General features: G+C 41.6%; 1 protein-coding gene across 1 annotated transcript; it reads right to left on the minus strand.

Annotated features, from left to right (window-relative positions):
• Nucleotides 1-295: 295 nt before the first annotated feature.
• MET (MET proto-oncogene, receptor tyrosine kinase) lies at nt 296-69,206 on the minus strand. Its single transcript, XM_075147326.1, has 20 exons — nt 67,998-69,206; nt 53,675-53,866; nt 41,931-42,065; nt 40,356-40,529; nt 37,764-37,924; nt 36,474-36,576; nt 36,130-36,266; nt 33,486-33,650; nt 32,501-32,600; nt 23,318-23,536; nt 17,349-17,495; nt 15,172-15,328; nt 14,220-14,360; nt 11,557-11,787; nt 9,097-9,177; nt 8,297-8,478; nt 6,590-6,699; nt 3,853-4,018; nt 2,818-2,954; nt 296-2,674 (listed from the first exon to the last, which is right to left on the minus strand). Exons 1-20 carry the CDS (start codon nt 69,195-69,197, stop codon nt 2,464-2,466), a joined length of 4,149 nt encoding a protein of 1,382 aa, XP_075003427.1. The 5' UTR covers nt 69,198-69,206; the 3' UTR covers nt 296-2,463.
• Between the last annotated feature and the right edge of the window lie 60,374 nt (nt 69,207-129,580).

Consider the following 129,580-nt stretch of genomic DNA (forward strand, 5'->3'; position numbering starts at 1 on the left):
TGAGTGCATGAAGAATTTTAAGGCTCTGCATGGTGCTGCCTGTGGTTAGGCAAGAGACGTCCTATTCAAACTATGTGCCATAGTTGTTCACAAGAAATGTTCTGCACCTTTCTCTGATCTGTTAATGGGTCGGAGGCTGATGAACTGCGTGTTTGATTTATTTTTATGTTTCTGAGTTTTCTCCTCTCTCTCGCACAGTTCCACAGGTTGTTCTTCCCATGTTAGTTAGAAAAAGCATACAGACTTTTATCAGCTTAACAGTCAAATGTTAACAGTAATTACAGCACTCGGAGTGTAAATTATTACAATAATTCATTTTAATAACATGTTTATTAGGTCATAACAACAACTATAAACATAAGTACCATTCAGCTCTTTTGCAGATAGATGAACTTACTAACAACAAATCTTTATCAGAATCACGTATTCTTACAGGTGTCCCAGACACAACATTAACTTTATTAAGCAAAAGTTCATAAATAGTAAAAATGTCCTCTGTTTCACATTGCAGCATTCCTCAAGCATGTATGTACAAGTTTTGGAGCATCTTCTCCAAATCTATGTGTCATAAACTTCCTTAGCTGTTTTAACAACCATAGAGATGATTTTTTTTTGCCTGCAGCAAAGCCTTTTGTCCTTGAGCAATCTACAATTAGTATTGCTCTCAGCAGACATGAAAGTTCGTTTCTGAAATGAAAGTGGTGATGAAACACAATACAATATTATCTGCTCATAGTTTGCCTACACACTCTGCCCTCATTATAAATCTTTCAGTTATAACACTGTCTCCCAAGAACAATATGTCTCCCTTATATCAGTTCTTTATCTGCACTACCTCTCTTTGAAGATCTTAAAATGGTTGGCTTGCAGCAACGGAGATATTATACTTCGGGTGGAGTGTGTTTACAGTCAGTTCTTTTCCTTTTTAATATTTACACAGTATTTTTTTAAGGTTGCTACAATTTATGAATCATGTACGTTGACATACATTTTCTGAAATGTTCACAGTGCAGTATTTTGTGACCTAACCAAACTTTGTAAATGTCATTAAAAATAAACTTTTTTTTAATATAAAAATAGAATACTTTATGTGTTTACACCAACAATCCCAGTTCTATCCTACACTAAACAAGCTATACAGTAGTATGCACAGAATTCCACAGGAACAGAAATGACATGTGATGCTTGCCCTAAAGCTATAGTACTCTTCTCTAATGGATGAAAGTTTTATTTACTATCTCTTTTCAAAATTGTTTTTCTGGTCATAATTTGGAAATAAAAGTAGGTATCATAATTCACTGGGTTGTGTGATCCAAGAAGAGGCTAGGGGGGGCTAAAGCTGTTTCTTCTTTTGATCGGTCTTCTCAGCTCTTCGGGGCTGGCACGAAGAAGTTACCAACATTCCTGCTATGGCAGTGTCTTTTTAGGTCAGGGCTGGCTGCAATGCCTCCGCTCGTTACTCTCCTTTGGCGGCAGCTCCACCCAAGGGTAGGTGGCAGAGCTTCGCCTACTTGCCGTGTGACTCACCAGACAGTAGCTCCATAAGGTTGCCAGCCTGCCTGTCTCCTCTTCCTCTAGAATAATGCAGGCCATATTATACATCCCAGGGATTAGCCTGGCATTTAACACGGGTGCCTTCAAGTTTTTATACTCAGAGAGTGGTTAATTCTTTATTGAAAGAAATGGAGGCTTTGCGTTTTTCAGCAAGAGATCTGTCGATATAGGCTGTTACTCAAAGAAGCGGTTGAATGTTGGAATAAAGTTGACATTAGGAATGCTTTAAGCTAGATAATTTTCCCTTCATTTTATGTACCGTCTGACTACAGCAGAGGACTGGCAAGGCTGACATCCTTATTTTACTGCACACCGTTTTTTGATGTTGATTTCTGTTAACACATTTGCCGTGAGGCTAGCTCTCCTGGCTGTCTATGTTCTAAGAAACCTTATTGATATAGTGCAAAAATCCAAAGTTTGGACTGTGCGGGAGGAAAATACATTTTAAACTCTTGTAGCTCTCATTGTTTGTCTTAGCCTTTTGTGTGAAAACCATTTCTGCACTGCTCATTATCCTAAAGTACATGCAACAGTAACAGTCCTTCTAGCCGTACTGATTGGTATTCTACTTTCTCCTTCATGGCATTAATGATGAATCTTTGTTCTTGGGTCTGAGCACACATTAATGAGAGCTAGTGGGAACTGGCTCTGGATGGTAGTACACAACGTTTCCATTTGGTAAATTCATGCAGTTGTCCAAATACTTGGAAATTACTGTGATGGTTTATAGAATCCCATGGCCTTAAACAATATGATATCATGTTCTTGTACTAGTGCAACTTGGGCAACAACATAAACATGTGCAACAGTGTTCTCACAAAGACCGGGCAGTAAAAACTAGTGGACAAAATGTTTTGCTTTTTGTTCATACAACTAAGAATGAATTTTCTTCTATTTCAGACATACCCGTCATGTGTCAACATCCATGTCTGTGTTGTCTTGTGATGATAAAAGAGAAGGATAGGGAGCAATGCACTTCACGTTGACATAAGTAGCATTGACATGAACGTAGTGTTCCCCAATAAAAGTGGAGAAGATTGTTGATATTTTTGAAACAAGTTCAGAAAATGCTGGACGCATCTCAGGTTTTGGATGCCAGCACTTCAGCATGACTTCATACCTGCCATTCAAATAAAAGAAGGGTTCAATTATGAAATTATGTGAAAAGGAAAAAAAAAAACCAAACCTCTCTCCTCCCACAGTCTCACTTACTATATCAGAATGAGCAGCATTTGCAAAAGGCTTTGCAAACTATTTACTTACAGCGGGTCGGGGCAGTATTCAGGTTGTAGCAGCCTTCGTCCTTGTAATAAGTAAACAGTTATATCAAAAGAATTTACATCAGGATAAGGTGGTGCCCCTCTTGTCATAAGTTCCCATAACAACACACCAAAGGACCACTAAGAAAACAAAGAAATAAATAAGTGATAGGGTTGGAGGGCTTTACATTCCAGTTTTGGAAGATGGTTTGACAGATTTAAGCATTTAAATGCATGGATTTTCCCTTTGAAAAGTTATTTTACTGCATTCAGCCTTCTTTTAAGTGGGCTAATAAATGCTGTAGGGACTTGAGGAGCCACTTACATTAGAGCCAGAGAAACTTAGCTAAGTAAATGAAAGAAAATAAAAGCCTATAGGCCTGCTACTTAGCTGGTATAAATTGGCAAACCTCTTTTGAGGTTAATGGAACTCTGCCAATTTACATGAGCTGATGATCTGACTAACCCTGTGTAAATAGATACTGAAGAGAATATATGTGGTGAAAATTCTATGCATCACAGGCTAATTTGAATCTGGATTGAAAGGAGAGCTAAAATACAAGGTGATCCAGCCAACTAATGACTTCATCTTATAATTTTTTCTTCATAAATGGCCAGGTAATACTTGAGATTGCTGTAGGCAGTCAGTATTTATAAAGCAAATAAAGTTTTTTCTAGAACTATTAAATTTTACGAGTGTCAAAGTTAACCTGTTTTGTCAAGCTTTCCAGAGCCCCTCCTATAGCAGGGTTCGGCTCCAACTTGGCTTCTTGGAACGTCCTTAGTTTCCCTTGGAGTGGAATTAAACTCCTAATTCTTTCCTGAGCAGTAACAGATAATCAGGTCAACATCTTGTTGATTTGTGACTGGGACAAATACCCTTTCTGCATGTAGAAACAGTCTCTTATTCTTATATGAACTAAAGTTAGATTCAAATACAAGTTTTGGGTTGGAGTTAGTCCATTCATTAAATACTAGAGAGATGCCTCAGGCAATATAAGAGAAATTAATAGGTGATACAAATATGTTTGTACATTACCACATCTGACTTTGTTGTGAACTTCTGAGTTTGTAAACTTTCTAAAGCCATCCATTTCACTGGCAGTTTAGCTCCTGTTTTATTGTGCACACTGTAGTATTCTTTATCATAGACATCTCTAGCAAGACCAAAATCAGCAACCTTGACAGTGAATTTTTCATCCAACCTAGAGAAATGACAAAAAGTATTATCTGCAACTGAGCAGGTGAGATTTACAGTGATGGTGGATTATAATGAGTGACTTGCATTTTTGAGACTGTGACTTTGGAAGGCAGTACTTTATCTTGGATCTGTTAACTAATGTAACAGTGAAACAAAAAGTGCAGCAAAGTGTATTTGACACCAATTTAACACAGTGAATGAACTCAGGAAATTACTAATATTGTTTTGATAATATAATTTCAATTACAGTTCTTTTAAAACAATTGCTCTGTATAAAAAGGTTTTTGCTAATAGCCTATACATCCTGATTGAGTGCTACATCATTTCTTCCACAGCTGTTTCTTTTTCCGTATCCTTAGAAACTTCTCATTTTTATTTCCAAGTCAAGGCATCACCTTTCCTATTCACTCTCAATTTTGATAAGGAAAACCCCATCATTATCTCAGTGACTGCCCATATATAATAATGTAGTTGTGTGACTGCCCATATATAATAATGTAGTTGTGTAACTAAGGATGTTTTTGGTGTCTGTACTGGGAAAGAATGGTGGCATAAGGCAAGTTCTGCTGGGGTTACAGCTCAGCCATACCAGAAGGTCTCCCTAGCTTTGCTCCTCTTAAGCTTGGTGTTCGTCCTGATAAGTGGTATTATTGCCAGAAAACAGATAAAGCATGGGTGTTGGCACGCTTAAGCCTATCCTTCATTATATGTGCAAACCTAGCCACAGCAAACACCTGCTTCTGGGCTTCTTTGAAGAATCACACATTCACAGAATGGGTGAGGTTGGAAGGGACCTCTGAAGATCATCTAGTTCACCACCACCTCCCCCGCTCAAAGCAGGGTCAGCTACTGCAGGTTGCCCAGGACCATGACCAGTTGGGTTTTGAATATCTGCAAGGATGGAGACTCCACAACCTCTCTGGGTAACCTGTGCCAGTGTTCAGTCATCCTTACAATAAAAGCATTTCTCCCTATGTTTAAATGCAATTTTCTCTATTTCAATTTGTACCTGCTGCCTCTTGGCCCGTCCCTGGGCACCACTGAGAAGAATCTGGCTTCATCTTCTTTACTCCACCATATCAGGTATTTATACACACGGATAAGATATCCCCGAGCCTTCTCCAGGCTAAACAATCCCGTCTCTCTCAGCCTCTACACGTGGCATTTCCCTGTCTCGAATTTAGGAGTTTTCTGTCTGGACTACTCTCTGGTCTATTGAAGTCCCTCTGAATGGCACACAACCATCTGCTGTATTTACTGATGTAATAACTAAATCAATACCAATGAAGGGAGTAGGAGGAAACTTTGATGGGTCAACAGGGGACAGTTGATGCCACAGCAGCTTCCTGCACCTCTTCCAGGATAGTGGAATAGAGTCGAGAGTCCACGGGGACTGTATTTGCATCCTGGTTTCCTTTCTAATGGACATCGCCATTGTGGCAGGGGCTGTGCTTCTGAGTGCTGGATTGCACATGGCCACTGGGGAATGTGGGTCGTCAACCCTACATCTTCCTCTCAGGTGGCAGCGGCTCTCCAGGCTCTGAAGTGCTGAGCCATATAGAAGTACAAAAGCAGCCATTCAGTTGGCAATGTGAGACATCCTGATAGCTGTTCCCCCCTCACCCAAGGAAGAGACTGTAGGCTAGAGGGAATGTCCTGTTGCCACTATTTGGCCTTTGATTAGATGAACCAGGACTTCTATCCAGTAACCCAATTCCTTTCTTCTTAGGAAACCCCAAAATCATGTTGCTTGTGGCATTTTACCTCCTTAAAAAAAGAGCAGCTGTAAGAAAACGTTCTTTTTCAGAGGCTGTTCAGCTGCACGAGTGTGCATCCTTTGAAAAAGAACAAGAAATCTGATGTCACAGGTGAATAACCTTTTTGCAGCCAGAGTTCTAGATTATGACATGCTAAAAATAAACTAACGTTTAATCCTGTACCTCATTAATTCACAACATAGGTGATGCATCAGCATCAGGCAACTCCTGTATCAGTCTTTCTGTGAACTGAACTGTCTGGCTACTCAGACACTAGTAAGATTCTTTGCATGCTCTGATTTTTTAATGTTAATTTGTGTGTGCAACTGAGCCAAAGTAAGCTCATACTCATGTAATGAAAGATCACTGTCAATAAGTCTCACTGGTGTTTCTTTGTGTTCCTGTTTTTCTCACAAAGTTCCCCTGTGTTCCTCTCCCTCCTGCTAGGTGCGGCAGCAGAGACGTGCTGCTTCTGAAGAGGTTGGGTGGAAGCACAGCAAGTTGAGACAACAGCAGTTTAGCTTCCCTTAGGAGATGCCTTTTAAACTCTTTAACCAATGATTTTGAGAGACTACACTTTCACCTCAGCTTTTCTTATTTCCCACACTCAAAAAAAGCTTATGTGTAAGAAGTGAGCCCTTAGCAAGCTGAGTAGCTCATCAGTATGCAAGACAAACATCAGTATAATTATGAAACAATGAAAAAAACACCCTATTTTGACTAAAAAAGGAGAATCCTGAAAACTTTCATTTATCTCATCTCACTGTCTTACACAGAAGAGTGTGATAACATGGCTGGAATTAGGTGTTTGTACTTACATACAGTTTCTTGCTGCCAAGTCTCTATGGACAAACTTTTTGCTTGCAAGGTATTTCATCCCTTTTGCGACCTGAAGGCCAAATCCAATTAAATCTTTTACTGTTGGGTTCTGTAAAATACAAACATTTGTGTTACAATGAATGCAGAAGCCCAAGGAGCAGACTGGTTTTTTTTTGCTGTGACTTTCAGTTTTTGACACACCTATCTTGCCACCAGAATGATCAAGGCAGGTTGGTGCTCGTAATAAAACTGGCATAAGCTTAGGTCAGGTTCTTACCTCCAGTGAGGAAACACACTTTAAGAAATCAACAAAACTGACAGACTCCAGAAGAGCAGAGTTTGTAGCATAAGCAGCATGACCTGGGCTGGCAAGTGGAACCGTATGCTGAAACCTCAACATCACAGCTGATCCACAAAATTAAAATTTGTAAACTTAGAGTAATAGCATGTAACTCAGTAGAAGGTGCTAACTATGAACTTGGAGCTCATAAGCTGGAAATGACCAAGAAAGGAGAGAGTCTGGTTTGGGGCAAAATAGGTGCAAGCTATCATCAATATGATGCCATGGAAAAGGCAAATGAGACCTTAGCAGTTACCAGAGGAAGATTTTCCGCAAAGATCGGTTATTCTTTCTGCTGGTCTACAAGTCTATTTTCTTACTGAAAATATTAAATATATAAATAAATATAAACATAAACCTGTAATTCTTTTATCCAACAGCATGACTTGTTATGTAATAGTATGATAAGACAGATTTTTGTGTTGTTGACATTGCTCCATATAATTTTCTTCTGTGGAACAATCCTGTCCAACTGTGGTCATTATTCTATTTATTTCAGGAAGGACCATGGCACTATTCACAGTAAAGGTCCCTGGTGCTTGTAGAATGGAACAAGCTCAAAAGGGAAGAGGTCCCTACCTCAGAAAGCTTAACTTCCCCCAACAAATTGTCAAGGTGCAATTTTTTTTTTTTAAATTCTACTGGCTATTGTTGATTGCCATAGAGGCACGGGTGAAATCCCATTGGCTCAGAAGTCGCTTTATATTGTCCTAACACTGTGAAATGGGTGAAATACTACAGTATAAAGTGAGCTTACACTACCTGAGGCAAGACCTGTGGTCTTATACTTGAGAGAAAGCAGTGAGGCATGTCTGAGAAATCGGCAGTCTTTCAATGAAAATGGGGAAAATCTGTGATAAGAGAGTACTCATAGTTTGTATAACAATTGATGTTTTTCTTTCTTAAGATAAGAAGAAAAAATATTGATAATAACGCGACTGTGACACACTCTAGCTGGACGTGAAGATCCCTTACCTAGGAGTCGGAAGAGCAGATGGTGACGACTGGCACAGCTGTGCTGAAGTCAACAGAGATATGCCAGTTTAAACCAGCAGATGGTTGGGGCCCTTGACTTAGATCTCATAAACACACTTGTTTATAAAGAGGCTTATGGATGGGAAATGAGAAATACTTATTGCTGATAATTTCTGGGAAACATTCTAGAGAGGAATTTGAGGGGGAAGGGAAGGAGTGGCAGTGCTGTGGTCGGGCTCGGTGCCAGCCTAGGCAAGTGCTAAAGGTTAAGGTGTAGTAACAGCAGCAAGTTATAGACGTAATGTAATTACCAGAGCTTATAACCTGTGGTGTTGGAGCAGGGCGTGGCTAGACTTGCATTACGATTTGGTAGACCTCACCATGTACTTACATGAGTCTCATTCCTAATGAAGTTTCGAAGATCTCCGTGTTTCATGTATGGAAGAACGACTAAGGGGGATCCTTCATTGGGCAAACAGATTCCCAGGAGTGACAGAACATTGGGATGAGTGAAATCTTTCATGATTATTCCTTCTTTCAGAAACTGAGCTACTTCTTCCAAGTCTGTAATCCCTGAGAAATCCAGTAATAAAATGAATTAATTAAAAAAACCCCAAACAAACTACAGTTCATTTCTGTACAGCATGTCATTGCACAACAAAGCAATAATGAGAAGCTACAAACATGCTCCCCACCTCCCACATTACAACTAGGTTATGCGCATCGGTTTTCTTACAATGACCAAATACAGTTTGTTGGTGATTTTAATTCCGTTTCTCCTTTTCTTATTACGAATTATTCAGAATTGAATAACAACACTTGAGTAAAGCTTTTAATAAATGTTGTTATAGTCTCTTCCTGTTTTTCCAGCAGCTTTGCCTGCTCTTCAGCAATTTAACTTCCAAAACCACATCTTCAGTAGTCAGTAGAATAAAAAATGACACTGCCTTTCCCTCATTTTCCTCTGTCCTTTTCTTTGTAGAGGAAATACATGGGCATTTCATTTGATGCACAAATATATACCAATGCCTTGTGGTAATCTAAAGTCACTGGAATTGCTCCAGAGATAAATCTGATCCAGCTGCAACTAAGAATCTGCATTTATGAAAGTACACTTCACTGTAATTAATTAGTTCACACTGGTTATTTTTGGAATTATGGTAATGTCTCATTATTAAACACGTAACTCACTATTCAGTGACTTCACAGCACAATGAATTTTCCTGCCATCGTTATCCAGCAATGTCCCATGGTACACACAACCAAAATGTCCTGAGAAAAAAATGAGCAAGATTAGCTTTAATAAGTAAAATTACCTTTCTGGTATTTTCAACTGGCTAGCAATTATGCTTTAAGAAAGTGATCACACTCCATTTCTATTCAATTCCCAACACTTGTAATGTATACTTCATAACTAAATCATAAAACTATCATTACATAAAACCATCATTACATAAAATGAAAACTCTATTTGCAGCATAATTGATATTTCTTGACCTAGATGGAGAGTATAAATAATGACAAGGCTGGCGCCACAACTGCTTCATATTCTTGTAATGACTATGCACACAAAAACCATGTCAACCCATTCCCACCATACTCTCTTGTTAGATATATGTCAAAGGAGGGCACTGGAAGGCACCAGAGAGCAGTTAGAAAGAGTTGACGTGACCGCTGGATTGGTGGTTCTCAACTGTCTGTAAGCCCATGCTAAATGGTCCACTGGATTGATTAGCCTTGATGCCTCTTCAGTGGAAAGTCGTATGAGGGTCACTGTGGGCTTACAGTCTCTCAGGTCTTGCTATTCCATGGAGAAGGCTGAGTGTTAAAAGTGGTGTGTTGGCCATGAACGGTTTGGGAGTCGCTCTGCCGATGACAGACTGACCACATCACTAGGCGGCAGTCTATGGTCTCTGCTATGGCCTAGTTCCTAGTGCAAAATAGCACTAAAAGATGATCTGTGAAATTTGCCGTCTTGCTGATGGTCTAAATAGTGAAACAAACTGCCAGGGACACAGAGATCCTTCCTGATCCTGTGCTTTCCTGTGAAGCAAATGGGGTAGTCTGCAGAGCGGGGAAACCTACTATAAGTCAGTTTGACTGTTTGGGACACACAGAGAACTTTGAGCTCCAGGCACATGCATTAATTTATCCAAATCAAATTATGTACACGTAATAGTGGCTTTCCTTCACAGATGTACTATTTACTGGACACTTTGAAAATATTAATATTTGCAGTTAGAAAGCAAAATAGTTTTTTTGTCAAGTGTGAGTTCTGCAGAGAACAAGACTATCTAATTAATTCTACTAGGTTCCAGTCATAAGCGCTGGTGAGAGCCCAGTTGGCTTTGATTTTGGCTTGGGGTAAAATTAATACAAAGTTTGTTTTACAAAAGCAACTAAAATCCCATCAGACCACAGATTGTTTGGAGCCTGGGCACAAATCCTAAAGCTTGGATTGGGTGTGTCTGAAATATTTTTGGGTTTGGCCCATTTCTAGTTATGGAGGAGAAAATTAAAAAAGGTTAATTATATCAGTGTCATTCTTGATATTTTTCAACATTTAAAAAATGGGAAGTTACTTGGCCTTTTCTGAAACAAGAATGAAAAGAAAAAGGCCCACCCCTGCTTTGGGGATGAAGAAGTGTAGTACGTGGAAGGGAAACACACTGACTGTTTGTTTGATTTGTGGCTATTTTCCTGCAGAAGAGGCATTAGGAATATCATTTATAGCCAAATTTTTATCAGTATTCTGATACTCAACAAGAGACCTCTCATGCATGATCTGCAGAAGTACTGAAAATCCGTTTCTACTTAGATTACTAATAGGTACTCAATAGTACAGAGTTTAATAAATGCCCCTAACAGAAATACTGGCTTGGGCTATGAAAGAAGGCGAGAACTTGCTTACAGAGATGTAGAGGAATAGGAGTGATGGGAAAAAATCAGAAAAATAGGGGACTTGCTATATCAGGGACAAAAATAAGGGGAAGTGAATCAGGAGCTACGCATTACTGCAGCTGGGATGAGAGAGGAATGAGGGGGAACGGAGAGCCTTTGGCAGGAGGAAACAGCGAATTCCTCAGAGCTGGGGGGAACTTGCGGAGGATAAAGGGGTGTGTGCATTTCACCTGGCCCATGGGGATTTTTACTGAATGCAGTAGTGACTGCAGGAGTTTTCAGTGTGGTGTAGCCATCTTGCCAGCTCTCAGGCTCCGAGTTTAAGGTCGCTGGCGCCCCCGCCTCGGCATCCCCTGCCATTTAGGTGTGTGCCTTAGGCTCGTGCAATGTTCTGCAGCAGCCTCACTCCTGCACCGCAGCCTCATGGATCAGAAGCCCTGGCTGAGCTTTCCTGTAGCCTGGAAAAGGGTTCCTAGGGGGAACCAGCAAGTCTCTGAGTTCAAAGGAGCCCCATTAATTGGCAGACTCCTTCCTGCCTCTGGTGTCTTCTCCAACTGATCAAATGCACAACCCTTCATCTGACTTCAAAGGACAGCTGCTTGGTTCCTCCCTTGATTTGGTGCATGAGAGTGCTGTAAGAGGTAAAAAGCTTGAAAAACCTCTGTGTAGACACCTTATTCAGAATGGTTTATAATGAATGGGTGTGCAAAAAGAACAGCAGTTTGCAAGGGTAAGGGTCGTGGTACCCACCTCTTCCTATTACTTCACTGAAGTGCACAATCAGGCTGTCAGCACCAATAACCACATGCTGCACTTCTTTGACCAGGTCGGGGTTTAAGGCACTGATGTCAATGTGGACATTAGTTTGGAGAAGTGGACTGGCTAAATCTGAGTCCCCGCTGGACAGAATTGGGGAGAGGTCAGAGTGAGGATACTGGGCAGGTCTGCACGATCCATTCTGAGACATGCTTGGAAACTGATCTGCAAGATGAACAGAAACTGTTATAATCCTTTCAGACTTCTCCTTGGAAAATGCAGAGCTTTATTTCATTGGTGAGCAAGGGTTCGAGTTTATCAGTTTGGAAGTGGCTTGGCTTTGCAGAAGTTTTGGTCACAAAGGGAAAATGAAAATATGCATTGCTAATCTGCCAAACTCCAGGAAAACCGTGTCACTAGAAACTTATGCTTGTCTCAGCTCTACTTTTATGAAAGCAAATGGCAAAACTTCCACTTTTCTGAGGGGATGGAATGAAGCCTTGTCACTTCTTGCCAAGTGTAGGTTTATAGCATTTCTAGTAATTGGGAGTAACAAGAGTAAAATGGAAAAATGACAGCGATATGGGAGGAGGAAGTAGTGAACAATTAAAAACATGAAATCTTTTATTATTGTCATGTTCTAATTTGGTAGGGAACTTTACATTTCATGAAGGTTTCCAAACTGCTGGTGACTCGCTATATTTATCCAATGGTAAATATTCAACCAGGGAAATGCCTAGAGGTGATTCATATCCTGTAACTGCTGAAGATAATACAGTTGGTGCTACTCATGAAAATAACATGAGCCAGCTGATTTAAAATAGCAGAAATTAAAATGTTTCAGTCAAGCAAGGAATATTTATTTGAGAAAATTATTTTTGTCAACAGCATGTTGTTCAGGTATTTTAAATTGCTTTTGTTTAAAATATTTTTTTCTAGCATTCTGTGTAATAGAATCAAGGAACTAAGTTTAATTTACACCAATTTCAGTCTGGAATTATTCCAGTGGAGTGAATGAGCAGAATTTAGCCCAGGGTCAAAAAGAAAAAAAGGGAATAAATTTAACAACAGAAATTATCAGGTATTTTATCACAAAGAGTAAAAGGTTGTTGTACAGACATGCCTTACATATTTATGTATAAAACCTGGGAAGTTTTCATATAGGGCTGTTATCGCTCTAGGTGCTGAGAAAAACTCAGTGCTGCTCTATCTAGAAGGAAAAATACAAACTCTTATATTAACAAAGCCATGTTTATGTCACCGGGGCAAATATCTCTTTAATAATCACAGTAAAATACCCTAGCCATGGCTGCAAAATAATTTTTACAGCTGCTACATGTAAATCTGCATGTTTTCTAATGTTCCTATCATTTTAATCTTTGACAGTAATTGATGTGAACATTCCTACAGGAATATTAAGTGAATGCACCTCCTTCTTGGGTGCACTCTCTGCTGTGCTTTGCCAGTGCACAGTGGCCCCAGGACGACTGCAGATTTACCTTCCACCAAGGATCTTTGCATAGTTTTGTCTCGTGTACCACTCTCCCTTCTAACCAGTGGCATAGGCTTTCCTTTTCCTTTGGGAATCTTTCAATCAAGAAACTTCCTGTGCGAGCTGGCAGCGGCAATTAAAGAATCATAAAGGAAGCTGGGAACGGGCCTGGCTCTCAAATAGCTCCGCAAGTGGGGATTACAAAGGTGGAATAAGGATTTGGAGTAATTTCTATTGAGTTGTATACGGCAGCACCTGAAATAGTACAAGACTAAGTCTATACCAAGACTAACAAATATCTGTGATATCTCAAATATCATAATATGGCAACTCCTAATAGTTAAAGACTCTTTAATGCTAATCACAGAACATGGTTCCACATGTCTTAAAGGACATGTTCAGCCTGAAGTGATATGATAAGTGCAGCAGAGTGCTCTTCTGGAGAATACCCACTCTAAAGTGGTGTTATAAGGCACAAAAACGTATTCAGCACAGGGTTATTCTTCCGTCATGCCCACAGGCCTGAAAATGAGCAGCGTGTTTTCTGAGACTGGCATCTCAGTACACATGGACCTCCTCTCAATTTGTCACAGTTTTCACATCCCTTTAGCTTAATTTTTAAAATCAACATTTCTGCATCATACAATGTGCCATTTTATAGGAGGGTTATGAACAGACAAAACAATATCAGTTTACAAAACTCCATGTCCCTCGTTGGGTTGACAGAACTGCTTTATAATGACTGTATGAAGTCACTGAGACACACTAAATCTACAGACACTCGATGCTATCCTTAAAATCACTTTTTTCAGGGTGGATTTGCGCATGATGTGATGGACCTTATGATAACACAAAATTGTTATATCCGCTAACTCCTAATAAATTGTGGAGCATACTTACAGAGAGTTTTTACTAATAGCATTTTATATAGTCCTCCAACTGAGTAAAAGTAAAAATCCTTTGCACCTTAATCTTGGGAAGCACCTGAGAAGCTCAGTTCAAATAGCAAGCCTGTGAACACATGAAAGTCCCAAAAAATGCAGACGCAGACGAACAAGATGAGAAATTGAAATTAAGATATTGATCAAAATAGCTATCATTTGAAGACACCTGAAAAGCAAGATGTATAAAATATCATCCATACAGATGCATAATAGGGGTGTACCTTCTAGAAAAGTTGATCTGTAGTCTACAGATTCGCTTGAAACCATTTCTGTTGTTGGACTTACACTCCTCGCGCTCACCAGCCTGTCCAGGTGAGGAGTGTGCACTCTGCCATCATAGCGCACTAGGTCGCTTCCCAGATCTGAAGGGAGAGGAGAAAGAAGTATTAGAAAACCCTCATGTTTACTGTGTGCCAACATTCATTTAAGTATTTATTTAAGTTTAAATGTTCTGCTCTGCTGGGAAGAGGGTTGGGTTGTGGCTGAGGCAGAGAGGCGCAGGACCTGAACTTGAGCTATTTGTACAGCACAAGATTTGCTGTAACTTGTGTTAAAGCCCTACTCTTGGCCACACTGGAAGATACAAGAGAGCTTCGAAGCCTCTGGGGCCAACTTCATGATCTGACTGTGATACTGCATCAGAACAAGACCTGGTTACATACTAGCTCCTCTCCTCCTCCCACCTTGCCCAGTGCAGCAGTTCCACTGGAAGGAAACCCAGACAGAGGGGCCAGAGGGGGGGCACACTCTGACCAAGTTCCTGATTTGGGTGAACAGGAGACCAGGACACCGCAGCGCTCTGTCTTGCACAACTTAGACACAGCCTGGAGGACTACAAGGCAACTGGATGAAGCTGAAATACTTGTGATTCCACGCATGTCATTTACTCGTCCCCTCTTCCAAGGCTGATGGGGGAAGAGAAGTTACTAGGTTTTCCTAATAGCTCAGAGTTCCTCTGAAATCTTTCTCCTTTAGGCATAGAGTGGCCCTTCACCCAGCTCAGGCAAGAGCCAAGGGCTGAAATGCAACTAAACATTGACTTAATTGTGAAACATCTGCTGACAGGTTATAACAGAGCATTGCATGGCAGTTAAGCAAAGCATAAATTCATGTAAGTATTTAAAATCTAAGATATAATAACAGTATTATTTGATGGAATTGATTATGATGGACCTTTAATTTGTTTCTTCTTCCTTCTCCAGAGGAAAAACACCAAAAAGATAAAAATTAAAACTGATGTTGAAACAACGCCAGCAATTAGTCCTGTGAAATTCTGATCTTGCCGAATCAGCACTTTTCCGATAACTGTTGACAAAATTTCTTGCTTCCACTGAAAAAAAACAAAGAAAAAAAATAATGTGATGATTTCAAAAGACAAGAAAGAAGTAGGTTATTAGTAGTAAAATATGAGCTGATATGTCCCATATGTATTAAATCTTGATTTTGTGATGCTGTACTGCGATAAGACACTGGGAGTGGAGAAGTTGTTATATTGGTGTACGCAAAAGCAGATCTACATTTTTATGATTCATTACATACCTTCAAGAGCTCTGGTAGTGACACAGCTATGTATGTGCTACACGACACACACGGCACGCACTCACACACGCCCTCTGGATAACAGGGTCCCACTGCTACCAGATGTTAATTCAAAATGCTAAATTCATACTTTTACTCAAATGGTGCAGAGAAATGCATGGGCCTATGGATATACAGGCTGAGACGTATGTTAAAAAAAAATAGCTCAAATGTCTTTAATATGTGTCCTTCTGGCATAAACACGCTGTAACATCGAACTCTGTTGACAGCGTGCCTGCATTTTAGTTCCCAAGGTCACGTGAGCCTGTCCCTTGCCAGCTTCTAGCTTGTCAACAGTTTAAAGAAACAAAACAAAACAAAAAAACAACCCCAAAAATCAACAACCAAACAAACACGAAGCAGCTAACAGGGCAAAACTGTTTTAAGTCACACGGCACTAGCTCAGTCAGTTGGAATGCATTTGGCCATCTTTTCTCTTCCTCCTGTGGAATTCATTCCTCTGGGTACTGTAATGATGGATTTGCCCGTCAAAAGAGCAAATTTTCTTCTTCGCTGGGCAGACTGCAATTTCTGAGGCTCTTTGCCAGTAAACAAGCAGAAACCTTACTTAACCCCTTTATGTTGTGTTCTTTTCTACGTACGAAATACACGTCATGCATGTCTGTTTCTTAGAGGTTAAGGAAATATCACATAGTAGAACTGATTGAATGTAGTGCCAGTCCAGCTTGCATATGTAAAAATACGAACAGGTACAGAATGCAACATATGCACAAGTATTATATGAAACTAGGCATTTACAGGTCTGGGAATCAGATTTGTCAAAAGGAGAGCTGCATCTGATTTTATAGTTTGCCTGATACATCCAAGAAATTTGATTTGTACTTTTCAAAGTAAATTAATATTAAAATAAATTAATATTTACTGTATCAATAAAGCAAATTAATTCCTACTATTTACTTCGATTGCAGTGGCACATAGGAATACCATTTACAGCCCAGGATCCTATTGAGATGAATGCCATAAAGACATAGAAAAAATAGATGGTCCCTGCTCCAAAGAGCTTGCATAGACGTTGATCCTAGTCACACTTACATGACTGGCAAAGTTTACACTGTTTTTAGTGCATCAGAGTCCATGATCATCAAATTTCATAATTTAAAGGTCACTCCCTTTCACTGTGATTTTCCTTTTTTTATATTTTAAAAAAATACAAAGATACTGAAAGATTTGTGTCTTATTCTATGAATCGGTATGTCAAAACTGTCTACAGTTTAAACTTGCAGTAGCACTCTGAATGACTCTAGTGAGACCACCTTTAGAACAATAATTTTAGAACTCAAACATTTGTGCTAAGTCTCAGCATCTTACAAAAAGAATTGAAAGGAAATTACAAAAAGCAGACAAAAAATTCTTTCAGAAAGGATCCGATCCTATTGACTGCAGCAGAATTTTTTGCTGAAAAAAGGACTTGTGAGCTCCAAAGTAAACCTACTCCATTATAGCTTCCCATTCTTCCCCATATGTTTCCTCTTGTGTTTGGATTAATAACTATCATTTTATTTCTGTGCTTAGTTTAGGTCCTGCTTTGTGCTTAAGGCTCCAGAAAGTCTCTGTACAAACAGGTAATAACAACAATGATGATAATATTTCTTTTAAAATAGTCGATATTATTTGAATTTCCATCCCAATATTACAGAGATATCTGTAAACACAGGCTTAGGCTTAAATTTAAAGTTTATAGGTTCAATAGCGACATTGGGAATGATAATAAAAATGGCATTAACATCTCATGTGTGGTGTAGCTGCCTCACCTCTATATTTAGCTCGCCGTTGGATTTCAGGAGATCGCTGGGAACTGTACACAGAATTGATTCCGACTGCAGGAGGAGGTTTTCGCAGCTTTTATTTCCGACTTTTAGCACCTCTCCTTTAACAGCTTCTGAATCAATATAATTTCCCTTGGAAAAAAAAAATCAATTTCATATTACATAACCATCTCATAAAAGTTAAGGAGAAGTCCTTTTATTACCTTGGAAAATGTTTTTAATGGAAAAACAATTGTGAAATAAAAGACTAATGCAAATTTACATTGCCCTGTCAATATGCATGTATCAGTTTTTTTCATGTAAATGGGAGTTTGACAGACAGGCCAGAGGGGGTTGATAAAGCTTACAGATAAAATCTGCCGTCACTAATACTCATACAGCCCATAGAGACTTCTAAAAATGTAAATGTCCGAGGGATAAATTCTGTTGGTCCTGTTTAGATTTTTGCATAATTTGCACAAGAAAGGAAGCATTATGTGACCCTGTTGTTTATACAAAACTGGCATTATATTATCCACAAACAAAAGGCATCTCAAACATTTTTTTTTGTAAGTGGTTATGGTAGCAGGAGTGAAGCTTTCAAAAAGAACTAATTGATTATAATCATAAAAATGCACAAATCTGTTAAAATCACGTTCCACAGACCAGAGAGGAACAAACCCTGGTAAAGATGACAGCATGAAAAGTGCACTCCCTACGCAGAAAACCTGCTTTCACATCCCAGACTTGGATGAAATATTATTCCTTCTGGTATCGTGATAGTAGTATCCAAAGGCCAAGTTCAAGATCTTTTGAACTCAGGAAGGCATCAGTATTTAAGAAGCTGCTGTATCCTGTGTACAGCCCAGCTTAAGATAAGATGAAAGAACAGGCACATGAAGTGGGAGTAAAAGGGGAGAAGGGAGGATGGGGAGTAACACTAATACAGACTACTTATGTGGGCTGGATCTGGGGGTTTCTCTTGAGAAGGGAGGAAGGCGTCATGGCTGACACTGCTACGAGGCTCATACACTGGAAAGAAAACAAGAATCCCATTCTGAGGGGCAAAAAAAATCTTACTTTGGAATATGTTTTGGGTGTGCTGCAGAATCAGACTGAGCCCTGGGAAAATGTTAATAAAAATATAGGAGAAGCAGTTTAACGTCGTCTTTTGACTGGCAAAGCCACAACCCAGGTGAGTACTTCTTAATCTCTGGCCAAAAAAGTCCATTTTGCACTCTATCTTCTGTCAACTTGGAGCCATTCTGTTTGGTGTTAATTAAGTAAATATTCAATGTTTATTGCTTATTAGTATGGAGGTTTGCTGGAGATTGTGAGCCATTCATGTTCAAATCTTTTCTTTGAATGATGTACCTCAGAAGACTTGAATGTGGGTCTTCCATCTCCAGGATAAATATACTATCCTGGAGAGTGTGGGTGAGTGGACTCTCTTTTTCTTCTACGCCGAATCTTAGAATTTTTTCTCCACCAAAACTGATGCTTACCCAAAGGAAAAGAAAAAAATCATACTGATGTTTCCTAAGGTGGTCCTTAGCCAGTTATAATGAAGATAGTAGTTTTTACTTATAACCATTACCATTATATTACCTTTAATATATTATAATTTAAAATATATTCAGTATGATATCTCAATATATTAAGAGATTCAAAACTCTTTCAGCAGTGGTTTTGCTCTTCTAAGGACCACAGAATTTGCCTATGATTTTAAGAAAAGGAGGAAACTGACTCCTCTGGGAAAAAATATTTTCTGTTTTAAAATGCATATTACCCCCTTCTTACTGAGCAATGCCCTTGCACGCAAGTTGGATAAGCTAGTTACTGGACTGAGTAGCTCTTGCAAACCAATCTGATAGACCAACTTTAGAGAGATGGGAATAATTTGGGTGAAGGTCTAGAAGCAGTAGAAAGACCACAAAGGTGTGGAAATTTTGAGATTGGTGTCAGAAGAATTTTTGAGGTTCCTAAGCAGAGCGAGTTGACTTGGGAAGAATGAAGAGTTACTGCTGCTGCAGAGCTTCCATTTCAGCTTGCTCAGAAATACCAGGGTTTCCATGTTGCACTCTCTTGTACCAAACACTGAGAAAAACATCATTTTCTATGCGATGTAGAAGAGGATTGAAAATAGAGTGACCTATAAATATACGAGAAGAGTTCCTTAAGATTGTCTCATAAAGAATGTGTTGTACTGGCTTAGGAATAGACAATTTAGTAAGTCTTGTCGTACTCTTAGTTTTAGGGTAGATGTGCCAGAGGACAGCCAAGATCTCAGATGTGATGTGTAACATGAAATGACAATTGTGCTACTTATTTCTGTAGTGGAAGATTTATATTTATAAATACAACTTAGTCACCTAGCGGCCCATTCCTAGGCCTCCTCTGGAAGCACGCACAGGGTCCCTGCACCAGCTTGGTGCACAAGCACAACCCCAGATGAGGTCAGGCCTCTGGGCAGAGGTAAGAAGCTGTTTCTTTCCTTATTTATTTGTTGTTTTTCTTCACAGCTAGGACACACTGGGCTGTCAGCGGCCAGCTTGCAGGTCTGGGTCAGTGGCTCCTGCAGGAGGCAGCAAGTAGACTGTCCTCTTGAGCAGACTCAGGTCTTCGGTCGTCCCCAACAGCAAAACACCAGAATTTCTCCTGCCCTGAGAGCTTCCCGTGTTGGCAGAAGACAGGAGCCCTTCTGAAGTGATGTCTTCACAGTGTTGAAGCAGAGAAGTGCCTCAAGCCACTCTGCCATGACCCCTCTGACTGGGGCATGGTGGGCACTGAGAGACTTCAAAGAGCCACATACTTGGCAGAGGAAGATAGTGATGATGTGGGACCTTGAGAGGCTCGGTAGTGTGGAAGACAAAAGGGCTGGCACTGAAGACAAGAAGGGCTGGCATTCGTGGCACACAGTGCCCTGACTGTGTTTTAGACAGAAGACAATGTTTTCTTGTGTGTAACATTTTCTTACAAAAACATCTTATGGTCATCAGGGGAAACCAAATAGAACCTTTCAATCGGTACCCACCGTCATTTGATGAAAGCCAAATATGTCACACTAGATTAGTTTGATTGAAAAACTTGTGATAAAAGCTTCCTCCGCCCCTCTGAAACTAATTAAGAAAAAGATAAAAGAACTTTGGTTTGGTAGAACAGACTGTTCACTGAAGCAAGCTGCCATTTAATTTCATGCTGAGTTGCTTAATTACTGCACAAAATATGACCATGAGGCATGTAAACTTGTGTGTGTGTATTTTTGAATGCGGGTACGGGGCAAGGGAAGAGTGTTGCCAATATGGCTTGTGATGATCTTTTGGGTCCCGACTATAATTTCTGAAAGTCGCTCCAGTGTTTTGATAGAAGCATCCCACTATAACTAATTCTATTTAGAGGAAGATGTTAAATTGGTGCTTGTTCATGCTTTGTTCTAGGAGACCAGCTTTCACTGATGTTATTCTCCAGTTGGTTGCCAGGAAATAACCAGAGCATTAGGCTTAGGTAGACATCTGCCTTGGGTGCCATGACTACAGGTGACATCAATATTACAAAATTGTGACTTTAGTCAGTTGTCAGTGGTACAGTCTTCAGCCAGCCTTTCTCATCTGAATGGCTTCTTCCCAGCAATAAACAGCACTAGGGACTTCTCCTTCAGGGAGAATAAAAGGTTCAAGAGTAAAAGAAAGAAGAAAGTTAAAAAACAAGCTAATTTTCAACCCTCAGTCTCTGCGAAGATTATGGAGCAAGTCCTCATGGAAGCATTTCCAGGCAGAGGAAGGACAAAAATGTGATTGGGAACAGCCAGCACAGGTGGATTTTGCTGGAGCAGCCTGATTGCCTCCTATGCAGACATGACTGGCTCTGTAGATGCAGGGAAAGCACTGGACAATGTTTACCTTGATTTTAGCAAGGTTTGCAACACAATCTCTCCTAGCAATAAAAACAAATTGGGATGATATGGACTGGACGGATGGACTATAACGTGGGTGAAAAACTGCCTGGCCATCAGCTGAAATCTTAGAAGTCTAACAAGCGGCATTCGTCAATGCCTAATATTGGGACCAATATTGCTTAAAATCTTCGTTGACAGCCTGGGCAAAGGGACAGGATGCACTGTCCTTGCGCTTTCAGATGACATCAAATTTAGGAAAATGACTCATATACTGGACCACAAGGTGAAATCAGACAGCAGTGTGCCGTTCTAGTGATGAAGGCTCAGCACGTATTTTAGCAGCAGCAAAGCCAATAGATTGAAGGTGATTGTTTCCTCTGCTCAGCACTTGTGAGGCCACACCTGGAGAATTGTGTGGAGTTTTGAACCCCACAGAACAGGAGAGATACTGTCAAACTGGATGAAGTACAGCAAAGGGCCACTGAGCTAGGAAGGGAGCTGAAGCACAGGATGCACAATGCAGGGCTAGTGGAGCTGGGTTTTTCAAAGCTATAAAATCTCCATTCTTGGAGATTTTAAACACTCATTTAGACAAGGCCATAGGCAACCTGACCTAATTTTTAACTTAGCCCTGTTTTGAGCAAGGAGGTTAGACTACGAAGACCTCCAGAGGTTCTTTGCAATCTAAGTTATTCTATGATTCTTCTCAAGTTAGTCTTCTTTCCAATTTGTTGATATGCATGACCTGCATATCATACTGGAAAACACTGCTGTCACTGCACAGAGGCACTGAGCCATGCAGCAGCTATATATTCCCAGCTCTCTGTTGGGAGAACTCTTTCTAGTGTTTCTCCATTACTGAACGGGAGACTTGCTCTGCATTGAGGAAGGGGTGATTGTATGGCCACAAGTTCCAAGCAGAAAAACTAAACAAAAAAATAAAAGTCAGACTGATTATTCTTTGGAATTTTCCCAAAACACTTTGTGGAGACAGATCAATATTCAGAGAGTTTGACTGGAACCCAGCATGGCTGACGAGGCTGAGGTAACTCCCTCTGATTTCCTGCAGCTCAGGAGCTGGCCCACTGGACCATCTTGGAGTCAAAGATCTCAGCGCTTCCAGATTTCATGGCTGTCATAGGGGAAAGGAGTTTTGGCTTACAGAGCTATGGAGCAGCTACACAAAGAGATGACCCCAGCATTAAAGCTGATTCTCTTCTGTAAAGCATTTTTTATAGATTATGTTCTATATAAATTATAGATATTCTATATAAATTATATGTACATAATAATAAATTTTCATAAACTTTCATTGTAAGTTAGAAATACCTGTATTTATACTGTTTCTATTTGATACTCTAACTCAGAAAAGCACTAGATTTCAAGAAATCGGGCTCTCGCAAAATGGGTTTAACTTTCTCCGCAGCACTCTAGTAGAGAGCAGCCTGTGCCTGCGAGGGCCCCGAATTCCTAAGAGATGTGTCTCAGTACTGTGTAGGCTATTCTCAGTGCTCTTTTAAGAGGCACTCAGCATCAACTTTGCATTTTTCATGGATGCGTAAATATTTAGCCTACGGTGGAGGCTGATCCTCATGAGTGACTTTGTGCACAGGCCAGAGTTTCCCTCAGCTCTAGAGCGCCAAAGCCGCTAGGCCACTTTCTATAGGCAACTCTGTGTCTTTTGTGAGGAAGGACACAAAACAATGTGATAGTAAGAGCTGGGACTCGCGCGCAGCCCGCACGCTTCAGGTTCTGGGCTGCTGGCCATGTTTAATCCTGAGCTGGTGACGCAGCTCATCGCAATTGGAAGCTGACGCAGCATGGTCCTCCCACGAGGACGAGGAAAGCCCCTCTCCCACCCCACCTGATGCCAACAACCACCCTGGTATATCTTTGTTTTCAGCTCTGCGTCTTTTAAGTTGTGACAGCTGGGGGCTCGGGTGAACGCAGTACTGAACACACTGCTCTCCCTGCCCTTGCTTCCTTGGGGCCTCCTTTATTTCATCAAAATGCCTGTTCCACGCTACGCTGCTGATGTGCGCTTGCGAATAATTGAAAAACTTGTATCAACATTTCTTACCTTAATTTCCAGAACGTTTTGGTTGCCTCTTGAGATGAACACTGGCTTTTCAAAATGCTTAAATACAGGATTATTTACATAATCAAAATCAAAGTACAAAGAGCTGACACCATCAAAAATAAAGAACACTTTGGTTACAAAGGGTGGTTGAAGATTGAAGGCTTTCAGTGAAGGAGTTGTACAGCAGATTATCTCTGAGCTAGAGCGGTGGCTACATGCCTATAAGAAAGAAAGAAAAAGGTAATGGGAATAAGTACGTGCATAGGAAGTCACTGATGAACGTAACTGTTCTTTAACAATACACATATATTGAAAAAATAAACACCAGAGGTCTTGTTCTCCTTTAACCAAAGCAAAACCCTGATCAGTGCTACACAGCGTTTATTTAGAGCTGGGAGAAAAGTATAAAAACTTCATGTCAATGGTGTTTGCACTCTTGTTGAGGAAATGTTCAAGTAAACAAGCTTCCTGGCCTGATTGTTCACAGCACTTTTAAAGTAAATATTTTGCAGATAATTAATGGAAAATGATTTCCAAAGCCAAGGACCATCAGGAGGCTATCCTGAGGTACTGAGCTGTACTGGGACACAAAGCAGCCATAATTCAATTTATCCAGCCTATGCCAGTGTGACTGCCACACGGATTTCTCTTCTTTTTATACTACCAAAGCAATAGCAAGGGACCAGAGGAGAAGGTAAAAATACAGCCAATGAATCTGACAGAAATAGCAGAAAACAGAAGTAAAGCACCACTTACCCACAGCGTAGCTAAGCCGCTGTGTTTCCAGAAAGGCACTATGGATGCTGTGAGAAAGTGCTTTAAAGCCAAAGCCACCGTGGGATTCTGGGCCACGCAAGCTCAGCAAAGTGTATCTTCTTTCTAAAAATGTATGTATAAGGCCCCAGATGTGCGGCATTTGGTGCTTAGGTACACAGGTGTCATGCAAGTCCCTCCTGGGAGTGTTGACTGTGGGACGTGCTTCACACTGTATCTCCTTGGACCAGCATCACTGGGATGCATCACTGCGGTGCAGGAGCTGCCTGACGACAAGCATGAAGCCACGCTTGCCCCTCGCTCTGCCGCTATTCCTCGTGAGGGCCTGCTCTGGAGGTGCTTCCCGGGCGAAAGCTACTGGTGCACCCTACACTCCAGAAGACCTCCCAGAGCATGCTTTGTGCTGTGGGACTGCGATCCAGCGTGAAATGTCTGGCCAGGGTGCTTCCCTCTATCCCATACCGCCTTGACGCAGGACTCAGGAGACAGACAAGACGGACTCAGGTCCTTGCAAAAAGGATTGCTGTGTTGCAAGGCAGGACAGCAGGGATTTGCAGGCAGCCTGATCTGAAGCTGAGTTTAGGCAGTTTGCAGGGATAATATGAATCCTTGCAGATGGGATTCATCCAGCCTGCATCCAGACACCTGCATTGGAGTTAGTTGTCTAAACTGCCTTTGTGGCCAACAGAGGGAAACAGGCTCACCTAGAGCGGGATTCATCTGATCCATTTTAGACAACAGCTTTAATTAGATTAATGGTGCTCTAGAAGGGTCAGCTTCTCTCTCTTGACTGTGAAGGTTTCTACATGACTAATTTGTTTATAATGTCAACAGCACATCTACAAGCATTGATGGGAGGCACGGTGGGTGCTGGGCTGCATCACGCAAACCGCAGAGTGGCTTGTTTGTGACTGTATCGTGTACTCCCTTCGCTGTGCCTCCCTTTCATGCTGCCTGCCGTGGATATGGTTGAAGGACTTCTGGCACAAACAGAGTTGCTTCAGCCCCGTAGAAGTATTTCTCTTCCAACTGTATAAACCTTCTGTAAGTAGTTCCCTGTACACTGTGCCCTGACAGCAGAGATTACACTTTTTTTTTTTATAAATAGAGTGGCTGACATGTGGCCTGGTAACAATAGGGCTTAGCTCCTAGTCATCATAAATCTTACATTTGTTCTACAAGAAATCTTGCTGGAAAACCAACAGTGCTGTTGAATACCTTTGTGCATCTAGAAAAGACCAAAAATATATATTTTTCTGTTTTGTTTTTCAAATTAAACTGGTTCTCATTATAAAATGCTGCCTGAAGGAGCTGTGAAATTAGTTTACATTTGTCTATAATATGCTAAATTAATGCAATGTAATTGTGCTGTTTCAAATCAGTGACATAACTGTTCAAGCTGTATCAGTTATATACTCCCATTAGCTTGAAAAGTAGGATTAAATTAGCCATCTACAAATCAGCACTTTTTCTTATCACCACACCAATTCATGTTTTTGTGCATAATATTGTGAAATCTTGGATCTGCCAAGGGAAACATTTTCAAGCCTCTGAAACGGAGCGCTAGAGTTTTAGAGCTCTACTACAAGGGTTCAGCACTACTAGTGCTGAACTGTGAGTTCAGCACTCAGTTAAATAACTTGGTGCAGGTCTCAGTGATGCTAATGGCACTTGCACCCGTGTAACTAACACCCCATTTAGATTCCTAGCACAAATTCAGAAATATTTGTGCATCCCCCATGACAACAAGGTAATCTGTGGGACACAAGACAAGGCAGAATTTCGCACCATTTGTTTACAGTATTAGACTGTTCTTCCTCTTTTGAATACCTTGTTATATACCATTTACCGTATCTCAGGCTTTCTTATATCACATGGATCTAGAAATTCTTTTGAATCAGTATGGTAATAATAAGATGCATCATTAGTATAATGTATGATCAAGCCATACTTTTCCATGATATATGAATATTCATAAAGTTATCTATCATATTGTGTCGATTCTAAAAAGGGATTACTAAAATATATATAATTATAAAACCAAATATGTCCCAGGTAATCATTATATTTATTTGATTAATTTAAATTCATTAGACTTTTTATCTACTGTAGAGTAGTGATGTCCCTTAAATGAATAGCAGTGGTATTCATAACTTTGTTTGTGGCTATCTATTAGAATCAGATACTTTACTTTATCAGGCTGGTCTCTGAAGAGGAAGCTTTCAGAAAATGATAAAAATCTAATAATACTCTTTGGAAGGGATGCAATGTGACTGATTGGTAAGGTCAAGAAAAATCTTATTTGCAATGCCCTTATTGGTACATGATTTGACATGACATTTTTACCTTGAAATTGGTTTTAGCAATTGAAGAATATGATGGTTTAGTTTTCAAGAAATATTGGATTGAGGATCTATAAGAAAAAAACTCTAATTCAATCTGTTGCCTTCTCAATTAAGATACTGCCTATCACCCAGCACCTTTAACTTTTATTTAATTAGGCTTTAAAGCACATTCACTTTAAAAGCTAAGCCTACATTCTTATTGTGACTATAATCTACATCTGAAGACAATAAGGAAGAAAAGATTTAAAAATTATGGAGCATTTCACAAGCATAAGTAAATACTATACCCCAAAGGGAACAATAATCCATTGCACAATGCATATGACTCATCACTTAAAGGTATGTATTCTTGTTTCATTTGTAAAATATGACCCTTGAGGCAATTAATTCAAACTTGACCTACAGAATCTGAACTTCGGTGCCCAATTCAATTTTTTTTCATCTGATAGAATAACAGGAAAAGTATGAAGGAGGATCTCTGAGCTCCAAAGGTCTCTCAGCAGCTGACCCAGATAAGAGAGGGGCAGTTGGATGTGTATTACAGGATCTGTAGCAGTCAGAAGGGAGAAAAGGGCCAATTTGTCCTTTCATAGAAAAGTAAACTTTTGAGGAAGGAAAGATGAATGAGGTTAAACACAGACCAGGAGACTCTCCAACCATCTTTGCCAAAGGATGATTTCTCAATAGAAAGAGATGAGAATTCAGATCTGACTTGAGGAAAGCCTATTCAGAAGGCTTTTCTGTGTAGGTGAGAAACTGAGCAGTGACACTCAAGCAGGGCATCTTGAAGATTTTTCAGAGAACTCACTGGCTTTTGCTGCCATTTCAGGTAGTGCAGTGAATGGCCCTAATGAATCGGTAGCATTTTTATTCTAGTTTCTTCGTGGATGAAGGCATGTGACATGATACTTCCAGTCTCTCAGATCATTGGACCACAAGGTAGAGTAAAACCTCTCTTGCTCCTGGGTCTGAGAGACAGCCCTTCGCACAACACGACCAATATTGACTGGGAGTCTAAATTTCTCCCTGGGCTTGGGATGGGAAATGTACCTGCTAGCACCACATCCCTGGCACCCTGATGATTTCACAGCGTGGGCTTTTCCCTGACACCACCTGCTGCACTCTTTCCTTGCCAGGAGATGTGCATGAGATGCAGATTTGGCACAGAAAGAAAGGCGAATGGTTCCCCTCCATGAGGAAAACTCTTTGCTGGGCTTCTGTGGCAGCTTTATGCCTTAGAGTCAACACAGATAGAGCCTCCAACCCTGAGCGTCTTCCGATAGGTAGTCAGGAATATCTTCAATAATCACACACTCACCATCCACAGTTTCCAGGGAATTTCTTCTATCGCTATTTAATAAATCTAAGGTAGACACTTGCAGGTGATTTCTAGGCATTTTGATGAGTATTATGAGTATGGATTGTTCATGGACTTGTAAACATTGAAGGAACTTTAGGGCATTTTAAAATTCTCCTGTAATACAGCAGGAAATGGCATCTAGCAAGGAGCAATTAAGAAATGCTAAAGATCATTCAAAAGACTACTTACTGGAGAGATAATTAAAAGTCTGTGGAAAGAGATGATCTTGCATAGCTACAGGGTCAGTTGTTGAAGGTCATGCATTAAAAGGTGCTTCTCCCTAATTTTGCAACCTTGCATATCTTGAGACATTCATGGTTAGAAGAGATTAAACAGTGGGAATATATATCCAAATTAGTTAATGGATGGAATATTAAAAACGCTACAGCAAAGGATCCCCAAATGACCACTTGTTCACTATTGGGGAATCAATGCAAAGTACAGGTTTTCAAAGAGAAAATATTGGTCTCAAGTGCTTCAGAAGCAGAAGAATCATCTGGCATGATTTATACCAGAGGTTAGAAGACACTTATTTTGTAAACAGGCTCCTGATCAAACACCATTCCAAACTGTGCAAAGCTTTTTTACAGGCACAATGCAAAGTGAAAGGAAGGAATGAGCTGCTTCCCTCCTTGTGCACCTCACACAGGAACTGGACATGTAAACAGAAGTGAGGGGGTTTGTGTATCCTTATGCATTATCTAGAGCTGTCGGGAATTTATGCAGCACCGCCTAAATTCATATTTTTTGTTCCTAGTCAGAACAAATGGTCAAAAGAACTCATGAAATAGAAATTAAAAAGAAACACATTGCAAGTATTGAAACATATGGTTCAATAACTCTAGAACATTTTTTTCACTTGTTGAAATACCAAATTCAAAGAAAGCTAAATGTATTATTTTGACAGTGTTAACATATAATGTAATATAAACACAACTAGTGTGAACACAGTATTGAACAATTTTAAGGAAATTTAAATAAATAAGGAATGAAAATGATAAAGCTGAAGCAAGGCATTTTTGCCTTATAGAAGAAAAAGTTTCAGAAGTATTGACCTTCAAACATGAAAGCTGAAAAGCTCAACTTAAATGTTTCTTCTATAGGGGGCTGGCATATTGCCCCCAAAACTTTTCAGTCGCAGTGAAACTGCATTTCTTATGGGGAGTTGTTCCAGAAAAACTCTTTTACCAGTTTTATCGCTCATCTCTTCCATCGGGATGGAAAGAAACAGGCAGAGAAGAGCAGATGCCCCAGGGCGCGTCAGCTGGCTCTGCTCCCTGAGGCTTTGGGATACAGAGCATCCCCAACAGCTCCTGCTGCTTACAAAAGTGACCCTCCACTCACACTGCAACTCCATCAGGGCTCTAGGCCACAATTAAGCCTGAGGGAGTGAATTAAGGGTCTGGGGATAGATAGCTGACAGGAAAAGGTGAGACCTCCTTTAAATCGGGCACCACCAGTTTTAGGCAAATGGGAGAGGGTCTGGGAGGTGGCAGAAAGAAGGAGCAGAGCTCTAGGAAACACTTATCAGGAGAATTTGGAGTAGTTTGGTTTGTTTTACCTGGAAAAGAGAAAGGCTGAATCATAATGTAGTGCAAATATGTAAAATTAGCAGGAGAGACTGGTAATCTGTTGTTTGTGTCCACTGAGGGTTAAACAAGAAGATAGCTAATTAGCAGCTAGGATTTGGGTTAATTATTAGAAAGAAGTCTTTCCAAACCACTAGGTAAGCAGGTAAAGCAGCTCTCTCCAAAGCTTGTTTAAGCAAGGTTGTGAAATTTCTTTCACAAGAAGCTTTAATAACAGCCTAGACAAATATCCGTCAGGCAGTGGTCTGCGTACATTTGCTCCTGCCGCAGGGAAGCGGGCCAGGCTAGGTCTTTGTGGTCCCTCCCAGCTGTACTTTCCTTTGATACTTTGGGATGTGTTTCAGTGCTGGCTTTGGTTTTCCCAAGAGCCAGAGTTTCTGAATGCTGACAAAAGCAGCTTCTTGGAGGAGGCTGGTGAGAGAAAACTGAAAAGAAAAAGGGCTTAAATAACAATTTAAAAAAATGACTCAGTTAGCTCTCCTCTCCCAAACTAAGGAAGCAAAAAGATATGTAACCTCAGCTACAGGACTTCTTGATCATTTTGGTTTGTATTGCACTGTTTGTCTGGGTTTGGTCTATTCAGGACCACAACCTGTTTTCTCCTTTATAAATGGGATAGCTGGTCATTGCAGTGGTCTGAATCCCTGCTGGAAATAGTTCCTCATCGTTGCTTATTTTTGTAATTACTGGATGACAGTTTGCTTTTTTGGTATATCGTTCATGCACAGGGCCCAGAATCTCCAGCGCAGGATGGGGCAGGCTGCAACCATAGGCATCCTCTGCCAGCAATTTCCTCAGTTACACGGTGCAATCTTGTTTCGCCACTTACAAATCTTCCTCTTCTCCCTGAGAACTAATATCCTTCTTTGAAAAATAAGCTCGAGGTAAAGACTAGTGACAGAACAAATGGCAAGCAGAGCTGGGCTGCCACAGAGGCAGGGAAAGCCACCGAGTGCCAGAAGCCTTTAATTTCAATAGGGCAAAGTATATTACTTGGGCAGTGTCAAACTATAAACCACTCTGGATTATAATCTGTTTGAGGTTATATTCCACCCTTTGTGCAGGGAGAATGAACTTGTGTACAGCTGCTTTTACAGAGGGGCAGATTCTTAGAGATCTGCAGTGGTAGGGGACAGATATCCTTATGGAAAAGGAGGGTCAGACCTGCCTCTTCTTGTGTGTTGGCAAATATCACGCACACTGCAAGGTATGAAAAGAAAAAGAATAAGGGAGATAAATCTGACTGTCTATGTCCACGTCTTTTTCCAATAGCAGGTTAAAAGGCAGCAAACCACTGCTCAAAGGAAAGGTTGTTCCCCAATATTTGGGGGAGAGAGCAAACTCTACAGTGTTCATTGCCTGGAGTTGCCAGTCACTTTTGGACAGTGGATTTAGTTCTTTAAAACTTCAGATCCTTTCAAATCTGTTCAAATTCTGAGGAAGTCCCAGATATTTGACAAGCAAGGTATGCAGTATCAGGGCCTGAAGAGAAGCAGAATCGCATATTCTCACAAGGGAACAGAGAAAGCAAGTGAATGATCTTTACTTCAAAAGAAAGACTGCTCAAACCCACACAAAGCAAAATCTAAAGAGCTGATTTCAGCAATGATCTTTTCCTTGGAAATCTTTTGTACTTAGAAATAATCATGCCCACATTACACAAAACCTAATAAATTTTGAGTTTGGTTGATTTCACTGAAATGTTTTGCTTTCCGACTCATGGGTAAAGTGTCTTTTTGACAACATTGAACACTGTGTTTTATTGCAGGGGCGCTGATTTTCAGATTAAAATCTGAACCCATTAAATTACAAGCCACAATTACATCCAGCTGAAATTCAGGTCCTGACACTCATAATATTATACAAATTAGGATCACGAAGAATATTAGAATCATAGAATCATTAAGGTTGGAAAAGACCTCTAAAATCATCGAGTCCAACTGTCAACCCAACGCTACCATGCCCACTAAACCATGTCCCTAAGCGCCTCATCTACACGACTTTTAAATACTTCCAGGGATGGTGACTCAACCACTTCCCTGGGCAGCCTGTTCCAAGGCCTGACCACTCTTTCAGTAAGGAAATTTTTCCTAAAGTCCAATCTAAACCTCCCTATTATGACCTTGAAGCTATAAAAGACTGCAAATTTGCAGACATACCATTTAAAATGCTTTGAGCAAACCTAGATCTAATACTTAGAATTCAATACAGGAAATAGTGTATGATGATCATTAGAAGTAAGCTGAGAATATGACCAGTAACGTAGCATGTCATAAAGAGTGTAGGTCAATTTAGCTTCAGTTAGGCTAAACAGACCTTACAGATAAGAAAATGTTGGAGGTGCAAGACAAGTGTGTAGGCAAAAGCTTACAGGAAACAGTTCCAGTACAACTAGCCAATAAATGTCATCTTTGCCTTATAAAAATTAAAGTGGATCACATGGTCATATCCGAACACCTTATTTAGATTTAGACACTGTGTGTTATCAACTCAGGTAACAAAAGAAGGCTCAGATCCCTGACTGACCCTTGGTTCATGCAGAGGTACCCAACTGCAAAAGCCCAAACCTCTCTTAAAACTTAGTTGCTGAACTTTGGTAAGTTAGGAAAGATTTGCCCCAACAGGTAATGTGGCAATCAGAAATTCTTCAAAATAATACTTACTTTTGATTTTACATATTTACTTTTCCTCTTTCTTTGGTGCTTGTTCCATTCTCCTTTTATATCCACAGTCACCATGTTTCCCACCTATCACAGTAGCACTTGAACTTGCCATGTAATCTGACATACCTGTATTGCATTGTTCTGTGTTTTGTCACTGAATTTGCATTGTTAAATTGCAATATAAAAATCTTATTATCAGATACTGTAAAAGCCTTATTTCTTTGGAAGAGGTTCCTTGGAAACTGTTCTACTGTTGTTCTACCCCCAGCTTAATTTCAAATTTGTTCTTGAGTTTTGCCTATGCAGTGGAAACAGTCTGTGCAGAAACCAAAATGTCGGTGGAAGCCCCGAAGTTTCAAGGCAAAAATCAAAGTATTTTGACTGAAAATTCGATGCCATTCACCACATGATGATGACAAGATAACAGATGGTCTTCTCCAAGACTGACTCACCACAGAGAAGTTCATTCCCAGTTTAGGTACAGTAATCACCATCTGAGGAAAGCACACTGAGTTCAAGTTGATTCCCTGAGCTGTGATTGTACTTCCACCACTAGGAAAAATTAAAAAAAAAAAAAAAGAAAAAAAAGAAAAAAAAGAAAAGAAGATGAGTAGGATAATGATACATCTGCTATGATAATCTTAATTACAAATTATATTTTAGAGTAAATGACAACATAAAACCAGAATTAGGGATATATGGGGTGAATGCAAATACATACCTCTCAGCAGTGAGATTATTTTTCTGGGAAACAATTTTACATTTGCTATAACAACTAATCAAATTCAAGAAAAGAAAAATAATTTTTAAAATTGTGGTATGCCAGGTTATAAAACAAATGTGTACATTTTAAAGGAGGGTGTATACTTGTACTTAGCATTTGCTAACTTAACTTACTGCTTTCAGTGGTGCTGAAAGAGGTGCCTTTTTTACTGCTGACATTTTTTTGGCAAAGGCAGATGGCCTGGATTAGAGCTACTGAGAGCATAAATATGTCACTTAAAAACACACATATACTACCATACATATATATTCATAATATTTATGTAGCGCTGGATTTAGACTATTTTAAAATCCATTTGCTCTCCTGAGTACCGCTGACTTGTCACATTAAATGATTTTCCTCACTAATCAGTGTAATGTCCAGACGCAGTATAGCAGACACACTTAGCTGTACAGTAGGTATCTCAGCAGGACATCACAGGTACGCTCAGCAGCAGCTAGAAGTTAAATCACATAAAGAAAAGAGGTGCCCTTCCCCATTCTCCCTCACCTCTGAAAGGAAATGATCTGCCCTTTGCAACTGCACCATAATAGAAGCAATTGGCATGGCAGATAGAGATAAAAATGCAATTTCTTTTGATAGATTGCTTTGCAGCGTAGCCATTCTTCTTTCATTCATTACTTTTCTTATTTCTATAAAAAATTTTTATTCACCTAAGAAAAGATTTGGCCGGATGAATTTTTAAAACAACGGGGTCTTCTCTGTATGTGAAATGACCGCTCGCGTCTCGAATAGCTTCGTCGATTCCCACCCTCACACGGTATTCCTGGGGAATTCGTTGTGCCGGAGTGTAGCACTCCGCAGTGCTCATTGATACGCTGGAAGGACAGAAAAAGGCTTGCTTGTCAGCATTGTAAAACATGCACTCAGTTTAAAACACTGTCCTTTAGTGACCCCCAACCTTGCCTAAGGATCCACTTGTCAAAAAACATCATTGATTCCCTCATGGAATGATTATATTGCAACAAATAAGCATGGTGTGAGGTAGAAACAGCAACACCACTGCTTAGGCTCAAGATTCATCTTAATTTGGTTGACTTGCACCTTGCCTGCTGGAAGGTGTTTCCCCAGTGCTGGTGACAGCCACGTCAGCCCCTGCATTCTGCAAAGGCAGCTTCCAGCCTGGAAAACAACAGCATGCTCCAGGTTTAAGGATAATGACTTGTTCTGCTGTAACCAAGGGATAACATCTTTCTCCTTCCAATCCACAGGATTTACCCTATGTTAAAAACCTCAAGAAAAGGTGCTGGTGGGGAGGGTACCAGCATGTCAGAGATGAGATGTCCCACCCTGGGGGCACCTGCTGACTCCAGGCGCTGCTGATGGGCAGGCAGAGGGCAAGGAGAAGGGAGGAGAAGGTGAAAATTCAGGAAGAGCTGGCTGAATTCAGCACAGCAGCGGAGTCTCTGGGATATTCACCTTTCCCTTGCTTTCTCATGCTTGGCCCTGGAAGTCCTCCCCCACACTGAGCTCAGTGGGTGAGCGGGCAGCAGAGGGGTGAAGGATCCTGAAGCTTGAAGCACATGACGTGTGGCCGCAGGGAGCAGGACACATCAGAGGCAAGGGTAACAACTGATTGGAGAAGCAAATGTAACTCTACCAGCTGGTTTCAGTGATTTGGGCCCAACCACATCCAGGAGCCCTTCAAGTGAGGCCATTCTCAAAGGATGTGAGAGATTGTCCCCAAATTAGATAAAAGAGGCATTTGCTGCCACTTCTGAAGCTTTCCAGAAAGGTGGAGTTCACCATGTGCTGTAGGGGTTAGTGATTTGTTCATATGTATCTGGAAGCTTTTTACCATCTTATAAAGGGAAAAATAAGTCCTTGGTCTAGCTGCCCTCAGAACTGGGGAAAGCTGCCAGTTTAGATAGAGAAATACTTGCTCTGAGAATCTGGCTAAGACCTGTGTAGAAGTCTCCAGACAACTTGGCCAGTGAGAAAGAGGGGTGCTGGGGATGCTTACTGGATAAGCCCCAACTACGGTTCGATACCTAGAGGTCCACCTGACCAAAGCAGATGTCTGCCTCTGAGCTGTCTGTCATCTCACTCCCACAGTAGATGTCTCAAATGGATCAGATGAATCATTCCCAAAAGGTTTATGTATTTGTCCATTAGTTGACCAGCTGAGATGATGACATCAATAAATGCCACCCTAAACTATTAAGTAACCACTAAACAGAAGTGCTGAAGATCTTGGTAGTGATTAAATATCAGACTTGAATACCTAAATCCCTTTCTTGATTTAGTCAGGCTTAGCTGATTTGATCAAGAGCATACAATAAATCATTTAGCAGCAAAGAATAAAATTTAGCTCTCCCGACTTTGAGTCTGATGTCAACTAACAGGCTACTGCTTCCCCACGTCTTCCACAAGTGTGATGTTTCACCACTACAACTTTCCATAATCATTAGGAGAGACTCAAAATTTAGAGGAATTGCTGGACATCCTGTTCCTGGAACACAGTGGGCCAGATTCTGCCCTTGTCTGCAGAGGTGACAATTCTGGAGTCACCCTGCTGTAAACAGGACCAAGCAGGATTTGCACCATGGTAGAATGGCTGCCAAATTCAGAACGCTTGTCTGCCCATAGCAGAGAATCTGTGCTTGGTATTTAACATTTATATTCAGCTGGGATTGAAGGCATTTCCACACAGAGCATGTCAAAGATTTTGACTGAGTGCCTACTGGATCCAGTACAGAGCCACAAGAAATTCTGGCTTAATCCTCAAAACAAGTTTATATACACCAGGAAAAGTCCCAAACTGATGCTGCCTCTGGTTTGGAGGCTGTTCACTGACAGTACCGCAGAAATAGCTGCTCCTCTGCACGTGATACACATTCCCACACTGGTCAGATTTCCACCGAACAAACCAGTAGGAAATGGTAACCTGCACCCACTGGACATCACTGGGAGCTGCTTCATGAACAGCAGCTCTTGCTAATACAAGAGAGAGGGCTGAGTGTGTGGGAGTCAGGGTGACAAAAATGATGGAAAATGGGCAGTTTCTAGTCCATTAGAAGCTGATTTGCTACTTCTCTATGCAACCTTTTAATGAGGTTAATGAAGGCATTACAGAATAAACAAGTCTTCTAGGGAATCGTAGTACCTTCTAAGAACCTTTCAGGCATCCTAAACTCAGGAGGTAATCCAGAACTGAATGCGTATTGCAGTATCAACTCTCCGATATGTAACACAAGGAGGGGAGAGCAATGCACATTTGCGGTTTTTTTTTACTCCAAGACATTTTATTCAAGACATTTCAATATTAAAGGCATCACTTTTTAGCAAGTACATTACCTTTTCAAGGTGCATGGTTTCTCACCAACAAAAATCCTTCTGGATTTTCCGCTGTTTAGGTATTTTCCAGCCACAGTTAGCAATGTTCCTCCAGATTTGGGGCCATAAGTGGGAGAGATACTTGTTATTACAGGATTCTGAGGGGGGGTAAAAGTAAGAACAGTGGATTGTTAAATTATTTTCAAAATGTGAAGAATCTTAAAACATTTATTAGCATTTCCATGAAGTAATAATAAAGCAAACAGGAATATAGAATTACCATACTGGATTGGACTCATGAGGAGTCTCCTTCCAGTTAATATTGAAGCTAATTTTGAGAATAAAGTTTTAATCATAGTGCTTACCACGTACGAAAATGTATTGAATAGTGTTTTGTCATGTCCAACAGAAACACTACTGGATATATTAAAACTTGGATTTTTTGCAGCAGGAACTGTGCATTCCAGCCTTTGGAAAACAAGGAAAAAGATGGGATTACATTTTTTTTCTGGCTTGATTTTTTGTAATAAAATAGAACCACTTCAAACTCATAATAATGGAGGATCCATACTAAACAAATCATCAATCTATGTGCTTCAGGGACATTTCAGAAACAACAGCTGAAAGAACTGTGGTCATCTTATTTAATACTAAATACAAACACTGTGGTGTTTATACTTCGCCAGAGAAAATAATTTTAGTATATCAAATAAATTTCAGAAAAAAAGAAGCATGCTAGAGAAAACAAATACCTCCCATTCGATGGCTGAGTTGGTTTTTGGAATTTTCCTTTGCTGCCGAATTTTGGCAGACAACAGGATTAGAAAAAATGCATCATATACACAAGTTTGTTGTATAAATTTAAGTATTACCAAAAATTAAACTTGAACTTTTGTGGCAGCATGTGTCAATGTATTACCTTACATTTACACAGTCTCATATATGAGCTAGTCTCCTTAAATCATTTTGTTTGCATTAGGACTGTTCAGAATAGCAGTTAGGAGAGTGCTCAATACTTCTTTTTGCTGCTATATGTATGAACAGGGAAGCTGTGCCATGATTTGCACATTGCTTTAGTAGTAGATAGTCATATGCTTGGAACTGAGAGAGGATATTCATTGAACTTCCTATTTCTTCAAGATAACAACCGGAATAACCTCTGTCTTAAACTTAAGCCATTATCCCACTGTGTCAAATACTTATTTCTGAGGAGGAGGAGGAGAGGTGCAGCTGAGGGTCGTAAGCCTCTGGATGACAAAATACCTGCATCTTCTCACATTTCTCTCCAGTAGCTTCACAGATCAGGAAGACGGAGGTGACATAACTGAGCCCAGCAGGATCCCGGCCAAAGGAACCTGCCCCCTTTTCAAACCTTTGAATAGTTTCGTTCTTGCCAGCTCCCACAGATGTTGAACAGCATTTCACAGACAAACCAGAAAAAGCTGCTGCAGGAGCTACTGGCATTAACTAGATTTATTTGATCTCCATTTCAAGCATTTTTTTCTTGAGGAGCTTATGAAACCAAGGGATTGTTTCCTGTTTGAAATTTCAGAATCGGAGATGACACTTGTAGACTGAATGTTTATATTGTAAAAAAATCCATACCGCATAAAGAACATCTGTGTAAAAGGAAATTAATATTTTAGGTTTCTTACTTGTTTTTGTTGCTAGATTTTGCTTCCAGAGCACAAATTTGTCCTCCGATATGGACTACTGTATTTTTTAATTCAAATCTATTATTTTTACTGAATCCAAAGTCCCATCCACACAGTGTCAGTTTTGTCCCGCCTTCTACGGGAGCGCTGCTTGGGAGAATCTGGCAAAAAAATATTGTGTTAGTTACATCAGGTTTTCTTGAACTTCAAATGGAGTTAAAGAATGTGCAAAGGAATAATTTTAGAAAAGCATTTCTTCTGGTAGACTGTGTCCTAGCATTCATCTTAATTGTTCTTCACCTTTCATTTGTCACATTATGAGCTTTCTCTGACAGTAGCAATAAATAACAAAACCTATACTAGAAGGCTTTGAAGGATAGTGTTTAGGGGCACTGAACAAGCTGTGCATTGTAACAGTCTTTTAAATCCTGCCGTTCTTGTCTTTCACATCTTATTTCTGGCATGTTAAACATACAATGTACTTATTTTGTTAGAAGTTGAATGCTGAACACAAAAGAGCCCCAAAATGACCATTTTTTGTCACTTTGATGAAAGTCAGGTTCAGAGTGAAGTAGCTTCAAAGACACCATAATCCAATATCGCATTGGCTGTGATAAAGTTAACGTGACTTCTGCTATTCTTTCCTTAAATCTTTTACATTTGGTCACCTCTAATTCCGAGTTAAAAATAAACTACCCCTCAGAAACACAGAGACAATCTACAAAGGAAATGCTTTTTTTTCTGTATATTGTAAATTGTCCTGTAAAATATAACAATGGTGGGAAAAATGTAGGAGCACTATAGAAGTCTTACAAAACTCAGTAAAAGTACTGGTCAGTACTGCCAGTAAAAAAAAAAATCAAAAAGACATTGGTTCAGGGTTTATGGGGACTTTTAACAATACTGCATAATTTTGCAAACATACCAGTACCACTGGACAAACAACAGAGAATGAAAGACTGAATTTATATTTGTGGTCATAGTGCCTAAATGAATTAGATTTAATGCTTTAGTGATAGTAATTTTGCCCCTAAAATGCAATACAGCTGTGCCTTTCAAAGGACCCGACTTCATTTTCAAGCTGAAAGGAAAGTGTTTGAGAGATACTTGGCTATTATTTCATCTGGAAATCCAGTAAGACAGCACATTTCTTTTCAACTTTCTTGTAGCTATACTTCAAGACTCTCACAAATGAACTATTGTAGATAGAAAGGCAGCTGAAGAATACTTCAAAAGAATTATACCATATATTCTATATGGGGAAATTTACTGCCCCCATTAGAAACCAGACAAAGAGTCTGATCTAAAATGCACTGAAGCCAGTAGGAATCTTTCCTATTTTAATGAGCTTTGAATCAGCTCTCAGTGACCAAAGAAGAGGGAACCTATGCAGGAACAGTACTTTTGCACAAATCCCATAAAAAAAGGAGTGATGCTCGCACAGCCCCCTGACACACAACACTGCAGTTAAGAGTGTGGAGTCGTACTGTACCCTGTGGAGTCTGTGCTATTCCCAAGTTTAACTTTCCCTTATTTCTTTGTTTTTTTTTTTCTTTGAAATCTGGATTGACTTCAGATCCTAGTTTTCCACCCTATTTAATATCTCAGCACACTAACTATTTTTGGAGTAACAAAACCTTACCAGAGACTGAAATTGCTCTGTGGGGGCACAGGATGTCTCGATGTTTAGTACAATAGTGCTTGTCCTTCCCTCAGTTTTCTAGTCCGTTAACTGCCCTATAAACCTCTGCCTTCACAGCTATGTCACACTTCACAGGGGATGATTCGGTTACACGTACAGCCGGCCAGTACGGATCCTGCGTTAACCATAGCTAAATTAAAACAGGAACGCGCCAGTGCGGCTCTCTGCTCGTCCGTGCGGTTTCGTTCTCGCACAGCCTGGATGGGCTTTGGCCGGCTGGCAGCAGCCTCCGGCTGTCCCGTCCCAGGGAGGGGTGCAGCTAGAGGCTCGTCCCCCTCAGTGGCGAGTGGACCCATGGGAACAAGGAGCCAGGGAAAAAACGCCTCCCCCAGGGTGGTGTTTTGGTTGACAGCTCTGTCGCAGAGCTTAGGTAGGGAAGAGAGGGACTTTTCCCCACAGGGAAACACCACCCTTTCCTCCAACGCTGGGGGCAGCATGGGGACAGATGAGGGGTGGGGGCCAGAGACCTCCTGCGTTGGGTCAGGCTGTGGCAGCTGTGGGCGGGAAGTGCCTTCCTCCACCTCCTCCCTTTGAGAGGGGTCTGAAGGGAAGAGTGCTCCTTTTCGTGACTGGCCTTTCCCGTCAGACCCCTGCCAGGCCGGCTCAGACCCATGTCGTTTCCCCACCACGACTGCTTCGCAGGCCGGAGGCTCCCCCATGGCAAGCCGGGCCGATCAGACAGACCTGTCCACTGTCAGCACCGGCGCCCGCAGCGTTCGGGGGGAGTACGTGCATCCAGCCAGAGGCTTTATGGACACTGAGGCCGAGGGGAAGTCGAGGAGAGCAGACACTTCATTTATCATACTTGCATAAAAATAAACAGAAAATGGCCGCGGATCGCAGACCGCGTTCCTCCCTCAGAGATAAGTATGAGAAATCCACCGTTTTACCTCGTACACCCTAGGCAAGCAGCTCTCCCGCGTCCAGGTGCCGCCGGGGCACTCGGGGGACCTGAGGCACTGCTGGCGGCACCAGCCACACTGCATGAAGGGAGGTGCCAGCAGGCACTGGCTGCAGGACCTGAAGTGATGGCAGCCCGGCCCCTGCAGCGGGATCTTCGTTATCTGTCGACGGAGAGACATGATGCACAGGCCCTTTTAATACACACACCAAGCGGCAAGGAGAGTCTCTATTTATGCAATGCGCTGTGCCGCTACTCAGATTTCAGATGTGCAAGCTGCGGTTCGACTTCTCTTTAGCTGAGTAATTATAGGATCTTATAAGTAATTTAATTGACATGATTTTAAATTCGCTTGGGAGAAACCCTAAAGGCATCTTAATGTTATATACAGCTACTACCAGCATCTGGTGTTTACAGCAAGATAACATTTTTTGCTGATGGAAAAAGAAAACAGCAGTGTGCTCTTCCCAATTCTGCACTAGTTCTTGGAAAAAACTGTATCTCAGTATGTCTTAGTTCATACATGGTAAAAATAGGCATGATGGCTATTTCAACTTTGGCGAGGCTGTATTAATATCTGTGACACGCTTACAGCACATGACTGCCCATGTACTTGTTTTTTAACACTTATCATCAAAAACCCCATACTATGCCTAAAATATGAACTAAAATTTGTATTATTTAAAATATCAGGATAGTTATGATAATAGTCACTCTAAATAGATAAGAATTATTTTTAGTCAAAATATGAAAATTAGTATATAATTACATTACTATATAAATACATCATACTTCTTTACACTTCAGTACCTTCCTTAAACTTATTTTGGACAGTTTCTTGAAGATTACTCTTATAAATATCTCATACATTTCTAGTAAATGATTAATAACCATCTTTACTAATGGCTGATGTATTTCTGTAAATTCTTATAGAACTCAAGGGGTCAAATTATTGCTTACGATTATGGTTTAGGATTATCTGTAATATTATCTGCTGATGTTTTAAACCCATTCTACAATGCATATCTACTTATGACAACAGCATATTTATGACAGCTCTTCATCTTTTATTAACCTTTTGTAGACTACATGCTAAAGCAATCTTCAAACCTTACTATGAATACTGACTCCCAATTTTAAACACACCTACATAACTCTTGCACACGCACCCCTCCTTAAAAAGTTATAATGTTATGACACAAACCAACAAAAGCCAGGAAACTATGAGCACCATTCTTTCCTTAAGCCATTGTGTGTTTTTTCTTTGCAAGCACTTGAATTTAGGACAGGGATTCAGCCTTAAAATTTGCATTTCCTGGCTTTTGTTGGTTTATATCACAGCTCTTACATTATTTAAACATTTCTCAATATTAGGCTGTCCGTTTGTTTAGTAGGGAAAAAAAATCTTGGAGGAAACTTGCCGTCCAGTGTTCCCAAGGGAAGGCCAAGGCTGGGAGGATGCAGAGCAAAAACCAGCAGTGTGAATAGTTGCTCTTACTGAAAGTTGCTGCTCTGACGGCAGGTTTATACAGCGCACAGAAGGATTAGATTATGAACCACTCACCTTTTTCCCAGTCACTACCAGGGTATAGCCATCATCTGCTAATGAATTCTCGACAACAACTTGGGGAGAGACGGGGTGGGAGTCTAGCTGAAAGCTGACATGTGGAGCTGTGCGTTCTGAACGGGAAACCACTATCTAAGAAAGAAAGAAATTGGGAAAATCAGCAGGCAGCGTGTGACACAAATGCATGCTGCTCAGCGGTCTCACGTTCCTACCACTTCTCTGCTTGCATTAATTACTTTGCATTACATTGCATAATATTTTGCATAATGTTCCATCATGATCTGATTAAAGCACTATAAAATCTACTTTATTTAACGCAGCAAAATCATGGCTGTTGGAGGATCCTCAAAATACATCGTATTTATTAAAATATGAAGGGGTCATTGCATGTTTTCTATTCCTTTAATTTCAGGTATTTATAAATCAACCATAAAAAATGAAGATGGGCCATTTAGTCAGCCCTGTACATTTGAGAAAGAAGAATTTTACCTGCAGCGTCTTTTTAAAAGAATCTTAAAACTCCAGGCCTTCAAAAGTCAAAGATATTTCCATTTGTTTTCACTTTGGTCCTTCAGTTTGAAAAGTAAATTTTAGCCTGTGTCAACAGTATCTGGTGTGGATGCATGTGGGGCCATTAGAGTGCAAAGCTATAGCAGGCGCAGGTTGCGCTGTGAGCAGCTCTACAGAGCTACAGGTACATGGACCTCGATTCCCAGAGCTGGTGAGGTGGCTACTGCTACAGGCGGGCTCTTTGCAAGACGTGGCTGGGCACCTCGAGATCTGGCTCCTGCTGATTTCTGTGGGAGCCGGGTGTCCAGGACAGAGCACTCTTAAATGACAGGGAGAGCTGGAGGCTTCTCTGGAAGATGTTCCAGAACAGGAGCCTAATTTAGTTGTCCTGAAGCTCCTTTGCAAGACCCCTCTCTCTCTCTCTTGATTTTAGGAGATCTTAGGGAAATTAGTCACACCAGTATGAAATTCCCCCACTAGTCATCTCTCTGCATCTTGAGTTACCTAAATACTTCAGAGAATTTGGGCCTATTCCTGCAAACACACGCTTAACTTTACTACTGTAACTTTGTTGACTTTAATGGGATGAGTCATGGCTGTTAAGCACAGGCATAAAGCATCTGCAGATTGGGGTGGATATTCGATAGCGAGGTTTTATAGGCTTGGGCCTGCAATCCAGAAGGATGTGCACTCAAATGTGATAGCATCAGGCAACAAAGACAGAGGATTGTTTACATGAGGGAAGATCATGTTCATGTTTCAAAAGCTGCATCACGTGTAGTTTACTTAAGGAATTCAGATAATCAACGTTTGCTGAGAAGTTGAGATTCAATGGGGTTCATTATTTAAAAAGATTGAAGCCATTCTGGAAAAAACTTGTATGTCAAATGTTTAATTTTTCACTATAATGAAGCTTTTCTTCTGACTCCGAAGGCAGCATCAGAACAGCTAGGACATTGACTTACACGATTTCACTGGCTTTTCGCACTGCCAAGGTCTTTCAACAAGATGGCTGACTCCAAAACTAGACTTAGAGATGCTGTAATTTCAGCTGATGTTTTGTTGTAATTCAAGACTTAAATAAAATATATGAGCAGTTAATTCATGGCATGAGTACTTCACATCCCAGAGGTATTTACAGTTTGGGGTTACAAGAGGCTTTTTTTTCTTTAAAATGAAACTGGCTTTGTTAAAAACTTTGCTATGGGTTTGTTTCACAGTACAGAAAGTGCAGCTTTTAGAAATCAATAAGGTCTGATCATTTTCGGTGACACAGAAGTATGGTCTCTGACTCAGTGTATTAGGGCATGAGCTCTGTTTTTATATTCAGGACGATGAAAAATAGAATGGACTGCAAAGCTGCATGAAAAAGCTTGATTAATGTTGGCATTATGGGGAGAGGTAGCACCACAGCTGCAAATACCTTTTTAGTTGATCATTAGCCGTGTCTCATCTCGAATACCCACTGCTATAAAATGCTAAGAATTCTTTTCTATCATTAATCCAGGCTTCCTCCTATTGCCAAGCATTCTTTCTGATTGAGCCACAGTGTTAACCCTTTAAACACATCTGCGTTGCAACCTCAGAGCAATATATGAAAATTTGGATCCCATCTCTACAATCTTGGAAAAATTATTCGCTACTTTAAACACTGACCGACCTTTATTTTACTGATGCTGATAGTCAAATCACCTGCTGAAAGCCCAAGCCAATAGACTTTGACCTCTTGACATACAGGGAGCTCAAATTACACTTCCTAACTCATTTGGGACTATGGAATAAAAGTTTGGAGTTTGCTTAGAACTGATCTACCAGCCTACAGTGCTGCCGTAACAGATACTAGATGCAAAAATGCTCTTCTTGGTCTATATAACTGTGCGGTTTTTGCACGCATCAGCCCAGTCCTTGAAATTCTATCTTACCCTTATCCAACATAATCCTGAAGGAAAAGGCAATTTGAAGACAGCTTCTGCAGCAGGAAGAAGAGGCTACTTAGCACTCCACTGTTGTTCTCAGAAACCTCTGATTTTTATTGCTTGGGACTGCGCTAGTATGCATACAGCGTGGCTTTAATCTACTGTGGACACACCACCATACAGGGGCTACTTCTACCATGGAAATGGTTCAGTACTACAGAAGGATTTCTCTTTACAAAGACTATAAAGTGCTGGTTTGGTTTTTGGTTTTTTTTTTTTTTTACATTTTAATAATTCATTTAATAACCAAGCATTTCTCCAGAGCATAAGAGAAATGAAAGTATATCTATGTGCCTGCACTCAAGCAGTTAGGAGAGAGGGAAGGTCTTGCACAGATAAATAATTGACTAGAAGAGAACAAACAGTCGTTAGCAGTAAATGGTCAGTCCTTGCAATAGTGAAAAGTCACCAGAGGTGTTCTGCACGGTGTCTGTGCAGGGATCCATACTGTTCAACATACCCATAAATGAGTTGGAAAAGTGGTTGAGCAGTCCAGTGACAAAGTTTTCTGATGATCTGAAGGTATTCAAGGTGATAAGGATGACGACAGACTATGAAGGATGGCAGAAGGACTTTACAAGACAGCATGTCAAGGCAATAAAATGGCAGGTGAAATACAACAAAGATGATGAATTTAAAGCGGTATATGATAGATAGTTCCATGAAAACATCATCTCACTGCTCAGCAGCAGTCAAAAAACCAAATAAAACCTTAGGAATTATTAGAAAAAGAGAACAAATCAGAAAACATCCTGTTGTTGTACAAATTCATGGCTTGCCCGAGCCTTGAATTATCTGTGCACTTCTGGTTGCCTCATGACAAAAAGAGTATGTTAAAATGGGATAAGGTTCAGAGAAGGGTAACAGAGATGATCAAAAGGCTGTAATGAACAACTGAGTAGGGTAGGTGTGGAAATGCTATGAAAAAGACATACAGAATCATGAGTGGGTAGAGACTGACCATTTAGTCTCTTCTAATAAAAGTACTAAACACCATCAAAAGACAAAAGTGAGAGTCAGGTTCAAAGCAAACAAAAGAGTAAGACTTCCTAGCAATATGTGATGATGTATGGAACTCCTTGCCACATAAAGATGTGAATGCAAGAGGAATACACATTCAAAGGGAAACTCCACATGTACATGGAAAGAGCTAAACCCGATAGCTCAGGAAATCCCCAGAATGGAAAGTAGTTGGAGACTTGAAGCAGAAGGTATTGCGTATGTTGCCTGGGTCCCTAGGCATCCACTTGTCACCACTGCTGGAGACAGAGCACTGAACTAGATGGACCCTTCGCTTAAACCCATGTGGCTCTTCTGATGTTCTTACAAATAACCCTTCTGAGAATCACATTCATTATCAGTAACTACAACCCCAGACATCCTTCTCAAAGCAAACACAATACTTATGTCCCTCTCTTTAAGAGAAAAACAAAAAAGTATGTGGCGTTTCAGCATAGCTCGAAGTGCTTCCATGAAGATAAGAGCCAACAGTTAACTAATTAATGACTATATTAATTAACATATCCTTTATACTGGAAGTCAGTGATCACTTAGGTCCATGAACATTAAAATAATTCATTTAAATATTCTTTCATTGCCATCAGCTAGTATTAATGTTAAATAAGAAGACTTGACTCTAGGTTCGTTTACGCGTAATATGGCAAATTAAGACTGTAATAACTTGAGTTGAAAAACAGCATGCAACAGCTTCTTTTAAAAATAATTCTGATGCTCAGTTCTGCTAGTCAGCAGGATTGAATTACAAATGTTACTGTCTGCATGTTGAAATATCTTCTGCAAAAATGAGAAGCCTTCTAAAAGCAATCCCATCTAAGTATCATATTGTTATTTTTTCCCTAGATGTCTGGCAGGTGTAGGCCATTACCCAGCAGAGATAGGCTCAAAGTTAACTTTATTGTGTAATGCCTCAAATGCCCTGGGATATGCAGTGTAGCCTTGCAAAGGGCACATATGTAGCTCTCTAAATGCTGTATATCATTCTAATCCATGGAGAGTATAATGGATCTCCTCTGAAGGGTGTAAGATTTTCTACTCAAACTGAATATTAAAACATGTGTGCTCTCAAAACAGTTATTTGGCAACAGGTGTTAATTTTAATTTGACTATATGGATTTTGCATTATGCAATATTTGATGTTTTTTCTGGGAGCATCAAGATACATTCTTTACCACCAGAAAGAACTGCTATTAGAAAACTGTTAAAAGTTGAGCTATAGATATGAAAATGTTACTTATCTAGAGTTTGCCACAGTTTTCTGTTGGTTTAAAAATGATAAAGTGGGAAAGATTGCAACTATTCGCATTCCTACAAATGCACGTGTGCATAGTTTGCATTTAGCTTTAAATAGGTCAGACTGTCAGCATGGAAAAACCAGGTGAATTGCTGGACCACAGAGGCAGGACAGCAGCAGGCACTGAGGACAGCCTTTGCAATGACTCCATGGGTATCCCATCATCTTTCCTCCTTCTGGCTCTGGAAGGTTTAAGGTCCGTGGTCATGTATTTCTTGACCTCCTCGCACTTGCTTCCAACATGGCTTGCCACTTGCACTGGTGGGTTTTGTTACGACTATATTTGTCTAGTGGGACAGGAACCAGATCAAAAGATGTTTGATCAATTCGAAGGTGGAAATGGCTTCCAGTATGCTGTGGTATAAACTGGATTTGAATGACCATGCTGAAAGATGTAAAGCTCTGTACTTCCTTGCTCTGCGTCAACTCATTTTGCTGATGCGCACCATGGCTTTGAGCCTCGATTCCTGGAGAGGCGAGGCCTTGCCACTTTGCTGTTTGCAAGAGGAGAGCAATGCTGAAGGCTTGGCTCTCTTCTTGCTGAATTCTGGGACAAATTTTTCCAAGCCTTGACTGCAGTTACAAATAAAAAGCAGATGCGATTATTTTTGTCTATACTAATTTCTGTAGCATGCATTATGTTCCCTGGCATGTAATCTATGAAAGCAGCTATGACACATGCTAATTTCTCTCTTTTCAGGGAAATGAGATGTGTGTGTGTTAAAGTTTGGTGGTGGTGGTAGTGTTTGTTTTTAATCATAAGTGTTCCTGGGAAATGAGTGTGACTACTAAGTGTTCTGTCTACTTGGATGTGAAAGACAACAGGCTTGTGCTCAGCCTGTGAAAATCTCCCAGACCATTGATCTGTGCGAGCCCAGTCCCTATTCCTCATCAGACAGCATCAGGGGCACCAAATGAAACGATAAGGCAGCAGGTTAAGGAAACCCCAAAGGAAGCTCTTCATCATTCAAAACAGAATGAAATTATGGAAGCCATTGTCACAGAGTACTGTAGAGGACAAAACAACAAATAATTTCAAAAAACAATAAGCAAAATTGATGGAAAAGAAGTCCATCAAGGACTATTAAACACCAGATATGGGTGCAATTTCCAGCTCAGGGAATCTCTGGGCCACTGAGTGCCAGAAGCAGGAGGGTACTGGGAGAAGTATCACTGTGTGCTTTTACTTGCCTCATACTCCCCGTTATCCATCTTAGCCCCTGCCAGAGATAGGAGACTGTGCTCCTTGAACCTTTACTCTGACCCCATATATCCTTTCTGAGCTAAAAATATGGTTAAAAATACCAGGATATAATGGGTCTTATTATTATTCTGTACTGTTTCGTGTCTAACAAGTGCAGAGAGGCCCTGAGGAGGGTGGCCTGTTGTGTGATGCGCTCTACTCCGATGAGACCTATCTGTGCCATCATGCTTTGGTTCTCGTGCCCTAAGCCATTTTCAGTCCAGAATCTGTTCAGACATGACAATGCGTGACCATGTTTTACTAATGCTTGGCTTCTCAGCTAGAGCTGGCTCATGTCCAGCTAGATTGCACAGGACTGCAGCCAGCATGTGGCTGACTGCATCTCAGGGTGTATATATACCCATGGGAAGACCCTTTCCTTACCTCCGGGAGCAACAGGACGGACATCCTACTGCCCCGAGAAGATGAGAGGGCGCACGGGGGAGCTCCTCACTCCGCACGCAGCCCAGTGCTGCCCCACTGTGCACTGAGTTTCACTGGTATACTCAGAAGAGTGAGATGGCCCTGCTGCCAAAATTGCATCTAAAGAGAGTGGTTGCCCATAATAGTTGTAAAACGTACAGTGAAAACTTCTCTATCCCTCTCTTCCTCAAGGTCACCAACAAGCAGTGCATTTGCTTGGGCTTTACCTCAGTGAGGCCAACTTCAAAATAGGGACCGCATGCAGTATTCTGCTTCCAAACCTAGTGTTCTGCTAAAAACCAGCCTCTGCATACGTCAAGGGCATCGGTCTCTTGTTCATTGTTAAGGCCAGACCAAATGTGAGCTTTTCAGAATAAATCTTGTAAAACTTTCCCATATCCCACTCTCCCCAGAGCTATCAGAAAGATTTCCCCTTCCTGAAGAACTTTGCTCCTTTCTTCATCACTCAAAAGTCACTCTCTGAAATAATACCAAGCTCCAGGCAAAAAAAAAAAAAAAAAAAAATCACCTTGGAACTGAGCAAAACTAGAAGATATTTTATCTCAATATATCATGGGTTTTTTTTTTTGACAAACTATAATTTCCCAAAATACTGGCTGGTAATGAAAGTGCCATTTCCAGTTGTGAGTCGTATTCTCAGTGTAGCTTCTTTGGCTTGAGCGGAGTAAGGCTGCTTTACACCAGCTGAAAATCTGATTCCCCAGCTACAGCAGTGTGACTGGGTGCTGTTTTCTAATCAAATAACCACTGTGAAATACCTGATTCACTTTGCACCCAACAGCTGTACTTTCAGCCTGTGTTCCCAGTCACACTCTGAAAACAAGCACAATAAGAAAGACCGAAACAGCTGCAAGTTCTCAACAGAAAAAAAAAGAAGGGGGGAAAAAAAGCTTGTTGTCAGGCTCCAGCTTAGGAAGGAAGTAAAACCATTTTTCTTTTCCGTCTCATGCATGTCAGCTGTCTTAGAAAAATTATTACTGCTCTGTTTTGTAACAGAAACTCCACAATATTTGGTAAATGACAAACTCCAATCTATTCATGGCCAAATACAGATTTAACATTTCTGATGCAGCCAAAACATGCTCAGTATGTCAATGGGCTGCAATTACTCTCCAGGAGAGCTTTGGAATTCACCTCCTGGCCCCAATTATCCTCCTTAAAAGAACTCATGAATCTTCTGTATTTGGACCATCCAGATCTATTTGATTTTAGTTTTAGATTTTGGCTGAAAACAATAAACTTTTAGTGAAGGAGGCTGGATTTTCTTTCCAGTGTTAGTGCCTTCCAGAGCTGTTTAAGTGAATAATTCTATTTAATCAAACTAAAAGCACAAGCAGAAAACAACAGGTGACTATTCCTTGGTTGTATAAAACATACCTGCTTTTGCATTCTGAATATCACTGGCTCCTCAGATGACTTTTTTAAAATAAGCAAAATACAGGCTATATTCTGAGTTGGGTCACTAGCACAGTTTTGATGGGTAATGCGATAAGTTTCAGTGGAATCACTTGTAAAGATAGGAACTATTCATCGTGATACATCTCTAAATACATCAAAACTCCAGAATCGGGTAGCCATCATCTACAGAAGGAAAAACTTTGTGCTCAGAAACTACATGTTAAACCTTCTGTTGACTTTTGCAGCAATGCTGTGCTATAGTCGTGTGGTAAAGAGAGAAAAATTGATGGAGATGGAAACAGAGGTGAGGCGTCAGTAGGAAGGCAGAAAGTGATGAGCAGAAGAAAGTGCAAAAGGAGATGAAAGATAGCAAGAAAAAGGAAAGAAAGAAAAGTAGGAGAACCAAGTGGTTGGCTGCTGATCAAGTATAAGCAAGTATAATGGAAGAATACGAGAAACATTTTCAAATAGATTTCTCTCAGGTTGAGTATAGGTAGCTTGCTGCTGCATCTACTGGCTTCCACAGCGCAGGCTTGGAGCTTCAATTCAATTTAGGTGGCATGATCACTATGTTTTAAACATCTTTTTTTTCCCCACAAAATGTTTCATAATAATTAAAGGAAACCTTAAATTAATACACCAAAATGTGAATTAAATGTTCATTACTTTCACCAAGCTGTTTCATATTTGTGCACTTCAGGGTGCAGTTGTCAGAGAGAGAGGTACTGTACTACTATTTCTTTTAATCTCATGGATGACTGCTAGTGCTGAAATTTATGTCACAAACTAAATTGTCTAAATATGGTAAGGTTTGGTATTTCAAAGAGGATACAAGATGAACTGGATTCACTGGAAGGGCTGAGCTGATTTTTTAATTTTAGAAACCTATATATGAATATTTTTTTCTTTTGCTTTTAAATAGTTGGCATGAAAATATGTTCACAAGATATTAATACAATATAACCATGATAGGTAGAATTTTCCAACCCATTTTCTCTGAAAGCATACCTACCTCTGAAGGGATATAGTCAACTCTGAATAGCTACAAGTTACAAGGGGATTGCACAGGAAACTTCAATATTTGCATATACAAAGAGCTAAAAATCTGAGTGCAAATGTGAGGTGCGTAATAAGTAAAAAACTGAGGATTCTTTGCAATACGTTCCAGTAGATTTGTGAATGAAACAAAAAAGAACATCATTACATTTCTTTGCTAAATATGTGGGGAAGTGCTTGGGGATATCTTTTTGATAAATTCAGTCATTGTTAGATTATCCTGATTTTTTTTTAACCCATTTTACTTCAGTAATGGTCGTTTAATAGCTCAATTTTTAATGATCGCCATCTCATTGCAGTTAATAGCTATATTTCCATAGAAACACAGCAAATCTGCTTTAGTTGGGCATTTTCTAATGAGCATGTTTGAAAGCACTTCCTAGATAACTATTAGTGAAAAAAAAAAAAGATTTAATGTAAATGAACACTAAATTCTGCAAAAAGCTGTGTCTTCTGTATCCTACAGATCTAGTGTCCCTTTCAAGATCATTTAAAGGCAAAACAAATACTAACCTTTTTATTTGGAGGTAGCGTCATTAAAAGTAGTCAGTATGCTTATTCTCCTACTGGTTGCACCAAACCCGCAAAGAAAGAGCTCCTATTTATTACAATATGAGCCCAATGCTGACTTCCCCCTATAGCTCAAGCCAATCTAATTCAATGATGAGAATATTTCTGCTAATGGCAATGTGCAGTTTACACAATAGCCTTTCTTTTGATCCATAACTGAAGCTGGAATGGGAAATGTATTCTGGAAATATTTTAATTGTTCCTGGAGTTGGGCAAACCTCTGAATGAAGTGTGTAGTGCAGGACTTGAATGAATAATTTAAAGAATGTTACAAATAAAAATAATGCTGCCTTGCGCTTTCCACCAAAGCTCCCTAAAAGCTTTGTGACAGCCCAGAATAAATGCAGCGAGTAAGACAGTAGTTGTTATTAACTGTATTTTGTAGATAAGGAAATGGCTTCAGAAAGGTTAAACAAATTGCTCATGTTCGCTGAGTGAACATTTAAGAACAGAGCGAGCGTAGGTTGCTCCTGTGCTTAGTGCGTAGCTCTTTGCATTTGCCTTTCCTGCACTGAAGACAAACTGCAGCTTAAAGTTACCAAGATCATCATGGGAAGTTCAGGTAAAACTGGCAAGGTTGTCATTGAACATTTTGTTAGATTCCTATCTTTTAGGGGGAAAGAGAAATATGATTTTCTCCAGTTTTTCATCTGTCCTTTGTGGTAAATCACTTTGACCTCCCTCCCTGTAGGAGCATTATGGATTTTGCATTATGGGGCAGGTTCTGTGTCCAGTCTGTGCAGAAGACAGAAGTGGAGGTATAGGATTCTCTTTGTCCAAAAAGGCTGCCAATAGTGGGTTAACAAATACTGGGGACAATATGTAACCCTACTTACTATATGTGGCAAGGACAGAGAATAAGGAGATGGGAGAGAAGAAAGGGAAGGCTTGTTAGTTCATCTTATCTGATGACTTATACCACACAAAGATTCTTATGAAAAGGTGGAAGTGCCCAAGTGTTTTCTAATGGAAGGTTTTGGGAAATGGGAAAGCTGGAAGGGCACAGCAACTCATGATGGCAAATCTCATCAGGTTTCAGTTAATGATGGTTGGGGGACAACGCTACGGACTGATGACTCTTTGCAGCCTACAGAGCAAGAAGGGCCAAAGACTGCCAATACTTCAGGAAGCCCACTAGAAGACAAATAATACTGGCAGAGTAAAAAGACACAGGTCTTTGAGTGCAAGAGCGTCCAGGCTGAGATGCACATCCAGGCTGGATGCTGTGGCAGCTGGAGAAGCCAAGCTCTCCAAGGTGGTCACTGCAGGATGACAGTGCTTGAAATAAGATGGGTGAATAAAGGAAGCCCTTGGTGCTTTCAAAGTATTTTGTCTTCTGATGTTTGATTTTGACTGCCAATTTTTAAAAGATTGTTGGCCCTATGGGTTGGATTTATTTCGTTAGTCACCTACAAAGAAGTCATGTGGTGTAATCTACCTGTCTAGATTAGTTATATACTCAGTGGAGAGAGACAGACTTCTCAGGAGGGTGACTGACCACTTATTATGGAAAGCCTGCTTTAGGACAGGAAGAATTGCTGTCCAAAAGAACAGAGTGAGAAGAGAATGAGCAAGAGCCCAAAAATCTAAGATGCACTCAGAAAGACTTGAAAGTAGGTGGAGGAGGAGCTAATCTGAATTCTAGAGCTGTGAGTCATAGGCTATGGGTACATTAGCAAGTAATTTGGTGCCAGAGGAGTGCATCAGTATATAGAAACAACTAATGCCAAGGCTCCTGCTTTTACACTGTAAACTGTCTCGGCATTTTACTTTGAACTAGGTTTAATCTGATCCTCTAGACCAAATGACCATATGAAGCATATATCTGAAGCTGTCTGAAGAATCAATCACTGTTTTGGACCTTTCTGCCCCAGCTGGGGTTGGAGCACATTTGATGTGTGTCCAAGACAGAGCTTTCGGTTTAGTTTCCTTTGATAGAAATCTAGTTTGTATGGACCAAAACTGCTCTGTGAACTGAACTTGCTGGACTAAGTGGAGATCATGATGGAATTTGCTCCAAAACCATTGCTCCAAACCACAAAGCCCATGTAAACACTTAAAGTGCTGAATGCTCTATTAGGCACTTTGTTTATATTCCAGAGGCTCTATTTTACTCAGCAATTTCAATTTTCTAATGCCCTGTTAAAGTGGGATAATACTGTTCCTCACTTTTCACCATCCTGCTAAACTCCAGTAGGTTTTTTTATCGTGAAGGTGTCGTAGTAATATTTACCTGCATGAAGCGGCCCTCCGAAGTTCCCAGATTAGCAACGGTAAGGTTCCCTTTGGTGAAGACAGATATCGAAGTTAACAGGACAGTGTTGAACTGGCCCATGAACAAGTCAACCCTCTGCAAAGGAGTCGTAACTTCTAAGCGATATTCATCATCTTGTGCTCTGCAGTATGAAGCATTTCTTGAAAAAGCCTGTTAGAAAATGAAGTACAGATGAGTACTGTCTTTACGAGTAGGAATAGATCTTTGTCAGAGTGAAGTCATTTAGCACAAATGCATTTGACCAAAAGTATTTTAAAATGTTTCAAACTTAATTGCTTCATCAGTTATGATGTTCCATGAGGAAGGCAACGACTTCTTAATGTTATGGGAATGTTTCTTTTAACTTGTTTTTATCCTGTCTGTTGGGAATAAGACATAGGGTCTTTATTTAACCAGATGATCAAGGTATCCTTTCTCTTAGTGACTTCCGTAATGCTGCTTCTCCAAGGGTCTCAGAATTCCTTGACTGCAGAGCCTGCCCAGCAACACACCTGCTTCTAAAACAGCGATTCCTAGAAAACGATTGTTTAAAAATGTTGCAACTTTTTTAACCTTTTTTTGCATTAAAATAACAATTTCCAGTATTCTTCCCTTTCTATTCTCTTTTCAACTCCTTTGTTCAGTGATAAGACAGAAAAGGGGAGAAAAAGATGGAGAAAGAGAAAAGGGAGATAAGCCAGGAAAAACATGTTTCTGATTATATATTTAAATGAAACTATGGGGAAGCCAGCTTTTCATAATGACTTAGGCTATTGTATTGATCATCTATGGCTCATGCACTATTTTGTCCAATCTCTATATGTCTTGAGTGTACTATAATAGTTGCTGCATTTGCAGGATTTTCTCTTTCAGTTTGGGAATAGAGATTACATGTTTTTAATTTTCATTGGAAAAATTCTTGAACAATACACTTTAAGTTATCTCCAGAGAAGAATATAACCTGCTGTCCTGACAATTCAATAGTAATCTATTAACTGATAATTCCATTACTATTGATATTACATCATCTGTTTTGGTGAGATCGTACAGATAATAACCAGGAACCCCCTGAAGGATCTCTAACCAGTTTAAATTTGGCAGTCATCTAGCATGTTCCCACTGTGACATACTTTATGAATAAACATGTAGGGAGATTATAAAGGATCTTATGGTGGTTCCCTCTGTTGAAATCAATAGAGCGCTTCGTTTTTCCTAATTTTGTTATTGATTTGTTGTTGTTACAAATATGTTTTAAAAATTTTTTTAAAAAGCTTGAACTAAACCTTTTAAAGACAGTCAGAGTCTTTCCACTAAATTCAATAGATCTGGATCATACCCTTAAAGAACAAGTAGGACTAAAATTTTATTTTCTTATTTTCTTGATTCAGATGGTTTTCCTTCTACTACCTATAATCAAAGTACTATGAGAAAGCAAGCAATGGACCAAGAATTTCTTGCTGGCTTAACTCCGGTGGATTCTGGAGAAAAAACAAGGCATTGAAAATGCTATTAACAAAATGTTCAACCTAATAGCTCAGTCCTTTGCTGTTGAACTGTAACATTTCTGAACTGTGCACAGCAACAGCACTGGCGGGTGAAGTTTTCTAGGCTCCCTAGGAGTTGCAGTCAGCTGTGGTGCCAGCTTTTCTCCGGGTGCACTGTCAATTTACTGTATCATTTAGGTAAAAACCTGCGTAAGACCAAACAAGAGCAACTGAAATCTCTGTGCGCTGCCTAACAATACCGAAAGAAAGCTTCCAGATTAGATCTGATACAGCAGTGACTTAAGAGTTTGGTTATCCACATGCTAAAGTGTTTGCTGTATTAGTTTTGGTATTAACTGTTAAAGTATGGTGTGTTTTGCTCAGCAGGAACTGAACTAATACTTTGCACTAGGCACACTGAACATTCATTGAATACACTTTAAATATTTTTGACTGATCAACAAGGGACAAATTTAGCTTTTCTTTGCTTTGGCCACCAAACAAGCTAAAAGCTTTATTCTTTTGCACTCATATCCTATCCAGTCTAAAAGTATTTCTGAAACATCTGTGCAAAGATTACTCATACAATGAGTATGAATAGTTCAAGTGCAGAAAGATGTACAGTTTTCATGCTTTTTGAAATAAGGCAGATTTCTGATTTTACCCTCCCCCAACTTGGGATCTCTGCTCTTTGCTGTAACTCCTTCTTTTCCATAAGCAAACGACTTCGGGGAGAGATGTTTCTGTGCTAACCTTAAAAAAGTACTTCCTCCCATGTAGTCATCTTAACACAATTTGAACATCCTGACACGCCTGTTCAAGCTCTTTTTAACAAGTGGCTAGATTTTCCTGCTTGCCCCAACACCTTTCCTAGCTTCCCCGAAGTCAGTTCAGCCACAAAGTCAGCTCAGCCTTCCTCAGAGATGTCGTAATTTTGGGTATCTGCCCAAGAACCTGCAGACTGTTCCACATATGGCGCTCTCAAAACCTGGTGCTTCATGGATTAACCATAATGTAAGGTTAGCTCTTTAAGAAGTAGGAAGGCTTTGATCTTTGAGTAGAAATGCAGAGATTAAAAGGCTACTGAGAAAACTAAAGGAAGATTGATAACACAGAAAACTTCGGCAAAGAAGCTGCTTTAAATTAACTCTTTGAAGCCTGAATCTCTCCCTCCCTCCCTCCCTCCCTCCCTCTCAGTATAAACATAAGTATCCATTTGGCTGTCAATGTGGAAAAATAACTGATGTCAGATGATGCACTCTGGATATTATGCCAAGTTCCAGTGACAAATCACACAACTATTGAAATGGACGATTAGAGAGCGGGTAAGTGCTCGGGTTGGGCTATAGTTCTTCTCCTGTAGGACAAGAGGTGCCAATTGTGCGTGTGATTCATAGCGAGGGCTTTGTGAAGCTGGTGTAGGTGTGCCACGGGAATGCAATGAGGTGTGGGCAAGCCCTGCCTTTCGGCTGTGTCCAGAAGGGTAGGAGATAACCAACGCTATCTTGTTTGTTCATAGGGGAAGTTGTGGTGTTTCAGAATCTACCCTGGATTCGGCCCACAGAAGACAAACGCGCCAAAAAAGTCTCTAGACATCGTTGAGCTGGGCTATCAGGAGCTGTCGCTGTCTGGCAGTTAACTGATGATTTATATATCATATTCAGTGAGCATAAAAATAGTATTTTGGACAGAGTTGCACATTTGAAGCCAAAAGTGCAAAGCGGGGAGGAAATTTTAAAGCCACTAATGAAAATCTTAAAAAAATACTCAGTTAGGTCAGTGTCAGAACCAATCATAAAGTCTAGTCTCTAGTCTGAATAGCTAGACTCAGGGGAAAAAAAAAAATCAAAATTTTAACCAAAGACTTTTTGGGAGCTTTTCTATTATTTGCAGCAACTGCAGTTCGGAGAAACACTCCTCCAGGCTCGTCCTTCTAAAGCCGGCCAAAACCTGTTCTTCTTAGTTAAGTGCAGTGCTCAATTAGAAAGTGGTATTATGTGTAATGTCTTGATATGTTTAATGTCTTGAATAAACTAGAAATTAATGACTTAAGCACTGCAGAACATCTAATACTGTCTTGTAAGCGATTTGGAGGAAATCATTAAAATTAAAATTGAATTTGACAAATTGGAGAAATGGTCTGAAAGTAACTAGGTAAAATTTCCTAGTGTCAATTGTAAAATACTACAGTTATGAAGGAGAACTCAAGTGAAAGTAGGAATAAGCAGGAGTCTTGTTTCCTGCTAGTTTGCTTATATGATTTTTAACTTGTTGCCTGTCAGGAATCAAAGTCCTAAGTATCAACTTTTGTTTTCTGCTGTGGATCCTGGGAGTCTCCCTCATGAGAAGCGGGCGCCCACAAGTGCTGACAAAGTTTCTCCTTTGAGCATTTCTATGGCATAAGATGGAGCAGGGGAAATGAGCTACTACTAAATGAGTTGAATCCTGATATCTGCAAATGGCAAAAATCCTTTTTCAAAGAAACTGCTGTAGAGTGAACGAATGGATGATTCTACATAACAAATTGATTCCCAAGCCAGTTAAAAATGGAGATGGCGTATGAGCTGCTTATCTTTTCTGTTGTGGAGGTCAGTGAATTAAGATGAATAATAAAACTACAGTTTTCAGGAGGGTGTCCAACTGGAATCAAGCACATAACGGTGAGGAATTTACACGAACAGCAGACTCTGAACAGGAAGAGTAACTGTGAGGAACACAAAAGAACCTTATCAGATTTTCCTCTCTAAATTTTCTTGTGTATTTTTAGCTAACACAGTTTTGCTATTCTGTAATACATATGAATTTTCTGGGTAGTTTGCAGTACTTCTCTTCAGGTGAGAAGTGCATTTGATCACTGCTTCTCTCCACGTGAAATACAAGAAGTGAAATTCTGACCCCAATAACTCAATGAGGCCAGGGTGTTGCCTGAAGAGGATGAGTGACTCGATCAGCATCACGTTGGAGGTCTGTTAGAGGGCTGGAATTAGAACCTGTATTGTCTGTTTCCCAGTCCCATGTAAATAGAAGTGAGGCACATTATAAATTTGGCCTATCATTGTTATCTTTGAAAGGAATTACTCTTCAAATTTCATGAACCTCATAAATCTTCCAAGCTGTCACATACCGGTCTTTTTAATTCTGGACTCAGTTAGAGATGACTACTAAGATCCTTGTACTTACAACTCTTTGACAAAATGGGGAGAGGAGAAAAATAACCCCGACAATCTTTCTGGCTTCTGGCACATTTACAGACTCTGTTCACTTCATGCCTTCTTCTGTCAGTTCCCTTGGCAAAGGGACTATCTCCCTTCTCCTTTCCCATGTGGTTTCATGCCATAGCTGGTCAGAGTCAATAAAGTGTAATGGAGAAGAGGAGAAATATATAAATAGCTTTCTACTATGCTATCACAAAGGAATATTTTTTCCTCTGCAATTTGCAAGACAGAAATTTGTGAAACGGACAAAATTTTACTACTAGCAATTCTAAAAAGTCATAGTCACGTTTATTGTTCTCACTATACATAACTGTCACAGGGTGTCTGAATTCTTTATGGTTATGAGCACATTCAGTGATGATACATGGAAATAATATGGACGCATTTATTTTTTGGAAGTAATTGACCAGAAAAAAATCTCTTGTGGACAAAATCCAGTGCTGTACAACAGGCAGAAGAGAAGCCAGCCAGAGTTGAGGAGCATGAGAAACAGAAATTCTTTGGATGTAGCATGTTGGCTTTTGCCAACATGACCAACTGCAAGTCCACTGCGCGACTCCTCACCCACTGGGTCAGCGTAACTGCAGTGTGAGTTCCCAAAACTTGCTTCTGCATTTCCAAGAGAAGCAACTGTGGGATGGCCATGCATCTGTACTAGTCGTAGGTACTGTTCAATAGCAGGCCAAACGCACATGAATAGTGTTCCTTATTAGCACCAAGATTGCATTACATTCATATTCTCCCATTTCACTTCCTTTATCAAATACTATCAATTAAGAGATTGGGTCTTTCGTATTGAACTATTGCACATATTCGTATCGATAGGGTCACTAAGTCCTCAGAAAGATGTATCCCAAATGGATGAGTCAGCTATTACTTGCCAAAGAGACTACATGGAAGCTAGACTAGAGCAGTCTGCTGGGGCTACGCAGTGTGTACCCCACCTGCTGCTCTCACAGCACGGAAAGACAGCTAATTTCCATGTTAATGTGGCCATGACAGGTACTAGGTATGCTGAATTTCTCTTTCGTCTTCAAGGCCTATTTTGTCAAACAACTAACATCTTCTTCCCAAGAACTCCATGTTCTTGGGAAGTGGAACAGAAATCACTCAGAAGTCACATCACAAGAGAAAAGTATTTGAAAACACAGAATTCAAAATGCTATGTGCTTTGTAAAACAGATTTCTGCACAGATTAGTAGCACCAGACACTGTTACCAAGCACTTCTTGTGATCCTAAGGAAGGGAAAAAAAGAATAATAAAAGGAACAGCTCAATTTTACCAGTGGACACAAATTTATGTGCTGAAAAATTCCCATAGAAGCAGATCCACCATGCTTCTGGTTTCTCCTTGACCAGTGAAAGACACCTCGAGGGTGTAGGTGCTGTGAACTCAGTCCAGCGTTCACGGAGAACCAAACACGCCGAGGGCAGGGGACTGGGTTCTCCTGTTTCTAAGAACTTCTGCCGAGGCACTGAAGCTTTATTCTAAAAGGTAAAAGAGTTTTTTCCTCTTTTTGTTTTAAACAAAGAATTGTTTCCCTCTTCTTCCTTCTTCCTCTTCCCAATATTCCTCATGTATTTGAAAGCAAATCAAAGATTTTTTTTATAAAATACAGAAGTATGTTCCCTTTCTGAGAATAAACTTTTCAAATCTCAACTGCAAAGTAGGAGACTTGAAGAAAAAGCAAGCAACTGGAAACAGTCCGTTAAGAGGGAAACAATCAAGCAATCCTAACTACGCAGTGGCCACTACTGTGTGTTGCTACTGCCTGGAGATGGTCTGAGTTACACAGGAAACCAACCCTTCAAAATACTACTTGTTGCAAAATAAGGACAAATTTAGAGGGAACTACTGAAGGATTAATTACCTTTAAGCTACACTTTCAACTTCAAGGACTTGATCTAGAACTCACTGAACTCAATGGAAAAATTACACAAATTTTTATGACCCCTAGAGAAAAAGAAATTTTTTAAAGAACTCCATTGATGTAAAATTTTACATAGTATCATCCCACTAACTCTTAATACTTGTTGCTTTGATCTACTTCACTGCTAAACTGAGAGAGGGGAAGGAAGTTACTGTACTGATGCTCCACTTAAGGTAATAGGTAAAAAGACATCCACGTTAAATGTAATTAGTTAATACAAATTAAGATGATTACATGTTCTATTGTCAAGATCATTCAAAGAGTTATTTGCTTTTGTCATTGAACGGTGCTGCATTAGTTCTCATAATCTGGTTAGTGCATTAGCACTAAGTAAATCCTATTGATTCAGCAGATAAAATGGACCTAAGTAATCTTTGTATTTTGTTGATTTCCCTTATATTAATTTAACATTTAACTCAGTATACAGATTATCAAAGGAGAGGTGTTGACTAATTACACATCTTGAAGAAATAAAATAATGCATCGGAGATGCTGCGTTGATAAAAGCAGTTTTGCTGTACATTTGTAGTGTACATCAGGTGCATTTTTCGTAGAAGTCCTTATTTACATGGAAGCTGTGATGAAATAGAAAAGCTGTGAATTCCGAGTAGACCAGTTATCCTAAGATAACGCTGAGTGTGGAGACTCTTATTCCAAGATAACATTGCACAACAACTGCATGTCTAGCCAAAACAGTGGTGCAAGAGATGTGTGGGATAGAAAGGAGTCCAGAAAGTAGGAAAAAATCATGCAATTTGCCCAGGTTTCCACAGGCTGTGTATAAAAGCAGGGTACCATCTGCCTTAAGAAAATGAAGCTCTCGTTATCATTTCCCCCAAGATCATTCCTCCTCTAACATTTCATTGTTTGCACCCACTCCATTGACAGGGCAAGTAATATTTCTTTGTGACATATACTTGCTTTCTGAATCATTTATGCCATGGATCTTCTTCCTTAGCAGTATTTTTTGTATTTACTGTGGGATTTGACTCTAATTTTACTTGTATGTTTGGAAATGAGGAGTAATTCCACTGTGATGCAAAAGCTGTCTGAGATCAGAAACCCACATGCCACCTAGAAAGTTCGAGTAACACAATACTCTCCTGGATAATAATTACCTACTGTTGCTTTAGTGAGCAATAATGATGGCAATATGTGGTCCTGAGTCAGATCAAGTGGAGTAAGTAAAGAAACTGCTGAGGTAAGGTTGGTGCTGAGTGAGCTGAAAGGAAGATGTCTGCTTTGTCAGGATTTATGTGTCTCTCCATCGTTTGGCAGCAGAACTTGAGGAAAATTCATTGCTTACTTAGATGTCTCAACTACCTACCAAAGCTAGGTGGGGTGAATCCAGGACTTAGATCTGCATGCAGTGCACTGCAGAATTAGCTTCTCTTTCTCTGGAACACGGAATTGTTTATAAAGAAATCCAAGCAGCTCTTTCAGGAGGGGCTGACACGGTCCCATTGCAGAATAGCCATCATCAGACTACACAGGAACTTAATCTGGGGCAAAGGAGCCTTAGAATTTGGTCTGAACCCAGGAAAAGAGACTTAGATCTGAGTATTAGTGAGTGTCACTCTTTAGAGTGTCCTTAATGCTGCATACCTGCTAGTCTACGTTCTTGTGGGACTGTAAAGGTTTTCAAATTTGCAAAGTTATATAGGATAAGAAAATTATTCTGTGTCCAGTTCTAGTCTTTAGTGTTATTTAAGGGCCTTCTGAAACTCTGAGACATAAAAAACACATGACCAGAGAATCTAGATATCCATGTTAAAAAAAAAAAAATTTACTTTCTGCCTGAAATTTTTTCTGTGCAATTCCAGAGAAAAGCAGCAGAGTCACTCTTCCACACTAATGACCAATAGGGAACCCTGCCTTCAGTGGAAGAATTTGATTAAAAAGTCTGGAAACGGAACATTATTAGTAACTCTGGCTGATAAAGCAGTGCCCTTTGCAGAAAATGGTAGTTTAACGGATACCACTTTTTCACAGGGAAATCCAGCTTTCATCAAGAAGATGATAAAACGCCAAGCAGCAGCACTGGGAGGCAAACAGAGACAGACCTCTAACAGGAGATCAGGAGAAGGAAACTCTCTGTAGTTTTTGCAGCATTCGGGGACTAGCAGGTCAGCCCCCAGACCCCATAGCTCCTGGGGCTCAGAAGAGTCTGCAAAGATATCTACCGCCCAGGGCGGCGTGGTACTTTCCAGAGAAACTCCCTGACCTGCCTTTTTCCTTGCCTTGCCTTTTTCTTGGGAATTCCCTTGTGACGGAGCCCACGTGGCCAGTCCCAGAGACAGAACAGCCCTTACCTCTGTAGTTACACCTCTGCTGAATGTGGCCCAGCCTGAGATGACCATACCCATACCTATGCTCCTACCATACGCCCTACACACTCATACCTGTATCTGTACCCGTATCCATACCCATGCCCCCCTCATATGCAGCTTAACTGGAGTTCAGACTCTTCCTGCAATCCCTTAGGCCATGCTATTTGCCCCAGTCAGGTCTTGCATGGCCAGGTGGGTAGATGGCCATGCGCCTAATGGTGGAGGGGAGCTGGGTGGTGAGCACACCCTGCCTTGCTCTGTATCGTACAGGGCACAATGGGACCCTCGGGGTCCCACCTGGGCTTTCAGCAGACAGGCAGTGAGCGCAGAACAGGAACGTGGATGCAGCCTGTCACCTTGCCTGTTTTAAAGGGTGTCAGTGCACATTGCCCATCACCCAGTCCCTCTTCGTTTATTCTTCTGAGATGTCAGAACCCATAGAGAAGCTCGCACAAAATCCGTATGGATGGGAGTAGGCTTTGTGCCAGGCAGAGTGCTGTATGCCATTTGATATAGCATTTCCAGAGGAATAAATGACTGAACCAATTCGATGGATTCTGGTGCTTGACTTTTAGGGAAAATATTGAGGCACATTCTACTTGCTGTATAAAAAACATTTCTTCCATGCTGTGAGATTATCTAAATAAGCCACATCAACCCTTCCTAATCGGAGAGATGTGGTGTTATTTTTAAACCTGCCAAAAAATTTTAAGCCAAATGGTGTGGGATATTACAGTTACAGGGCCTCAAAAGAGTTATTTGTCTCTGTTTATTTTATTAAATATTCCTAGACATACCCTTAGGATGACAGATCAATAAGTGCCTTTGCGGTTTCCTGATAGAAGGCAGCAATTATTTTCTTCCATTACAATATAAGCATAACCCAATTTTACTCATCTATCATGTGTGTAATGGTAATAAAGAAGCATCACCATGTGTTTATTTTACTGTCACTTTATCTTTTGTTTTGGTGATCTTCTGTTTTCATTTCACATTCTTCCAACTGTTTGTGCCTTTCATTTGACGGGAGTGGCGGCCGGTTTGTCTTGCTTTAGGACACTTGTTAGGAACATGGTGGCAAAAGCCCGTCTGTGGTTTCTCTTTTCCTGTAGGTGAATGGACTACTTTAGGCTTTCACCTGATCTTACCCATAGAAGAAACAAAACCACAGGAACTTTACAGAGCTGAATTTGGATTTAATTTTTAGAGGTGCTTTTCCATGGAAGTCAATAGCAATTGAAGTTGGGCATCAGAGGAGAGTTGAGCTCACAATTGTTTAGCACATAAGAAGTGCAGAAAGGCTAAACAAAGCCCGTAAGATCATGATCTAACTAATGGCAATTGAAATGTGTATTTGAGATTGTCAAGGCCAAACTCAACCCATCTTCCTCACTTGGAGAATTACATTTAATCCATGATAGAGGTGCACACTTCCGGATCATGTCTGCAAATGAAGTTAGCAGCATTTGACTCCTCACCTAAGTACTCTTCTGCTTTGAGGAGTACCACACCAGGGCTGATAGTGACTAACTGTGACCAAATAAACTCTGCTAAAAGCCTACATCCAGTCTTCTCTTCATTGTGGCTGAGGAGATTCCTGAACAGTGATTCAAAACCCTCCACAGCAGCTACCTCTCAGATATCCTTGTCCTGACTCGGGCAATAAAACCCCTTTACTATGACTCCAAATTTTTCTTTTAATTCAAAGCCAGTTCTGTTTCCTCCTTGCTGTCATTAAAGTGACAGCTAGCTCTTCACTGAAGGAAATTATTAGGAAGTGCTAACTGGTCACAGCTCCGTTGAAGTACATCTGATACCAATCAGATGCACCATCGGATTCGCTTTTCCTAACCCTGACTCCAGTGAGTCCAGGTTTTGTCTTCTTATGTATTTCATTTAAACACAACTGGAAATGTTGTATTTTTATTTTATAAAGTTTTCCATGAGCACTGGAATAAGTGAAGCAGAGTTGTGTCTGGATTCATATCTTGTGGTTGATTGACTTTGCTGTCCAACTAAGCTCTGACGGAGACTCTTCCCATGGGTGAGCAATACCTGCTTTGGCCCCTGTAAGTCCTTCTGATGTTTATAAAGGGGCTCCTTAAACTTCATTGGTTTCCACAGCCTGAGCACATATTGGATCTGTCTCTGGATTCACACCTGGATTCACATCTTTAAGATTTCTTATTGTTGAAGTTGTCAGGACAACTAACAGAAAGACAGGCATACAATAGCATGACCACATAAACTTCATTCCTTTAGGAAACAAGGCTAAAAACTAACAAATTTTGTCAACCACATCAAGATGAGTTGAAGTATTTTTTTTAATGCTTAAAATCTGAGAAGAAGGAGTTGAAGAAGTGCTTTGGATGTTTTATTCCGGTTTATTTTGGTCTAATTCTACCTTTAGCAGCCTCAGACTAAACAGTCCTGAGGGACAGCCACTTAAAAAGATGGACTACCCAAAGGCCAACAAAATTATGTACAATTGTCTTGTGGGACTTTTTTTGATAACATGAAATGGCCTTCATCAATCTGACTCTAACTGTAAATTATCAGATAGCACTCCCTTGCAAACATTGCTAAAGGCTTATTTTTCCTTTTAATGTTGAAGTTAGTGGTATACCATATTCACTGCTGTACTGTTTTCACTGTCCTATGACTTAATCTCACAGTGGTCAGTGCCTTTCACTTGCATCAGTGGTCTGTGGTTTCATTCTCTCAACATCAAAGAGAAAGATCATCTTGGCTACATTGCAAAAAGCAAGTTTTGAATTTTGCCAAAATAAACTGTGACAAACTCTCACAGTTTATAAAAGCTTTCTTTTAAGTTGAAGGTGACTTACAAAAGGGAAAAAATGGGTTATGCCCTCATGTACGTTTTTATAATGTACAAAAAAGGGCCTAAAAAGAGTTGAGGGGTTTGGGACTCTTTTTTTTTATTATTATTTTATCTCCAGCAAAATCAAGGAAGACCAGATTTGACATTCCTGACACAAGCATAAGAAATAATGTGCTTTCCTCCTTCTGCCTGCTTCTTCCCTTCCTTCACCTTCCAACCTTGCCAGTCTATTTTACACACCTGAGAAAAACAGGCATACAAAGGATGCTTGGCAAATTCTTGCCAATCTTTTTTGGCCAACTGAAACCTGAAAAAACTCACAGGACACTTTTTATTGGAGCCTTAATGAGTCCTCTGGAATACAGCAAGGGAAATGGAATGGCAAAGCTTGACAGTCTTGATATTTCAGTGTTAAGCAAACAATCAGGACAAAAATTTCTGACTGCCTTTATGCCATTTAAAGGAACCACAAGAAATCACAGAAACATTTTTCCCTTTATCAATTTAATGTGGCAGAAATCAGAGTTCTGATGACATTTCTTCAAAATGGGCAACTATAATAAACCGTCTGCAGTATAAGACATTCAGTTCTGATATGCAAAGCAGCAGCAGACTCTGGAAAAGCTTTTGAAACAGGAAAGTACTTCCCAGCATGTGAAAAGCGGCAAATTATTCTGTCAATATTTTAATGGTATACTTTGCTATGAAAAGATCACCTTATGAAACGGGTGTATAGGCGAGTACAGAATGAGATAAGTTAAAGGCTATGAGCTTTAAAGACAGTCACTCACAAATAAAATACCCCAGGAATAAGGAAAAAAAAGTACTTTCAGAGAAGAACAATGTTCATTGTTAAAAATGAACTGAAAAATGAAAAAAAAAAAGGATATTAAGACCTGAAATGACAAATTAGGACAGCAATAACACAGTGAAGAACGATAAGAAGTTACTGTGCTGAATGTTTGCCAACTTGCTTTTAGTTCCTGAAAATTGCCTTTCCCCCAAAAAAAAGGGAATAAAATGCTACGACTGTTGAGGTTGCTGTATCAGCATCCACCGGCAATGCCTACATCTGTGTTGAACGTCTGGAGCCTGTGAGAAGCAGTCATCCCCCGAATGCCGAGGCTGTTGTGATGATGCTCAGGCTGGGTCGGACCCACCTCTGAGCACATTCCCGCTACTGGGGAGAAGCCACAGCAGCTCTGTAATGGAGCTTCTCCCCAGACCACCCCGTCTCACCCCTGGCAGTGAAGAGCAGCCCTTCTACTTCATGCAAGAGGCTCCCAGCTCCAACAGGGCATGTGCCACCGCTCCATCTTGATGTCATAGAACCACAGAATCATAGAATGGTCTGGGTTGGAAGGGACCTCTAAAGGTCATCCAGTTTCCGTGATGGGCATCCGTGCTGAGGAAGATTCTGATGGTACAGGGGTGATGAAGCCCTGTGATTCCCATTCTCACCAGGAGCCATACCAACAATGGGGCATGATGGATCCCATCCAGCCCCAAACGCAGGCAGAGCTGTTGCTCCATCCTGACAGAGGCCTCATCCTGGCTCGCAAGGCTGAGCAGAGCCCCATCATAACAGCTCTGGCCCTGCCCTCTGGTAGAGGACAGTGTGCCACTTCTGAGCTCCAATTTTCTTGTATTTGAGAAAAGAAAGCTCCCCAGAGAGGACATTTAAGGCCCTGCTGCATAAGCAGGTACAACTGAAAGCTCTAATGTTTCATGTTTCAAAATAAACATTAAAAGTACCCGATTCCCAGATTCTGTATTTCCTGACACCAGCACAGACACTGGCCAGACGGTAAGAAATAACTTCTGTGCTTCCTTCACATAGAATATTTCAGATGGTTGGAAAGCAGCAACCACCTGAACACATGGTGTACAGAGGGGCAACCCTCCCACCCAAGACTGCCGGTATCCTCATTCAGATACACTTGTCATAGACACTTCTTTCATTAAGAAAACTGATTTCATTGGGACCGTTTATGTATCAAGCATGAGTAATTGGATTACAATCTGGCTCTCCATGGCATGTTCCAAACCAGCTCTTTCATTTTTTTCTAAGAAGGGCAGTGATTCAGCATTAACATAGTTTAAAATATGAGTGATATTTTCAGGGACTCCTCAGGGCACATGGATACTAATGTTAATGAATACTTTTTTGAGATACTAAAAGAAATAACTGCCTAAATGTTCCATTTATCTGCATCCCAGTTTCTCAAGAAAAACAATTACTTACAAATTAAAAAAAAAAAAATTTTTTTTCTCCAGTTCCACTAATACTTTTTTAGCACCATAAGGACCTCAGTGATTTTCATACTCAATTTACAGGAACTAATCCTTACAGAGATGAATCATCAGCCATACTAAGTAATCTGAAATGATCAGATTTACTTACATTTTGCAAGTAAAACTGAGGGGACGGCTACCTGGCAATAGAGCAGGCAAAGAGAGAACAAGAGTCCCAAAATGTAACAAATTAATTGTCACTTACCCTGTTTAAGCAGTATTTGCTCTCTTTCCCGTAAAAGTGCTGGAGACATTTCATGTTCTGCTTGTCGACAATCTTGTTGAAGAACTCGTTGATTGTTCGCACGGAGACGGCGCAGACAGCAGATCTGTTGGTTGGTTCAGAAGAGTCTGGTTTGCTTTGTGCAAAAACACCGTAGAGAATATCATCGTTCAACCCAAGGCCCATTTCGTGGGCTAGAGCTGCACCTGGCTTGCTTACGAAGGCAGCTTGCAAAATGTTGAATACCTCCTTTCGGATGGACCTCTTCCTCCGCTTTTCGGTAAAAATACACTCAAGAGGCATTTCCATGTAAGAACGCATCTCTGAATCTAAAGTGCAGAAGCGGATAATTCTAGTGTGAAAAGCCTGGGAGTCGAGAGATTCTCTCTGGACAGTCAAAAAATAGACAAAGTGATCATTTTCAAAGGCATGGACATACCTAATGGGATATGAGTCGCGGAACTGAGGGAGGATATCTATGTAAGACTGATCTGTGAGAAACTCAAAACCATCCTGTGTTTCTTTTAACCTTCTGACCGATACTGAATGCAGCACATGAGGAGGCTGAAACGTAGATGTCACAGTATTTCCAACAAAGAAGTTGACAAACCTGTCCTTTTCGGTCACCAAAACTTTGGTTCCTAAAGTGCTTACAACACAGTCAGGACAATTATTTGCTTCTCCTTCCACCCGGGGTGAATACATGCAGTGCACCTCACTTTCGATATCAGCAGGGTTGTCAGGGTGAATGATGTGACGGTGGCAGACACCTCCGGACACACTACCACAGCTGATGAGCTGATCATCATAATAAGTTTCTAAGAGCAGTGCCATGTTGACATTATCCTTCCATACGCTGTTAGATAAATTGGCTTTATCTTTGCAGTCTTCGCATGGCGCGCAGTCAGGGTTCTCCAAAATGGGCCCAGTCTTGTACACAGAAATGTTCTGGAGAGTTTCATTTAGTACATAAATCTTGTTGACTGCTCCAATATAAACATGATGCTTGTATAAAACTACATTCTGAATCGGCGTTTCTGTGATGAAGTTAAGAAGATCATATTTTACACTCAAATTCATCTCTGATTTTTTAGCTGCTTCTTTGCATTGTCCATGGCTCCGCTGCAGCAAGGCAAACAGGAATACGATAAACCCAGAAGGATATGCAGTAAAAGGCTTCATTGTCAGAGATTTAATCTGTCAAAATATATTTAAAGGAAAGAGTGGTTATATTTCATGTACTAAAACATCAGTTTATCAGTCAACAGAAATCCATTTCTGGGCTGCATTTCAGTTTAAGAAGTGTCATAATTATTGCCATTAATAGTCTTATGCCAGAAACTGCTATGATTACTGTTCATGTGTACCCATTTCACTGCTTTCAGAACAATTCACAGAAGGATTTTCTTATGATGAACTTTGCAAGACCCCTCGGTGTGCTGCACAGCAGCAGAAGAGAGATGACTACTTCCACATTGGCATTAAACCAGCTGACTGATAGGGTTTAGAAGAAGATGGTGCACAGGTAGTTGAGGACACAACTGCACACAAGGCAGTTGTAGCGCTTCAGTGTGTGGGTATAAGTTGGCAAGTGCCTCAAGGGGCTGAGCTGGTTCTCAGCACAGCTGCTCAAAAATAAGAAATAGGAAAGACATGAAATAATGTGAAGATCTGAGCTGGAAGTGGACTTCTCTTTTATTATGTCGATATTTTTGATTAGCCAAGAAAAAGACTTTTCTCCACCAGACCAAAGGAAGAAAACCTTCTCTCTCTCTCCCTCCAGCTCCCCAAATCACTGTCTTTCATAAGGGCCCAGTTTGGAGAAAAGAATGTTTTGGTTTTTTTCAGCCAGCTCTACTTCTTGGAATAGTCATTTTCCCTAGTGTTGACAAGGTTTTGTAATATATTGTTAGAATATTTTATGCACCATGTGGTGCCTGGCATGTGCAAGTTTTATTTTGGGCTCTGTACCACAGCAGTAAGTCACTCTGGTGAACCTTTACAAGATACAGGCGTATCACTGTATTGTAAACAAAGGGGTATCAAGTGACCTACAGCCATTAACTGATGAAATCAAAAAACCTAGCACTTTTCTTTTTTTTTACTTCTCCACACAATTGTTTGATGTGGCTTGAAAAACCAAAGGCAGATGACTAGTGTGATATTTCACCCCCTCGGAAGATCAATTAAATGAACTGTGGTTATGAGCGTTTCGGTGCAGTGTCCACGCTATGCCCTGTCACACCAGACATTTTCTGTTAATGCCATGACACAGTTGTTAAGCCAAATTTAGCTTCTTCATGGAGAAAACAATTATGCATTCTAACAGCAATATGATCACATACTTTGGGAAAATACTTACAGTTTGACTATAGTTAAGCGATTGTTGCTAATAGAGAAATGCTTATGACCACTGAAAGGGTTTTAAATAGACAACCTTGAAAATTACAAACTAATAATAGGAACCAGGAGCTCTGTATTGACTTTTTATTTCATTAAGACTTCAGGCAAAATGGAGAGATGACTACAGAAGAGAACTGTTTCAGCTGTGTGTAAATTCAGTGTTTTCACTAGATTGGTTAAAACAATCCATCAATAATTCTCCTGCATTCCTTGTGGCATTTTATTTCAGCATCCACTGAACTCTTTCTGTGGCTTACCTCATTAATTACACAAAATAATAGGTTTTGGAAACAAAGAATTGTTCTTCCTCCCTGTTATCTGATAAGAATCATGATCGAGAGCTGGGGATAAAAATGGATAAAAATCAGAAACACAGGCTATTTGCAAGTATTAGCTGGTAAGAACAAGTCACACTTCTGGTATTAAGAAATGAAGATCTTCATATCAACATTTTCTGATATTAATTAGTGATAACAGAATCCTGGAAACAAATCAAATACAGATTTAAGTTTAAAAGAAAAAGAAAAGAAAAAAGAGCAGGGATATTGCCATAATTAGAAAATAGCCCCAGTACACAGAGTGCTGACTTCTATATTGTATAGGGCAGGAAACCACTTTCTCATCCTCTGAAACCTCTTGCTATTACAGAATTTTTCCTCCTCTGTGCTGGGATGAAACCAAGAGCTTTCAAAGTTTGTGTGAAACACCCAGAAGTCACACCCGGTCCAAGAACAACCGTGTTCACGTCCCTGCCTCGCCGGCGCCGAGCGAAGGTCCCCGCAATGGGAGGAGGGGGAGCCTGGTCTGACTGACTGCCTCCTTACAGCCAGCGCTTCCACCCAAGAAACTGCTAAAACTGATACATTCCTGCAGATTCACTTCTGACGAGCCAACATGTTCTGACAAATACTAGATTAAGCAGAAAATTCCCAAAGTGCTCTATTTCTGACACAACGCGGAGGCAGGTATATTGTTTACTGCAACGAGTTTAAACCCATATAACAGAGGTGGCACTGCAGTGGAGAGAGAAAACAATAGGTGGGACAATAGAGGAGGATGAGGCTGATCGACCACCAACACAGGAAAAAAGATGCAAGGTTACCTGACAGGTACCTACTTTGTTGCAGTGTATTCTGTGCTATGTTCTTGTTTTAACATATTCCCAAATAGATTTCTCGCCCAGTATGCCCCTCAGTCTTCAGTTTACAACCCTCCCCATTCTTCCAGAATGTCTGAAAAAGAGGATCCCTAGCTGTTCAACAGTAAATACCAGTGTGCACTGCAGAGGGATTTAGAGCCATAAATACTGTGTGACTTATTCTTTCCCTCAAACCACATCTTGGGATGTGAGGCCAGTATCCTTGGATAGGCTACTCTGCCTACACGCAGTTGGTGAAACAGCGCTGATTTGAATCTGTGCTCTGGAGACAGAAAATTCCTCCTTAGACTCCTTTAGCAAATGAGAGCCGAAGCAAAGAGCTTAACAGCAAGAGCAAGGGCGGGATTCCGTGTAACGCAAAGGATGCCAGGAATAATAGGTACCGTATTTCACCACTACAGGAAGGAAAATATGAGCAATAAATGAAAACCAAGTCATCTTTGCTCTCATATCCGAGCGCCATTATTGTGTCTTCCTTTGTATGCTTTTGAGGTGTTTCAAGCATCCTCCCAGAAATCTGCTGACTCCCACCTATGAGAAGCTCAGATTTATGGGCAGCCCTAGGGAAGATGGTTCCCCATAATGCATGCCTCCAGCACGCGGTGTATCTTTCCTCAAGGTACTTGAAAATCAGAAGACACGTGCTCTACTGTGAGACATTTATAGCTTAGGGAGGACATAGGAGTTATGTGAAGAGTACAATGTGCAACTCCATTTTTTAGGCATTTGTTTTTTCACAGTCCTCACATCACATACACTCCACTGTTCCTCAGCGAGACTCCCGTGATGTTTGGTGCCTCTTTTTATCTGTGTTTGACCCAGGGTCTTTCTCTATTCCACTGCTGCAGCCTGCAGCACGGAGTTACTTTTTTGTAACCTCCAGACCAGGTCATTGCAAACACACTTCACACACACACAGAATACATCCTGGGCAAACACACAGAATACATCCTGAAGAAGCAGGATAACTTTGGAGAATTCAGTCCCACCTCTCTTCAAAGGTCCAATGGTCCCAGTTCTCCTTAGCACATACTCAAATGTAATTTCGGTTGAGCTTAAGCACTTAAAGAGTTTTGCTGAATTAGAACCAAAATACTTAGGCTATAGTTATACTACAATACAGGTCAAAGAACTAGTTGCTGCCTATCGGTTGCAAAAGGAAAACAAGTAATCCCTTTGTTTCTCTACTTGGTTTGAATGATGGATGCTGTTCATTCTTTTGTGACCTTCCTGTGACTTGTGTGTCAGTGTGTCTTTCATGTGTCTACGGAAGACTTGCAAGCTTTGGCCTGTGATAACTATCAGCAAGCAATAGCTGTGGATGGATTAATTCTTTTGTAAGAGATATTTTCAAAGCCTGTGTCATTATGTGCTCATTTTTCCACCCCTCAGCAGACACTAGCTTGTATAACTGATGAGAAAATGGATATTGGTCAACCGTTGCAAGTGGCTAGTAATGATGTGTCATATTAGTGTGCCTGGCAACCTCAAGTGCTATGGCTGACGCTTCCCACCAGGCTTGGTCTTGAGTGCTTGTGTACCATTAACGGCTTCCCAATGGCAATCTTTTTCCTACAAGTTTCATTCTCCCTAGTTATGGCCTGGGTGATAATTTGTAAACATTGAACATCATGTCTCTTCTTCACACTGTTTGCCACCGTACTGACAAGTCAGGCCTGGCCTTATTGTGGAATAATGTTCAAGCTGCCATATACAAGGAAGCCAGAAAACACAGTCATACTTGTTTTCCTAGCCCTCATTTCAACAACTCGGGTCCCATTTAACTCTGATCACAAAGCACTCCATGGATCTGCATGTCAGCTAAGACAACACGCTGACACGAAAGCAAGTGTTTTGCTGGTTGGTTGGTGCATCTCATTTTTCCTTGCTTTATTACAGAAAAGGAGATGACAGGGTCCTGCGTATCCCACATACAGCGTTTGTGCAAGAACACATTTAGTCCTCAGATAGGTCATTTCAGGTTAGGTAACAGCAGAGCCATGTTAATTCATACTTCACAAACTCTATTGTCAGCAAGTGGTAGCCTCTTCCCTTCTTTAAGGAAACATTTGACGAGATAGGTTTATATTTTTTTCCAGTGGGATAGTACATCTTGTTACTATGGGCTCTGACAGACTTATGGTGGCAAATTTATATAGGATAACCATAGTGATTACTGCTCCCAAGAGTTCAGTTTTCTTTACTGTCTTGGACCAAAATCCATGCCAGTTCAGGACCTCATTCCCTGTGGATCAGACACCCTGCCATGGAGACAGCAGCATCATTTAACAGGACAGGGCAACTGAGCGGGAGAGATGGTAACAGCTCCATCCACCCAACTTTAATCTGTTGTTGCAAATCTGTCACAGCACTGGCATCAGCTTCAACAGACTAAGCTCACAGCGGATGTGTCTTCATCAGATTTTTCAATTAACTGATTGCATCTGTAGACAAGATTGGTTATATGTAAAACACTTATTGAGGTTAACCTATTTTCTATGTCCACAGATTAAAAATGTTCTTAAGGCAGAATTGCTAACCTGAATTAGCTACTGTGAGTTAAAATAACAGAGAGAACAAGGAAATTGAGAAAATAAGTTAGCAACAAACATACATATGATCCCTGAGTTGAATTCAAATGGCTAATCTGAGTTAAAATCCATGTTCCCTTGTCTTCAGCACTATTTTAACTCTAGTTTAGGTTACTCATCCTGACCAGGATGGGAACATAACTTTCCTGCAGCGTGATATGTACACTAACATGATGCATTTTCCCAGTGCATAGAGTAACAGGACTTAGTAGCGGTGATTTAAGTCATAAATTCATAACAGAGCTGGGAGTTTCTATGGTACTCCCAGGAGGTGTGTGTGCATGCAGATGGCTGATGGTGAAGAACTGGTGGGCAGGGCACAGCCTAGGCAATTGCTGGAGGATCTACCATTAACTAAATCCAGTGCAGTCGTGTGTGTCAGAAGAAATTGCTTTCATTAGCATGTTCAACTGATCTGTAAGCCTTTTCTTACAATATTCAAGTACAAAAAAAGAATTTAAATTCTCCCTGCATAAAATATACTCTTTAATATACATGGTCCATTACTGGGTCCAATATACCATTGTAATTCACAGCAGCTATCAACAGAAGCATTTTCATTGTCTGCTAGGTTTATTTTTAACAGGCATTAAAACACAAGAACACTAATCTATCCTTTGCAGTGGGGAAAATGTTATTCTTATACTCATTTAGCATTAATTTTTTGTAGGTGTCCTGCAGTACGATAAAGTGTAGAGTGTTTTCTTTGAAACTTGCTTCAGATCTTAACATCCTAAAGCCAACTCATGTCATGGGTCTGTAGCACAACTGGATTTATTTAATCATTTTTTTGTTGTGACGGGCTACAGTGGCACTACAGGTTCTTTCGTAACAAACCGCAGCAAACACTGATATATTACGAATGAGTGGAGCAGACCAAGAGCTATACATTGCTCAAAAAGACTAATTTAAAAGGTGGTATATAGCATTTGTTGGGATTCAGGGAAATTTCTCATGTGAGGACGTGGTACTCATTCTAAGGGCTGAGGAATCAATTCCACAAAGAACAGGAACTAGAAAAGAAGTTCAAAATAAACAAAGAATAACTGAAAAATGGGGAGGAAATACCCACAATAAGGTAGGTCCTTCGTTGTTTGTTTATGCTTCTATTTCCAGATGGATTTAAATACAGGAGGACAGCTTTCCACATCTGGATGCACAAGGATGGGACGATTTTTTAAAAATTATTATATTGCCTTGGTGATAGCAGGAAAACAGAAAGTAAACTGTGAACAACACAACACTATTGATCCATTCCATTCATCTGAAATGCAAGTCAGCAATTGTGGAGCTTCAGTAAGAAAATACCTGTGATGCTATTGTGGCTCTTTATCACTACACTGGCAGTAAAATAAATCCAGTTCTAGCACAGACTTAAGCTTGGTATCTACAGCAAATAATTCAGCCTGACAACTGACATGTGCTCATCTTACTCAGTCCAAGTGTTCAGTCCAAGTAGAAAAGGAGCTGTGCGTGGGGTTGAATAACATGTTAAGCTTGTTATTGTACATGTCATGACCAATAACACAGGGTAAGGTTGGTCTTCTGTTTCAGGTGAGTGAATATGGAGATATTTGGGTTTCACTCCCAATTTTTCATGTGTTTGGACAGACTAATTCATCCCTTAATGTATTTTCACTGCATATGCAAAGCAAAGACCTTTATTGACTCTAGCCAGCTGAGATAAATGCCCTGGTTCACCAAGGAAGTCACACAAGCTCAGGTAAGGATGCAAGTCCTTTTTGGTATGTACAAAACACCTTACATTAGGAGAAAGCAGTTTTCTTGTATTTCAGAGTTGATCCTGTTGATCAACTTCTTGCATGAGTCTGAGCATTTTGTGGTTGTCTGTACAGAACGGGGACAGTGTAATTTCCTTGGAATGTAGTTCCTCCTTTCTTAAAGAGCCAAGTTGGCAAACCTGGCTGCAAGCACAGTTTTAGCTCGATTCCCTTAACTACTCTCAGCACGCACTTAGATTTTCTACTTTATGCTTTATGGTTATAACATCTATCTACCTGACTTCTTGTATGGAAATGCAGAGCAGATTTTGGAAGCCTTTCCTGCCTTGTAAAGCTAACAGCCTTCCATACTGGGATAATTAAAGGAATGGCATGGGTCATAAAATGAAAAAGATTAAAAGGCAGATAGCCATGAGTAACCAAGACAGCATACAGATTTGATCTAAATGTTCTAACAGCAATTATGAATGATCTTGATGCAGGGCATTTCCTGCAGTTTAATTGTCATTTGGTGCTAATGGTTCTTAGGAGTCCCTGAGACAATAACCCTTCATAGCCAAACATTAATCTCTTTAAGAAAGAAAAAAAAAAGTTCTGTACATCAAGAGATAGTGATGATAAAGTATATTATATGAAAACTGTACTAAAGGATCTACATGCACACCAAATTATTCAGTTTCCTTTTGATGTCACAGTAAATATAGTAACTATAATAATAACAGCAACTAAACCCAACAAGTTCCTGAATTCCTCCAAGGTGTGGTACAAATACCTAGGATACCAAGCAAAAGGAATTGCGCTGGCTCTGTTCTTTTCTCTGAAAGAGCTGGCAGGACGGTGTCAGGCAGCGGCTTTTCTGCTCCGCGGGCACACATAAAGCATGCCACCGGGTGCCATGACTTCACCCTTCTCAGTCAATGTGTCTCCGAGAGCCACAAGGCAAATCAGTGGCAAAACCTAGGGTCAAGGATCTCCAATAGGTTGCTGACGCCTTGCTTGATACATAGCTCATCAAGCCGAGATGTCACGGTCAAACCTCGTGCCGGGTCCCAGCGAGATCAGCACATCTGTAAGAGTGAGCTGGGCCCCCGGATTCGGAGAGCTCGCCCAAGGACTGGAAGGAGACTGTCAGCTCTCCTCTGCTCAGCCTGCTGGGGGGGGCTTATCCAGGTACAGGAGAAACCGGGAAAACGCTCTGCTTGTGGACCTGTGTCAGTACTGCACAGGGGCCTTTAGGTTGCCTCCAAGCCCACTCCTTGCACCTAGGAGCTTTTGTGAGGCTGCTGAACCAGTCTGGCCTGGCACAGCCCGTTGGGCTGATGCTATGATTTGTCCACATGTATGATATTCAGTGCTGGAAAGTAGACTGCACTCCTTCCACGCCCAAGCTGGCTGCCCAAGCAGTATAACCATCATCGTGCAGTGTTGTATCTGAGACAACTAGCCCTGCCAAACACAAACTGCCTCTGTGCAGAACTAACTCAGTGATCTTTGCCCCATGAAAAAATGTGGTGCAGACCCTCAGAACGGCTACAGAGAAAACTGAATTGGCTGTGTTTGTAAACCACCTAGTGAAAGTAATGAAGTCTATATTTATGTCTTAGCTTAGCAGAACACATCCTTTATCTGGTACCAAAGTTAATAACCTGATGGTCTACGTAGCTTCACAGCAGCTTTTTGATAATCAAACAGGAGCAATGTCAAGGATATTGTTCATTTCCCATCTGTGTTTGGTTAGGAGGTTATGACCTTTTCTTTTTAATGCTGACCTCGCTTTTGTCACTGCAAGTTTATGTTATTGCAATGCACTTTAACTGATGCCCTACTTTCACTCAGTTTCGAAACCGAGTTAATGATGGATCATTGGCATGACTGCTGCCTTGCTGTGAACCTGTGATTCATGATCTGCTTCCAAGGACTTTATGGTATTGGTGTTCATAAATCCCGAAATGGCCTGGGACCGGCCTATCTGACACCCCGGCTCTCACCAGAGGCAACAGTGTCACAGCTGCAATCAGCAGAGTGGCTGATCTGGAGCAGCCTCAGCTCCTGTTTTTTGGCAGCTCTCCCTCAGCAAGGGTCTGTCAGCCACAGCTTTTATTCTGAAAGATTGTGCTGACCTTCCGAAGATGCTGAAAAGCTCAATAGTTTGAAGAAGGTGTTCAGGGATGGCTGAGCGGTCTGAGTTTTTTCATGCTAATGAGGTCTTTTTTTTTCTTTTCTGAACATATTTTTCGGCTGCTTCATTTACTTTCCTTCAGCCTTTCCCCTCCCCTCATTTTGGGGAGACCTGGGGACCTTACAGGTGCAACCGCTGCTCTCGGGGTTCTTGTTTATACAGGGTCTGGTACCAGGTTTTGGACTTGTTCAGATCCTTTGGAAATCTGGAGCCAGATTCAAGGAGTTTGTGAGATAAGCAAAGAGGCTGTTTCCAAACTTCAGAGAGTATTTACCTTTCTCATAGGGGTAACATGAGGATAAATTAGCTCATTCTTACAAAACACCTCCAAAATATGAAGAGCTTAGTGCCGGCATTTACAACAGGCACAGCACAGCAAGGCTGAGCTGTAGGATGGTGCCTGCCATAAAGGAGCTGATTTAAAACCGTGGTCTTCATCCCTGCATGAACAGGTTGGCCAAAGGTCTAAATCTGGGACGAGGGCTTGGCTCTGCCCCTCTCCGCCACCTGCCCTCCCCTGCCTGCGCTCTCCTGCTCTTCTGCCGTGAGAGATCCAGCATCCCACCCCGACGGCCATTCCTCGCTCTCCTCCTCCTGTCCCGGTGGGAAGGTGCAGACAGTGGATGTGAATCCTCCTAGGCAAAGCGGTCCTCACGCTTCGGAGCCGAGCGGGCCAGGAGGAAGAGCAGGGATTTAGCGTGGGACTGGAGGCTGCCTGTCAGCAGCAGGACCTGTCTGCAGTGCCCGGCTCCATCCTGTCTGGGATGGAGCTTAGCTGGGAGCTGTAACCCAGCCAGGACCGAGGGCCTCTTACTGCGGCACGTGATTTCTTCTCCTGGGGAGCTGAAGCTCAGGTGAGATCCAGGGCATATTCAGCACGAAGTGCAGGTTAATCTAAGCACCTGAGAGCTTTGTGGCCAGCGAGTGTTAGCTTTCTGGATCCCTTTCTTGGACTTATGCCCTGAACTCACACTAAACCCCATTTTAGATGCCAAAGTAGCCTCTCTGGATCTTACCCATAATTTTAAGCTTGGTGTGCTTATCCAAAAGGAAAATAAAATGGCAGTGGTAAAATTGGAAATGTCAGTTAGTGTATGTTTTTAATTTAGGACTTTATATTACAACATTTGCTCCTGAGCATGAGGTTTTGTGAAGTAGTTGATAGCACTGAATTCAATACTTCAGGCACCAAGCAAAGGTCACTGTCATTTAATAAGAACATTTTCTTCTACATCCCTGCTCCTGCTTAAAATATTCAAATTATATTGTATTGCTTATTAGCACCACGTATGTCATGTTCAAATAAAAAAATGGACTACTCGTGTGATTAATTACTCACTTGAGCAATTTGAATTTGAACAAGATAGAGCTGTTGGGGGTGATGATGGGAGATCTAAATTCCTACACATCTGGATTTTCACACGAAAGCCTGGTTTCAGACCCAAAGTTTGTTAGGATAAGTTACATTCTTTTACTGTGAAGCCACCACCTTTTCCAAGACTTGACTCCGCAGCCTTTATGCAAACAATATTCTCATTGATTCCTGTGATAGTTGAGCTGACTAAGGACTAGAAAACTGGGTGCTTAAAACAGCCTGAAAGGCAGAAGATCTGTTGACATGACAGAATCTCAATACTACTTCATTTTAAATGAGCAATAGATGATACAGGGTAAATACTGAGATGTAGAAGGCATAACTTAACAGGGATGATAGGTGCAGAAGAGTAAATCTTTAAAAATCTTATATATTGTTAATGAAGATAATCATTACTCTTTAAAGAAAGACTGAATTAACCTACTCTGCATTTCCAAGTAACTAGCTAATGGACATGGGCATTATCTTTGCATATGTCTTTGAAATCCCTATAAACCATGCCTAGCCAAATATTTGACTGATGGGCTTTTACCCCTATTAATAGCATGCAATGGAGCTCTTGGTAAATAACCTACCCTTTCCAGAAGGGAAAGGGGTACATTCTTATCCTTTAGCCACCTCTTATTGCTCCTTGCTGCTTCCTGAAAGGCTTTTTGTGCTGTGAAAACAATTCACTGGTTGTTACCTTATTTTTGTGCCCTGCAGGGATTTCAGGCGCGTACTCTCCTCAGATAAGCAGGAAGCCCTCCCGCTGCAGCCAGGGGAACTTTGGAAGCTACGTGTGCTTATCTGCAGGGAGAGGTTGGCCCAGCCTGTGTTTAGTTTACGAGAGAAATGTGGTATTATTTGCATAAAAGGAGTTCTTTCAAAGCATGTTATGTGAAAACCTCTCAATTTGAAAACAAACAAAAAAAAACATGCAGCAATTTTCAGGAAGCTGCAAAGATGTCTCTCAGCTCTCCCCCAGCTGATTTTATCATGGCAGCTTACATCTGAAGAAGAACAAACACATACTTATTTTTGTAAATGTGTTTTCAGAAGGAAAGAAAACTCCAGAGAACTGGCAAACAGTCCTCCTGACTGATAATGACCATGCACGGTGTTTTCCCTTTTCAGCCCTGCAGAAAAAAACATGGGATTCAGTTCTGCAATTAGAAGGTCATTAATGATTTTTGTGATTTCATGCACTCTGCATTGACTTTACCTACCTCCTGACTGGCTCTCATCTCTCCCACCTTCTGTTAGGACGCTCTGCGTTCAGAGCTCCTCCTCTCGCAGCCTGCCATAGTTATCCAGGAAAAAAGACAACTGTTGTTGGTCAGGTCTTTCTGAATATACCCAGGAGAGGGAGGGAATCATCCCTTTCTCACAAATGGACATGCCTTGCAATCCATCTCTTCTGTATACATAAGGTCGGGATAATAAGGACAAAAATCTCATGGAATTTGATACAAAGAAGAGTCACTGGATTCTATGGGATTTAATGGAAGATAAAAATGTAATGGGGTTTTAACATATTGCAGTTCTGAAGCACGAACAGGATTGATATTAAATTTCATAGGATAGTTCAAAAACTTATAGTAAGGTTCCCACGTTGGGTAGATTCAATAGGATTTTCCCATTGTGGAAATCTGACCGATGAGCCAAGGTGGAGAACTGGCAAGATCTGGAGAATGTCACAGGAGAGGACATCTCCAAACAAGGAGCTATTTCATCCTCTGAGAAGGCAAAAGGACACAGTGAAATGTTGCCACCGTGCCATGTTCTCTGGTGATTCGTGTAAGGCCAGCGCTCGCAATACCAGGAAAAACAGACATTTGGGATTTTCAGATTCTGACTACAATATACTTCATAAACACTAGATACTAGCAAATGAGGAAAACAAAGAAAAGCATAGAAATAAAGTCGTAGTACAAGTGTGGGTCCTCTGCCTGTTCTCAGCACTTGCACAGTTTCCACTGAAGGGAATGGCATTTACTTGTATCCAGTCTCCCTGAATTTAACTAAAGGCACCTACATCCTGGCTGGGGGAACACCCCCATTTACTATTTGGAAGCGCTGCAAACACAAACGAGGATAAAACTCATTATCATGCAGCACTCCATCCTTGAACACATAAGGGAAGGCAAGCGCAAAGTGGATGCCAAAGTTTTCCTTCATCAGAAGGGTTAAACAACAGTTAAGATAAAGTTTTCAATCAGCTACTGCAGGCTAAATTGCATCCTCAAACACGCACACATTTTCCACTGATTTGAATGGATGGTAAACACATTTTTCAGAGTGAAATTTGGATTATATTCTCTGATGCAGAAGTGCTTAATCACATAGGGAGCTTCACATTGGCTCACTGCTTCACTGGAGTCCAATACTGTTTGCATTCTACCTACTTTTAAAGCATTATTAGTATTGCAGTTGTATTTTTTTTACTGCAGCTTTGGGCATTTGTAAGAATTATATCAAATACCGAGTATTAACAAGAAACATTTTTCCCCAGGAAAAATATTAGCCTCTAATCCAAAGAGCAAAAGCAATAAACCTAAAGAGTTTAAACAAAGGTTTTGCAGGATGGCAATATATAACATTTAAAATTAGTACCCACTTTCTAGAACTAGACAGGAAAACTGAATATAACTCCAGTAATTCATTTAACATTTTCAATGACATTAGGAAAGAGGAATTAATCAACTTTTGACATGAATTCAACTACCAACACCTTTCATTGTCTTCAGTAAAGCTGCCTCTCTGCTTTATCAGACTAACCAACAGAATCTGGTATTTCTGGATGAGAAGACACGTCATGAAGACACATGAAAATGATATAATAATGCCCATAACAGATACAGGGATATATAGTAACAGATAAAAGGACATATAATTCCCATAACAGAAATCCTAATACAATTTTGTCTTAAAGACAGAGAGAAATCCAAGCCTCAGTTACCCCAGCATATATCTGAAGAGAGATGAAGCTTGTGAAGTTATTTCAGTTTTACAGAGCAAAACATGATCTTTTCTCGTCATGCATTTGGAACAACCCACAGATCTGGGAATTTTCTCAAAGGCTGGAGTTACTTGGAAACCTGCTACCTTTATCCTCATAGGATCATCCATGTGGTGGGTGTGAGGGGAGGAGAAGCAAACCCCAACGTCTTAATAAATATCTCTAAGGGTCCTGAAATTTTGGTGATTTATTTTGGGCCAACCAATCAAAAAACAATTCTTGTTCATGATCAAGCTAAAGACAAAACAATAAAAAACCATGTATGTCTCTAGGCATTCACACGGCACAATAGACCTCTACCAAGCTTGAAACCATGCGAGCTGGAACAGTTTCAGTATGGAAAAAACAATGTAAGTGAAAGGTGAGGTTCAGCATCCAGCTCAGACAAACTAAAAAATAAACAAAGAAACAAAAGAAATAATATCTCCTAAAATAAGGGGAAAATAAGTAAGTTTGGAATTCTAACTGTAGCTGGTAATTGTTTTCATCTGCTCATTAGACATGCTCAGAAAGGATTTCTGTTTCCACAAAATTTAGACAAAAATAAATAGTTCCTGCAGAAATTATCAATTTGTACAAATATTAATGAAAAAGTTTCATGTGGAAAAAGATACCTCAATCTTCTACTAAAGTTGAAGGAGAGGAAATCCATTTTGCAAATACTGTGCAAACACACACACAGGCAGAGCAAAACCCAGTGTCCATGAAGAGTCAGTGGCAAAACTCCCAGGGACAACCCTGAGGCCGCAGTCTTGCTCACGGTTTCTACCACAAAAGGAGGTATAAAAAGCAAGTTGCTTAAGACCCACATCTGTTGTAGGACCGAGCCGTTGTGGTGGGCGATAGAGGGACTGGAATTCAGCTGAGGGCAATGTTCTGCCAGATGTGGGCAGGGGCAGCAGCCGGCACAGCTGGGGCTGGGACGCGGACACCCCACACCCGGGCCATGTGGCTCTCTGCCCTAACAAACGCTCAGCCTAATCAGCCCATTAGTCCAGGTTTCTCCCGGTCCCAGACAGTTGTTTAAAATGAGCATCATTTGAAGCAAACCAGAAACCTTAACACTGAATTTAATAAATAACGATAACTTTACTGCCTAAATTCAGGGTGGTCCAGCCTCGTTACTGTTGCAGGCAAAATGCCTTTTTGAGTCTCGTAACAACAACTCTCCTCTCTGAAGGGGGTTCAGCTACGGCACTAGGGTGCAGAGGCACACTACAAGGTCACAACCATAGGCACCCCAGATAGCAAGAGGCAGGAGTGTTATATATGCTTTATTTTCTGGTCACTTGCCCATGTCTACACAGCTGAAAGCCCTTCAGGTACTGCACGCAATCCTCCCGCAGTTGGGCTCTCGCCTGGAGGCCACCTGTTGGGCTACTCTTCCCTCTCTAAAGAGAATCAGAAGATTTTATGGGACTCTCTTCAGTCACAACCAAAGCTACGTTTCTAGCCATTTTATAAAATAAATTATACATTTGGAAAATTTCATATCCTTATGCTGAAAGAACATCTGCCCGAAGCCAAAAACTTCCTGTGTGGGAGGTGAACAACTCACATTGTATAAAATTGTCAATAAAAGTTAATTACTTATTGCCTAAATCTAGCTGTCTTTATAACTGTGCCGCCTCAATTAACTGAGTCTGCTTGTAGAAGTGTAACTGAGAGGCCCCTATGCTTCATCATCAACTCCAGAGCCATGCTATTTTGAAAATAAAAGACCTGTATCCTGTCCAAAAAATAGACTCTGGAGGTGACTTGCCATGTTGCCATTTTGGATTACAAAAAAAAATACTCGGCCAACACACAGGGGAAGGCTTAATTCCAGCAAACACACACATAAACAGGAAATCTCTCTCCAGTCAGAAGGTATTTTTCCTTCGTACAATGGGGTTCAAAGATGTGTCATCATATAGTTTAAAACAATTGCTAAGGAACCTTACCATTTCCAATAGCTTAGCAGTAGAGTCGGCTTCCACGGTCGAAAGCCTGTCCAAACTTGCATGGGAAGCACACAAACACTAACAAATATATGCTGGCTTAGGCCAGCGCAGAGTTTTTAATCAATAAGCATGTCAAGCTGGGGGACGGAATCAATTTTCAGAAGGCAAACGGTAACAACTGTAGATTTAATCAAATTGCAGCTGCAATCCCTTACTATTCTCAATATTTTTGAAAGAAAGTAGCTCCATGGCAAAGAATGAATTTCAATAAATGTCACATATTTAGTTAGATTGCTGATATTTTAAATTTATCAAGCTAGGTCGCTGATCCTCCACAGAAACGATACCAGGACATGTCAAAAAGATTCTGATACTGTTTAGTTGGATAAACGTCAAAATGAAGGAGCTATGGTAGAGGAAAGCAACTTACACAGAAATTGTTATTTCTCTGTGTGGTGGTGCACTGTTACAGGAAAAAAGATATGCCAATGTGACCCTTCAAAGAGAGGTTAAAGCTGCGACGTACACAACAAAATGGATAGCTATCAAATACCATGGTGATGGCCGTGGTGTGAACACTCGAGCAAAATGAAAATCTTCTGAAAGCATTCGGCAATTTTCCTCTCGCATGCATTTGCAACCAAATTTATCATGAATTCAAACGAGATCCCTTCCGCTGCCTTCCGTACAAAAGGACAATTGCACGTTCGTTTTCTTGGGATAAGCAGCAGAGACTATCATGGAGCTGTAGGATGCGCAAAAAAAAAGCATTTTGTTTAAGTATTTTGAGCTTATTAAACTCCTCAGCATTACAGAAACTCTTCCATTATTGACACCTGCTTAAAAAATGAAATGCTCCGAGGCATTTGCTTCCCTGGAAGCTGGTGTGCCAGAGGGAGAGGCGGAGGAGAGAGATTTCAGGGCCTGTTTGCACCACGCGCACCCTGCGCCTGGGTTATGCACACATATGAAGGTTATGAAACCCTTAAAATTTGAGGTGCAAATTCTTTATCTCCACTTCTATTTTCCATTCTGATACTTGGTGTACTCAATCGCAACTAATTCAAGGAAGGTCCATCTGAGCCAAGGGGACTCGGTCACCATCCAGCCACATCAAGTGACTCAGAAAGATCACAGCACAACTAAAAAGTCTCAGAACAGATCAAAAAAAAGGCAATCCACTTGGTAACACTGTTTTCTTCAAAGGAGTTATATCCCAGACCAATTTGATCTGATAACTTTAGCTCTCCTTTATTTTTCTAATGTTTAAAATTGGAGGAAAAAGATACTTTATCTTCTTGTACAACATCATAGTTTTCCTGAAGGCAAATAGCTTGGCAATTTGCTAGATTTGTTAATGCTAGAGGAAACAAGTTAGCACACATACCATGTGTTGAATGCCTTTGGAAATTAGATTGAAACACTGATTTGATTTCCTAAAAGGTATCTTAAACAAGGCAAGGTTAGAGATTTGGAGAGTAATGAGAATTTGTGTGACTTCAAACAGCTCTACATAAAACAGACCTGATATTCTGGGGGGAAAAAGGTCACCTAATTATTCGTTTCCTGAAGGCCCTGTCTATACTACATTTCCCCTGGGTAAGGAAACTGATTTAAAAATGGCTTCTGCTAACGTGCTCGCATCAGTCGCTATGTACGAGATATAGATTTATTAAAACCATTGCCAAGAAAAACGCAACATTTTTACAAGAGAAACCTTCCTGGCTTGGCTGCGCAGGGAGGGACAGGCAGAGAGGTGCCACCTGCGGAGTCCTCCCTGGAGCCGTGGTCCTGCCTCCTCGGTGCGGCTCAGGACCACGTGGCGTGACCGTCGGTGGTGAATTGCATGGGTTTAATTACCAGCTACAAACTTTGCGTGGGAGGCAAAATCACAGGCTGTGGCCACGGCGGACAAGATGCCCAGGTTAATGGCTCGGCTGAGGGTAACAGCCTAATGAAACATGAAATTGTGTCACTGGCTCGAAGGCCAGCCAGCGAGGCAGCAACGGGGAGGTGGGGGTGGGAAGCCTGGACACAAGGGTTTCACAGGAACTGGCCACGAAGGTGTGGTTGCCACCCAAAATCTTAGGAAGGTTTGTTTGAAGTATCATATTGCAACCTGTTCCTTCTCTTTTGCACCAAACAGATCCTGCAACTCCCTTCTGGGTGTCGTGTTCCTGTAGTTTCAGAGAACGCTATTCAGCTACTCTATCGCTTTCTCATTCAAGAAATGATGTGTGTTTCTGTAGTGCTGAGAGAGCCTAAGCAGGATTTCCCTTACACAGGATACTCTACAAACACACTTGGAGATGCAGAACCTCCCCTCGCTTTCTGCCTGAAGTGAATGAAGTCTAGACACATCACCACCACAAAGCAATCGTGGTACAAAAGCACATCATCCAGAGGTCTGGGACTCCCACTGCTGCAGCTCAGGCTCTCTGGCTACCCCAGCGCAGCATGTTGCCGGCATCAGGTTCCCTTTGCGGCTGTGAAGGCAAGGCTGCTTGCACTGCAGCCAGCTGTGCCAGTTACTCTCTGGAGTCCTGGAAGCCAGATCTGGGAAGCAGCAGGCTTTGAATTTCTCCTCTGAGTTAAAAAATACAGAGCAGTCACTTGCAGATCACAGAAGAATCAGAGTAGGTGGGTTGGCCCCTTCAGTTGCATTGGACCAGGTCATCAGCTAAGGTACCAGGAAACTTCAAATGCAGGAAAACCAGGATGGGAAAGCCAGTCCTGGGAGGACAACATTTGCCGCTCAGTTTTGCATTCATGAGCTGTTAATTGAACCTCTGCTGAGCTTTGGCTTTCTTGCTGGCTTGCCCTGACTCCGTGTGCTCCCGCCCATCGATAGGCTGCACTGCTATCTCCCCTGAGCAAACGACACCTCCACAAACCACTCTCCAGCCACAACATGTGCAACTTAGTTTACCAGTAAAGAACTGCTATGCAGTGGTTATCCTTTGGAGACAAAAAAAGAAAAGAAAAGGAAAAAAAAAGCCCTATAGGCTAATAAAGAAAGACAATTCATTCCCTCCCCACCAAAAAGGCAAAGAAGCTGACTCTCTTTTCTGTAAATAGAGAGATGAATGTTTTACAAAATATTCCTTTTTCCAAATGATTCAGTTTGTATTAGAAGACAGTCAGAAAAAAAATCATGCAGTGCTGAAGAAGGATTAGGGCACACAAAGAACAAGCGATACAGTCATTCTCTAACTTACTTTGTTTTCAACATGCAGCTCCTGCCAAAGGCTAGCTTTTTGCTCTCGCAGTGTATGATCTGTAAACATTTAACCAGCTCTTAGAGAAACATGTGAGACACTTTATCTTGCCTGATTATGAATCCAAACCTCTCAGATCTCAAAAAAAAAAAAAAGGAAAAAAAAGAAGAAAAAAAAAAGACACCATGCTCTTTTTGCTGGTGGACAATGCAAAAAGCACCTGTAGGATGAAAGCAAATGAACTACCACACATGGCATAGGTTCTTTGGAAAAAGCAAGCGCTGCAGCTTGAATAACCTCCTGCAGGTTACAAACGCACAGTTTGTTAAACATCACTATTACTCGATTATTAATCCCTATTTTAAGACGTATGTGCGAAACTTCCAATTTCTAAGGAGTGCATTTATAAAGCCAAAGACCACCTAATTTAATGCTGACAAGGCAACAGTGGTGGAATGCCATTATATGGTGCGAATTATTTACCATTTGAAGCAAATCCTGCTTTTTAAAAATGGAAAAAAAAAGAAAAGCCCAAACGGCAATACGAGTGCAAGGAAGCCTGTGCACGCTCTACAACCATAAAGTACAAATCCCAGCTTGGGGGGTCCCGCAGGCTCACCCCGAGTCCTCAGTTTCACGGAAGGCGGCCGGACTGGCCGCCACGAACCCGCACCTCGGAGCCGCCGTTTCCGAGCGGGAACTGCCCCGTTGCGCTCGCGGGCAGCCCCGCCGCACGCGGCCGCGGGCGCTGCCGCCGCCAGCTCGGTGCGCGCTCCTGCCGCGCCCGCGGAGCGGGAAGGGGCGGGGGGGGCAGCGCGCTCAGCCGGCGCGGCCGCCGCAAGCCGCCTGCCGCGGGGCCGCTGCGGAGAGCCGCCCGCCAAGCGCTGCCCGCCCCGCCCTGCCCGCGCCGGCGACTTCGCGGCCGTCCTCCGCTCCGGGCGCCCGGCGGAGCCCGGCCGGGCAGGGGCGAGCCGGTGCCGGCGGCCCCGCACCGTGGCTCACCTGCCCCCGCCGCGCCCGCCCGGCGCGAAGGCTGCCCGCCCCGGGGAGGGCAGCGACGGCCCCGGGCGCCGCGCTCCCGCGAAGTTCCCGGGGGGAGCACGGCGCAGCACAGCGCGGCAGCACCCGGCCGCTCCCCGTCCTCCCCCCGCTCCTGGCTCATCCCGCTCCCCGCGTCCCTCGGCTCGCCCCGTCCGCCCCGCGGTTGCCGGTCCTTACCGGAGCGGGGCGGGCTGCGCGCCGGCACCGCCGCCGGAGGGGCGAGCGCTGCACCCCGGCGGGCTGGCTCCGCGGTCCTCGCCCAGGCACCCGGCACAGCCCGGCCCGGCCCGGGCGGGGCGGGGCGGAGCGGGGCGCAGCTCGGCGCACCTCCGCGACCCCGCGCTGCTCTGCCCGCTCCCTTCCGCCCCGCAGCCCCCTCCGCCCCCGCGGGCGCGGCCGCCCCGGCCCCGCGCTGCCGTCCCTACCTGGGGGCGGCGGGGGCTGCGCGCCCCGGCGGGCAGGGGCCTCCCGCCCGGCACCTGGGCTGCGGGGCGGCTCTGCGCGCCCTTCCCTCCGGCGCCTCCGCCGCGCTGGTGGCGGCTCCCAGCGGTAAATCAGCCGGTCCCCTCGGCTCCCTCCGCCCCTCCGGCGCGGTCCTGACCTGCCTGTGACTCACCACATCGCGGGAGCCCGGGTGCGCGGCGGGGGAAGGAGAGAGGGGGCGCCTCCTTCCCTCCCTCCCTCCCTCTCCCCTCCCTCTGTCCCTCCTTCCCCCCCCATCCCTCACGGCCAGGCTCCCCCAGCCTGGGGGCAGGAGGGATGGCTGTCGCTCCCCAGACGGGCAAAGCCACCAGGGGACCCGCCGCGGCCGCCCTTGGTGGCCCTTATCCTGCACCCGGGCGTTTCCAGGCCGAGCCGGTACCGGAGGCGTGCAGGCACAGCCTCCCTCGGCCGCTGGGCACCGTCAGGTGTCTGCACCTGGGTGATGCTAAAGCCTTACCCTGAGGAGGCAAGACTTGGGCACCTCCAGGCTTGTCCCCGGACCCCACGGGCTGTGTCGTAGCAAATAAATTCAGCCCGTATTGCCCCTGTCATAGTGTCAGTGCTGGCTGTGCTCTGAACGCCTGCCCACATGTAATTCAGAGTAAATGACCTCAATTCATACAGACCATCAAATAGCCATCTCCCCCCATATGTGCTTCCTACAGGGTACTAAACAGCACGGGTTGGGGTCTCTGCCTCGCAAGGTTTGCAAGGCAGATGGTGTCTTCAACTTTCAGAGGTGCTGAGAAACTGAGTCACCGAGCAATGCCATGTACACTTGTGGAGCTGCTGAGAGACTGCAAGTCTCAATATCGGGCCTGACCAGAGGACCCATCTTTTTTGTGGTAATGAGTTTCAGCAGCTACTGATTTAAACCAGATTTTAAGCAAAAGGCTCCATATTCTAATAGAAGTTATTGGAGACATCTATTTTCCTTTTGCATGCTTCCTTTTTTGGCCCCAATTCTGCTCCCCTTAATCATACCGTTTAAACCGATGCATGTTTTGCATGAGTAAAGTACAAGGAACTGTAAGAAACATTGCCCGGTTTCATGATTAACCATGGGAAAAATGTCAGACCTTACATCAAAACATTTTGAACGGAAAATTAAATAAAGTATTGTATGTATTTGGTTTAGGACTGGGATGTCACTGTGATGTGTATACAGACAAAGCTGTACATCAGAACAAAATGCTTTTAAATAGCAGTTAGCCAGCCTTCCACTAATCTGCATCAGCAGCACTTTCACAATTTGTTTATCTGTCTCCTCTTTTCAATGGGCTTTTTGGCACTAGTGATAAAGACATCTAACCTAGCTCTAAACCAATTCTCCACAAAAACAAATGTGTGATCGAGGCAGCGTGTAACCTTTTGTGTGTTTAACTTGTGAAATTCTTACTCTGCAGTATCTTTTACTGACAACAGATAGCAAAAAAGACAGCCCGTTTCAGCAAGAGAAGTGTACGATGGCGACAGGTGAGGTTATACTTATTGCCTCATTTCACGTATGTTAGCAACACACTAAAAATTACACCAAGTGAAAATAAAACCAGGCCCTTCTCCTGGTTCCTGAAAGATGAAATTGCTAAAAACTAACCAGCGGTACAGATGTTCTGACTGATCCAATCGATCTCATTTGTTTGAAGTCCCTGAAAATCTGTCCATTTACTTCAATGACCTTTACTTCAATTAATACTCAGCAGTAGTCGGAAAAGGATGATGGAGAAGCATCACACACAGTGCCAGCTCCCAGAGGGAAAAGCACGGTTACAGTGAGATCGTACTACTCACTGGGCTTCAGTTAGGGATCCGTTCATCAGTGTGCACCCATACAGTTACAACAGATTTGGAAGAATAGCCCTCACTAGTTTTGAAAGAAAGTGATAAAGAAAAAGATTTCCGTCCGCTGTTCATCCTCTTAAGGATAGCCCCATGTGTTATCTGTTCGTAGTCCGCTCCTCAGTCCCCGTGCACCTGCCTGGGGTGAACAGCCAGCGCCCGAGCTGTTATCAGTGGGACAGCCTGTGCTATTCTAAAGCTAACAAACGGATTGTCACTAACATAAAAAGGAGAAACAGATGTTTCCTTTCCATTTTGACCATGCCGATGCCACGTTATTTTAGGTTAGCTGTATGAGACAACTACACTGCAGCGGGGCTTTGATAATCCTTGGATGCTCCCTTCACTGTGCTTGCAGTGATGTGTATACGCCATGAACAGCTTCTCAGAGCCCTGAAGCACCTTTAAGGTGCAGGAACTGGTGAAAAAGAAACTATGACCTTCTTATTTATCATCCTGTTTTCGTTATAACTTTTCGTCTCTTCTCCCTCCTGTCCAAAAGGAGCTGGACCTCTGCACTCTGTTAAGGCATCTGGCGCAAGTATGATAGTGTGGCACATTTTAGAAAGCTGACGGCACTGGAAAAAACAATTCAAAAGTGTAAAGGAGAGTCTGTCGGGGTGATCTGTTCGGCAAGAGAACTGGAACGCGCTGGAGGGAGTATTGGCACGTGCTTCCCAGCCCTGACGTGTTTCAAGATAGGGAGCTGATGAGCAAACACTATCACTTGTCCAAGAATACAAACATACAGTTAGAAAAATGAGTTGCAAGGCTATGTTTAAGTTCAACTTTCAAATGTAAAGATGAGGAATGAAAACACAGGACGATTTATACTTCTATGTATTGGCAGTAGTGCACCCCCAACACACTAAGGGGCCCAGTTCAGTCCTATGGGCTTGATTGTGACTTCTGTTCAGAGCCTAAGAAATGTGAGACTCCAGAGACTGCTGACTTAGCAGGGCTTACTCATGAGTAAATGATTTCACAAGGAGCAAGACAGTGGAAAGGAATTAATTTAATGCTTAAGAACACGGGAGACAAAGATCTCTAGACCTGAGCTTAGCAGTGGTGGGTATCAGGTACCCTCCTGCCACAGTACCCTGCAACGTGGACTGACAATAGCTCAGTCTGAGTCTCCCTGGAGGGTGATGTACAAAAGAAGAGCCTTAGATGACTCCACCCAACCCAACTGCCTTACAGACCAGTGATCCAAAGGTAAAACATCAGTGCGACAGCCTGCTGGGGTAATGTGTAACTGTAATTCCTGCAGACCCTTGTTTACTGGAAGGCAGCCTGGCTGCAAATGGCAGGGGCAGCTCAGGGAAGGGGTTGTGCCTGAGGCACAGTTCCCTGTGACTGCTTTGTGCCTTCAAGTCATCCGACAAAATCTGTCTTTCACTTTTGTCTTCCTTGGGCTCAAAAAGCACACGTTGGGCAGGGACAGACGGTGCTGACTGGGGGATTGGGCTCTGGAGAAAACATGCCCACGATGGTTGTTCTGCCTCTCTGGAAACCAGGCTAAATATCACAACTGATACTTGGAACTGTAGGCTCCAAAGATTTGATCATCGCTGCGCTTCATGGACATTTATTAATTATCGAGGCATTTATTAACTAAGCCCGTAGATTCTGCAAGTTAAATAAGTACTTTCTGTTTGTTTGTAAGAGGGTCAACAATGGCACTAGAAGAAATTTCAGCCTGTGGCTGAAGGTTGCAAAAGTCCCTTGCAAAGCCAGAAATAGAAGCCCCCAGCTAGAAATCCTAATTTCTAACCACTGAGCTACCCTGGGCAGTTCTCCATTTGTATGGAAACACAGATCATAACCGAAGATGTTTTGGTTACCCATTGCACTGTGGATCACAGGTGATTTCTTTTCTCTATTTATTGAGTGAGCAAAGGGAAGTCCTTTGTTTAACTTAATGGAGTTTTTCTCCTTATTTGTCTTTCTGGTTGTAACTGAACACAACAACTGAGCGATTCCAAAATCTGAATGGTGCAGGCATCAACTAACTTGATTGCTTAAGAACGGGGGAAAATATGGACGGGGTTCGTGCATCTGAAGGCTGGATTGCCATGGGTCTGTGCCCCTGTTGTGCCAGCCCCAGCGCCTCGGTGACCACGTGGGAAGCTGGTACATGAAGTTCAGGAATCCATCGAAAATTAATCACTCAAAAGAACAAAGATTACAGTTTACAGGCAGATCAGCTCTTCAAATCCATCTGCTATGCAGTAACATGAGTGCTAGTGCCTGCAAAAGGACGAGGTCAGAGACTGAGGAGGAGGGTGGGCTTGCAGCAGCTGAGATTTACGTCAGTTTAAACCGAGGAGGCACCTCACCCTCCGGAAAGCAGCAGAGGAACTGGGAGGAGATGGTGTGGATTGCAGTGCTGCTCCCCACCTTAGCCTTGCCTCCTGAAATATGTTAAATCCCTGAATGAGTATCTCTGAATGTACAAAACCAAGAAATCATTTCAGGATGGAAAGCTAAATGGTCTTTACGATCTTATGCTCACGTCCCTGAAATGGATACAAGCACAGTAGCCCTCGGTGCATTCACTGAGCTCACACCACAGAAGCAAAGGCTTTCCAGCACATGCTGTAGAGGACTTTTCTAGCATAGCTTATCGTGAACTGCTTCAGGCAAAGCACAGTGGCAAAAACCAACCCCAATATAATATACGTGCCACTTTGGCACAGTAGATTTGTTTGTATAACTGGAAACGAACCTGATGATATTCAAAAGTCAGATATTTACAAAGTGAGGAATTTGCTGTGTATTATATTCACATGTTCACTGGTATTGCACATTTAGTTGTCTCAGAATGGTCTGGTAAGTATAACTCTTTCTTGACATTCTTTACAGTACATTTTAAATGCATTTCCCCCTCTTATTTTGACTGCAAACATGTTGCATTTGCCTTGTAGTAAAATCACTCCAAATATGATATTTCCAGTGTTGCACGATTATCTTTGGACCAACTGTTAGAAAGTTTCCAGAAGTCTCTTTTCAGCCCGGTTCCTGTGACTCGGATGCAGCCTTTTTTTCCCCTTCAGTTTGCTGGTTGTGTTTACAAAGGTCATAGCAGCCAGATCATTGGAAATAGAAAATCTGCCTATTTAAAAGCACAGGGACAAATCCTGCCTCCAGCTATGGGTGCACCTGGTGAGCAGGGGAAGGGTGTGACTGTACTAACACACATGTGAGCACACGTGAACACAGTCCTGATTCAGCCTCCTTTTGAGGGACATAAGCTTCACCAGGGACAATCGGATGCCTAAAGCACATAGCTAAGTCTGGTGATGCCATGGGCATTTGCAGCCTGGTTTCTCCGGTTGTGCTCATCATTGCAGGTCATGATGGAGCTTCGCAGCGTGCCATTTGCACAAGTATTACTGTTGGTGAGCTCTTGCAAGTTGAAAGAGAACTGTCACCTTCAGATTTCTCCTTTGTCTGAAAGCATCTCAGAATGCTATTGCCTAAGGTAATGCTGCTGTAAGCACTATCTCAGAGGGAAGTGCTTCCCACTATCTCAGAGGGAAACAGAGAGATTCAGAAAAAAAACCCTTTATTTTCTGCTTACTTCTTGCATTTATAGCACTTGTTATCAGATTAACTCAAAGATTTTTCCTCAATAATTTTTTCAAAATGTGAGAGAGAGGAAAGCACTTTCAAACCAGAAATTACCATTGGAAAACTTCCATAAAATGCCAGGGAATACAGGAGAAAATAGATCCTGTATCGACCTGCATTTCCTTGGCATAATGTTGACCAGGTGTCAAGTGGAAAGAAAGGGGAGGCATTACAGAACGTGTTTGGTAATGAAATCAATTGCGTACGTAAGTGTTTGCAGACTTGGGAGCTTGCATCTTAGCTCTCTGTAACTACTAAAGTACAGGTCTTTGGCAAAGACATCAGACTGATGTAGTTTATAGTGCGAATTTGCCTGGCATGCTTAGTTTTGGAGAACCGTGTCTAGGTTTCATCATCATCTTTTCACCACCTCTAGGGGCTTATACTTTGCCCCCATTTGTTGATTTGGAAAACCTGGTCCTTTATGCACATATGAGTGTATCAGATTTGTCTTCTACATGGCCATGAAGAAGAACACAGTTCTAAAAACTCGTAGTTTTTATTTAACAACATTTTTACTTAATGTTGTTAAATATGAGCTATTTCCCAGATGTGGTTTAGAATGTGTTGCATTTTATGTACAATACCTATTCTGATTTTAAAGATAAAGAAATGTATTCTGTGACCAAGCCAATTTATTGTAAGTCAGGCCTGGATTTGGTTCATTATCACTAAAGAATCTGCATTTTTAAGTTAACTTTAGAATAACATTGTTGATTCTGTAATGATGTAAGTATATGGTATTTGCCAAAAGCTGTGTTTCATAAGGCTGGTTTAGGATACAGCCCAACTCATAAGAATCTTGATAGGAGATTATTGCTTTCAATATCTTTCATAATTTAATTAGACACATGTGCTGATTATGAATCTAATACTATGGAGAATGAAGTCAACGTTAAGATCCCATTATTTTAAATTAGGCAGGAGCACACCCATAATGTGTAGCCAGGAAATATTTGTGTCCTTAACAATACATCTATACCAATAGCAAGATGTTTCTTCACAAAAAAAGAGTAAAAACCAGAGTGTCCTTGTACTATTATTGAAATGTTACCGTTTGTATTCCTTTGGGAGCTAGTAACACTGCTGTGTAACATCCAGAGAGAAGGCACGTTTAACATGCCAGCGAGGACTCAGGTGAGTTTAAAGTTTAACTTTGAGTTTAGGAACATTTTCAAATCAAATGAAACAAGGAGTTTCTAGGTAATACTGAGCAAACCAAAAGTGATTACTTCAGCATTGTAATTTTATGTTTCACTTTTCTCTCTCTGCTATCTGAGAGTTTTTTAACAAAGGTAAAATTCAAAGTTAAAATGTGGGTTTTGTACGAACACCTTCCTGATTTTGGTCACTTTCATAGGTTTAGTTTTATCTCTAAGAAGGAACAAAAGCACCCCACCAAGAACTGGGCAGCAGGAAAGAGGGGAACAGTAGGGCAAAACCAATCCAGCTCAGGAGATTTAGCCATATAACGAGTACATCAGAAATGAGGAATTGGAAGGTGATGCTTTTTTCCAAATTAAATTGCGGTACTTGCCCTGCCTACCTGCCCACAGCCTGCTTGCGGAGGGCCGGGGAAGGCTCAGGCGTCGTGTGCTGCTCTCTACCCGGCTCGGTGGTAGCTGCACATCTGTGCCAGTCCCTCATAGATATGGTGACTGTGTCTGCCCTCGGTTTGGCAGGGGTGTTTTTAATAGCATGCTCATTATACAGAAATATTTTCATTTGACAGACAATTTAAATGATCCTATAAAAGCTGCAATTACCATCAGGACAAATCCAGCTCTGATTGACTCCCACGTTAGCTCCCAAAGTTTGACTCCCAACTAAGAGACAAGAAAGATTTTACCCTTTCTTTCTTCTTTCTTAAATATGCTCTCCCCCTTATAGCTGTCTCCCATGTTAATGTACTGAAGAACATCTCGAACACCTGCTGTCTTAATTCTCCCCCAAAACCACTGCTGAAAAGTGCTATTAGCTTCATTTTACTGACAAGGGACTGAGAAACAGAGAAAACCACTGTCTTGTCTAAGGTAAGACAGGAAGGAAACCTCTAGAGAAGCAGAGGGAGGAAAGTAGGTCTAATATAGAATTATCTCTCTGAAGGTCCAAAAATCCTAAAGGAAACATTTTTTTTGATGCCTAAATAGGTCAGGGAGGTAAGCTTCATGTGAAAATAAAATTTAAAAGACAGCTTTGAAATTGGGACCTTGAGTTATGAAGCTAATTCTGAAAATATTCCTTTTGCCAGTGTTGTGTTGTTAATCTATACATCAGCAACTTATTTGCATAGCCGACTGCTCACATAACTGCTTGTTTGTGAAATCCAGGGAATTCTGTATGCAACCATTTCTTGAGAAACAGGGAAGAAATTAGAGTTATTTGGATCATCTCCTTGAGCATCCTGGTCACCAGATGAAGGAGATCACCTCGGTCGCCTTGGTCAAGTCAGCTTGTGAGGTCAGTCGGCCATTTTGAAGCGTCCAGGTCACTTCAGCCTGTCTTCTCGGTCCCTTGAGAAATAAAGGATCAGTTCTGCGAAGCTCTCAGAAGTTACACTGAAGGCAATGCAGGAAGATTGGCCATTCGTTGGGGGTTTTCAATTTCCTCTGAATGTGCAAGCCTAGACAGTTCTTTTACATCTTAAAGTAGTTTTTAATGCTTTTCTCAGAGCTAAAATGTCTTGTGAACATTTCGCTGGTATGTGTTAGTGCTCTTTAATGACAATAATGATGTAATAACTGTTAACATTATCTTAGAAGGCTGCGATGTGTCTCATTGCACACATCCTATTGGCATTAATCAGGGAAGAGGCCTAATCTCAACCCAAACATGTCAGGGGAGTGGCTGGGGTGGAGGTGTGGCTGGAGATAAAAAGGAAAGGCTGCTCCTTTTTAGGAAGGAAAGGAAGGTCTCCAGCCCCATCACCCCGTCGCAGGGTGACCTCTATGGTAGGGGTGGGTTCGCCCCTGCTCCCAGCCTCTCCCGTCACCTGGGCAAGACCCAGCTCACTTCACATGCCTTTTGAGATGCCCAAGCTGGGGGTCTTGTCAGTCTGGTCTCCTTTTGTAGTAAACGGCAGCACAGAGAAAAACGTCTGAGAATGTAATTCAGTGCATGCTTTATTTTTCTTCATACACTACATACAAGGTGCAGGACATCTATGCTTCTTACCTGGGTCTCAGTTAGAGACTGGCAGTCAGACAAGAAGAACCCAGCCTTTTCGCCTGCATGCTACCAGGGAAGCACTGAGGCAAATGCAAGGGATGGAAGTTTCAAAACCAATTAATTTAGATCAAGTCTCAATGGAAATATTCCAGATAAGTTTTGTTAGCTCCATGTTGTTCAAGAGATTTTGAAGCAGGCCATTTTTGTTTTGAGGGAGAAAGCTGACAAAATCCACAGATAAAAAAATAAGAAAACAACCCGTATACTGCTCCTAAATTTCTTGGCTCAAGGCTGCTGATATTTTTTCTCATTATGAAAGGTAACATTAGACCTCACTGTAGAGTTCTCTCTCTTTTTTTTTAAGATTAAAGATGCAGCAAAGTATACAGGGATAATTTAACTAGTTGTGATAATTAACAGTTTCATTAAAGTTTCATTAAAAGCATGGCTAATGAGATACATTTGAACTACTTGGAGCCTTGGAGAAGGCTGGTGAGACCTTATTGCGGCCTATCAGTACTTAAAGGGGGCTTATAAGAAAGATGGCGGCAAACTTTTTAGCAGGGCCTGTTGAGACAGGACAAGGGGGAATGGTTTTAAACTAAAAGAGGGTAGATTTAGACTAGATCTAAGGAAAAAATTTTTTACAATGAGGGTGGTGAAACACTGGAACAGGTTGCCCAGGGAGGTGGTAGATGCCCCATCCCTGGAAACATTCAAGGGCAGGTTGGACAGGTCTCTGAGCAACCTGATCTAGTTGAAGATGTCCCTGCCCATGGCAGGGGGGTTGGACTAGATGACCTTTAAAGGTCCCTTCCAACCCAAACTATTCTATGATTCTATGATTCTACTTATCTACTTCTGCCACAGTAGTTTTGGAGATAGATCTTAAATGGACACCAAGAGACAGCTGAGATTTTGGCTCATGGACGACCTTGTTTCTCTTCTGCTGTTCATATCCTGGCAGTTCCAACAGTCCGATCAACATTTACTTTACACGAAGCAGGTTGCAATTTTTAAATTTGAAAGTTTCCAGTAAGGGATTTCCTGAACAAACTTTGATTTTTTCTCACCGGCTTGAGTGTAAACCTCACATGCCTCCTTCCTGGATGGGAAGCAGCCTCCCTGCCTTTTGCAGGGGTTCAGAGCAGGTTCTACCTGTCCTGATACCCCTGCCTGGTCTTAGAGCTGAGCATTGCTGCTCTGAATACCTACAGATGGGTTGGAAAGGCTACAGAGATCTCACTCCGGCTGAACCTGCCATTTAGAGACAGGCCAGGTGTGAGCATCTGGAGGCAGGTCCGAGGTGAGGCTGACCCTGGGCAGGGCATGTGGTGGTGGCATGCCTCAGGCTTGCAGCAGGACACAGGTGACAGAGAAAGGCTGAAAGCTGTGTCTTAACCAGGTTTAACCTAAGATGCTGGAGATGGGAGATGTACACTGAGAAGCTGAAAGGCTGACTTGGACAGACGGATGAAGTATGTCTTGTGGACGATGAGATGCATTTTAGATGTCTGAATGTTTCCTGAACTGGCTGACACCTCCACGCAGAGTGGCCTGAGCACCCAGCTCACACGCAGACACCTGCAAGTAGGCACCTCCAGATGGGTGCCTTCATCACCGAGCTGAGGTCTAGTCTGGAACTGCAGTAGAGCTGGGACCATGGCTGAGATGTTACGTGTGGGCGAGATTACCCCGGGAGAGAGACCAGAGGAGGGGATTAAGAGGGAGAGCCATGTGGAGAGCTGGAGAAGGAAAGAGGAGAAAATCACACTGAGGAGTGGTCAGGAGAGAAGGAAGAGGTACAATCACAGACGTGAGTTTTCAAGAAGAGGAGCGTAGCTGCCGTGGAGCATAGCTGGTCATTTTGGAAGAAGCTGACAGGTCGAGCTAGCCGACAGTGTGGCTCTTGCTGCGAGAGGTGGCTAGGAAATCCCAGAATCGGCTCTGCTGAGAACACCCCGTTTGCGTGTTCATGGCCTCACATCCCTGGCGTTTATTGAAGGACTTGCTAGAGTAAGGGAGGAAAGCTCTCGTAAGATGTAGAAAAGTTTGGAATTGATATACTGTGTTTGAATAAGATTACATTAATTAATCATCCTCCCGGGAATCCGACAGATCCTGACGGATGCGATTTATCCAGTTGCATTAATCTCAATGTGACGACAACTCTGCGTGGGCCACCCGGCTCTGCCTCGGCACAGAGCCAGCAGCCAGGGCGATGGCCGCAACCTCAGCCCTCGGGAAGAGCAAAACAGCCCGCGAGCAGCCTTACAGCGGGCGCGAAGGCAACAGCAACCAGGGAATTCAAATGAAACCACTTGTTAAATTCTGCATGACCTTTTCCTTCATTTGCAATAGGGATGTTGTGTTTCCCAGGGAAGGCTAGAATAGGACAAGTATATCTCTCCCTTAGATATTCTTAGTGGTTCTGCATTCTTAGTGTTTTTAAAAATATAATGCAGATATATTTTCATGAGCATAGGGACATATTTTGTATTCCGCTTTCTACATAAGGAGCTTTTTATTAAAGAGATCTGATATAAGCTACCATAGGTCTAACATTCAGTATTTTTGCTAAACAACAAAGTCAAGGCTTTCTAAATAAATCTGAAATAGGGAGAAATTGCCGTTAATTTTTTATTTTACTTTTACTACTGTAAATGAAAGCAGTTTTTGAGGACTGGCTGATTTCAGGGTGTGATGTTCTAATTTCTCTGCCGTGTATGATCACGTCTGAATTCAGCATCCTTCACAAGCCTCCATAGGCACCCCAGCACTGAACACCCACGAACATAACAGATGCCTCACGGGAAGCTGGCTCCTCATCTTTACACAACAGTTTCTGCTTTTTCTTAGGAGAATAATTTTTCATTGTCAGGTTTTGGAAATGAAGGAGATGTCTCAAATACTTCCCCAAATTTTTCAAAACTGAGGTGATAAATATCACAATGACATTTAGATATTTTAAAAGAAAATTCATGTTTCAGGGTGCGATGCTAAGAAAACTATGACACTGCCACCTCGTGGATTCTGAGATAATATCTAGAGCATATTTTACCATTGCTATTTACATAGTGACATAAATGTGTGTCGCACTTCATGGCCAAATAATAGCTCATTTCTTACCCACAGAATTTTGAAATATATAATCCATATTTTTGTAAATATTTAGGATTCTAATGGTATAGACGAGCATCATACTATGATTTACGTAAGCAACTGCTTAAGTGAAGTTCCTAATACTTCCTTTCTGTTTGAAAGTTAGGAGGCATATTTTCACATAAGCAGTGCTTTAAAAGCACTGTTAGTCTAAACTTGCCACCTAGTTCCTCTATAGCATCCACAAAAGCTAGTGGTACCCTGAGAGGTAGTGATTCTTGCAAATTGTGCCTGGGATTTAATTCTTCTAAAATTGTTGAAGACTGCTAATATAAGGAATAAAAGACTTGTCCATGTGTAATTGTTCATTGTAGTATAAACTGAATTTCATAATTCACCTCTGAGACAGTCTAGGGTATGTACATCTGAGGATTCCTTTCACCTCTGGTATTCTGGTGTATACATAATGTGGACTGAGAAGTGCTCTATTCCATTGGACCCAATGAATCAAGAAAAAGGGAAAAAAGCAAAGGAATCATTTTTTCTGCAGGATCTGAACCATTCCTTCAGCACATCATCAGTGACTGCCTAATGAATCAAGGCCTGAGGGGAAAAAAAAACATATTATGGCAACTTCAGTGCTGTTTTTGCTTTTTGAGTTTACCAAGAACAGCACCAGGATGCCCAAATCCCATATGTGTGGGAGCCAGTATCTGAAGCAGAGCTTCTTGTAAAACATTGCTACAGCTTGATGTGCAGCATGAATCTGTTCTGACAGCAAACTATTGGCAGCTGTAATAAACCAGTGATATCAATATTTGTATCAAGACAGCTCTTCCCTTCAGGGGAATGAAAAATAGCACTTCTGCATATTTAAAAGTCAGCTATGAAGACATTTGTGAAAGAAGAGCTGTGGTGCTCGTACAAAGACAAAGCAGAAGCTAGGGGAAGGGCCTTAAACCCCTTAAGTAAACAATGCCTGAAGACTACTTTAGTACAAAAATAGGAAAACAGACACCATCACTGAAATGAACTCCATTATGGTTCATATTTAAGGCTAGACAGTGATTCATACTGTTTCACTAGACTCAGCATGCTGCAAAAGGCACTTGAAATAATTAACACTTAGAATTAAACTACTTAGATTTCACATCATCAAACATTTAACTTTCTGTAATTCCCTCTGCAGCTGTGATTTATTTGCATTTATTATTTTCTCTATTTACCAGTTCTCAGTTGCTTTTTAAGTTGCTCATACTTCCTTCTTCTGTAAGTCTGAACACTGGCTTATTGTTTTGGTTTTAGCTCTTGCATCTTACTCATACTCACACTTCTGCTGGCTAGTTAAAAAAATGCATTGCATCAAATATGGTCCTCAAATTGCTGAAAAGAGTTTTCTGTTTATTTATTTTAATCATTGCTTTTGCCTTACTTGGTATTCATAACATGCTTACTCATTACTGCAGTTTGATTGTTTAATATTGGCAAGAATATCACTAAATATATTTTTCCTATTTCTCTCACAAAAAATATTCATTTTGTTTTGATTAGGTTTAAGAAAGAACACATGTGAAGAGGAAGTCTCATTATATCCCAAAGCTTGTATCAAGAAATATAGATCAGACTCCTCAATATGACAAAGTTAGTTGAATTTGTGGAGACAAAGGCCCAACAGATAACTTGAGAAGAATGGACATGGGAAATATTAGAAAATTCACCAGCTTTGACCAAATGCACTTTGAAGGTATGGTTACACTGGGAAACTTCAGAAAGTATTTATACCCATAGCAATGAAGGAGAGGTCCAGGGAGAGACACTGACTACCTAAATATATAAAAATTGCTATATTGGATCAGGACAAAGGTCCAAAAAACCCATCAAACTTCTGACAGTCACCCACAGCACATATTTGGGGAAGAAGCATAAGACAATGCCAACATACAGGGAAGTTTTCTCTGGTTTTCCTGCCCAGTTTCCAACACTCTGTGCCTGGAGGAGTTCCGGAGCCAGCTGCCGATTCCTCAGCCTTTTGTTTCATTGTTCTTGATGGACATTTCTTCCATCCATTTTTCCTATCATTTTTGTACTTGTGCATACTTCTGGCCTTCAGTGTCCTCTGCCAATGAGTTCCACTGTTTAACCAGAATCCGTGTGGGGAAAAAAACCCAACACTTCCTCCTGTCTGTTTTAACCCCTCTGCCTTGTCATTTTGTTTGATTTCTTCCGATTCCTGTATTTTTAGAAATACTGAATAATTTTTCCTTACGTTTTTTTAATCTGTGATGCTTTCACTTCTTTTTACCTCTTACGTTTTCCCCTCATTGTCCCTTTTCCAGGCTGGCAAATCCCAATCAATTTAGTCTCTTTTTTGAACATCATCCTTGCCACTGTATTAAAACCTTCTCTAGTTCTACCGTGTTTTAATGACAGTCCCAGAAGCCTATGAAAACAAATCTTTTCAGAAGCAATAAGCTTTCCTTAATAATAATATAACATTTCAGATTTTGAGAATATACAGGTTTCTTTTACAGCATGTTTTCATTCAAAGTTAGCTGCAGAGTTCATCACTCAGATCTCAGAAGCCAAATTAACACAAGCTGGGTGTGAACTGCACACCCACAGGTGTACAATTGTTTGTTCATTGTTTTTACAATTTATTGCATGTATCTGGCTGCGTAATTCCTAGCCCTTGTGCTTTCTCAGTCAATTTGGGGAGAATCTGTTTATCCCTCAAGGGAAATTATGGGAAAGTACTGGCAGGCTATCAGCTTTCGACTGAGTTAGTCAGCATCCTCGCTGCAAAATACCAGGTTAAAAAAAATACAGGTCTAACTGTAGTCTGCAGTGGGATAATTTACTTGCTTTCAAGGTACATCCAAAGGAGGGTAAGATTTTTTGTTTGTGTGTGTAGGTGGACTTTAGGGTTAAAATTTGAATAAGAGCTTTGGTTTATACTGCTGTGTCTTCACAGGCTATTTCTGTGAAGATTTTTACTAACCTTTTGAAAACACTGCTGTTACTATCCTTCCTGTGCTTGGTATTTGAAATAGTTATAGTGAGAAGACTGACCAGAGCACGCTTGGATTTAAACCTGGAGTAAAAACAAAAGGTGCTGATCAACACCTCTGAACAGAGCAGGGGGCTCGGAAGAAAGCAAGTGCTTGGAGCTGCCTCCTGTTGATACCCACCAGAGCTGTTAAGCTGACATAGGCCCCTGGATTTCGTTGATGAGCTGCTTTTCACAGAGCTCATCACCTCAGAATTCAAAACATAAAGCTCAAGCTCCTGTAATTGCTGAAAATGAGATTCACCGCACCTAATTTTGAGAGTGTGAAAGCCTGGTATGTAGTGTAAACTAGTCAAATCCTGTCTGTAGTCAATGAAGAGAGATGGATCCACCTGGAGAGCAACCGTTCTGCCTACTTTAGACTTCAATTCTAGCATGTCCTCAGCAGCCCAGACAACAACAGTAGAGCTGACTTCTTAGAAAGTTAGTGTTGATGCTAGATGATTCCCATCCTGAGAGCCATTGTGGGTTAATACTCAAATGGAAAACAAACTTACTTGTAAAGGGACAAGACTACAGCAAATGAGAAACCTAAGGGGAAACTTGAGACATACATAACCTAGCCGGTGACACTATTCTCCTCAAGGGAGCTGGAGTCAGCTCGTAACTGCACTGCTTCCTCAAAGTGTAAAGTCTAGGAGTGGAAGGATGGTTGAAACTCAAAGTCTTAAAAAAAGGTACAACGCAGAAAGATGTAAATTAAAAAGTCAGCAATGATTCTCGGAGAGCAGATATCAGACATTGTACATAGCTGTCTTGCAGCTTCAGCTTTCCTTTGGCATTTTTCAGACCCGGTATGTATTTACGTCCCGGCAGCTCTGTGAGTGGACATGTGGACATCTGCTCTGGCGTGGCTGAGTTCAGAGGCAGGATGAAGTGAGATGCCGCTAGCAGCATCCTCAGAAGGCTCCAGCTCTTCGCCTTCATTGCCTTCCCCCAGGGGCACACCTTACCTGTCAGGAGCAGGTTTGGTCCAGGGCACTGAGAGGCTGCGTGGCTGTGCTGCAAGGCAAGGCTTCACGATAAACGAAACAGTCTTTGTGGGGCTAACTTCTCCTTAGGGCAGTGGCTCTTGTCCCAAGGCTGACTCCCAGCACTGCAGGATAGAAACACACTGGTTAATACAATGCTTCACATACATACATAAACTAAAGAAACTACCATAATACTTCAGAGAGTGGAAAGATATTATAAAAGTCTGTTCGGAGGCAAGATGACACCATAAATTCCAGAAAGAACCTTACGGGGCAAAAATACAGAAAGAAACTAAGAAAATAAATAAAACACTGCAGGCAAAAGTGAAAGCCAAACCAAACTACAATAACTGCGAGAATATTTTGAATCTTATAACTGTCATTAACAATTTGAAGAGGCACAATGTTTTTGATAAAAGCAGTGAGGGCTTATGTGATTAGACAACCATAAAACTAGCTCATAGATTCACGGAATCATAGAACGGTTTGGGTTGGAAGGGACCTTTTAAGATCATCTAGTCCAACCCCCCTGCCATGGGCAGAGACATTTTTCTCTAGGTCAGGTTGCTCAAAGCCCCATCCGACCTGATCTTGAACACTTCCAATGGTGGTGCATGCACAACTTTTCTGGGCAACCTGTCCCAGAATCTCACCGCCCTCATCATAAAAACTTTCTTCCTTATATCCAATCTAAATTTACCCTCTTTCAGTTTGTTGCAGAGTTTGATGACATATTTTTTCCTGGTAGACAAGTGGGCTTTAAACAGTATTTTGGAGAAATCTGAGAGCTGGAAATCATTTTGGAAGGGTGTTAGAAAGAGATTTCATCATCTTGCTTCATGGAAGTCAGCCTCATGGTTTCTGGTATACTTTGCAATACTTCATTTTAGAAAGGAAAGTTTGTAAATTTGAATAAATAGAATCTTTTTTAAAAGTGAGTTTTGAAGAATGACCTAGCAATTTTTTGTAACTTACCTTTTCTTATAGAAATAACTGTTTTCTGGAGGAAAGTATACTGTCTCCCCAGTAAACTTCCCTGATTTCCTAAAAAGAGTATTGTTTTCTGCAAGGATGATGCAAATATTATAATGATGGATACCTTGAGCTTATCACTGCTCATTTTTTAATTAGCCTAAATATTAATTGATTTTTTATTACTTGAAATAAACATTACAGTTTAAGAACAGGAGTGATTACTGTCATCTCAAGTCTGATCTTGCCATTTTGAAGTTCTGTTTTAGAAAGAAGTTCCAGGTAATAATTATGTGTTTATAACTGACACCTTCCATGATACATTCTAACTTGTGTTCCAGAAAACACAGGAGAACACACGCAGAATAAAATTATGCAATATGAGTTGTAACTGGTCTATAATCTACAATGCCAAGGGACAGAACTACCTGGAGGTCCTCTCTTTCAAGGCACCTGCATGAAGGGCCACCACTATACTCATCACTGAATCCAATCTTTTCTTTATCACAGGAAAGACATCCCAGTTTAAAAAGAACCTCTTTTTTTCTGAGTTCCTCTGAAACATCACCAAGAGACCTGTACACAGGTATTCCATAAAAAGATCCATAGAGCATATTGTAAGACACAGCTTGGGACTAGAGGGATTGTCATCAGCATATTTACATACCAGTGTCTCTTTATTTGAAATTACCTTTAGTAGAAATACATATATATTTATACACACTTCTGTTTTTCCTGATGAAGGGAACAGTATTCAGTAGATGACTGCTTAAGTAATCTGGCTTTGTTTGAATGTGAAGACTAGAGACCTTCTTATGTTATACAGGTACATAATCTAACCCTGCCATTATTATTTGTTGGCTTTCTGTATAGCTAAAGTTCTGATTACGTTTCAGCTGTAAGGATGCAATTAAGTTCATGAATAAGATTTTGTCAGCTACTGGCTATCCTGTCTTGCTTTTCACAGAAGTATTGCTCTTGTTACTTTAAGAAATAAGGGAGATGAACAAATTATTACATTATTTCAGGCAGTCATAGCATAAAAAGTTTAGAGATTTGAGTTATTTATAGTCTTAAAACAGGGAGGGGTTGTTCAAAATTTTACTCCCTAAAGCAATGTCACTGTAAGTATGAATTTTTCTTTCTTTCTGAAGAACATAATTACATTTTCCCTAATGCTGTTGCACCAATGAACTGCGGTGCTCTGACAGAGGAACTATTTCTCAGAGCAAAAGGGTGGCCCATCTGGAACTGCTCAAGGGAGATGTGAGAAGGTACAATGTGTGACAGTGTTTCTGTGATCTGAACATGTTCACTTGAAACTGGGCTCAGGCTCTTGAAATGGTTTCAGAAGACAGCAGTTGATGGATGGTTATATGCAGGACTGAACCTCTTCATGCTTTACACAACACAACTTAATGATCAGTGTTCTCGGCAATAAGGAACTGCCCTTCTTGTGATGAGCTTCATTATGAACTTTAAAGTTGCCAGGAACCTTAAGTATTTTGACCTGTGATAGTCCATGCCTCCTCAGCTCTGTTGTTGTCGGTACTCAGCGTAACTAAGCTAGAACTAGCTTGGAAACATCTCTCAGGACTGGAAACACTCACAGTGAGTACAGTGGAGATGTATCCTGTGATTATAGCATCCTCAAGACATTCAGAATTCACATATTCTCCTTTCTCAAGATGTTTTTTTTAGCTTGATCACATGCACATACAACGATTTTTAGGAGGACAGCACAGTTTAGTTTTGTACTGTGACAGTAAAAATATACATTTCTGTGTCATAGTCATCATAACATGATCTCTGTTCTTGCTGGTATAGCTCTGCTTTGGGTAATTCTCAAGAAAAAGGGTAAGACAATAATCATTGTATCATCAGAAGGAGACGGGTTGTAGGTAATCCTCCAGAGACTCCTGGCACAGGAGTTGGCAGAGACCGAGCCAGTACTGTACAGCCACTCTCCAGGTTGTCCCATCCCTGCCTGCCAGGCTTCTTGCCTGCTCCTCTGAACTTCTGCAATCCACCCAAGGCTGAGTGACAAGCCATGCACACTCAGTGCTTCCCTGCTTTCTGGGAGTAGGGAACGGAGGGTGCAGATGGCAGGGCCATCACACCCGCTCTTCAGAAGTGGCCAGCACACCTGGTTAGGGGTGTTACACATCGCCCTGCATAGGGAAGGCAGAAGTTAGTTGACTACCATCTTTGAGATGGTTTGACTTTTCTACTATAATCTCTACCTACAATGCATTTTTTGTTTTTGTAAGGATGTGCATTATATTCAAGAGGTATTAGCTTGATGTCAAATAAAATGAAAACGCAAACTGTACTGCTATAGAACTTATTATTTGTGTCATAAAACTACCCCAAATGTGCTGAAATGAAATCAAATGGAAGAGTGCAGCGTTCAATAGTATGTAAGAAAACTATAGCATACTTAGAGTTTACATTCTGAAGCTGGGAGTCAGCTTGAAGATGGATAAAACAATACCATGACATATTCCTGTTGATTCCAGTCAAGACAATTTCTTCTGCCTATCCATAGTCTATTTTAAAATGTACCTTTATTTTTTCTCTACTACCAGCTTTACTCAAATGTAAATCTATTGACTTTAGCAGAGTTCTGATATTTATCTCATTTCCTCAGTGTATTTTCCAGTCTTACGCATGACTTTTCTCTCCTGAAAAACCCAAGGAAGAAAAACCCACCAAGGTCTATTATATGCAAACTGAAGCTCAGCATCTGCAAACTGTTGGAGGCTGAGGGGCTATTACTGTGTGCTGACCCTGTTTTAATACCCTTTCATAGGCCTCTGAGGTTAGCTGGCTGTCAGATAGAATACTGGGCTGGGTGGACCTATCCATTTGACATGGTACAGCCTTTATTATATTATTCTGATTGCTACTCTACTGTTAAACTATTTGAATTATCTCTTATGGACACCAATCTAATTAAGCTACTTTTTAGACTTTGAAAATACTAACGTGAATAACAAAACCCAGCATAATTAATAATTATGGGGTTTTTCCCTAGTAAAAGACCAATGACCAAAATAGAAAAAAACCCACCAAACTCCCTTCCTCCTTGCTCCGCAATGATATATGGCTAAACACAAGAAAGAGAAACGGTCAGCCTTTTTACATGTAACAAGAGAGTTCCTACTGGATTTATCACAGGAATACTCCTTTGACAAGCCAGAAATCATGGAGGCATCCTAGGGAAGAATTTTTGTTTCTAGAGAGAATGGTTAAGGTCACTGGGAAAACAAAGAAGAAAGCTTGTATTCATGCTGCTAGAGCCTCAGATTAACATTTGGGGCTTTAATTTGAACGGTGTCAAATACCATACTGCTTAGAAACAGAAGTACAAATATTTGCACTTAGAATTAAGGCTTTTATTCTTTTACCAAAGTGTATGTGCATGTACATTTTTAAATACAAAATCACATGTGAGATAAACTTGGCAGCCTAGGATGCTAAAAGATAGGAAGGTACCATTTCCAGGGTACTACCTTGTGGGCCGGGAGCCTGGAAACCTTGGCTAAGTCAGGAGCTGGGGTCCCTCCATCTCACTGCTCGTAACCAATCTGGGGAGCTTTCCTTCTCTTTCTGTTTGGTAGCTTGGCAGTCTGGGGACTCACCTGAGGTGAGGTGGATCAGCACTCAGATCCTTCCAGCGCCTGGTGGGATGGGATTCCAGATCTCCCATTTCCAAGGTGTTTCTGGCCGTTGCCTCGTGTGCTTTTGCTTCTGTTTGGCATTGCATAAATATTTAGCATTGTAAGAGCAGCAATTAGAGCTTTCACATATGCTGTAGGAGAGGCAGTCTCTGCCGCCTCTGAATATTTTATGCATGTGATCAGAAGCATCCTCAGATGGGAAGAACTGAGAGCACCTTTATTTAGATGACCCACCAGTCCAGTTGATAGAGTTGGAAGGTCAGAGGCTGCCACTGCTGGGGAGAATACTGGTGGTGCTGGACTATTGATGTGGCTGCATACGGCTTTCTTGCAGTTTTACTTCTGTTGACAGGAAAGTACCTCTGCCATCCCAAATAGGTGCAAATAGGTACTTAATCAGAACTTTAATTAAGATACCAGCATCTTCATCACAGCATGGTTTCTATGGGATTAAATGCATTCCTAGTTATCAAGTCAGTTCTCAAAGCATGGGCAAAGACCACAATATTGTAGTGCTAGGTATGGAGCAGTGCTATAGGATTTAAATGAAAGAAGTGTGCTCAAACAGTTCAGTGTTGCCAAAATGTGGGTGGTTCTGCTATATTCATCTGCAGAAATGTAGAAACGCAGGAGGTTTTTTTGTGTGTATCTCTAGTGTTAGGAAACTCAGTCCCTGTTGTGAAGACAGTAATTGGAGGCAAAGAGCTTTTCCACACAGCAGAAGTCAGATTAAGCACCTGGTTGCTTGGACTGTGTGCACGCCTGTTTCGCATAATGCAAAGCGTCCTCGCAATTGTACCTGTTCAGTTGTGGGCACCAAATGATAAAGAATAGCTGTCTGACAGCCTGCTTGGCCTTTAGCTATTTTTCTAAGCCTACAAGGCAAATTTGGCCAGCACAGTGGGAGAGCAGCTACACCCAAGTAAACAGTCTGATTCAGAGTTTCTTTCCTTTGGCTAAATGAAGTGTGCATAGGAGGGACTCGGCAACCCCCAGTTTGGAGAGCACAGGATTCACAAACAGCAGCTTACTGCAGAAAAACACTGTGCTGGTGAGGAAGGCTTTTTTTTCCTTTTTTTTTTTTTCCTTCATCCAAGCTATAATGATCTTTCCTAAAGCATGACGTTTGTTCACCCTTTCTGGGCTGGCAATGCTGGCACTCCTGGTTTCCAAAGCTCTTCCAAGGAATAGCTCTCTCATCGCCCCGATGGCTGTGGCCTCTCCCAAACCCCACGGATTATCCAGGGTACACAGCAGAACAGGGTCTCCCAGGGAACACAGCCCAACGTCCTGCAAACTGCCCCCGTCGCCACCGGCCCGGGGCTGAGGTTACTTCTGCAGAACAATAGGCTGAGCCGTATTTCACTGTCAGCGCGGTGACAAATGGTGGCCCGCTGAGACTCTGAGACATATGTAACTTGGCTGGCAATCAATGGCAAAGGTCATGAGTTGTCGTCTTACATCTTAAAGCTCAGTGAGACGGTTTTGTGCCATATTAGTCTCTGTGTATTAAGTTTCAGCAAAGAGGGGGCAGGGGAGGAGGAAAGAGATTTTTATCTGGAGTTAGGTGATGTTAAATGTTCTGAATAATTAGATAAGATTGTGTGTGTCAAACTCCGTAAAGAACAGATCATGTTTTCCGATAAAGTGTCTCTGATTCCCACTGCCTCCCTGCCCTCTAGTACATACATGCATGCATGCACATACACGCACTTTTTAAGTGGTTTCAGGGCTCATTAAATAAGCTGGTCTAGAAAATGTCATTCTTTCTCAATGGGGCAATGAATCCATGCTCTGCACATTTTTGGAAGTCTCAAGAAGTAGCCAAAGTAGGTGAAAATTCACTTTCCATGGCTGATCGTTTTATTCTCAGCCTGGAGCTTTTAAAGCCTGACTAAACACCCATTGCCTGGGCAGTCTCCCAGAGCTTGCTTACACCACAACGACTGTCGCCGCTTCAACTCAGTTTGCTTTCAAAGCTCCTCTTGAATTTCCAGAGAGGCGTGCAAAGCTTACCAAGAACAGGCATATAAGGATACCCACAAGGTACTCCTGGCTCCATTTGAAAGGAGCCTTGACCAAATCTGAGCCATGCTGGAAAAACCTGATGCGAGGATATGATTATGCAGGCGTTTCCCCATGGGCTGCAGCTCCTTCCAAGACTGGAGGAGAAGACAAGAGGAGGACTGGCCTTACCCCTTCTGCCCAAAGCCAAGTCTGCCCTCACCCCAGGACTTAGCTCCTCCTAATGGAAAGAAGACATCTTCCTGAGCAAAGTGGCATTTTGAACATTTCTTTTATTCATATCCTCCCACTTCCCTGGCTGCTGTCACATCAATATTATTAAACTGGGATCTATGGTAGTTTATGAGGCAGAATGCCTGAAAGCTCTGGGAAGCAAACATTTGACAGAGGTAGAAACGCCAGGGAAATCACACGAAAATCATTAAGGTGAAGAATGTTTTAAAGACAGTGCCACCACTCCAGAGGTCTACCAGCCTGGGAGGACTGCAGCTTAGCTTTTTTAGTTCATCACAACCCGTTAAATCTGGTGTCAGTAGAAGGTATATCTAGGGATGGGCTTGCTGTCACTCTTCTCAGACAGATATCTTCTACAGCTGAATAAGTTTGTCTTCTGCACCCCACTCCCTGCAGAGGGAAACATGGGGAGTACCAGTTCCCGTCTGTGGATTGCAAAGGCGCTGTTGTGTGGAGTGATAACCTGAGCATCCTTCTTCCATGGTGTGGGCAATAGGTCCAAGCAGGGAAGTTGTATACCCCTTTCCTGCAGATGTGTTGGCTGATGGCTCCCACGTGTGATGGGGTTACAGAGTCTCTCGTGTGGTCTCACGGCAGTTTACTCCTCACATACCTGCTTGGCAATGGTTTTCATTGCTCTGGGGCCTGATTACTATGGAGAAAGCTGGGGTGTGAGACTTTGGCTCGGCTGCGTGCTGTGGTGGGCTGCGACAGGAGCCCCAGGACGCGTGTGAATGAGTGCTCCCCACGGTCGGTGCTCCCTCGCGGCCGATCTGGGGCACCCACGGGGCAGCCGCACCACAGCTGGTCGTGGTGCATTATGAGAGCTGAGATCGCCACACTCGACCAAAAACTGATGAAGAAGGGAAAAAATGAAAGCAGCCATCCATATTCCCTTCCACATTTGTTTTTCTAGTGCAAATACTTCATGAATACAAATAGATGAATGTTAGGCATGGCACTGTTATTCACTCCTTCGAGCTCATACTTGTCTGTGAATCACCAAACTATTAGATGAAGAGCCACATATGCTGAACAAATCCTGTGCCCGATGGATGCGAACGGGTACGCAAGGCCCCGGGTCAGGGCAGGACTCTGCAGGGTGCGTGGCAAAGGCTGTGAGCCCTCGGGTAAGCCAAGGCTCACTTACGGCGCTCATCTGTAAGCAATTCTTGTAAGAGATGCTGAACAGGAATAATGTCAACCGCTGCTCTTTCCTGACGGGTATTTTACACTTTGTATTGATGCATCCTTGAGGAAACAAATACTGTTTGAAAATATCTATACGTACACGATTAGAGCTGCTAGGGGAGGAGAGGGAGGACGCGGAGGCGAGTGCGCGCTCTCCCTTCCCCCAGCCGCCGCGCAATGAGACGATACGAACGAACAAAGCCGGTGCTTACAGCCTTACCCAAGGATAGTTTAAAATAAAGAGAAAGATAATACTTTTGAAACCAGGGCCATAATTACTATTTATTTCAACAGCAATTTGCCTTATTATGGTGCACAGCATTTGTTACCTAGGCAACAGGTTTCTGTAGAGGCCTGGCTCAAATTAAAGTAAATCAGGCAAGATCTAAAGTCAATATCAATATTATATTTTAAAACCAAAAGACTAGGGAGTCAGCAATTTCACCTAAGTGTTGTATTTTTTATTGTTGTCATAGGCAGATGCAAGCTGCACAGTTTGCATCCAAATAATACTTTTCTCTACTGTGCCTGACTGATCTTCTTCGTATACATTTGCAAATAAAGTGAATTTTACAGAGTCCTGGTCTTCCCTGAGGAAATAATTGTGGGCATGGATGAGTGACATGCAATACACTGCTGCAGTCGTGTGTAGAAGCAGCACTGTTGACGTGTCTAACCTGCTATTTCAGTTTCAAGCCCTTGCTCAAGCCCAGCCTCCACGTTGTTTATGAGCAGGTATGTGCTTTGCTGTGGGCTCGGTTGGATATTCAGCGTACACCTGGGGACAAAAGCTTGGGTCTGGTCACCGCCTTGGTACCTGTGCCCTCTTGGGTGACCTGAACAGATGCGCATGGGGGAGGTGGGGCTCCCTGGACCAGTCTATGGCCAGAGCTTATTCATGGGTTGCCCGAAGCGCGGGTGCTTTGAGTGAAACTAATGGGCAGGGATGTGTATGGAAAGCATCCATCCATGGATGGAGAGCATGACATGAGGCTCAATGTCCTTATGCTTGTCTGCAAGCCTCTCTTAATCTCACAGCATAAGTAGATGCCAAACACTAGTTTATGAATTCAAAAACAGTGTGAGGTTTGATGTTTTACTCATCTATCAGCAAATAATCAAATTAAAGGACTGAACATTTACAAGTGGGATTTAGGGAACAGTGTGCAGATATACTTTCCAACGTAGCTTTTAGGGAAGAGAGGGTTGTATTTTAGGACTTTCTCTTACCTGAAGGAATACTGGAAATGTAAATCCGTGAAGATACAAAATTTGTAGGAAAGGAGTCTGACTTCAACAGATCTTTTAGAGTCCAAGGAAGAATGAATATAGAAGGATAGAGCTAAGCACTATGAACTGTAAATATATTAATCTCTTCATAAATTCTGCTTAAAAAAATGCTAGTCAGCAAACACTAAACGGCTCGGAAATAAACTATTGATCATTCTAACCTTTTTTTTTGCACCTTTTCTCATTTGATTTTTGCTTTCTTTGGTCTTTGTAAGTACAGAACTTCTGTAAAAAATCTGTCTTGAAAGTTTGAATGGGCCTAGAAAAAGTAATAGGAAGTTTGTAGCGAATAGCAATGTAGCTCAAATACTTCCCTCTTTTAGACAGCTCTGCAACTATAATCCTTTAATGGGGGATTTTCCCTGCAGATTTTTGACTTATTATATACATTTGACCAGCTATTATAGGCTTTCCTTTTTGGATTGGGCTTCTACTCTTGGCAAGCCACCGTCTTTGTTAACTAACCCTTCCTTAATGTACCTCAGTCAGCCTTTCTCCATGCCAGGGCTGCTGAAACATTAGGACTATTGTAGCAATTACAGACAGGCTCCGCAGCTGCTTCGTGGCCGCCTGTCCGTCCCGGTCGCCTGCCCTTTGCACCCCTCCACCGAAGGCAGCGCTCGGGCAGCGTGCACAGCCTGCGGGGCTGGAGCTAGCTCGGTGTATCTGCTCTCAAGATAGTCACTCACCTTCTGGTGATGCTCTTCAGGGCTGTGCCGTTTCCTTTTATCCTGCCTCTCACATAGTCTCCGAGAGTGCTGAAAAATCCTTGAGAGAAAAGAAAGGTTCTGACTGTTAGAGCCATTGGGCAGCAAATATTTTGCTGGAAAAAATTCGGTAAGATGCTGCAATATGACCCTAAGGTAGTGCCCACTTTCTGAGAGCCTTTACGAGTTCACGGCTGCCAATAAATCCCAGTAGTAAACAACCCCAGCTGAGGGGGTTTCCCTGATGTTGAGGAAACAAGAGCTTTTTAATAATCTTAAAGTGCTTTGACTTGCTATGCTGCACTCAGTTGGGTTTTCAAACAGGCACTTGAGGAAGTTGCTTCGGTTTGTGCTGAAAATGTCAGATGCTTTTCATGCTAATATGCATCTTGTTTGTTGATTCAGTATTTTTAATAATACCAGCAATCAAATGTAGGAAAGACTGTTCCATCTTAATACAGACGGAGAAAGAGGTACACATGTTGAATCATTTGCTTGTTGGCAAAAGAAAGGAGTTTTCCTCAGTTTTGGCAAAAATAGGCATTTATTAGTTGTTAAGTTTCCCCTGAATCCTTCCTGATTACCTCCTTCACGGGGTCTTAGGGAGGTGCAGGACTTAGGAGGTAACAGGTTTTGGACGAGGTGTTATCACTGGCATCTGTGACTGTTAAAGATTAGCAAAGATCCTCTGGTTCCTTTTTTCCGAGAATATCCTGGCCATGCCCCAATTTCATAACATGCAAATTCCCCACTTCAGTTTTAATAAGCCATTGAACTGTGTATGTCACTGGATTGTTGTTTTTGGAGCTGCTCAGAAATTATTTTTCTTAATGAAAATTATGCCTTATGATGAAAAATGAAGCTCATGTTTTCAGTTGAAAATGATTTTGTTTTGATACCTCAAGCATCTCATGGGAGCAGTAGTCTGCATGCTTCATACTCCAAAGCCTTCAGCTGTGTGGGCTTCTTAAACAAACTGCTCCTCCCTTGACCTGCTGTATGAGTTGCTGGCTGCAGGACTCGTTACATGATATCTAGTCCAGCTAGAAAACCTGGGCAACAGAGGGGACTGGAGACAGCTACAGCTTTCATGAACCACCGCAGGGACAATCCTGAAATGTTTTGGGTTTTTAAGCAAAAAAAAAAAAAAAAAAAAGAAAAAGATGATTTAGATTTCTGGTAATCTGCTTTAAGGAAAAAAAAAAAAGTTAATTTAGATTTCTCGTAATCTGCTTTTTGAAAAACATGAAATTTTGTCCAGTAAATGGCTAGTTCTCACCGGAAAGTTAATTTAGCTGAAAACTTGTCAGAAAACAGTGTGATAAAAAGAGTTTGTATATCAGTAACTGGTTTCCTTGTTAAGGAATAACGTTAATTCTGTCAGAGAGCTGGACTGTGCTGCACCAGAGGAAGGTTTATAAGACTTATGCTTGATGAAATTATAAATGGCTGTACCTGAGATATGCATACACAAAGTACTGAACACGATGGAAACGGGGAAACATGAACTAACCACCTCCACTTGGGTGTTCAAACTCTTCTGCTGCCTAATGAACCTGTAGGAGAAGCACTTTACCGCCTGAAAATACTGAGCATTTTACATTAGCCACAACTGCTTTCAAACAATTTCAGTCTCATTTTTGAAGTATTTGGACCAGAAGGTCTTGCATGGGAGGTTTTTTAACTTGCTTGGGTACTATTTTGTTAAGGCTTGGCATGACTGCCTCTTGAATGCCATCTGTTTTACCGTCTCTGTTCTCATTCTTGTTATATGGTCTTAGATTTTTTAAAAATAAATATATCATCTTTTAAACTCAGAACCTGGTGTGTTTTGGCTGCCCTGTGGCAGCAGCAGGTCCTGACGTTACGTTCTCAGCCACCTTCCTCTCCCCGTTTCAGCCGGGTCTTCAGGTCCCTCACGTTGCTGTTTGCGCAAGTGGGGCAAAGTGCTTTTGTGCATTTTGTCACAGGCCTCTGAATTGCCTGAGTCAATCTCTGAGGATTTTTTTCCTCTTTTTATTGCAATGGGCTACCTCAGCCAGGTTTTGCAATGCTAAAAAGAACAAGCTGGGGAGAAGTTTCCTTCTATCCAAACTGTGGATTTAAAATCCACTGGTTTATGGTATGCTCAGGGCCAACTTTGCTTTCTTTGTGAGAATCAAAGATTTTCCACCTATAATAAAGTGATTTGCTGGCCTTATGGCTTTGTCTAAAATGCTTTATGCATTTATGATCTCTGTTAAACTTGTGTTTTTCATGTCAACTGAACTACTTGGTGAGATATTCTCATTTCCTAGCTTCCCTGTCTTCATTTCTTTCTTCGCCCACCCCCCCCCCACCCCAGCCCCCCGCCTTTTAACCACACAGCGGCAAAAAAGGCATTCTTTGGTTAGTGAAAGTCAAGCATAAAATCTTCAGAGTTTCAGGCCAATTAAGGACTTTTGTACTACTTTAAAAGTAACAAGCACTGAGGAACAGCGAATTCACAGAAAATTGATGGGATTTAGGCATGTTAGTTGATTTTATCCTGAAAACAAACTATTGTGTCTGCCAAGATACTTTATGATGTCTTTTGTCTCTCCCTTCTCCTGCTCCTGGGAGACTGATGGAGCAGACACGATTCACTGACTGACTGCTTTGATGTCAATGGGATGAAAGCCATGGCCAAATTGGGCTATGGGCTTTCAAGATGACTTGGTGTATTATTTTCTGATTGCCTTAATAAAGCTACTGTAGCAAATCTACAGCTTCCAGGATACGTTTAATATAACAATTGTCTGTCTTATAGTGGTATTATGTAATTATATTGTGCCCAGGAAAAAAATAATCCTGCCATGCTTTCAGGATATTTCTGGAGGCTGCTCTTCTACAATATTCATTTTGATTGCTAATTTGATAGGTAAACCTGTTAGTTTACCTATCACGCAGTCATCTGACTTCCTTTGTTATACGTGACTATATCGTGTAAGATCTACCTTTGATTCAAAGAGCTCGAATTGGCTGAGGGGACATAACCCAGCTGGCAGTCCTACTCTGAAATGCGAATAGCCAAACTGCAGTGTTAGCTCCCATGTTTGCTAACTCCTTGGGACGTGACCAAATCTCAAGTTCAAAGATGCTGGTTTTTTAAAGACCTAGAGGTGTTTCGTCTGCACGGGCAAGTCAAGTTTGCTTCTCCCTGACTGATGGATTCTGTGTAACCTGTGTAACCTGTCTGGCAATGCTGCAGCTCCTGCATCACCAGGAGCAGATGCAGTTGGGTGTCCCTGTAGGTGCCTATAATGGTTGTGCAGAACCATGTGGAGTAGAGAGTAGTAAATGTGTATTGTGATTAGAAAATAAGCAGGTATCCATCTACTAAATGGACCACGGCACCTTCTGAATAAAAAACGTATCTGCCGTGCAGATTGGAGAACAAATGAACTATTCAGGTTTTCATTTATTAGTCTGTTCTGTCCAAAATAGATAAGAATGTTGATTCTTGCTTCACAGAGAAGAGGACTGCAGTGATTGCAAACCTCTAGGTATTTTACATGTTTATTTCATCTTCTCCAAACAATTACCTAAAGCTTCTTGAAGATTAAAATTAATCAATTTATATTTAATTGAACTGTGTTTTAAAAATCATGACATGTACCTTTAATCCTAAGGTAGATTTAAAAATAACTGGAAAACAACTACTGAGACTATAATTGAACAGTATTTATCTTTTTCATCGCTTGCTGGTTACGTTCTAGGCTTAGCATCTATGATTGAATATTCAACAAAATATCAGCAAGATTTTCTTACTAGACTCCTACTTAAGTGCCCAAAGCATAAATTAATTCTTACTTTCAGCTGCTAGTAATCCAGCCAGTACTCAGTATTTAGTATGCTGGATCTGTGATAGAAACACATCCCCGCACAGGCAAGTGTCTTCGACTTCAGTACAGTATTAAATAACTAATGTTGTGACAATCTTTCAGAAATGTCATCACTTGTGCTTGTCAAACTGCTCTTCAACACCTTTAAAAACCGGCCGATAGCAACTCGGCTTGTTAGCTCAGCTTAAGTAGTGGCTCTGAAGATATAACTTCATTTACAGATCAGAAGAGACTTTACATTTCTGTCAGGGTGGTTTTACAAACCATTGAACAAGCTGCCAGGCACAGGGATGCTCTCAGAAAACCCAGGAGGAGCAGCGGTGCCGCTCAGCAGAGGACCCCGTGCGACTCCCCCACCGCAGCCCCTCCGCATCCCGGCCGTGAGTGACAGTGCTCTGATGAGCTGCTCCTCGGGGAGGGTTTCTTCCAGTTAGATAAGTACGTAGGCATCAACACACTCTGCCTCTTCCTATTTATTAAAAAAATAATAATCTGAAAAGCCTTTCTACCCGTATTGTTGTACAACAGCGAAATGGGATAACTGCCCGTGGCTCTGATGTATAATCAGATTCCAGATGCAATAGATTGGGCAGCAGATTATCACTAACCCACTCCCATTTAAGCTCAGGTGACAGACTATTCTTTTCCATTAATATGTTCTTTTTTTTTTTTATACAAACAACAAAAGGAGGAATATGGGATGAAATAAGGAGGTGGATATGGAACTGAAGTTTCTTTTATCACCAGCTAATTCACCCTTCCGCTTTAAAACCTATGTCCCACCTCCAGTGGCTCTGAAGATGGACTTCTTACAGCATCGTGATGCTGCCTCGTATTTTGCCTGTTTGAATGTATTCATATTTAATCAGCATATTATTGTGTATTTTTCCAGATACTACCTTGCCTGCAGCTATGGCAGCAGCCTTTTAGAAGTCTTTTAAGCTGTAATTAAATAAAATAAATATACACAGAAAAAGTGCGGAAGCTGTTCGTTGAGGACAAGAGCATTCGGGATGCAAGAGGTGCTATTTTTCTGTGTTGACCTCTAATAATTTGCATAAACGACCTGCCTTAGTTTATCCAACTGTTAAATTGTTATAAGAGCATGTTTCTCCCCCCAAGGGCTGTGGACAGAACTTATTAATGTTTCATAAACACTGTCAAATGCTTTTGTAAGATCATCCTATTCGTAGTGGGTCACACTAATGAGATCTACTGATAAAAGGTAAAAACCAGGTATTATTATAATATTATTCACTTTCAAACACAAATATTTTGATGGAGTATAACAATCATGGCACCTTTACAATGAGAAATTTATCATAATTTTTAATTAAAGCATTATTTCTAATTAAAACAGCATTAATTCTACAGCAATAACATTAATTTTTCCATTGACAAGCCAATCAAAATTCTGACACTGATAGTCGGAGATTTTGTAATTAAATTCTTTATGGCACATCCCAGCTCTGACTCTGATTGTTATCCATCTCAGAACACAGCGCTGCCAGCAGCTTTCCACAATAATTTAATAATTCCTGAGAGAGCAGCCATTCATTTATAAGCCACCCTCCCCACCCCCTGTGATAGAAACCTTTCCTAACAAAAAAGCCTGGATTTTCTTCTCTCCAGCCTCAGTTAAGAGGGTTATTGCCTATTTCCAGCGACTCCTGAAATGGGCCAGATGCATCTGTATGAGCCAGGTGTTGACCAGATGCGTTTAGCATCAGGCCTTGTCCTCACCTCCCATAGCATCTCCGGGTGGCTCGGCTGGGACCGGGGGAGCGTGGGACACCAGAGCACGGTGTGCCTCCAGCGAAGGCGTGAGGGCAGGGTGCCGCGTGGCAGATGTGCTGTGATACACAATAACTCCCTCACAAGGCGATGAAAGTCAGTCTAATTATTGATGCACAGACACAGACAGGAGCTAGAGTTTGTCCTTTTCTCAATCATGGAGGTTTAAAAGATTCGCTGCATTACTTCCAAAGAAATACCTGCATTTTGAAAGGTGAAGTTTCTTCCAAAACTTCCAAGTGTTTTTTCCAGAATGCCTTCAATTTCTCTTGAAAAGGATCCCTGAGGGTGATGCTTGGCACCTCGTGGAGGATGCTCAGTTCTCCAAAGCTGAGTGTGAGGTACAGACTGCATACGCTCAGATAAAGTTTAAACCTGCTCCAGCCAAAGTTAGTGGAATTATGGCAACCAGGATTTCATAAATACACAAAACATATTATTATATACTGTCTTCCAGGTCTTTTTTCTCTGTTTTCAGTCCTGGGACTGCCAAATAGATGTTAGCTTTGTTTACACAAGGTTCCCCAAAGAATTGCCTTCTGGAGAGAGGGATCTGTGCAAAGATTTCCTCTCTATCCTACACATTTTTGGAGCCAGCTCTAAAGCAGGTTGGAAAAGGGAAGTCCTGCTCTGTAGGAATTCCTATCTTTTTAGTTAACTGATCATAGTAAACATTTGAGAATGCATGTTATATGAAGCAGAAAAGCTGAAATGATAACAATGAATTGTTTCAACACTGCAGAAATTAATTTGCAGCTAGCTTTTTAATTTACAATTCCAATGAAATTAAAAAGTTGCTGCAGAATATTTTGATTTATCTGAAACTCTGCTTCCAATGGAAAAAATACAATAGCAATTGGAATACTGAATCCTGCTGGTGATTCTTGAGGTTGTTTGACTTTGAACCCCTTTTCTTAAAAATACCGTTTTTGAGGGGGCTGTGTTGGGTGCAGGTAATGCACCCAGCAGTTTGGAAGGAAAGTTCAGTTTGGGTGCATTGCATTGTCCTCCAGTGGAGCCTTTCTCCCCCCGGGGCAGGGTGCCTAGGAATGACAGCCTGCAAACACAGGCACCTAATTTAGGAGGTCCAAGGCTCCTGTTTAGATGTAACATTTCACTATGGATTTTACTTAACTCCACATAACCAATTTTTGCAGAAGGAAGGAGATGATCAGCAAGGTAACAGAAGATATTGTGTAGCTGAAAGAACACCTTGACTGCTGGGTTTCCTTCATTAATTGCTTGGAAAAAAAATTCTTGGCTCTTTAAGAAGGCAAGCAGGCCCAGATTTAGAGGGTTACCGTACAGCCACAAGATAAAAAATCTGGTTTAAATATAGGTGCTTGACATCCACTGGATGCGAGCCGATAAAAGGTTACCCTGTCCAGAATGAAGTGAAGACTACATCTGCCAGGAGTCCGTATGTGGAGCACTGCTGAAAAACTGTAGTTTTTCTAACTTAATGTAGAAGTCTGTTACCTGTTAACCTGAAATATCTTTCAAGAATTCTGAAGGTAATAAGTAACATTGATGTTGTTACTTTATGAAAAGTATTGAGGTCCTAAGGAGGCCACATTCTTTGCTAATGACCTATTGAATGCTATGAAATTTAAAAATGTGGGCCAGAGCTGGCCTAGAAATACCTTTTTTCTGGAGACATTGAAGGCTGTGAATCTCTACTACAATGACCAGAAGAAGGTAACTGACCATAAGGGACATCTACAAACTTACAAACTGTGGAGCATTAAAGATCAAACAGCCGGCTCTTCCTCAGTCAGCTATGGGGATACAGCTGGTAACTAACTCACAGAGTTACCTTCTTTTCAAAAGTTCTCCTGCTCTTGTCTCTAAAGTACATGAGGCTTTTCCCAGCTATATGGATGACTCTCTGGACCTTTGACTTTTAATGAAACACAGAAGCAAAATGTTCCTTTGCAAGCCTCATGAACATGGAAAGAAACTTTTCTTGCAAGCTTTCCATTTTGCACAACACTTTTTGAAGGTCTGCCAACTGTATCAACAGCAAAACAACACTGGGTTGAGTATAACTGAAGTTAAAAATATGATGTGCATGTCCCAGAAACTATGATCACATTGTTGACCCTTGTAACACAGCCATGGCACAACTGTAATGAAACATACTCCCTTTGGCTACAGGAGGTCTACAGTTCCCACTGACACCTGGAGGTGGAAGTACCCTTAAAAGTATGTGAATGGTGATCCAGATGCCGCAAAATCTCCACCGGAGCAGCTGAACCCTGCTCTACTGAAGAGATGGAATGAGACAGCGAAGGGCCTCGACTTCGCCCACGGCACCCGCAGAGCCTGAGCGCTCCCCCGTGAGCTGGAAGGTGCTGACCTGGCAAAGCACTGTCAACCGAAAGTGACAGCTGCTCCTGTCACCTTTTATCTTCTCTGCAGCTCAAGGACCAAAAATAAAAAAGCTTACTGTAGAGAAGATCCGAGGAAGATGTCTTCTGAGTGTCTGACAGAGCCTGGCCATTTCATTGCTATATTCCCTATATGCCGTAGAGGATACAAGAATTTGGGACTCACTTCTTCAAATAATTGGAGCCGTAGTGAATATGTGTCTGATACATGCATTCACTGCCAGAAGATGCTAGATCTTTCTCACTGGTATGCTCAAAAAAGGCAGGGATCTTTGTTCTTCTCAAACATGTAAAGCCACCAAGTGATATTACTCCTATTCTAATAGCTTTCTTGTTGGCAATCCATAAGCTCATGGAGGAAGTTTTTCTGGCTGGTCCTGCCAGCAAGATCAGAAGCACCTTGCTGAAGGAACAGGCCTGCTCCATATGGGGTTAGAGTTGTACAGGCAAGATTTTGGTTTTACTAGACACATTGTACTCCCTTAACAACCAGAATAGCACTGATGGATTTAGCTGCGTGGAGGAACACAGAGCTGTGCAGCTTCCAGCATCACCCAGCGCTATCATACACTGCTGGCTACACTGGTGAGCAGCCATCTAAATTGCAGCCTTCTGAACAAGCATGCACACTGGGATGTGCTAGAGAAGGCTTACTGCAGGTCCATGCCTGCTCCTTCACTCTTCAACATCTACATTTTTGTGTTGAGTTCTTCTGTGATGATCGTATCTTTATACACAAGCCCCCATTTTTGCTTAGTTGAAAAGAGTCATTACGTACCTGATGATTTGGAAGCTCCACTGTAACATTTCCAAACCTCACTGCTAACTAATTAACAAAAGAGCAAAGCCAGCGCAGAACTACTCACTGTCACTTTTTGCTGCCAGCGAGTCCAAAATGAATCTCATCTGAAGCGTACAGGCATAGCTTTGGACTGAAGATTGGCTTTAAAATTCATCTGAAAGATATATAAGAAGACATTAAACTGGTATCTAGCCTCATGCGAGAATACTGATGCCCTGATTCAGGCACACCTAGAAATGTGTGTGCTGAGTGCACAGTGTTTGCACTGAACAGATCTCTGGTTGTGTAACTGAATGCAATGATTAAAAGAAAAACTTCAGGATCAGAGTCAACATTAGGTCAGGGTTTACCCTCCGTGGCACCCATTTTGCAAGTCTTTTCAGGATTACCAGGTTCTTAAAGCACCTGCAGAATCTCCATCCAGTCTTCAGGGCCCCGGGCTGTTGGTGTCCCAAGCAGACCTCTTACAGACAACATCAGTGAAAAGCCTCTAAGCATGAACCCATCCCGGAAACTACAATTTGCATTGAACTGTTTCAGGATATTGCAGAACATCTTACACCTTGGGAAGACGAGGATGATATCTGCAAAAGGGCTGGTCGCAAGCTGCGGGCTGCATCATGAATCAGTGCTGATGACAACTATTTGTCAAGTGTGTTTTACACTTAACAAGAAGTGACTTCCAAAACTGTCTGTTGATAGCTCACTGATCTCAATTTAATTAGCCAAACGTTTCCTATAGTTTCTTTCAACGTGGGAATCACGGCCTTTAGCACAATTCTTATCAAGAGAATCAAGCTCTTATTTCTTCCCAGTAGACTGTGTTAACTAGGAGATCCCTCCATTACATTGTATTAATAGCTCCAAAGTCCAGGCAATGAGGTTACCTAATCCAGTAAATGCGTACTAAATGGCAATGTTAACAATTTAACAATCTAGTTACAAGCAGTAAGTTACAAAAAAAGTCAAGTTGTCTCTGTCTTTCCTTAGTTTTCCCCTTAATGGTCTCATTAGTTTTTGTAGTTGGGCATAGCAGTTAATGGCCTCAGCAATAAATCCGGCAAAGCGAGGTTTTAAATCATCAAGGTAGATCTGTGCTACTGGTTTGTCTTGTTATTTTCCATGTTGACCTCTGCTACCTTTATTTAGGTCATGCTCCCTTAACTTTAACTGTTTCGGAGTCTAACAGGCGATACCTAACTCCAAAATACTAAATCTTGACCGCATGCATGCCAGGTCAGTGAGTGCTGCAGGCTCTACAAAACGATGTATCAAGGCCTTCAGGATTACAGTAGCTTAAAATCAGAAGCATTTGAAAACAGTGACAGTAAAACCATGGCTTCTTTTTATTTGTCTCTTGCAGTTCTAACTTTATTATTCAGGTTTTGCCAGCAGCCTCATGAGGGCCAGAGAGTCCCTTTGAAAAAACAACGACACAAAACCACCAGTTTTTATTTAATCATATGACTCGAGGACCAGGGAGCTTAAGGAAGAATGGCAAGAAAAACAAAAATCGCAATCAAATCTCAAGACTGGTAGCGATGTGCCTGACACAAAGATCCTCCATCGTGATTTCAGGATCTGTGTACTATGATAATAGTCAGATTAGTGACAAAAACCATTGCATTTTGTGTTTCCTTTCTCTTGACAGCTTTCATGTCTGATTCACTGTGGTGTTTATGGAGTCCAGGGACGTTCAGCCAGTGTACATCTGGAGTAAAACCGCCATGAATCATGCCCTCGACGTGCTCTTTACTGTAGCCACTAACACCTTATAATGTTGTCTAGAAATCCAAAAGAATGATTTAGTCAAACCATGGCTTCTATTTCATTTTTATTAAACCTGGCTCTCTGCCTAAACTCTTGGCATTTTGAACAGTGAACTTAGGCTAGAATATATTGCTTTATCTGGAACATTTGTAACCTTTATTGATCTGCTCAGGTAAAAGCACAGAGTAAAAGGTCTTTATTATTGATGTGGAAAATATTACTTCTCCATTGCTTTTCAGTTCACAAACATCTGTCATTTTTCCTTGATAAATCCCCTTAAGTCTTCCTTGTTCTGGGCCTAGAAATCCCATCCACGGTTATTTTGTGGGATCCAGGTGTCCTTCCATATAGAATCATAGAACAGTTTGGGTTCGAAGGGACCTTTAAAGGTCATCGAGTCCAACCCCCCTGCCGTGGGCAGGGACATCTTCAACTAGACCAGGTTGCTCAGAGCCCCATCCAACCTGACCTTGAATGCTTCCAGGGATGGGGCGTCTACCACCTCTCCTGTTCCAGTGTTTCACCACCCTCAAATAGTTGAATTAACACTGGCTCGCAGCACTTTCTCCACATCTAACTTTTGAATGCAATCATTTGAATCAGCTTACTGTGGGCACCCATCTTCTCAGACCAACGTGGTCTTTTCCTGCAGCTTCGGTGACCCCCCTTAGGGACCCCGCTGCCTTCCCTGCAGCAGCACCGCCCCAGGGCGAGCATCCTTCTGGAGAGCACAGCCGCTCTGCCGCCTGCTCCTCCCCGCCCGTGCATATTTTCCAGGGGAAAGTCAACTGGCAGCAGAAATTGTTGTGCACAGCTTCGCTTTCTGATTTTATCACCCCTGATTTTATCACCCCCGCCCCTGCTTCCCGGGGCTGCGAGAGCCGAGCTCCCCCCAGCAGTGGGGAACGGTGCGGAGGGACCCCATGCCTGCACCTGCCCCAGAAGTTGTGGGTGTATTATCACGGCTAATGATTTTTTGATTTTGTTCTTCTGCCTGATACTTGATGTCTCTAGTCCCTGTATCTGACGGGTCCAGCGGTGTAAGTAATAATTTTCATACCTGTTGCAAGCCCCGTGACCCGGCCGCGGCCCAGGGAAGCTTCTCGGTGCCCCCCCCTGCCAGGGCTGCCATTCCAGCGCCCTTTTGCTCTCACGACTTCTGAGGCAGAAGCAGCCTCCCAAGGTTTTCGGTCAGTGCATGGCTGTCATGTCTCATTTTGCCTGATAGACATCAAAGTGATATCTTCGACAAGTGCGTTTTCCTATGCCATTTGTTGATTTCTCCTTTCTAATTCCACCTGCTGGGACCCAAACTGTCGCCACATCCGTCACTGGGGCACAGAAAATTTCACTGGCTATTTTCTGTGTCTGAATACAGGTTTTTTTAGTTATTAGCATTTGAAAAAATTATAGGTTATTATTTTTATATGTGCGTCCTGTGTGTATGAGTATGCATTCAGACCATTGAGATTAATTGTTCATTCCTGTCTGGGCCGCATGTTAAGTTTGTGTGTATTTGTTTGCATATTGAGGGTAATATCATTTGTTTTTGTACAAACAAGGTGTGTGTGTCTGTGTGCATGCAAGCAGGTTAATGTATTCATCTCTTCATACATGTGCAATATATTCCTGTCTGTCTTACATGAAGATGAGCTAATGTTGTGGTTTGTTCTTCTGCATGCAGTATGTCTCTATCTGCATGTTAATACTTCTCAGCAGCCTGCCGTTTGAATCATACATTATGTAAGGAAGGCAGCACTGCTTCCCAGTGGAGAACATTTATTTTAGGTTTCCATTTTCTGAAATGAATTATGAAAGAAAAAGAAGTGTTTTGCCTGGCTGAACTCTTTACTTGTGTTGGGAGCAATGTCATGCTCCCAATGCACTGAAGAACATCTCTGGATCCAGTGGGTGGGATCCATCTCACCTATTGTTGGCCATCGTAAAGTCAGGCTAGTCCAAGCTCGTCATCTTGACTCTTTCTGTAGCCAGTGAAAAAAATACAGGTCTAGAGACTCGCTCTGTAGAAATCCCATCCTACAATAGATGCCTAGAGCAGTTGGGAGGACAGCTGTCTAAGGACAGTGTTTGTAGTAGGCCACTGAAGCTTGCTGGCTTTTGCTTTTCTAATGTATGAGGAGAGCTTTACTCATCTCTTTATCAGATGAGGTGAGCCCTGGGACTCTAGAAAAGCAAAAATAGCTGAACTGAACCTAGCAGTCTTTCTCTTTATATGTTTCATGACCACAATTTTCCTTGCAAGCAGGTTTTTCAAGTCTAGACATGGCCCACACTGGATGAAAGGCATTAAAGGGAGTGGACTAGAATATGTGAACTATAAACAGCCCAGGCATTTAATAGCACAGATCCTGGAGGGAAGCTTCAATAGAGGACTGTGGATGCAAGACTAACCCCAAAGCCAATGAAATACAATCCCCTTGAATTTATGGGCTTGTGCCTGATCTTACAGGTGAATGATGATTATCTTGCAAATGATGAAATTATCTGATTTTTAGTACAGGGGCAAGGCCAACAGCTAACAATTGTATTGTGCTGGAACTGCTGGGCAGACAAACAGGACATAAGTGCTACAGCACTGGTAAGCCTGACATGGGATTTAAAGCAGCTATCCCCAAAGGAGTATGAAGATGCTGAGTAAAAACAATAGGGTCCAGGCAATGAACAATTAATACCCTATTTTTGATGATTTTCCCCACAGTATTTGTGAAAGGAGAGATAAAAATCCAACGCAAAAACTGGTGCATTTTGGCCATTTTCTAGCTATTAAGACATAAAACAGACATAGATTTGGACTAAGCAAAACTACAAGATGTTTCTTATCCAGTGGAATAAGTTTTACCCTTACCAGAAGGGTCTTGGAAATCTAATAGGATACTCAAATTTGAACAAAAGGGAAAGAGATGAGCTTTCCCTTTTTTGGCTTTGATACGCTTGAGACAATCAGTAACTTGATGGATCGGGGGAAACACACTTATTAATAGAACAGAAAGCTTTTTTATGAGTATCAAGTTGCTGATACATATAAAAATTTATAGAAGTGGACTCTTACTATGTTCTAAAACTCTCTGTTTAAGATGGATTTTTTACATATGATGAACTTAACAGTTTATCCTTGTGCAGGGTACCAGAATGATACAATTTGGGGGAAATAACTGCCAATACTTATTTTTATGGGCTGAGATTTTTTTTTTTTTGTTTGTGAGAATGTCACTAGACTTTGGGTGGAACTGAATCCAGCTCTGTGTTTTAATACGAATGTTTTGGATTTGGCTGATTTTACTATTCTAAATATGGAAATGCTTTGGATTAATACTTTTTTTTTAGGGCAGTAATACCCAATCTGTCTTAGGCACGCCTCATAGCTATAGTTTTTCATTATCCCCTCTTTTCCTCCTCTGTTCCATCACCCCACAACCCGTGACTCCTCGGGGTCCCTGCCTTTGGAGATCTATAGCACTATATTTCCTTACTACCAAACAGCATGTTCTTTTTCTCTGAGATTTGAACCTGGGAGTAAAAAAGAGAAAGAAGAAACATAACAAACTTAACAGTTCTCTCTCTTCTGCTCTTCAGTCTCAGCAGTACCTCTGCTCTCTCTTCTATATCTTATCTTTAATGCTGTCATGCCTCACTAAGAAGGCTTGACTCATGGGTTGGGAACTACTGCTTTTGGTGATGACTTGTTACTTTTTTTTTCTTCCGTTTATCATGTCTGAGCTAACTCGACAGCTTTCAGTCGCTGCCAGATTGTCAACACTGGACCCAGACGTTCCCTGTGTACAGAATGAACGTGGTCACAGTTTTCCAAGTGCAGCATCTGAAAGCCCACTGCTCCCTGTTTTCTCTCCCCTCCACACCAAATATGCCTTAGTCCTTTCCTGGAGGGATGGCATCGGCAGCAGGGG

The sequence above is a fragment of the Calonectris borealis genome, chromosome 1, assembly GCF_964195595.1.
Source record: "Calonectris borealis chromosome 1, bCalBor7.hap1.2, whole genome shotgun sequence".
Taxonomy (NCBI): domain Eukaryota; kingdom Metazoa; phylum Chordata; class Aves; order Procellariiformes; family Procellariidae; genus Calonectris; species Calonectris borealis.

Coding starts and splice junctions, on each gene's coding strand:
- MET (XM_075147326.1), bottom strand. CDS start 69,197: ATGAAGCCTTTTACTGCATATCCTTCTGGGTTTATCGTATTCCTGTTT. Junction 36,267..36,473: donor TCAATACATTTTCGTACGTG/GTAAGCACTATG, acceptor ACCCCCCCTCAG/AATCCTGTAATAACAAGTAT. Junction 15,329..17,348: donor ACGGCGAGCTAAATATAGAG/GTGAGGCAGCTA, acceptor GTTTTTTTTCAG/TGGAAGCAAGAAATTTTGTC.